A 144,179-nucleotide genomic window follows, 5' to 3' on the forward strand; every position below is an offset into this window, starting at 1 on the left:
GCTCCATCATAGGGTAGGTTTTTGGCTTTTTAAGAACAGCCCCGTCTTTTCTTCAAGGTGGTTGCACTCTTTGTCACCCCCCCCCCCCAGCTTGGGTGTGAGTTCTTGTAGCTCTAAAAGTCAGCATCGTTTCAAAGTCAGTCTTCCTAAATTTTCAGTATAGTGGGTGTGTGGATGGTGGGATCACACGGTGGTCTTATTGTGCATTTTACCAGTGACTAATGATGCTGAACGTTTTGTCGTGTTTGTATTGTCCATTTGAATATCCAGGAAGTGTCTGTTAAAATCTTTGCCCGTTTCTTATTGAGTTGCTTCCATCATATCATTCAGTTTATATTTTGATTTTTGGTGGCTGTTTTTCCTAACCTATAGTTCCCTCTAAAATTGAGGATCAGCCTACCAGATTCCTAAAACAAATTGGTTGGGTGCTGTTTTAGATAAATTTAGAGACAATTATATTATGATGTTCATTCTTCATACTCTGCAACTTGGAATGCCTTTCGTGTGTTTAAATTTTCCTCTCCCCTCCCCTGGAAGAACTTAAAAATATTCTTCCTAAAGTTCTTACATATTTCTCAAGTTTATTTCTAGACATTTTATATTTATTATTGCTGTTCTAAGTGGTGCCTTGCCTGCAATTATATCTTCTAATTTGTGTTGTTTACATATAAGAGAGCTGTTGATTTCTACTTATATATATGTTTTATGTTTTATTTCTGGATATTTTTGTGGGAAAGAGGCGAGATGATGTGCCAGAATATCTGATGTATAAATTTATTTATCCTTTCTTCTCTGCGAGTGACAAAGGCTGATTTTTCAACATTTCTCTGTGAACAATTTAAATTTCTTGTTCCCACTGCCATTGAGACAGAACAATGCCAGCAAATATAATTTGCCCATGTGATTCTTCCTTTAATTCTAGTTCTTCTGCGCCTGGAAGCTGATCTTGTATGGTAAGTTCCTGCCGCCAGCCAGCTGGTTTCCTCTTATTTCCTTCTTGCAAGCAGGGGTCCACATTGGTTTGGTGCCCTTTGTGTCTGAGAAGGAGGCATGCTGGCATGTGGGCAGTTCTATAGGTGCCACATGATCCCAGTGGTTGTGTTTGCTCCTGTCTTTTCAGTGTACCCTGGTCACTCTTCAGGGACTTTGGCAGTCATTTGGATACATTGAAGTTGGGATTTAGCTTTTTTCTTGTTTTATCCAAATTGATTTAAAAACAACAACAACAATAACAATTCATTCTTCTTTTCCTTCATGTTCTGTATTTCCATGTCACAGAAAAACTTGGGTCCTACTCTGAACATATTGGACTTTCAGAAAGGGATTAATAATATTCAATGAATAATAACATTCAGACAATAATATTATTGTCTTTAGTTTATAATTAGTTCTTTTTCCAAGGAAGGTATAAATCCTGCTGCCTCCTACTTAGACTGGCTTCACTGTCGGCCTCCCTGTCTCTGGGTATTAGGGAACAGGGTATTTTGTAACACAATATCAAATGCCCTTACCCGATCTCATTTTGGTGCTGAGTAGTTCTTAGGCACCACAGCTAGCATACTTAACTTTAAAATGCTAAGTGTATACCTTTGCTTAGTGTTGTTGTTTTTTTAAAGATTTAATTTAATTTAATTTATTTGAAAGAGAGTGTGAGTGAGTGAGCATGAGTAAGGAGGGGAGGGAGAAGCAGGCTCTCTGCTCTCAGGGCGCCAGATGTGGGGCTCCATCTATACACCCTGAGATCATGACCTGAGCCAAAGGCAGACACTTAACTGACTGAGCCACCCAGGCACTCCAGACCTGCTTAGTGTTTTTTCAATGATAAATAATGGACCAATAATGAAGTCTCTTGTCCCTGGTGCTGGGATGAGCGGATGGTGTTATGTGACAACCTCCTTTCAGAAACCAGGGGGAAATAGCCATTCATTGAAGTTCAAGGTAAGTATGTGAAACCCATTACCTGTTATTTCCTTTATGAAAGCTTTTGACACCTGTTAGAAGGCTGTTGTCGGAAAGACAAGAGATACCCAGTGTTGGTAGGGGTGTGGTGAGAAGGTCACACTTGTGGGCTGTCAGTTGTAGGACTGCAATGGAAGACACCATGGGAACAGCATTGCACATTGTGTGCTGATTACACATCCGCCTGGTGGCTTCCCTCTGCAGTCTGTCCCATGCGCATGTGTGCCCTGTTGCTCTTCTGACCCCCCCCCCCCCATAGCATTCCCTGGCTCCCCACTGCCTGGAGAGTAAAGTTCTAAATCCTCTTCCAGCTTGTTAAGACAAAGAGGTTCATCTCACTGCCAAGCTCTTCCCAAAATTACTGCACAGCCATAGGCGGGCAGGTCTTGTTACCGTCCCAGTCACGCACCCCATCCCGGTCTCCGCTGGGAGCTGCGGCTCACTCCGCTTTTCTGGTGTCTCCTCCACAACATGGTTCTCTCAATGCTGTTGGCCAAATAGTGCCTTTACTTCCGCATGCAAGCCCTACCCTCCATGGTGACGGTGTTTCCCTTGGAACTCTTCCGAGTATCCTCCTTCACTGTCCTGACCTGTTCCTTAATGTTTCCATCTGTTTGGACTGTGTTTTGGGGTGGATTCTTAAGACGGGAACTGTGGATTCTACCCTAGAGCACTGTGCCTGTGGTATTACCTATAGAAGGTTGCCGGTCTCATGACTGACAGTTTAACCGATTGGTCTAATTTTAAGTGAGCTGGCTGTTGGCTTTCCTCTCAGAAATATTTGTCTGCTGTCAAAGTGTTTGCTTACCTCCTAGTTTTTGAAACTTTTGACCCAGTAGTGGAATTACTGCATTCTATGGTAGTTCTATTTTTAGGTTTTCGAAAAACCTCCAAGCTGTTCCCCAGAGTGGCCACACCAGATTGCATTCCCACCAGCAGTGCAAGAGAGTTCCCCTTTCTCCGCATCCTCGCCAACCCCTGTTGTTTCTTGTGTTTTTCATTTTAGCCATTCTGATAGATGCAAGATGGTATCTCATTGTGGTTTTGATTTGCATTTCCCTGATGATGAGTGATGTTGAGCATCTTTTCATGTGTCTCTTGGCCATCTGGATGTCTTCTTTGGAGAAATGTCTGTTCATGTCTTCTGCCCATTTTGAATTGGATCATTGTTTTTTGGGGGTATTGAATTGTATCAGTTCTTCATATATCCTGGATACTAACTATCACATGTGTCTTTTGCAAATATCTTACCTCTTCAGTAGGTTGCCTTTTAGTTGTGTTGATTGTGTTCTTTGCTGTGCAGAAGCTCTTATTCTGATGTACTCCCAAGTTTATTTCTGCTTTTATTTCCCTTCCCTCAAGAAACATACCTAGAAAACTCTTACTTTGACCAGTGTCAGAGAAATTACTTCCTGTGTTGTTGTCCAGGATTTTTATGTTTTGAGTCTCACATTTAGGTCTTTAATCCATTTTGAGATTATTTTTGTGTATGGTGTGAGAAAGTGGTCCAGTTTCATTCTTATGCCTGTAGCTGCCCAGTTTCCCCAACACCATTTGTTGAAGAGATTTTTTTTCCCCATTGCATATTCTTTCCTGCTTTGTTGAAGAGTAATTGGCCATATGCTTGTGGGTTTATTTCTGGGTTTTCTATTGAGTTCTATAGATCTATGTATCTGTTTTTGTGCTAGTACTATACTGTATTGATGGCGACAGCTTTGTGTAGTATATCTTGAAATCTGGGATTGTGATGCCTCCAGTTTTATTCTCCTTTTTCAAGATTATTTTGTATATGAGGGGGCTTTTGTTGTTCTGTACAAATTTTAAGATTATTTGCTCTAGTTCTGGAAAAATGCTGTTGGTATTTTGATAGGAATTGCACTGAATCTGTAGATTGCTTTGGGTATATGGACATTTTAACACTATTTGTTCTTCCAATTCATGAGCATGGACTATCTTTCCATTTTTTTTTGTTGTCTTCAGTTTCTTTCAGCAGTGTGTTAATAGTTTTCAGAGTACAGGTCTTTCATCTTGATTAAGCTTATTACTAGGTATTTTATTCTTTTTGGTGACATTGTAAATGGGATTGTTTTCTTAATTGCTCCTTCTGCTACTTCATTATTATGTGCAAAGAAATGCAGTGGATTTCTGTATATTGATTTTGTATCTTGCATCGTTATTGAATTAGTTTATTATTTACAGAAGTTTTTTGGTGGAGTCTTTAAGTGTTTCATATATGTAGCATCATGTCTTCTATAAATAGTGAAAGTTTTACTTCTTCCTTACCAATTTCGATGCCTTTCATTTGTTTTTGTTGTCTGATTGCTATGGCTAGACTTCTAGTACTATGTTGAATGAAAGTGGTGAGAATGGACATCCTTGTCTTGTTCCTGATCCTAGTGGAAAGCTTTCAGCTTTTCACCATTGTGTAGGATGTTAGATGTGGGTTTTCATAATTGGCCTGTATTATGATGAGGTATGTTCCCTCTAAACTTACTTTGGTGAAGGTTTTTATCATAAATATATGTACTTTCGTCAAATGCTTTTTCTGCGTCTATTGAAATAATCATATGGTTTTTATCCTTTACCTTGTTGATGTAATCTATTATGTTGAACGATTTGCAAATATTGAGCAAACCTTATGCTCCAGGAATAAATCTCACTTGATCATGGTGAATGATTTTTTTTAAAGTATTGTTGGATTTGGTTTGCTAATCTTTTGTTGAGGATTTTTGTGTCTATATTCATTAGGGACTTTGGCTTATAGTTCTCTTTTTTCTAATGGGTCTTTATCTGATTTTGGTATCAGGGTAATGCTAGTCTCATAGAATGAATTTGGAAGCTTTCCTTTCTCTTCTGTTTTTTGGAATAGTTAGAGAAGGATAGGTATTAACTCTTCTTTAAATGTTTGGTAGAATTTACCAGTGAAGCCATTTGGTTCTGGAGTTTTGTTTGTTGTGAGTGTTCTGTTAGTGACATGATTCCATTGCTGGTAATTGGTTTGTTCAGATTTTCTATTTCTTCCTGATTCAGTTTTGGGAAGTTATAGGTTCTAGGAATTTATCCATTTCTTCTAGTTTGTCCAATTTGTTGGCATGTAATTTTTCATAATATTCTCTGATAATCTGCTGTATTTCTGTAGTGTCAGTTGTTATTTCTCCTCTTTTATTTCTGATATAGTTTATCTGGGTCCTCATTCTCTCTCTCCCTCTCTTTTTTTTTTTTTTTTATCTATTACATTCAGTCTGACCAAAGTGTATGAGTTTTGTTGATTTTTTCAAAGAACAGTGTCCTGGTTTTATTAATCTTTTCAGTTGTTCTTTAGTTTCTGTTTCATTCATTTCTGCTCCATTTTTATTTCCTACCTTCTACTGATATGGGTTTTGCTTGTTATTCTTTTTCTAGCTATTTTAGGTATAAGGTTATTTTGTTTATTTGCAGTTTTTCTTGCTTCTTGAGGAGGATCTGTATTGATATGAAGTTTGGTCTTAGAACTGCTTGGGCTGCATCCCAAAGACTTTGGACTTTTGTGTTTTCATTTTCATTTGTCTCCATGTATTTTTTAATTTCCTCTTTGATTTATTTGTTGATCCCATTCATTGCTTGGTAGTATGTTATTTAACCTCCATGCATTTATGCTCTTTCCAGATTTTTCTTCTTGTGGATGATTTCTAGTTCTATAGTGTTATGGTCAGAAAAGATGCATTGTATGACTTTAATCTTTTTTATTTTTTGAGACTTATTTTGTGGGCTAATATGTGATCTGTTCTAGAGAATGTCCCATGTGCACTTGAAAAGAATGTGTGTTTTGCTGGTTTTGGATGGGATGTTCTGAATATACCTGTAAGATCCATGTGGTCCAATGTGTCATTCAAAGCCATCGTTTCCTTGTTGATTTTCTGTTTGGATGATCTGTCCATTGATTTGAGTGGGGTGTTAAGGTCTCCTACTATTATTATATTACTATACTAGTTTTAATAGTTGCTTTATGTATCTGAGTGTTCCCATGTTAGGTGCAGAAATATTTACTATTGTTAAATCCTCTTGTTGGACTGTTACCTTTATGATTAAAAGTGTCTTACTTTGCCTCTTTTTACAGTCTTTGTTTTAAAGTCTCTTCTGTCTGATTTAAGTATTGCTATCCAAGCTTCCTTACCACTTCCCTTTGCATGATAAATGCTTTTTCATCCCTTCACTTTGGATTTGCAGGTGTCTTTAGGTCTGAAATGAATCTCTTACAGGCAGCATTAGATGGGTCTTGCGTTTTTATCCGTTCGCTCACCCTATGTCTTTTGATTAGAGTGTTTAGTCCATTTATATTCAGAGTAACTACTGAGAGGTGTGTACTAATTGTGTTACTTGTTTTATGGTTGTTTTTACTTACCTTCATTTCATTTAGTTGTCTGGCTGTGATTTTGTTTTGTTCTTTCATTTGGGACATGTTCCTTTGTCTCTTTATTTTGTCTAGCTCTGTGTTTGTTCTTCTGTGTTAAGAAAGTCTGGTGTGTCTCCAGCTCTTGGGAGAAGTGGCTTTATGAAGAAGAGCTCCTATAGTGTCCTTCAGTTCAGTGTCCCCTGTTCACCAGAGCCTGGCGTGTCTGAGGTGTCTCCTGTGTCTGTTGCACATGTCCTACTATTGTGGCTGAGCCGCATTTACTTTCAGTCCAGTTGTCTGCGGTGGCTCTCTTTGCCTTTTGTGGGCAGGGTTTGGTCCTTGTGTTATTTAGTGGGTTAGTCTGGGGCCACTGTGAGCTTGAACTGAGTCACACCATGTGTTTATCAGAGATGCAGTAGTACTGGTGCTTTCTCTGTGCTGTCCCCTGAGAAGCTTTTGTTGGTGGGCAAGGATCGTAATCAGACCAGTGGCTTCCCCTAGCCCACTGCTGGGGTTGCAGTTGGACTAGTGTGTGTGGTTGGTTATATTCCCTTCTTGCTGGGGGCAGGGGTCACATTGGAGTGGTGCTAGCCCCTGTTGGGCTGCTTACACACTGCCAGGCTTGAGGTGCTGCTTTGGATTGGCTCCGGCCATGGCTATGCTGGAGGGGACAGGAGAATGAGGGGTAAGGTCCATGCTGGGCTGCTGCAGGAGGGGGATGTAAGAACAGGGACTCAGCTTCCTAGAGCTGAGCCTGCTCATTTTTTAAATTCCAGGCTGAAGTCCTGCTGGTTGAAGAACTCACAAAATTTGGCTCCTCTGATTTTCAAAGCCAAATGCTATGGGAATTCCTCTTCACCTTGCGGGCTCTGTGGTGTGTTGGTCTTTCTCACTCCTCTCCATGCCCGTGGCTCCCTTCTCAGGTGGCTGACCTGTGGGGGTTAGCTCACCACCACATCTCTACCTACTGCCCTCTTCAGTGTGGCCTTTCTACATATAGTTGTGGAGTTCGTTCTGCTGGTCTTTGGGGCATTTTCTGGGTTATTTATCCTGATGTGGGTGTAATCTAGCTGTGTCCATGGGATGAATTTAGCTTAGGATCCTCTTACTCTGCCATCTTCCCTGAAGTCTGACCTGTGGGACATTTTGCTACTGAATTATTCTAACCATTTGGGCATAAAGAAAAAAAAAATACAGCCCAATGACTGTTTTTTCATCTCGGACCAGTTTTGTAAATCAATATAAATAAAGAGGCTATATCTTGCTGCCCATGTATCTCTGATTTAATTGAGTATCTTGGCACTTATATTCTTTTTATGTAAACACATAGCAACTGGGTGCTTTTTGTATTCAAATTTACTTTGAGAGCCCACTTACTAAAATGCACATTTCATGGGTAGAGACAGTGTGTCATCAAGGACACAGAAGGAATTCCTAGCCTAGTGCTGTCCAAAAAAAGATGTAACAAGAGCCACACACATAATTTTACATTTTCTTTTTTTTTTAAAGATTTTATTTATTTATTTGACAAACAGCGATCACAAGTAGGCAGAGAGGCAGGCAGAGAGAGGAGGAAGCAGGCTCCCCATAGAGCAGAGAGCCCGATGCGGGGCTCGATTCCAGGACACTGGAATCATGACCTGAGCTGAAGGCAGAGGCCTTAACCCACTGAGCCACTCACGCGCCCCAATTTTACATTTTCTGAGAGACATTTTTCAAAGTGAAAAGAAAGAAGTGAAATTAATTTTAATATTGTATTTTATTTAGCCTGATATAACCAGAATATTTTCATTTCAGTATCTCATCATTGTAAAAGTAGTAGGATATTCTTCTTTCTTTCTGAAATCTGGAATGTATTTTTCACTTACAGCACATCTCAATTTGGAAATGCCGTATTTCAGGGGTTCAGCAGTCATGTGGCTGCCATATGGGGTAACATAGTTCCACAGCTCTGCAGTTCTAGAATTTACGCCTGTTAGTAAGGTAAATCTTCTCAGTCTTAGCACTGTTAACATATAGACTGGATAATCGTTGTTGCACGTGTGTGTGTGGGGGGGCGGGGGGGTGAGTAGGGTCCTGTGCTTTCACTGTAGGAAGTTAAGCCGCATCCCTGACCACTACCCACTAGATACCAGTAGCGTTGCCCCGCCATGATTTGCCAACCAGAATGTCTCCAGATATCATCAAATTAGAACTAAAGCTACAAAAATTGTCATAGGCAACACAATAAGTTATCTTCAGTTGTGCTTGTTAGAAGTCATTGATGATTTCTTCCAGCCTCTCACAGTTTTCTACAGAGCTAAGCAAATTAATGGAGACACTGCAATAGACATTCCATTCCATTGATTCTTTTGTGGCTCTGTGCTGAAGAAGCCATTTGGTAGCGATGAATTAGTTATTGATTGGAGGACACAGTGGATTGTTGAAATCCTCTTAACGGTCCCTTTCAAAGTGTTCTGGGTCATCATATTGTAAGTCTAAGTAAACACTTTGGAGAATTTACTGCCAAATGTTCAATCTGAGAATCACTGTCATTGTGAATTTAATGTTCATTGAACTTACCATAATGTATTGGGGAAATGGATACATTCTAGCAGAGAGATGAAATTGGTTTAGTTTTGATGAATGGATTTATGATGAAGTGATTATTTTCAGCAATGATGCTAAACAGACAGACCCTTCATGTGTAGTCTAGAAGCCTGTAAATTTGCCTGAGAAGCTCATATTTTTACAAAGAACCGTGAAAGACAAACATACAGTATATTTGTATTAGCAGGCAGTCATTGATTTGCTACAAAGATTTATTTAAGGATTCAGTTATCGAGAGATATTTTGTTGTAGGGGTTTTGTTAGGGATGGCTTTAGAAGGAAGAAAGTTACTTGCTTGAATAAAACTGAGTTCCAATTTGGAGTGGTCAATCTCCCCCTGTAATAAGAATAATTTTTTCCCAGGAGATTGATTTATTTGACGGGGGGGAGGGACAGAGGGAGAGAGAGACAGTTTCAAGTAGACTCCCTACTGAGCATAGAGCCTGACATGGGGTTTGATCCTGTGACCCCGAGATCATGACTTGAGCCCAGATCAAGAGTTAGTTGCACCTGTGGGTGCCCCAGGATATTTTAAGTAGAAATAGAAATAGAAAAATATGTATTATTATATATATAGAAAAATACATATTACATATAAATAGAAAAATATATAGTCTCACCCACAGAGGGCTTAAACTACAATGTAGTATAGTTTTGCTCCAAATAGTTCATTTTTTTGTGTTATGAAAATTCCAGTGGACGTCAGATTACCTACAGATAAATGGGGCAAATTGCTCAGATTCAATCCGAACTCATGTGTTTGAACTTGTAGATCTCCAGAAGTAGAGCTTAAAATTATTTTTATTTTTTTTAACTATAATAAGAAAAAAGTGAATAAAGAGAAAATGTCAGTGGGTAGTATATGTTTGTAGAGTATGGTCAGTGTTCATGTTTCACAAAGGGTGAGTAATTATATCCAGAATATTCATCCAACAAACACCTGCTCAATGTTTGCTGTATGTCAGCTGCTAATCTACGGACTGGGGGCACAAAGATTAATAAAAACGATGGAATCTGCCCTCACAAAGTTGGTCATGTGAGAAGAGAAAGAAATGGCAATTTTGTAATGTGTGGTAGGTTCCATGGGGGAAGCATAGGGTACATGAGGATATGGAAAGATATTTGGAAAGATCTGGGGTTGGCAGCTTTCTTGGATTCTGGTATCTAGAGATGCTTCTAGAATAAAATAGTTTGGAAGAATGAGTAAGTGTTAGCCTGGCAAATGATAGAGTTGGGCTTATGGCATAAGAGGGAAGAGTGGGAGATTATTCTAAGCAGAGGGCCAGCATGTGTAAGAGGCTGGAGGTTAGAGAGGATATAATATTTGGGAAAGATCAAAGTTTAATTCTGTAGTTCACAAGTGGGAAACAAACCAGGAGCCAGATTGTCTTGCTAGGGTGTTAAAGTTAGATTATTTTCTAGAGGTATTCATTCCCTCCCTTTGCTTTCACGGTGGGCAACATACTTGCCCATGCTACTGGTATTGGGTCCAGCCCATCACTTGCTTTGAGCAGTAGAATCTTAGCAGACATGATGTAATGAGACTTGAAAGACAAACTTGCTGGCTACCAGACTTACAAACATGCACAGCTGAAATCAGCAGAGACACCTTCCAACCAACCCAAAGACTTGTGAGCTAGTAAATGCTTATTATCGCCCGCCGCTGAAAGTTTGTGTTTGCTTCTTACTTCGCAGAAGCTGACTAGAATATCAGAATACTGATCTACAATTCAGAGCCAATCATTTGATTATTTCTGTTTTCCATTCACATATTAAATTCCGTACTGTGTAGATAGTGTGTTTCATATCATCTATAGATGACATAATAAATGATGATAGAATGAATAATGTATTGACAAGAGGGAAAGATGAGTATGTTAATATAGTATGACAAAATTATAATGTGAATGACCGCAAATACTATGGCTAGAATGCAAAATAAGACTTTTATTTATTGGTGTATTCACTCAACATTTATTAATAAAAAAGTACAATGTATCTAGCACTGTTGGGATCCAGGAGGACAGCAGTGGGAAAGACATTATCCTGTTTTCATTAAGGTTATAATAGAGAATTCAGAGGTTTGTAGTGAGAATTTTGTAGGGATTAAAGGAAATTTCTCCAATTAAAAACTCAGTGGTTTGGGCTCTCCTCTCTGGCCCCTTGCCCACTCCCCCACCATGGGTTCCCACCCTCGTGTTTTTTAAGAATGACTAATTGTTCTTACTTTTTCACAGGTTGAGACAAGAAAAAAATATGAAGGGAGAGATTTCAGGTACCCCAAATTATATTCTCATGTCTAGAACTATCCCCAGACTCTGGAAGCAATTTCTAATCGAAGCTCTGAAAATTCCTTTCTGGGAGATATTTAGGGTATAAATATGGGTATAAAATAGGTATAAAAAATCTTGGGGAGAGGTTTTATGTTCAGCTTTGCCACATAGTGGTTGGAGAGTAGAACCACATGACTCCGCGGTCCCATGAATTTCTTGTTGGTCTTTGCAAAATGACTATCTATGGGCAGGATTTTGTTTTCCTTTTTTAGTGCAGCTGGCTCTAAATTTGAGGTCGTTAATGCATTGTTTAATGTGTATTCCATTGTGGCGGCCAGTCTCCTCTCAGAAACAAGCTAAAATAACCAATTTCTAAAAATATCCTCCAAGCCCAATTGCTTTTGGCATGTTGGACCCAGGCAGGCTTTCTTATGGAAAGTTGAACGAGCTGGATATTTTTGTAGACCCGTTATTGGTTGTGGTCATCACCACACTGACAACAGTCTGTGTCAGTCTGTTTATTCTTTCCCATTCTCTTCAAGGGGAATGAAGATAAATGGGCAGAACCAACTTGTTCTAGGGAAGTAGAAAAGAAATGTGATAGAGATGTAGATCTTAAGGAATGAGTCATGACATGCAAGTCACTCTTCTTCTATAAAGTCAGTAAGTATCTGTTTTCACAGTATGGGTGAAAAGCAACATTAATACATTTGATTAAAAGAAAATTCTCATTTTTATTACCACCAACAGTGGGACAAAGTATCACGTCGCTCCCGATGTCATGCCCTGAGAAGGGCACAGCTTTACTTCTTTGACATTTCTGCCAAAAAAAGGCATTTAATCTAGTCATGAGGAAGCATCAAGCTGACCCTGAGAGGCTAAGAGGAACCTAAAAAACAACTATCCTGCACTTTTGGAAAATGACGATGTCATTCAAGTAAAAGAAAACAGACATGAAAAGTAAACACAAGTAGTAAACACAATGAGTCTGAGGGAAAATTTCCATACTGAATATTATTGGGAAAATTGTTGAAATCTAAATATATACATTAATTATTAATATATTATTAGATATACAATATTAATAGATTATTAATAGGTATATTAACAATAATCACAGATATATTAATAGATATATTATTAATAGATTAATTAATTAGATATATCTTATATATATATTTAAATTTCAGCGATTTTCCCAATATATATTTTTCAGCAAATTCCAGCAAATTTCCCAATATATATATAATCTAAATAATAATATATTTAGTATTAAATTTATAAATTTAGTATTTATTATTAGTATTTATATATTAGTATTTATTAGTATTATATTAATATATATTGTATATATTATATATAATATATGTTAGTATATTACTTATATAATATATAATATATAAGTAATTAGTATATATTAGTATTTATTATTTATAAATTTAGTATTAAATTTAGTATTAAATATCTTCAGTCTGATAATCATGCTCTTCTCAGGGAACATACTCTGAAGTGTTTAGGGGTAAGAGATATTGTGTTAGCAAGTTACTTTCAAACAGATGATTCAGAAAACACACAGATAATAAGCAAATGGGCAAAATGTTTTTAGTTGGTGAATTTTCTCAGGGTATATGGAAATACCTTGTAGACTTCTTGTGAATCTTCTGTAAGTTCTAAAGTCTTTTAGAATAAGAGTAAAGAATTCTTTAGCAAAAATTCTTAATGCTTCAGAAGGCTATGGCAGCATAAGTGACAGAAATCCTTTACCCCATAGTCTGATGTGTAAGCTAATGAACTTTAATTCTGTTGGCATGAACTCATTGGTAAAAATGATCTTAAAAAAAGAACTTTCTTAACTTAATAATTGCTCAACCTCAGTTAATATTTAAGAAATACTTTGGGCAATAATGATTTTAAAATTTAAAAATCAAACAAAATAACCAATAGCTAATACTAGTTTAAAAAAAATTGCATTTTCTGCCAAAAAGAGTAAGATTCGTAGGGGTTGGTTGGTCAGTGTCCGGATAGTTGGAATTCCTACTGTGGCAGAAGATCTTAACCAGTAACATTCCCATGTGCAATTGACTTGGCTGCTATCGGATTGCTCTTTTGTTGTTGTTGAAATGACTGCATTTTTTAAAAAGTCCTTTGACTAAATTAACCAATAGCCAATTTAGTTATCTCCAAGATAGTAAATATGTCTGAATTTGCTCTGCGTTTAGTCGTGACTGGAGGTATCATATACATCTTTTTTCTTTTTTAAATATTTTATTTATTTATTTGACAGAGAGAGATCACAAGTAGGCAGAGAGGCAGGCAGAGAGAGAGGAGGAAGCAGGCTCCCCGCTGAGCAGAGAGCCTGATGGGCTCGATCCCAGGACCCTGAGATCATGACCTGAGCCGAAGGCAGAGGCTTAACCCATTGAGCCACTCAGGCGCCCCACATACATCTTAAAAAAAAAAGTCAAATATATCTTTATAGGGGAAAGAGATCTTTAAAACACATCTGTAAATATTTCATTGTCATCTTCGTTCTTTAAAACACTTAAGCCAACCATATCGGGAAGAATAATACAGAAAGACAAACATATTGTAAAGAATGCCTACTTGAATGGGCTCATTCTTTAACAAAATAGAAATAAATAAAATCTTTTCTGTCGTTCTTGATGCCAGAAAGTCTCAAAGGTGAATGTTGTTTACCTCTAAGAAAGGGCGATGCTAATGCTTGGTTTTAGGTACCAGAACAGACTTCACAGTTTGAAACGTCTCCGGAGGAGTTGGTCATAACCATTGCTCTCAGCTCCCAAGGGCCCTCCCTACTTCAGACCTGATCCTGGTCTGTTCTCTGCTTATGTTATACTCCCTAAAATCCAACCACCTAAGAGTTAGAGTCAGGCAAAGCAGGGAACCCCCAAGACCTACCTGGCATCCCACCTGATGGGTTAGTGCTGCCCACTGTGAAAATCTTGAATACGTGCCTCTCTTCACATGAGTCCCTCCGGAGCTCCGGAGATGGAGCGAGGAGAGAAATACACTGTCAGAAGGGGAGAATTGAATTAAGGTTAATTTAAATCTTTGAGTGACATAGGTCTTGAAGTGACTGTTTTGTTTGGAAGCAGCAGGGAGGATGGATTATTGGCAGCCAGTCAAAGCAAACTCCTTGTGGATTTAGGGAGCAGGAGACCAGGCCTCCCCTTAGGTGTGGTTGGGCAGTGTTATTATCGAGAAAGAGCAAAGCACCCACTGGCAGCTGGGAGGGAGCTAGCCTGGCATTCGCAGCTGAGTCTTGGTGTTCTTTTGTTGAACAGAAACAATTTTATGGAATACCATCCTCAGACAAGGCCATTGTGTAAACAACAACCAAAAAACCCCCCAAACCAAAAAACAAACAAACAAAAACAACCAAAACCCCATAACCACTCTGCTATCATGTCTGAACACAGTCAAAAATACATTCTCCGAATCACAAAAACAATCAAGCATCCACTTTCCTGATTCATGTGTGTGACCACTTCTTTTTTCACTAGTTCTGCCTTCAGTCTCACTTCCTGTCCTCTAGATGCGCTTCATCAAGATGCCCAGTGACCTCTGCTTTCTGGCAGCCTCCGAACCGAAGCCAAGCCCCATGTTCTTGGATCTTCCCCTTCCACAGTCCAGTATCCTGGAATGCCTTTTCTAACACCTTCTTACTGAGAGATGTACACGGGTCCCCACGACGTGTGTTCTTTCTGATTGTAATGAATCAATAAACCCTGCTCTAATGATGCACAGTTGTGTTACTCTGGTCTTTAGAGGACATTGATAGTACCATGGTCTGTAATGCCCCAGAGCGCTTGCTTAGAGGACTTTGGGGAGTAAAAACCACGTATAAAAGTTTTTTTTCAATCACCATGTGGATAAGAGAGTCTTAAGGCAATAGTCTCTGGCCACTGAAAATCAGGAAAAACATAGTTCACTGGCAGCTGGCTTATAAGTGTGGCTTTAGAAGCATAGGATTTGGGGATTTCTGACCTCTAGGCTTATATTCCAGGTAGTTGTAGGAAAATAAAACAGGGATTCTTTCCCTACATCTATCATTGCTTTAGTTGAGCTAGTAGATAATGGCAGAAATCAGATATATAAAAAACAAGTTTTAATTTCCTAGGAACATCATAAAAAAAATCAGATAACATCAAAAAGGAGTAATTCCTTCGTGCCATTCTGCTGGGTGCTTGGTCTGCAAACAAATCACATTTGTACCATTTATGAAAGTATAGGAATACCAGGAAAACAGAGAGTCGAAATAACATGTGAAGTTTATCTAAGGAGACTAAATCATAAGTTTCCATGAAAACATTGTAATAAAAATGCAAACAAGCAAACCTGGGGAATTAGGCTGACGCTTTGAAATGATAATTGTATAATGCTCTTAACTAGTGATTAACGCTGCGCATTTTGGAACAACAACTAGCGTTAAAAATATCCTCCTTACCGGATGTATTTGGGAAATAATGAAGTTGCAGTTGATGGCATTTTAGAGTGGGAAGCAACCTAAGCATGCTTTCATATTGCAGATTATAAACTGAAGCATGGAGAAGTCCCAGAGACGGGACCTTGGAGTCTAATATATTGATCTTTCTGCCTGCCAGTGTGCAAAATTTCAGTGAAAACATGTATTTCGCTAATTCACATGAGCCTTTTCCTTAGTTGGTCCACTGTGTCAAAATTCCTGATATATTTGGCTTTAATATGAGTAGGTTGTCTTTCTCAACCCTGGCACTGCAGATGGTCCCTTGTGATGCTGGGCAGTGGCAACGAGCCCCAGGTCCCAGTCAGCCACGGGATCATGAGAGTCAACAGCAAATCACTTAAAACCATTCTGTACCCAGGTGGTCATGCTGTTGTGCACTCTCAGCGCTACTCAGTGAATTCTACAACACATTCAATACTTTATTGTAAATCAGGCTTCCCATGACATGATTTTTCCAACTGTGGGCGAATGTAAGTGTTCTCAGCGGTTTAAGGTAGGCTGGGCTAAGCTGTGATGTTTGGGAGTTTAAGTGGATTAAATGCATTCTGACTTGGGATAGTTTCCATTTATGGTGGCTTTATGGGGATGTGCCCCCACTGCAGGTTGAGGAAGAGCTGTATGGACATGTTGGGCTGTATCACTCCTTGTTGGGTGGGGGTGCCGTCCTGCGCATTGTAGGATGTCTAGTGGGGCCCGCCGTCTAGATGCCCGTATCACCCTCCTAACACCCTGCCCCACGGTGTGACAACCAAAATTGTCTTCAAACTGTGCTAGATGTCCCCTGGGTGGGTGCAGCATCCCAACAAAGGGTCTAGACCTTATCTACCTCCAGCAACTCAGTGCAGTTCTACTCCCCAGGACTGCAAGGTTCCCCAAAGTCTTGCAGAAGGGAAAATTCTCCCTGGTGGGGTGCTGGTTAGGTGTTCATAGCTTTTCTTCAATTTCTTCTTACGAAAGAGCCTTGTCTGGTAGTGCTCTCCTCAGCGGATCTTTCCATATTGGAGGTGAGCGTGGAAAGCCTGTTTTTCAGCTTTGCAGGTAACACAAAGGTAGGAGGCACACACGTGGCCTGGGCACAGGGCGGCGGAGCCAGGACTCAGACTGCTCTCTGTGGCCGTGAGGTGCGTCCGAGTCCTGGCTGCTGAGGGAGCTTGGCATAGGACTCAACAACTCTGCGTCTCTAAAATGTTGGTAATATTTGCATCTACCTCATGCGGTTTTTGTGAAGATCGAGTGATTTAATATTGGTGACAGGCTTAGGGTCTGGCACCAAGGAGGTCCTGTATAAGTATTAGCTAAACTAGAAAAAAAAAAATCCTTAAATAACTGGCAGAAACCTGATGAAATGTAGCAGGCGAAAGGGCCAGGTTTACTATGGAGTTTAAAAGTAGAGCATGTTCAGGGAGTGTTGGGATAATAGATAATAGAGAAGGTCATGAGCAAAGGACCTGAGGAGGTCCACTGCGCTTGAACCGACTAATACAGAGTGCCATGCAGGCACATCGAGCCGATTCTTGTCCCACTTTTTCTGCCCACATCAAGCCATTCGTGGGGTGCTGCGGGGTCCTCTTCCACGTCAGACACCACCGAACTAAGAACTGCTAAGGGGTTAACCAATGTTGCTGAAAGGACCCCGAGCATCATGTCATCTGGAGGAATGCCAAATGAGTCAGGGCTCTTAATCTAAAGAAAAGTTAGCAGGACGAGTGACAGATATTGTCCATGATTTGAAGGTCTGATGTTTGGCAGTAAGAGGAGATGTGCTCCTCGTGGCTCCAAGGGGTATAGCTGGAGGCCCTGCTTGAAAGTCACATGGATACAGTGTTTGGATTCAAAGTAGGATCCTTGCTTTTTCTTCTCCTTTTAAAAGATTTTTATTTATTGAGAGAGAAGGAAGTATGAGAGAGTACGAGTCGGGGTGGGGGGTGGGGAGGGAGAGGGAGAAGCGCACTTGCTGCTGAGCAGGGAGCCCAAAGCGGGGCTCGATCCCGGGACCCCGAGATCATGTCCTGAGCCAAAGGCAGATGCTTCACCAGCTGAGCCCCCCGGGTACCCAAAGGATGCTTTCTAATAATAAGCTGCGTCTCTCATGAGAAGGGACTGTGTTGTGGGGTGGAATGTGTACCCAGACACAAACCGTGTGCAGGAGACGGTTGACATTCTATCCATACCTGTTTTGACTGGGACATTGGACCAGGAGACCTTTAAGATATCTGCCAACACTAAGATTCAATTGAGTTATAAATGCAAAACTAAAAGCTAGAATTTTTATATGGTTAAGGTGTCAGAATAATGAAAGGTTTATAATTAAACAGTGTAGTCCTTAACCAGGCCCCTCTCTCTTCATAGGCCCACTTGTAAATTCTTTCTGCTTTTCCGGTTTGATTACTGCCGGTCTGAAACAAGAGTTCTAGATCCTCCTTCTGAAATTGAATGCTCTGCCCCCTGAGCTATACCCCCGATCCTTCTTCTGGATACAGAGAAGTTCGACACTGTGTGCTGGCTTCTTTCTGTGAGGGCTGGTCACACACTTCGCCTACCGTCCTCACTGTTTCTTTTACATCTTTCCTAATACAGATTCTTCACTAATCTTAGCTTGTTGTATTATTATAGGTTCTGTGTAACAAATCCCCCCAAACACAGCAGCTTAACAAGCACACGTTTATTAAGGGTTCCTACCAGCAGACCCCAGCCCGGTCTGGATAAGATGCAGCTTCTCGCTCAGCAGCTGGGGGATGGGGCTCGGAGTCCTCCCTTGCAGCCAAGTTCTTGGATGATGTCTGATTGGAACAGCAAGGCTTTGGGGTCAAGAGGAGGACACCGATGCGTGTGAGTGGACCTGGGAGCCGGTGTACAGGGGAGAGAGCCGTTGTCACCTGAGTCTCATAGCCGGTTTGTAGGACATGTCGGTTTCAGGAGGCCGACAGACTCCAGCTTCCTTTCTTTCTGGTTCCTTCCTTTATCTGTGCGGTGTGGAGCCTCCTTGTCTCTTGTCTGATGGGCCTTTGCTCTTCATGGAGCAGACATAAATTCCGCTTTTACAGTGGAGTAAAAAACTGTAGTCTCTCGACCAGATGAAAGCGCCCTCTCAGCCCCGGCGGGACGTTGAGTCGGCCTAGCCCGCTGCGTGAGGGCAGGAGCACAGGCTGTCCTTCCGTACCGTTTTCTCTGCTTTGACCATCGTCTGTCGCTCTGGGGTTAGACTTTGTCCTGTCCCTAGGCTCTTCCTTCCATTGTCAGAGACCCCCTTCTGTTCTCCATCCTTCTGTCTCAACCAGCTGATGGCTGGTTCCCAGCAAACTCACAGCTGTCCCCCGGGGACTTCCCTTTCTTTGCTCCTGTGAGTCGGTGCCATTGGTTCTTGGATCTTAATTTTCGTGCTCGGTTCATCGACTTCCTTTGTGACTACGCATCCTGGGTTAAGGGTCGCATGACAGACAAACTCTCCGTATGCCTGCCCGTCTGAAATGTCTTTATTCTGTTTTTACGCTTCATGACTAGGTTGCATAAAATGCTGGGCCTGTGATCCGAATGTTGAAGGCATCGTCCTCGTTTCTAACCTGACGTGCGAGATCATCACTTGTAGAGTCTGTCATGCCTGTGCCGGCCTGATGAATGTTTTAGTCAGCCTGTGTGGTGCCGCACGGGCCTCTTTGGTTCGGGGGCACTTGCCTGCCTTCAGTCCTGGGAAACGTCCAAAAAATGACTTCTTTGCAAATATCCTTCTCTGCTCTGTTTGTGTGAGGAATTTCTATTAGTTTCCTCTTCTGAATTAATCTTACCTTTTAATGTTTTTACATTTTTGGCAGACTCTTCTCTGATTTTTAAAATTTATTTCTTATTAGAAGGATTTTGATTTTTGCTTTGAATGAAATGTCTTCCTAAATGGGCCTGAGCATGTTAGCTTGATTTTTTTTTTTCTTTTTAATGCCCCCTCCCCTGTTGATCTCCATTTCTGTTGGATTCAGTGTTTCTCTTCATCTTAGCCTTTCTCTTTCACAATCTAGGCTTTCCTGAAATGCCTCCTGATGCTTGCTCAACCCATTACGCAACAGAAAGGAGGTGGAGGGCTGCGTGCCCTGAAGACGCTGATGGGCCGGCAGGGCCGGCAGGCAGGCCGCAGTCTGGTTTGGCCGCTGGCCCGGGGCGAGAATTCTGATACTTTCCCCAGCGGATAGCATTCCTTGGTTAATCCGTTCTGTGGGAGGAGCGCTCTTCCTCTCTCCCCCCAGGAATGGGTGTGTGGCTGGGCATTTTCCTGGCTGTAAAGTGTGCACATATGCGGGCGTGGTGTGTGCGTGAGAGAGACAAAATGTGAGTGTGTGGAGAGTGTGTGTGCACGGGCGCCTGTGTATCCACAGAGTAGAATGTGTGTGTGCACGGGACAGAGCACGGAAGTGTGCTGCTTCTACCGTTCTGCTTACACGCCTTCCATCAATCCCAGTGATCCTGTTCCCCTCTTTGTGTACTAGGATCATCAGTGGCACTGTGCCACCCCTGTGGGGGCTCTCTTCAGTGCTCTGACCGGGCTCCCGTCTCCTGCATGATCACGCCATCCACAGATCTCCTAGGCTGTGGCTGCTCCCTTAGGTGTGTGACTCCGCTTGCTCTCTGTCTTTAGAGCGGTGGCCCCTAGCCGGGGCACTGGTGCCCTGGGGATCCTTGGCAATGTCCAGAGAGGTGTTTGGATTGTTACAATTGGGGGTGATGGGAAGGTGCTCCTGGCATCTTGTGGAGAGGGGTCAGGGGTGCTGCTGTACATGCGACCGTGACCAGGACGGCCCTACAACAGAGGATTCCCCTGTCCCAGACGCCGGCAGTGCTGTGGTTGAGAAACCCTGAGCTACAGTCTTGCTGAAATCGCACATCTGTAAATAACTTCTCACCATCATGTTTCCTTGTCATGGATTTGTTATTTTAATCACTCATTGACTCATCAATTTAAAAAGTCTTAAGAGAGAAATGATACAAAATATGTGCTAAGTGTGCATTCTTGAACATAAGTGTGTGAGCTATGTTGTTCATTATTCTTGTTTATATTTCTAAAAAGAGGCACAGAGTTCGCTCAGATGATAACTGTCCCAGTAGCTTTGTCTTAAATATATTTAACGAACCAAGTAGGACTTTATAAATGACTGTTTTCCATTCCTTATTTTCACACGCATTCTTCTTACTCCTATGGTGTAGGGTTAAGACTTTCTGTGTATATCAGCATGGAAACTACACTGCTAAGTACCTCCGATAGAAAACTCATTGGAAATGCATTGTAGTCGCGCTACCCAAAGAAGAAAAATCACAAAAATATATACTTATTCCAGCAACACTTGGCATATTTGTTTCTACTTCCATGAAGAAATTTGGAGACTGTCTTGCAGCACTTGTAATTGGAGGCATTTGACCTCTGATTTCCTTTTTTAATTTAGCTGCTAAGGTAGGTTTTCTTCATTCCGTGTTATTCCACTGAGATCAGCATACCCTACGTTTTCCCTGTGAGCCTCTTCCTGCTGTACATTCAGGGCTCAGAATCCTACGACGGGCATGCGAAGTGGAGTTCTGAGAGCTTCCTTGTCATAGTTGCTGGAAGGGAAATCCCCTCCGTGATGTCTCCTGTTTGGAGCGTCTGTTTCATGTTTCTCTGGCATTCGGCAAGATAACATAATAAGGTGGCAGGAGGCAGGAAAAATATGCCGCAATAAAAATGTCCTAAAAAGACACTTAGTTCTATTTATTGCTTCACAGAACGTGGCTGAAGGCAGGAAGAAAAGTTAAAATTAGTGTTGACACGGAAGGTCAGAGAGGGACAGCTAGAGTCATTTACTTACTGCTGTTTGGGTTTCGTTTTGTTCTGTGCAAGGCACCAAGGAGAACACAGAGGGAAGGGGTCTAGACCAGGAGCTTTGGTTCTACAGCAGGTCAATGGCTTCATTTCTGCCTCTGGGTCACAGAAGGGGAGCCGAGGCCCCCAGTCAGTGGGCGTCTGTCACCGTTGTCAGATAAATCCACCATAAGCGTGTCGCTGGGAGGAGAGAAGCAAAGCAGAAACCCACTCTAACTAAACATCCCATTACTGACAGGCGTAAATTATTATTTTTCCAGCTTTATTGAGATATAATTGGTGTCTAACATGGTGTAAGTATAAGGTATACAAACTTTAATGGATCTGATACACTTATATGTTCCAATATGATTACCACTGTCGTGTTAGCAAACTTTTCCATCATGCCATGTAATTACCATTTCTTTTTGTTGGTGAGAACATTTAAGATCTACTCTCTTAGCAAGTACAGTTAACGTTAATAACAGAGCCCAAGAGGCACAAGTTAAATGGAAGAGGGGCACCTGGGTGGCTCAGCGAAGCGTCTGCCTTTAGCTCAGGTCATGATCCCAGCCCCACACCGGGCTCCTGGCTCAGTGCGCAGTCTGCTACTCCCTTTCTCTCTACCTCTCTCTCCAACTTGTGCTCACATGCTCTCTCTCAAATAAATAAATCTTTAAAAAATAAAATGTCCAGAAATCACAGGTATCTTTTAATTAGTCAGTTTGGCCAAAGCTGAGACAGGGTTGTTAATCACAGCAAGGGCACGTCAGGTGAGTGCTTTGGAAGAATCTAGGTCTTTAGTGGGAAGAGTTTCACGGCCATAGATAGGAAAACGGTGCACAGAAGTGCATAGCAGCAGAGAACCTCGATTTACTGATTTTCTGAGATTAATTGACCTTTCTAATTATGAAAGTAGTATCTTCCAGAATATCTGGGCCTGGAAATGTGAGAGTGGTATGAAATATACTTTGGCTTACCCTTCCCAAAGAATGAGCCTGAGATGATGGGCTACATAGGATGGTTTATGTTGGAGAGTGACCTCCTTCCCCCCATAGGCTGGAGACAGGGACAGAGTGGGTCAGGCAGGAAGATAGGGGATACCAGCTCAAGGATGATACATCACGTTGGCCACCACCACTGGGGATGAGCCGCTATGAGTCTGTCTGTGAAGTCATGTGATCATCGTGGTTTCTCAGGAATAGTTAGCCAGGATGAGAAGGGAACATTTGTCGTTTCCTACCCCAACAATCAAGCATTTGCCCCGGATGGACTATTATTCAGCGATAGAAAGAAATGAGCTATGGGGCAGCCACGTCCTGCGTCTCTGGCTTGCACCGTGTGGCAGTTAGCTGATTCCCGGACAGTGCCACAGCACAGCCACAGTGGAGACGCCCTTAGAGAGAAGGCAGGTGGGGGACACTGCATGGCGCCGAGGGGAGGCGGGAGGAGTTGTATGCTGCAAATCAGAGCCTCTGAATAACTAGGTAGTGCAGCAGTGGATGGCCTGGGAGACAGGTGACGAGGTCAGGAGTATCTGAAATTGGGCATAAAAGGTATCCCGTCGCAGGACACGAGGCCTCAAGCGTATTCGCAATCTGGGGAGCTGGAGCCTCAAGGTCAGATACGAGTTTAATAATCAAGCAGCCGTCTTAAGGGCAACAGTGTGACCGGCACGAGGTCTTTCACAGTTACATCTCATAGGACTCTATCTTGCCATGTTTGAAAATAATATTTTTGTTTCCCAGGACATGCTCTAGCAATTACCAAAACCAGGGGTCAGTATTTCCAGAACGGTTCTCTCCATAATGTAGATAAGGGACAGATTATGTTGCCCCTCGGAGGCTAGATCCAGACAGTGGGCTGATGTGGCCCTTCTGAGGCCCCTCGCCATAGTCTCTGTACTCTTTTGTGGAGAATCACATGCATTTTGCAGTGCAGGTTTGGTTTTCTGAGTTAAAAAGGGGTAGCTCTTCCCCCCTCCATTTTTATATCTTAAACGATAAAATAAATATAAAATTTCAGGAGAATATTTGCAGAGCACCGTTCCTTACACCAGACTCTGAAGGCTAGGGGCTTTTGGAATTCAGAATTTTCCAGATGTTGGAAAGATGAAGTACAGGCTTCTGCCATTACGTACCCCCTACTGCCGGCACAGCCCAGGGAAGCCCACCACAACCAAACGTTCAGGTCTCTGCCACGAAATGTACGGACATTCACACCAGGGCAGCAAATAAAGAGTATCAGTGGCCTCCCACATTTCATTATAGCTTTTTGCTGCCGTGGACGTTTTGGTGCAGCGTGAGCCTCCCATCTGCCCTGGTTACGCTCGGCCCTTCCATTCCCACCGGGTGATGCAGAGGGATCCACGCAGATGCCACACACATCGGTGGGTGTGTGCCACAGCTGAGGAACCCCACACTTCCGAAACCCGCGTCTCTTGTGATGAGCAGGAAGCCGACCTGCCGAGACTTCGCCCTGCAGGGGGAACGCGATCTTTGTCTTCTGAGGCTGTTCACCGGGTACCACCCTTGGACACAGTCCGGAGCAGAAGCTGTCCGTGCCTCTGCGGACAGGACGCGCAGAAACTCGAGAGAGGCTCATGGAGAACGCTGTCCCATTCGAGCCTTCTTCTTGGCACACTTCTGGTTTGTTTGCAGTTTTCCCTCTTCCACAAGGCGCTTAATGAACATTTTTCCGTATGTTTCCTTGCACGAGTTTCTCTGCGACATCTACACAGGAATAGACGTTCTGGGTTATGTGTGTGCACATCTTCAACGGCACTGGACGATGCCAGCTTCTCCCCAAGGTAGTTGTAGCATTTTGTCTTCCCACCAGTCGTGTCTGAAAAGTCCATTTATTCACAGTCGCCCAATACTCGAAGCAACCGAGCTACTCTACCGTGGGCAGATAGATGTCACTCAGCGAGACAAAGAAGTGAGCTCTGAAGCCATAAAAGACACGGCGGAAGCCTCAGTGCATATTGCTAAGTGAAAGCGGATCTGACAAGACGGCAGGAGTCCCCTCCATGACATTCGGGAAAAGACGGAACAGTGGGGGCGCTAAAAACATCAGTTGTAGCCAGAGCTTGGGGAAGAAGAAGGGACAGATCTGTGCAATGCCTAGGATTGTTGGGGCAGCGTAACTCTTCTGTGTGGTATTAGAGTGCTGGATACGTGACATTCTACATTGGCCCAAACTTAGAGAGTGTGTAATACTAACAATGAACTGTAGTGTCAACCATAACATTAGTTAATGGTAACATACTAACATTGGTTCATCAGTTGTAAAATACCACGGTGATGCGGGTGGTTAACGGCGATGGTGTTTCAGTATATAGGAACTCTCTAGGCTTTCCGAAATTTTGATGTTAACCTAAAACTCCTCTAAAAAAGTCCATTCCCCTACTTTTCCCAACATTTTTGTATGCCAGACTTTTACGTTTTTGCACATTTGATGGTCATGACATAAAATTGTATCGCTCTCATTTAAAATTTTTTTTTTTTTAATTTATTTATTTGACAGACAGAGATCACAAGTAGGCAGAGAGGCAGACAGAGAGAGAAGGGGAAGCCGGTTCCCTGCTGAGCAGAGAGCGCAATGTGGGGCTCGATCCTAGGACCCTGAATGACCTGAGCCGAAGGCAGAGGCTTTAACCCACTGAGCCACCCAGGTGCCCCGTATTGCTCTCATTTTTATTTTACTTATGGAAGTTTGAGGTTTACTTTCATATCCTTTGCTTATTTTTTTTTTCCCCAGTTTTTTAAATTGACTTACAGGAATTCTTTATATTCTCTTTTTTAAGTTTTGCTTTACACATTTAGGACTTTTATGTCACTAGAATTTAATTTGCACCTGGGATAAGATAGAAACCTAAAAAGATGTCCATATGGATGCATCTGTCTGTCTATATCTTTATCCCTGTACCTGTCCCATCTATCTGTACAGATGAATAGCCCTTATTAAGCTCGTGGTATAACCCTGTCATTCCCTTAGGATCTGTTGCTCTATCCCTGCACCACTCCCTAAGTTTTCTAATAACCACAGATTTATAAGGAGTCTTGTATGTAATAGGACATGTCTTTCCTCTTTCCTCTCAACTTGTTTTGTGAAGGCTGTACCTAGGTCTTCATTCTTCCCTAAGAATTTCAGTATTCATTTATTAAATTTCATGAAACTCTGCTGGGTTTTTGTGAAAACCCACTAACTGTATAGATCAATTTGGGAGAAGGACATCTTTACCGTGTTGAATTACCTTCCCATCCCATCGTAGACAGTTTTTACGGTCTTCTTAAACACTGTTCTTACACGTTTACATTTGATATTCTGCATTAACACAGTAAAACTGACTCCGTGTTCACAGTTCTGTCAAATCTAACGCATGTATCGACTCCTGCGGCCACCACCCAAATCAGGACGCAGCGCAGTTCCATCGTCCCTGGAACTCCTTCGTGCTGTCCCTTTGCACTGACAAGCTCCTACCCCGAGCCCCTGCCTCTGTGGATCTGTGTTCCAACATTGTAGTTTTCTCTTGGAGAATGCGTGTAAATGAGGTTGGACCAGTACGTGGCCTGGTGGGCCTGCCTCCCTTCACTCACAGGGCTTGGGGAGTCACCCACGACGCTGTGTGTGTTAGCCGTTCACTTCACTTTATGGCCGAGTAGCATTCCATGGGAAGGATGGGCCATGTTTTGTTCATTCATTCACTGCACGGGCATTTCTGTTCGTTCAGGCTTTGGCGATTATGAGGGGAGCTGCTGTGTGCCCGCACATACATGTTTCTGTCTTTCAGGGGCTAACTACCTGGGGTGAGATTACTAGATCTTTTTTTTTTTTTTTATGTCCATATCATTTTCTCCTCTAGATTTTTCTCCCTCCTTTATCTACGACTATGCAATTTACACTGTTGGCTGCTATTGTGCTTGGGATTATTAATATTTTTTCTAGTTGATTTTTGGTGGAATATAGAGACGCTTCCCAAGTTTGTATTTTGATCTTGTGTCTAAAAGTCTTGCCAGACTCTCCGTTCCAAGAATTGGTCTGTAGATTCTGTTAGAATTTTGTGATTTGAATATATATATATATATATATATATATATATATATATATATATAAATAAATTGCCATATTGGCTTTCTAAGATTTGCAGAGCACCGTTGAACAGAAAGGTGATAGACGCTATCCTTCTCTTCTCCCTTGAGTTAGGCAGGGTGGGTTAGTGGCCACAACGTCCACATGCGTCCCTTTCCATCTTTTCGCTTGTGCTTAGATCCAAGTCCTCTGGCTGGGGAGAGGGTGGGCGTGCTATGCCCTGCTCCCTTATCCCATCTGAAGGCTGTAGCCCTTAGGAATACCAGCTTTCACGGCAGGGTCTCCAATAAGCTCTACCAGATTTCCGTCATGGACACTGCTTTTCGTGGCCCAGGAACAAAAGGCCAACTGTGAGTTCCTGGTCTTTGTGACATGAGGGCACACATGGCTTTGGTGTCTGATACCTGCTTTCTTCTCTAATTGCATATGTTCATCTAAAAATCAGCCGGGGAGGCTCCCACTGGCTTGTGAGCTCTTGCGTGTTTTCTGGTGATTTCAGATCATATAAACCATCTTGGTTTTTCCACCGTCTTCAGTGCAGTGTTGAACCTAACCCGTGTTCCTGCAAACTGAAGCCCCCTCCAGTTTCTCAGCTGAAATTTTTCTTCAAGTGAACGTATGTCCATTTGTGTATGTGTCCATGTGTCTGCAGTTGTAAAATTCTACACAGGGCTTTCTCTAACTGCTTTTTTAAAAAAAGTGTCTTGTTATTGCACTATTGTTCTTCTTCTTCCTCATTAATTCTGTAGACAGTGTGTTTTACTGTCTGTTTTAGACGGTGTGAAGTATTGTCTGTCCTCATTCTGCGAATTCCCATTTGCCACATACCTTTCCTGTGGTGCCTTTTATTTTAGCTCATCTTCAGCAGACTTATAAAGAATATTGAGGCTGTCTTTTGTGCCCTCTCTGGGCTGTGAAAGTGACCTTCAGAGCAATATTCTATTTGTTTTTGCTGGTCCCCTTGAGTTTTCATGATGATTTCTTGGTTTCGGGTTCCAAACCCAGAAATGAATGGAGCCGGAGCTTACCTACTCAGCACACCGAAAGCCTGGCTTTCCTGGGCCGCGGCAGCTCTTTTTTCCTGCTGGACATGGGCTGGGAAGGTGACCAGCCTGCTTGTCCCTGCACCACTGGATATTTTTTCCCATCTCTGTTTTGTGGGTAAGGCAAGCATCTAGATTTTTTGCTCTCCCTAATGTCCCCTTGGGTAGGCTCGAGGCCACACGTCCTGTTTTCTCATGTGGGTTAGAATTGCAGTGCACAGAACGAGAGATGCTTCTATGCTCATTTTCTTATTGTCTTCCATTTCTGACCCAAGCTTTGATTGCTTCTTCAAGTCTGACACCTGGACATACTCACCCCGCCCCCCACCAGTTCCTACTCCTCCCCAAGCTGAGGGGCGGGGGGAGCAGTACACACTTTCATGCTGCTGTATCTTTGCAGAAAGGGTGACTCCCTTGGTGCCAGCACAGTCTGCTGTAAGGCTTGCGTTTCCGTTTGCTTTTCTGGGTGGTTCTCTGGTATCTTAGGGACCTGAGCAATGGCTTATCACACATGAGCATAACAATGACAGGACACCCTTTCTCTTTGATAGCTTCTGCCCTTGTCTTTCAAATGCTTTGGGAAGAGACCTGGGATATAAATAAAGACATAGAGTAGGTAAGAACTTAGGGTTTGCTGGGGCAACAGGGCACAAAGCTGACTGGGTGCCAGGTAGGTGTTTTAGCTAATGAACATAACTTCTCCCTAACTTTAGAGGGAGTTTGCTCTTAGGAAGTCTTAAGACAGAGGAAAGTGGACAACTTTGTTCTTAAATCAGTTTGTTTGCCCATACGGTTATCCCCAAAGCTTAAGGCTCTTTTGGTGAAGGGGACCCCCATGTATCATGGGTTTCTAAGCCCTGTTGAGGATTTAGATCTTAGCGTGATTGTTGTCAGTTTGAGTTCGGAAGATTAAAGTACACTCATTTCAAGTGTCTATGAAGGATATTTTATTTTCATTTCAGATGTCTTCCTCCCTTCTAAATGACATTTCCGTTTTTAGCACTGTTACTTACATGTCCTGTTGATTTTGCTGGGTTCTGGGCTGGTTCTTTCTTCAAAGTAATGAGTAACAGGTCTTTATCGTAGAGCCATTTGGTGAGATTATAGCTTATGTATCCATTATCTGTCTATCACCTATCTACCTGTCCATCCACCTACCAATCTCTAGTCTAGACTTTTCTCTAGTAAATGAGGCTAACATGGGAACAGTTTTCGTTTTTGGTCAGAAAATAATACCCTTTATAGAAATTATTTCTGGAAGTTCATAGATTTCAATGATTTGAATGCTTGGTAACTAAGTTAATCTATCTGTTAATGTTAATACTTATCTTTATGAATTTTTCTTTTTTAAAGATTTTATGTATTTATTTGATAAAGAGAGAGACAGCCAGAGAGGGAACAGAAGCAGGGGGAGTGGCAGAGGGAGAAGCAGGCTTCCTGCGGAGCAAGGAGCCCAACATGGGGCTCGATCCCAGGACCCCAGGATCATGACCTGAACCAAAGGCAGGCCCTTAACAACTGAGTCCCCAGGCACCCCTTGATGAATTTCTTTCTATGTCCTTATTCCGTTATGCAGATATGCTCTAGAAGTGCAGACAGTGTTTCTGCAGCTTGTCTGAATTGAATCCAAACTGATTTATATTGTATCTTTTCATTGGGTCTAAGAATAGGGGATAGGAGTCAGAGTTGGCAATTTGCTTGGCCCACTCCCCCAGTTTATTTATTTATTTATTTATTTATTTTTAAAGATTTCGTTTATTTATCTATTTGACAGAGCGAGAGCAAGCGAGAGCATACAAGTAGGCAGAGCGGCAGGCGGAAGGCGAGGGAGAAGCAGGCTCCCTGCCGGGCAGGGATCCCGATACAGGGCTCGATCCCAGGACCCTGGGATCATGATGTGGGCCAAAGGCAGACGCTTTACCAGCTGAGCCACCCACTCACCACCCCTCACTTTAGAAAGAAACAGGTTCCGCTGGTCGGGCTAAGAGGAGCCGAGCTGGTTCGCTGTGTTGGGCTTTGGGCCGTACCCCCGGGGGAGGTCTGTGCGTCAGTGAGCTAACCTGCAGGAAGCCCTCAGCCCTGTGACGGGTGCGTAGTAAGGCTTCAGAATCCCTACCGTTATTCTTTCATTGTTGTTGTCACTGTCCCCTCTCTTCTTCCTCCTGTGTTCCCTTTCCTCAGTGACTAGCACGCTGCCTCGCACATCACGGCAATGAACAAACGAAGGCTGCTTCAAATCTGTCCCTCTTACTTCAGAGAGCAAACAAAGAAGAGCAGAAGTTTCTCCATGGGGCCTCTCCTCCATCCCTCCGTTGACACCCTGTTCCTTTCTCGAATGCCTGGGTTGATGGCACCTGGTGGCACATCCCTTGGACTAACATTCCCTGGAAGACTGATAATGCTTGTACTCAGTGAGATGAGACACATAATTCGATGTTGTGATAGTGTCGGTGTCTCTAAAACGTTCTAAACATTTATAGCCACTTTCTTTTATTTTTAATTTTTAATTTAATTTAAGGTTTCTCTTTCTTAGAAAGGGAGGAATTGGGGAGGGGCAGAGGGAAAGAGAGAATCTCAAGCAGGGTCCAAGCTGAGTGCACAGCCTGACATGGGGCTCCATCTCACGACCCTGAGGTCATGACCTGAGATGAAACCAAGAGTCGGACACTTAACCTACTAAGCCACTATCTTGCCCCTTCCCCTCTGTGCCTCCGCATGGCCTGAGAACAAACATTTGTGGGCAGCTTTAGACCAGACGTTCTGAGCCACAGGGTGCCGATCAGGGAACATAATCACCAGGTCCTGGCTGTTCTTACACCTGTGCGACTGCTGTGATGGGCTAAAGTGACTCATCATCCACTTGGTCACACAATGAACACTTTACTGACAACTTACTGTAATAATATCATTGAGGCGGTACAAGCTTACAGACAGGGTGAACAGTTCTGGGGCGGGGGGGGACGTCTGGTTTAGTGACCTTTAGTGCCAGACCCTTCAGGAGAGGTTTTACAAAGTATTTCTTCTTCTTCTTCTATTTTCTTTTTCTTTTCTTTTTTTTTTTTTTTAAGATTTTATGTATTTATTTAACAAAGAGAGGGCACAAGCAAGGGAAGAGCAGGCAGAGGGAGAAGCAGGCTCCCCACTGAGGGTAGCCCTATGCAGGAGTCTCCCAGGACCCTGGGATGTAGACCTGAGCAGATGCTTAACCTCCTGAGCCAGCCAGGTGTCTCAGGGATTTTTTTTTTAATCAAGTATTATATGAAGTCCCAGGTGAGGGTCACCAGGCCACGATCGTTCCGCAAATATGGATGGATGGTCCGCTCTGGGCTAAGCCCCATGAGGACAAGATGCTGCTGTGCTCTCTGCTGTGAGGGAAATTCACTTCTCGTGGGGTCATATTCAACCCTCCCACTCTCAACCCTGGAGGGCAGGGGTGAGTTATGTCCATAGTGAGAGCTGCAGTGATGTGGAGGATTGATGGTTTCTGCCAGGTTACTAGGAGAATGGAATGTTTGACCTGCTACCCCAGAGGTAGTCAGGAAGATGTCATGTCCAAATGCCAGATGGGGGAGGTGGGGAGAGAGTCCGGACTCCAGAGAAGAACGGCGGCGAAAGGCATGAGGCAGTAGATGCATGGCGTGTTTTGGAAATGGATGGTATACCCATGTGGCTAAAATGGGGGTAAATGGTAATATGGACCATGATGTGGGGAAGTCGGATGGGCTGATAATTTGGGTTCAGATGTGGGTGAACCTTGAAAACTCCGGGCTCTGTTCTGTAATCCGTAATACCCAGAGGCGGTTCTTGAGCAGGTGAAGTGAGAAAGAAATAAGACGAGGATTCCACTGCTCAGGGCGTTGTGTCTTCCAAGAGAGGGGCGAGGGCTGGCGAGAAGGCAGAGGAGCTGGTAAGGGTGTGGGCAGCGAGGGAGAGCTCGCGGGGCTCCCGTGGGCGAGGACGGGTCTCCACCGCTTTCCCTGTGGTCTCCAGGTTGAATGATAGCTTCTCAAGAGTGCAGCCGGAGACCAGACATTTGGAGAAAGAGAAGTTTGATTTTATTGTTTAGGGCTTTATTTATTTACTTATTTTAGAGAGAGAGAAATTGCATGTGCATGTGCGAGGAGGGGCAGAGGCAGAGGGGAAAGAAGACAGAGTCTCAAGCAGTCTCCTTGCTGACCGTGGAGCCCCACGCAGGGCTGGATCTCATGACCCTGAGATCATGACCGGAGTCGAAACCAAGAGTCTAAAGCTTAACCGACGGAGCCACTCAGGTGCCCCGAAACAGACATTTTAAATAGAAGAGATGGTACCCACAGGGAACGGGGCTGGGACTCAGTAGCACAGTGTTGCGAATGGCAACAGGGCAGGCTCCAAATCTGAAGTCATAAGACTGTAGTCATAAGAGCTGTTCTGCAGACAGCAAGGAGGGCTGTGCTGATCAGCGGGGGCTGGAGACCACAGCAGCCTCAATCCTCAGCATATCCAGATCACAGGACTTTATACCTGGGCACACCCGGAGACCCTCTTCCGACAACGACCAGGGACGAGGAGGCTGCTGATGCGGCAGGAGGCGGGGGAGACCCGGAGGCATGTGGGGGACACGAAGCAAATGCTCCTGGGGGTCTCTGAGAGCTTTTGCTCCCCTGCTCGTTCCCTTACGCCTGCTCAGACGTCTGCTTACACACACCACACACCGCGTTCATGAACCTCTCTGAAGTTGCCCCTTCAAATGTGCCTTTATTCCTGCTGGCACCCTGACCAAAACCCCAGCTTGCTCAGACCTCAGTGTCGTTGGCTCTGCGCGATATCACGGTGCCTTGAAATGCCGTCCCCTGCTTTTCAAGAGGAGTCGTGGACAACTAGTTGTCGTGGTTGAGAAGGACTTTTGAGGAAGGCAGGAGGGAATGCAGGGAGATAGGGCCTTGTAGCACCGGGTAAAAGAGCGCTAGAAGGTAGGGCTTTGAACACTACGGTGAAGAAGTGACCTACCTTCTAGGTATCTCAAGTACTAAATCTAAAATATCTAAATCTAAAATACCTAAAAATACTAGGCCCCAGCCCTTATGTGGCCTTTCCTGTGTCAGGCACCATTGTAAGTAGTTTGCACGTTTCACCCCTTTCATCTCCAAGAGATTGGTGACAGCATGATGCCCCCAGGACAGAGGGACACGAAGAATACCTGAGAGCTTGCCTGGCTTGCCTCAGATCACACAGGCGATAAGTGGCAGAGCCCGAGGTTTAATCTGCCCTTTCTTATGGTGTGCCATTACTCAATTTAAGCAACATTAAAAATCTCAGAAGAAAAATGTCTAATATTGAGTGTAACTGTTTTTAAAAGGAAAAGAAGTAACAGGGGAATGGTAGGGCAGAATGAAGGTTTGACGACGAGGAGAGAAAAGGAGGAATTTGTATAAAAAATGAGTTATCGTGTCTGGTTAGTTCCTGAGTGTTATGCAATGTCTTTACAAATAGAACAGGACCTTGAACTCTTAAAAATAAAAACGTAACAGAGTTTAACCAGGGCACAGGTTTTTTATTGACCCGCTGGGACATTACTCACATTTCTTCTACTCTGCTTCTCAGAATCTGGGTTCCGTGGAGACCTAGTTTTCCCGAGTACCATTTTACTGGAAGTAGGAGATGTGTGCACACTAAAAGCTGAAAACATAAATCAGTACAACCCGAGGTTTAACAAATTACACATTCCCTTTCTGTGTATGCTTTGGGGCCTTCTTGGGGAATGGCATTTGTGGCAGCTGCGAGTGTAACCTGAGACTCGGAGGTGCTGAGGTTTGGGTAAACAGAGGAGCAGGAAGTCTGCAGAGGTGACAAGGCTGGACTTGTGAATTTCAGCAGGAGTTAGAAAGAATTTCTAGAATGCTGCAGTTATTAACAGTTAATTTGGTTGGGGCGCCTGCGGGGGCTCTGTCAGTTAAGTGTCTGACTCTTGGTTTCAGCTCAGGTCATGATCTCAGGGTCCTGCGGTGGAGCCCTGCTGTGTTCTCCCTGCTCAGCAGGAGTCTGCTTGAAGATTTCTTTCCCTCTCCCCTGCCCCTCCCCGCCCTGGCATGGGTGTGTGTGTGTGTGTGTGTGTGTCCTTTCTCTAATAAACAAATAAATCGTTTAAAAAACCACAATGAATTTGGTGAAGTTAGCAACCTCTCCCCCTTTGTGGGGAGAGGTTGAAGATACAGAAACTTTGAATTCCTTTTCTTTAGTTTTTCAGTGTAAACTGACACATGCATCAAAGGAAATGACAGGCACAGGGTCTCGCAGTGATTTTGTACAGCAGTAAATAGTATAGTGAAGTGTCTCAGAGACCAAAAGGATTGTGTCCTTGTTGAAGAGTTCTTCAGTACGACACCCTTGCTTAGGGTGCCTGAGAGTGAGACATACAAACTGACAAGCCAGGAGATGTTGTGTTTGCAACCTCAAGGAGGTCTTCTCAGGGAAAAGTCAGTGTGTGCATGCATCTGTATAAAAAGAACCAATTTGATTTTCTTTCTTTTTTTTTTTTTTTTTTTGAAGATTTTATTTATTTGAGAGAGAGCAAGCGAGCGAAAGCACAAGCAGGGAGAGAGGGAGAAGCAGATTTCCCGCTGTGCAGGGAGCCTGATGTAAGACTTGATCCCAGGACCCTGAGATCATGACCTGAGCTGAAGGCAGATGCTTAAACCACTGAGCCACTCAGGTGCCTGACCAATTTGGTTTTCTTATTTTCTCTTTTATAGGCAAACACTAGGTAATAACAAAAATGGTTTCTATTATGCACATAATATCTGTATTATCATTTTTAATTTAAGAAATCTGGATGTCATCTGGATTTAAATGGAAGGTATTATAGAAATGATATGTGTCAAAGAGCCCTTAAAAACATCAGCTATGAAAAATATATTAATATAGTTGTCTTTCAAATTATGATTTCTTAAATTCAACTAACTGCTTTCTAAAAAGGTATTCTACGTTAGAATTACATCAGACAAGCTCTGTTACAGTGCATGTGATCTTACAGAGCAGAAGTCAGGTTGTAGAACACTTGAGCATGTGGGTACATGGGAGGAGGACGCACACTGTTTCCCTCGAACAATGGATGGAAAAGTCCAAGACCAGTTAGCAGCGACCTTGGCCAGCCTGCCAGTATGTAGCCCAGAAAAGATCTGTTGATGTTTCCCCATGATTAACTTCTTAGTGTATCCCACCACTGCTCATTTTCCATTCTGTCAGCCTTTGTTTATCTGTAAGAACGTTTTCACATGAATTTTATTTCATCTGAGGATGATGAAGGAGAACCTGGGGTGAAATGAAGTTCACGTAAATTAGAGTCCCCAAACCTAGAACCAATCTTCCTTTGCTACAGAATGTGTGTCAATAAGTTCAGGACTTTAAAAACTGGAATAACTTGGGCGCCTGGGTGCCTCAGAGGGTTATGCCTCTGCCTTTGGCTCAGGTCATGATCTCAGGGTCCTGGGATTGAGCCCCACATCGGGCTCTCTGCTCTGCGGGGAGCCTGCTTCCCTTCCTCTCTATCTGCCTGCCTCTGTCTACTTGTGTTCTCTGTCTGTCAAATAAATAAATAAAATCTTAAAAAAAAAAACTGGAATAACTTTCTTGGGCCAAGAAAAATAGTAAATCTAGTACACATTTATTTAAAGGTACTGGGCACGGCAGACTTGAGGGTATAAAAGATCAATGATGAAGTAGTTACAGTGGCTAGATGGCTAGTTCCAGAACCGAAACGTTATTCAGGGAACTAAAATATCCACATCAATCGTGAACCACTAAAAGTAAATTCAGTGTTACAGTAGGAGACGATTGGAAATCTGAATTCCTATCTGTTGGATAAAGGAAATTTAAATATGTGAAAAATTACGATGCAGTGTCATCCAGGTCAGAAAGGACCAAAATGGGAATCCCACAGCTGTGTACGAAAAAGGATACTGAGAAGGTAAACACAAATTGGGACATACCAAAGGAGGAATAAATAAATATAAGTCTGTGAAAATTAGTACAGAAATTTGAGTATTAGAGTAAACACACGTTTTTTCTTCCTGAAAAGTGATTTCAAAGAGATCTTACTATAGGTCACCTACACATAAATGATAGCATTTCCTTCCCCTCCAAAACGTCTGTCGTCCCTCAGCCTCCAACCTTCTAGCTCTGGACAACCACATCATCTACTTTCAGTCTCTGTGGACTAGTCACAGACAGTTACAACCAGTTCTCAGGAGCGCCATCCCATTACTTTTGCCGTATTCGACTGCTTAAAAATGAGTCATTAGGTCTCACCATAGGGTACGGGAGGAGTTCATGGGCCTGTGTGGCTCGTAGACAGTCTTGTAAGCAAGGCAGCTTGAAACTCGATGCAGCAAGACGTGGGAGGGTGTGTGACTCTTCTGCAGGCGTCCTTTACGTTACCCGACATTTCCCTTGTGGGTGTGCTGCTGTTGGTCAGGGTGACCCTGATCTCGCCAGGCGCCTAGATCGGAACTCAACAGTCTAGAAGTCTGGTGTTCAGGGCAGGTGACATTTTGACTTGGAGTTTTTTTATGTATAGACGTCGTACATTAGTTCGGACAGCCTGAGGCTGTGGTGATTGAGTTTTTCCCAGAGATTTTCCAGAATCTAGTAGTATGAGATTCTCAGCAAAACTGTCGTACACGCTCACTCAGAATACACACGGACATCTTGCACGACCATAGTCAAGAAACTTGCTTAGCTGTAGTGGACAGTGTCTTCCCACTGAGATGTTTTTCTCCACCTTTTACCTTCTGCTAACATGGTGGGACACAGGTGATACACAGAACATTCTTTGAGGGGTGAATAAGCTGTTGTAATTCTCTGTAGCCTGTGTGCTCTCCCAGTTCGTGATTCTTCATAAGACTGAGTGGAACCGTCATTGTTTGTCACAGGGAAGATGGTAGGCCAGGAGTTCTCATACTGCGCTTCTCCAGGTGAGGGTTTGGACCTACGTGGAGGAGCATTCTTTGATCTCTGTTAAATACTGTTGGGTTAAAGATCAACCACATGCACGACAGCATATGATATTGATTGATTCAACTCAGTTGGGTCAAGTGTTGCTCCTTGGTTAAGCCCATAGGGATGATGTTACATCTCTAGTCTGTGATTTATGTCACGGACCAGTGCTCCCAAAATAGGCAACGCTCAAACACTTCAAAATCATCGTTTTAATATAGAGCAGGCTAGTGCTGAGTCCTTCGTCTCCCTGCAGAATGTCATTCTACCTTCTCACTTTGGTTGACCCACTTCTGGGTATAGCACTTGAAAAAAAGCACATTATTTCAGATGACACTTCTTCATTTTCCCTGCACGAAGCACCCCTGTGAACTAGCTTATAGTCAATGGGAACCATGTTTCCAACAGTTTCTCCAACTAGTTCTATCAAAGGAATGGGTTAGACTGAAGGGAATGGATTTGTGGAGTGAGTACTAACTGCTGGCAATCAGCACAACATTTTCTAGGGCTTTACAAAATCTGTCTATTGTTTTAGATTTGGGGAGAGAATAATTAACTCCTGAGTCTTTGATTTTGAGTCTACTTGATTTCCTTTATTAGAGTTGATCAACTCTAGACTTAGAAATTAGTCTTTATTGTAGGATTAGGAAAGGTGGATCTTTGTATTTCCTTTGGTACATTCTTTCAGTAAACTCTAACAGACCTAGTGTCCTGAGTCTAGGATGTTGAACTAAGTTCAAAGAAGACTGTTTCTTTTACTGTCCTTCACTTTGGTGCCATCTTATCTATGCTTTGTATTCCTTTCTCGCTGTGGTAGTATAATCCCCTGCCCTCGAGTGTGGGTGGGACCGGGGATATGATAATTCCATTCCTACAGTTAGGATTCCTGACGGCAAAGATGATAGGATGTCGCCCCTCATTGTGCTGTGTTAGATCCCATTGGAGCAGACTAGAACCGCTTCTTCTGCAACCTTTGAAAAATGAAGAAATAAACTACTGTTTTTATGAGAGGGTCACATGGGTCTTGACTGAGGGCAGACTCCAGGGGCTGACCGCCACTGAGAAAACTGGGACCTGAGTCCTACAGCTGCAAGGAACCAAATTCTATCAGCAACTCTGTGAACTGAGGAGAGGGCTTCTAGCTCCAGGCATTACAGTCCACGGACTCCTTGATAAACATCTTTTTGCGAGTCTGAGCTCTCCATTCAGGTAAGCTGTCCCTGAACACCCCCGACCCAAGGAAACGGTGTGCCGATGTGTACTGTTTTACGGCACTAACTTTGTGCTTAATGTTACATAGCAAGAGTATAACTCATACACCAGCTTAAAGACATTCTCTTTAATACCAAACACTTCCTCACTCTTGCCAGTTACTGTCGTACTGTCGGTACCACCTAAGGCATCTGTTCCTCCTGGTTCTGGCTCTTCTTTGCTCATACTTAGCCAAGTCTTCTTAGATTGACTTGTGCACACTTTAATAGTCTTAGCTCCTTGTGGCCTTAATCTGCTCAATTCAGTGCACAGTTCCCTCCTTCTAGCTTTTTTTCACCTTTCTTTGTTTCTTTCTTCTTCTTCCTCTTTTTTTCTTTCTTTCTTTCTTTTTTTTTTTTTAAGATGTTTATTTATTTGACACAGAGAGAGGGAACACAAGCAGGGGGAATGGGAGAGGGCGAAGCAGGCTTCCAGTTGAACAGGGAGCCCGGCAGGGCTTGGTGCGGGGCTCTGTGCAGGGCTGGATCCCAGGACCCTGGCTGGGATCATGACCCAAGCCAAAGGCAGACACTGAACGACTGAGCCACTCAGGCACCACTCTTCACCTTTCTTTAAAACAGGAGCTCATTAAAGAGTTATCTCTGCAACCACAGTGGGGTTGGGGGGTGGGGAAGGTGGGAGGTGGGGGGGGCTGTGTTACCCTTCCTTGTAATTAAGATCATTTGCAATACTACTATCAATTTGAAAGGCTCCTTAAAGGTAGTCCAGCTTCCTTCCCTGCATTAGCATTTGCAGTGTTGTAGACAATTGTCCTACTTGCTGTGTGGTTTCTTAGTAGCTGCTAAAGCTTAACAAAGGAGCAGAGGTTGGCTGTGATGGAGGTGCCTGGAGAGACTGAACATTCCGTATACTCTCAACACACACAGTCCAGCAGAATCTGGGGGTTCTCCAATGCCAGAGAGGGAATTAATCAGGTGGGTTAAAGAGTGTTTCCTAATAATTGGCTGTAGGAAGCTGTACCATTGAGGGAGTAGGTCTGAGACCTCACACATACAGAGCTGTCTTCCATTGAATGGCACTGTTCTCTTCTCGAAAAATCAAAGAGCTGCATGAAAATGCTAACAGGGAGCCTAAAACACAACAAAAATGGAGTCTTCATAAATGTGTACATTCTCTGCAGTTTGGATGCTGAAGGTTACTAGACCTTCCACTGGGGAAACGTCAGCCACGAAGACACCCGCTGTGCATGCCTGCCTGACTCTCACTTTCTCACCGACATGGGCGTACGATAGCATTCTCTGTATGCAGCTGGTCTTGCTGGAGGAGAGGGAAATCAGAGTTCTTCCTTTCAAGTAAGAGTGCTGTTTCCACACATGCACAGGAGTACTTAAGAGGGAAGAGCAGAAACTCAAAAGACGTGGAAAAGTCAGTGGGTATCCAGAACTTCTGCAGGGAAGTTATCCAAACAGTTGCACAGAAGTACCCAGTTAGGGAGCATAATAACGCATAAGCAGGTGCACATCTGTATTGACTGAAAAGTCACCTGTGTCTGGGTAGTGAGTATGTCCAGGCACTAGCAGATACAAGGAAGCATGTTACCAACCACTGAAGGAACATTGTTCTAGTTAGGGATCCTTGCTGAAAGTTGGGGGCTGCCTGTGTGATCTTAATTCAGGTTTAACATAAAATAGAGCCGTTTCCTGAAGCCCCTTAGAAGACACTTCAGAAAGGCAAAATAAGGCTAAGACGGGCGCCTGCTGACCTGTGTGCAGTAGCATGCCCAAGGAAAGGATTAACGTGTTTTCTTCTATAGCACGTAGTTTCTTACATAGTTTCCTTCATAGGACACGTTATAATGTGCTTTTGTTTTATTTAGTGGTTTGCTTTTCTTGGTGGTAGGCACACTTCTCACTCTAAAGTAATCTCCACGAGGGCGTGTGGTGTGTGTGTCTCACTGGTCTAGCACAGTGACCCAGTTCTTGCCTCCATAGCAAGACAGAGGAAACACTTGCCCATAAACAGGGAGAGAAATAGCTTGCTTGTTTAGATAGGGTTTTTAAATTTCATTTTTAGTTGTCTAATGGAATGCCTTTGGAAAGTCCTATGACAGATTCTACCAGAGCCTTCCACACCCCCGATAGCTTCCCATTTCTGCTGATTCATGTGAACTCAGATGACATTACCAGAAGGGATCTATAATGCATCGCTTCTGACTTTGAATTTCTGCCTAGAGCAGTAAAGGGCTTGGAGCCAGATTTCTGTGTTTTCTATTTGGATATTGTGGTTGTTAGAAGAGAGCAGATAGTTGGTGGGCAGGATTCGCAGAGATACCCAGTCCCTGGTCTATCTACCCTGCGTAATTTCCCTGCCTTTGAGCATGGGCAGAGCCTTTGCATGTGATGAGTCATCAAGCCCAAGATGACATTACTAATCAGGTCATGAGTTAATCAGAAGTTGGGTTCAAATACCGTGGTTCGCCCATGCAAGTGTTTATCTGCCAGGCGGCGTCTGGAAAAGCTTTTGCTCTCTTGATAAAGAGAGAGAGAGAGAGATTGATTGATTCCACAGAATGTCCTTCCCTTTCCTGATGCCTGGGTGTATGCCAACCATAGTGACTATGAGGCCACATCCACGATGGGCCAAGAACAAGATGTCGAGGGCGGTGATGCAGATCTTGAAAGAACACTGGCCCCTGAAGGTGTCCCTGCACAGATTCAGCAGCTCTTGGCCACCCACTGCCTGACGTGTTATGTGAGAAACATAAGGCCTTCTCGTTCAAACTGTTGCTTTCTCCTCACTGGAGTTTCTCATCCAAATATAGACCTACTTGAGGCTATTATATCCTTGTAATTTCTCCTACTCGGGGAGAAAAAACGCTGATGGTTGTTAATGCTCCAGAAATAATGAATAGCAGCAAAAAAGATCATCCGAGATGTAGCATTTATCAAGGCAAGAAGAGCAGAGTGTGTGTCGCTCTTCTAAGAAGGGTAGTTTTGAGGGAATCATACTGTGTTTCTTAAAAAAAAAATGAGGATTAAGATTTGTTTTTCTTTCTTAACTCACCTGCTGGTGTGTGACTTCTGGTCAAACCTCTATTTGCTGGTTTAAAATAAATTGCTTGTATTTGTATATTTATGAACACCCCTTTAGGAATTGTGAACGTGCTACCTGTAATGGACTTTTATGCTACATAAATGATCCCTAATTAGTTACACAAACTCCTGTCCACCACAAAGAGGTAAATAAAGCTGTCCATGCTTCTGAATTCTGAGGAGTTTAATCAATCTGGGTTACTGTTATTTTCAATTCTATCAGCAAAAAAAAACAACAACAACAACAACAAAAAAACCAACAACTCTAGAATACTTACACCCTGGGATGATTTTGTGATCTGCTTCAGGGCTACCATGTGTTGTACAAAGACGTCAGCAAGATTAAAAGAGATATCTTTAATATTTTAGATCCTTTAGTAGCTCAAAGACACAATTTGGAGAGAGTTCAACGGAAGGAGATAGAAATGATGAAAAACATTCAAGGACTGACAGCGGAAGATTAGCAACATGCCGTCCGTGTGCTTGCGTGGAGCTGTGCGTGTGGTGCAACAGTCTGTGATTATGTCAGAGGCGACACCAGGGAGAGACAGACATTTTTAAAGCACTTTATGTGGTTTTCATGCATCTGGGCAAAACTTTCGTATCTTCAGTAGATATTGATCAGGTGCCTAGTGTGGGAAGGCATTGCTTTAAGCATCAAAGATATGGAGAAGAAAGGGTCCGTCCTTGCCCCAAACGTGTCTGTGATCTGCTGAGTGAGTCCGAGAAATGAGTAGGCAGTGGAAGCTGAGGCAGGAGGAATTCTCAGGATGCTGAAGGGTGTAGAGGGGCAGGGAGCTCCTGCCACCTGGACGCGGGGGTGCGGTGGGGGAGAAGGACCACAGAGGGAGGTGGTGCTCAGGGCGGTCCTGCTGAACCAGCAGGGGTTAGCTGGAGGGGAGAAGGGAAGACACGATGTTGTCTGGGCTCATGAAATAATCATGTGAATGTGCCCCGGAGCAGGGCGTCTGAGGGAAGCTGGGAGTCGCTCAGAAACCCCAGACAGGCATGTTTGTGGGTCATAGCAGGAGAGATGCTGGTGGGTGGGGGGGGGGGAATTACCAAAATGTACCCAGAAAGTGTCCATGCAGAAGGTAAGGCAATTTTGAGTTAAATTCTGGTCATAATGGAATTTCAGAAGAGCGTAAGATACACATAAATAGGAAAGGCCAGGCCTGCTCTCTGCTGCAGTCTTTAAAAAAAAAAATGGGTATCTGTGAATGTATTCTATAGACCAGTCTGTGTAGGCTCCTTTACCTGCCGACCACCTGGGGGTCTCAGTAGCCTCAGCTTTCCTTCCCTTGAATGGACTTGCCCCTTCTCCCCAGGGCACCCTGTTGTTCACCTTCAGAGGGTTTTAGAACATTAGGGCTCCTGATGCCAGCAGAGGACATGCATTCATGGGCTGCCCACTGTTTGCGTGTCGGGATGCACTTGTCTAAACTCTGCTTGGTACAGACCATGCAAAGGAAACTCACGGGGTAGAAACTCAGTCTGTGAGTTCTGTTGTGATACAGATGGTTTTGATTCCAGGGAGATTTGCCAGGCTTAAAAGCAGAAGACCTGGCTTTGAGTCCCAGCTCTGCCTACCGTCTAGCGTCCTTATGAGGACTAAATCGTGCTTTAGAAAGCACGGAGCATGCTTAGCGCAGCTGGCCCCGGAGAACACGCGTTTCTCTGAGCCTCCTCTGGAAACCATTTTTATGGTTTTAAAAGTATGTCGGTCATTTAGGAGTCATGAACAAATACTTAATTCCTGTATTTTAAAGTGCTAAAAGTTTAGTTTCAGCGTTCTTTAAACCCAGTGGAGTGGTCTGGTATCTGAAGATTAGCATGCTAAGAAATTTGCATTCTTGGGACACATCCTTGGGACTGTTGACGGAACATGGATCACCATTGTATTCCTGCTTGTTTCCTTACACTGAGCAACGTAGACGATTGCCTGGTGGAAAAATAAAGGAACACCTGATGTAGACACATCTGTAGCAAATCTGCCTCGGCCACAAATAGATCGCAGCCGACTGCCACGGTGAGCTGGTTAAGAGGTGGCCGTGCAAGGTACTAAGGGACTGAGAAGACAGACGACCCCAGCACCTTCAGCTTGTTCCTGCTTGTAGCATGTGTTCTTCACTAACATGTTTATTACTATCTGAGCCTGGAGAATTGGGAAGGAGTAGGCAGCCTAGAGGCAGAGACTGGTCTGGAGCAGTAGAAAACAGTGGATTCCAGACCCTGGTTATGTGCCCTGTCAGTAAATGAGATAAAGAAATGTGTCGATGTTATGAAGAGAATATGTGTGTTTTTGATCTTGGGATATGATTTAACAGTCAACTAGGTTGATTCAAATGAAAGCGTTAGTGGATATCAAGAACTCTTTTTGAGGGTAGCAAATGGATTTTATTTATGAATCTTTAATCATTGCACTGTTGTTATAACAGCTGCATGAACTTCCCCAGAGATTGATGTCCTCATTCAACATTTATTGATCGAGAACCAAACGGGGTAGATTCAGAGCTTTAAACGGAGTAGGGAAAGCTTGGAGTTAGAATCTTCCTTTTCAAGGTGACTGGTAGGGGTAATAAGTCAGAAGGGGTCAGCCCCCATGTCGGGCTTAGGAGATGGGCGTGACACAGTTGACTGGAAGGAGCAGTTCTCCCCGTGCTTTCTCCTCATTGCCACATACCAGAGGCATGACTTTGTATGACAGGGCAGGCATGGTGGGTAGGTGGGCGATGGTATCCATAGCTCTTTCAGATCTTGGTTTTTGCTTCTATCATTGATGAAGAGTGAATGGGCTAAAACACCTCTGAACGTGGACTTTCTTTCTTAGACCTGGAGTAATTCCACTCAGATTTCCAGGAGGCTTGATAACTTACCACAGACAGGGCGTGCTGCTCAGACTAATCAGGGTCAGGAAGGCTGGAAGAAGCAGACTGTGTTGCATGGTGGCTCTGTTGGGCTTGTAACTTGCACAGTAGTTGGTGTTGGAAGAAAAAGCCAGGGTCGGTGGGAGAAATGGGAGTTCATATCTGTGAACTTTTCAGGCAAGGAGTAGAGTCAGGAAGAAATGGGAGTTAGGAGGAGAGCAAGGAAAAGCATGAAGGAACAGTTAGGGTTAATACATCTCAAGTGGGTTTGATGAAGGGATGATTTGTGTAGAGAGGCATATTTGCTTCATTCTGTACTTTGGAATTTAGATCACATTAGGCAGACCACTTCAGCAGGGGGAACATGCAAAGGCAGTCTCTCTCCTCCGAGGACTGGCTTCTCTTACTCTGCATTGTGTCCTTAAGATTCATCCATGTTTTTTGAATGGGGCGGGAGGTTTTTTTAAAGGCCGAATAGTATTTCATCCTCTCTCTCTCTTTTTATTATGTTATGTTAGTCACCATAAAATATATCATTAGTTAGTTTTTTGGTTTTTTTTGATGCAGTGTTCCATGATTCATTGTTTATGTACAACACCCAGTGCTCCATGCAATCCATGCCCTTCTACCATACCATATACATACCGACTACCAGGCTCACCCATCCCTTCACCCCCCTCCCATCTGAAACCCTCAGTTTGTTTCTCAGAGTCCACAGTCTCTCATGGTTCGTCTCCCACTCCGATTTCCCACCCCCCTTCATTTTCCTTTCCTTCTCCTAATGTCCTCCATGCTATTCCTTATGTTCTACATGTAAGTGACACCATATAATTGACTTTCTCTGCCTGACTAATTTTGCTCAGCATAATCTCCTCCAGTCCCATCCATGTTGATGCAAAAGTTGGGTATTCATCCTTTCTGATGGCTGAGTAATATTCCATAGTGTATATGGACCACATCTTCTTTATCCATTCATCTGTTGAAGGGCATCTTGGCTCTTTCCACAGTTTGGCTGTTGTGGACATTGCTGCTATGAACATTGGGTACAGATGACTCTTCTTTTCACTACATCTGTATCTTTGGGGTAAATACCCAGTACTGCAATTGCTGGGTCATAGGGTAGCTCTATTTTTAGTTTTTTGAGGAATCTGTACACTGTTTTCTAGAGTACCTACACCAGCTTGCATTCTCACCAACAGTGTAACAGCATTCTCCTTTCTCTACATCCTTTCCAACATTTGTTGTTTCCTGCCTTGTTAATGTTGGCCATCATATATACACACACACACATATATATATATGGCATTATATATATATATATATATATATAATATCTCAATGTGGTTCTGATTTGAATTTCCCCGATGGCTAATGACGATGAACATTTTTTCATGTGTCCGCTAGCCATTTCTATGTCTTCATTGGAGACGTGTCTGTTCATGTCTTATGCCCATTTTTGGACATGATTATCTATTTTTTGGGTGCTGAGTTTGATATCTTTCACCTGTCAAGGGGCATTTAGGTCATTTCCACATCTTGGCTGTTGGGGACAGAAGTGCAGTGCAAGTGGAAATGCTAATATGTCTCTGGGGTCCAATTTCATTTCATCTGGATGAAAACCCAGTGGTGGGATTGCTGGATCTTGTCAGTGGGCGTAAAGTTTCAGTTAGGCAAGACAAGTAAGTTCTAGAGATCTGCTGAACAACGTGGTATATAGTCTGGTTAACAATACTGGTCTTGAATCCTTAAATATGGAAGAGAGTAGATCTCATATGAAATGTTCTTACCACAATAAGATCATAAAAATTCTATATAAGGAGGTGCCTGGGTGGCTCAGTAGGTTAAAGCCTCTGCCTTCGGCTCAGATCAGATCCCAGGGTCCTGGGATCGAGCCCCACATTGGGCTCTCTGCTCTGCGGGAAGCCTGCTTCCCCCTCTCTCTGTCTCTCTGCCTGCCTCTCTGCCTACTTGTGAACTCTGTCTGTCAGGTAAATAAATAAAATCTTATTGTATTGAAGGCTTCTTGCATGGCATGCATTTGAATGCTTTGTTTACTCTGTACTCCTAGGACATAGGTTTTCTTATCTCCCTTTAGTAGAGACAGAAGCAGGAGCTCAGGATGACAATTTATTCAAGTTCACATGGCATAGAGGGAGGCGAACCTGGACTTTCTGAGTCCAAAGGCCATGTTTGTGGCCAGCTGGAAGGAAATGGAGAGGAACCCTGGGGAGGCACAGTCAGGGGTAAATAAAAGAAGCAGCTCTCGGAGAGGCAGTGACTTAAAGTGTTCGTGTAGGGATGTCTTGCCAGCTGACCTTCCAGGAAATTCTTATTTGTACCCTAATGCTTTAAAGTACATGCCATTAGACTGTGTTGAAACCAGTTCCTTGACTTCTTTTGATTTTGCTTGACATTTTAAATTTCCTTCTATCATTACTCACTGCCTTTAGAATGTAGCACCAGGCTTGTGTCCTGAAGACAACCCAGAGACAACATTTGTGGCAAACAGCTTCCTGGCATTCTTAATATCTCTATTTCATACTTTTATTACTTTTCTCTCTTGCTCATCTTTATCTTTGTCAGCCAGCTCAGGGAGGAGACTGTATAGCCCATGGGACTCACCAGAGTAGTCTGTTTGCTACTTCTGACAACATCCTGTCCCGTGGAATCCATGTTTCATTCCATCTTGGAGGCTGAAAAGAGGTTTACATTATTGCCCCTGAAAGTATCTGGGAAAAGACAGCAATGACATTGGTATTCCTAAATGTAGATCTTCAGCTAAAATAATAATAATAATAATAATAATATTAATAGATCCTAGAACTTGAGTACCAAAAGTATAGACATAAGGATGAATCTAGTTGTCTGGGCCATCTGTTTTTAGACAGATTTCAGACTCTCATGTAGTGTTCCAGTTCAGTTACTCACATCTTCCTGTGGCAACACGCCAAGTGCTAGAAGTTATACAGACACAGGAAAGCACTGTAGATAAGCTCATTTTGTGGTGGATTCGTAAGCTTGACCTGGGTGCAGGTCCCTTGAATGCAGGCAGCTGGTGTCTTAACTGCTCAAAGTGAATTCTCAGAGAGAGAGAGAGAGAGAGAGAAAGAGAGGGAAAGGTCTGGATCGGATGGACCAGCCCTAACCCAGGCTACTCCAGTTGCACTCCTGGGATGGGCAGCTTTGGCATCACCTGGGAGCTTCTAGATGTGAAAATTCTTTTTTTTGGTTAAGATTTTATTTATTTATTTGACAGAGAGAGACACGGCAAGAGAGGGAACACAAGCAGGGGGAGCGGGACGGGGAGAAGCAGGCTTCCTGACTACAAGGAGACGGTTGCGGGGCTCAATCCCAGGACCCCAGGATCATGACCTGAGCAAGACAGATGCTTAACGACTGAGCCACCCAGGCGCCCCTAGATGTGCAAATTCTTAAGCCCTATCCCAAAGCTACTGAATCAGAACCTCCAAAGATAGAGCCTCGGAATCTGGGTCTGAAAAATCCTATCGGATGACACTCATGCTTGGTGACTTTTGAGAAGCACCACCCTGCCAGCACTGGGACAGGTCAGAGCCCAAGTTGTTTCCCAGTGTAGAGAGGAACCTTCTGTCTAAAAAAGATGCCACCATCTGTGAGGCACCCAAGGCCACCACATTTGTGCAATACTTAATTCAGTATGCTATGGAAAGTCAGGTGTGACCTTTCACAGGGACACGTAGACACTGGCCTCAAGAGATTGGCATTGACAGCAGACTTTTCTCTCTCTTCTGCACATAATTTCAGATTCTCAGTCAATTTATGGGAGTAACCCAGTGGCCATCAGTCTTCTCAAATCTGGGTTCACCTTTAGAAAAACCTGAACCACTGTGCTATAATGTTAATGAGCTAAGGTTCCTTCCATCTCCTGTCGTAGATGGTGGATTTTGAGACAATAGATCCGCATGTGTCCATAAGTCTCCTTGACTGTGTCTGACACGGACAGTAAAATGCAGCTGTCTTCATAAATCCTATCGCAGCAAGTCTTTGTTCAGCGTGCTGAAGCCGGGCTCTGACGTACCACACACCGCAATGCAGGCAAGGCATCGCTGACCTTTTGAGACGAATATCCGTTGGTCCCCAGGGACAAAGATCCATGATTCCCCCCTAGGATGTTTGTTATAGAGGCTGCTGTGTCTGCGTGGCTGCCATCCACAGAGGGTTGGTGCTCATGTTGCTTGTGGCTATTTGCTATGTCTCCTTTTACTTTTACCAGCCTCTTATCCACAGACAAGGCTACAAGAGTATTTTCACCCAATTCAAAATGTCACCCTCATAGAATGGAAAATATATGTGGGTGTTCTCTTGAGAAGATTGGTAACACTCTCTGGTACGTGGAGAACAAGTACATTGTGCTTTTTCCCTCGGGTCAGAAAAGAAGAGATTTTTTGGAAGTGGCATGCTTCCTGTGTCATTTGTGTTCACCATATCTGACATTATTTGAAAGCAACTTGAATTTTTTTAAAAAAATATTTTATTTATTTATTTGGCAGAGATCACAAGTAGGCAGAGAGAGAAAGAGGGAAGGGGAAGCAGACTCCCTGCTGAGCAGAGAGCCTGATGTGGGACTCGATCCCAGGACCCTGAGATCATGACCTGAGCCGAAGGCAGCGGCCTAACCCACTGAGCCACCCAGGCACCCCCAACTTGAAATTTTTGAACTGATAACTTATAAGTGGGAAAGGAGATACAGTGTAGTAATGTACAGTACTATGTACTATGTACAGTGGGACGTGGTTTTCATTTGTCTGCACCTGTGTAACCAACACAAGACTAGACCCAGCTCATGGGCAGTCTCCACCATCCCCTTCCTGCCCCTGCCAGTCCCTGTGTCTGCACCAGCCTGTGTGTCATCTGACTTCTCTCCCCAAACATTAGTGTCACCTGTCCTTGAAGCTTCATGCAGAAGGCAGGTGGTGGACCCCCTGTCTGGCTTTTGCCTTCTACAAGGCATCTGTGACATCCATCCATGTCGATGCATGGATCACTAGCTCATTCTTTTTGACTGCAAAGCACTGTACACTTTTATTTGATGAGGGAAGTAGAGAGAAAAAATAAGTGGGTTTTGCTGGCCCTCAGTGTGAAAGCAAAGTCACTTATCAAGTTCATCCTAGATTTTTGGATGTAGAAATAAGTACCTCAGGTGGAAATACCCTTGCCTCCCTCACTCCTAGCGTTCCGTTTCTTTGGCTTTTTTATTTCCTAGGGTCTCTTGGTTATAGGGTAATTTACCCCAGTAAATGAGTGAGTAGTGCGAGGTGCTGGAAATTCTAGACATTTGGACAAATAGGAGTCTTCCCAGAGGGAAGGGAGTGAGCACATGTTTTGAGGCCACCATTCAGGGGATGGGCAAGGGCGTGGAGGTTAGCTGAGGCCCGTCTCATCTGCTCAGCAACCACAAAGCACCTTTCACTTGAAGTTATCTTTGACTCATCTTTGGGCCTGGGCCACATTCCACAACAGCACCAGAATGGCTCCAAGGAAAGCAAGCATCGCATTGCCTTGGAATCTGGGTGTAATCCAAAGCTTTCTGTGTGTTAGTTCCATGCTCTGTGATTCTTGGACAGGATGACTGTGGATCCGGCCTCCTTGAACGTGGATTGTCTAAGCACGCCTTTCTGACCCCCAGCAAGGCAGTTCTGTTTCGTGCCCAGAGATCCTGTAGCTCAGTCCTCGTGGATCTCCTTCCCCAGCCTGCTGCCAAGCCCACTCCGTCTCCTCCTGTCAGCCCTGGGTTCTCTTCCTGTACTGTCATCTCCACTTGTCAAATCCCTTCTGCTCAGACAGATGCCTGGGTGACCATGGTGTTTCTGGAAGAGGGTGAGCATTCTCCAAGCATTGCTCACACCCACAGTCACAGCCATGGGGCATCCTCCTCGTGCTAGTGTCTAAGTAAAAGCTCTGCTCATCAGCCTGGATGAGTGCTTTCCCGAATTATTACTCTGGAGGGAGCTGAGGAGCCCTTATCCCATTGTTTGTATGGCCGGTGGTTTCAGTTGGGTGTGTGGGTATGTGTGTGGTTTTGTTCCCTCTTCCCTAGGGCTGTTTGAGAATATCAGGAAATACAACTAGGGGATGGTGGTGGCCACAACTAGGGGATGGTGTTGGCCACAGCTAGGGGATGATGGTGGCCACTGCTAGAGGACACTGGTGACCACAAATGGGTGATGGTGGTGACCACAACTAGGGGACAGTGGCGGCTGCAGCTAGGGAACAGTGGTGGTCACAGCTAGGGGACGATAGTGGCCACAGCTAGAGGATGTTGGTGACCACAACTAGGGGATGGCAGTGACCACAACAGGGGACGGTGGTGACCATATCTAGGGGATGGTGCTGGCTACTTGCATGTAGTAGTTGGAGTAGTACTTGTATCTAGTAGTTGGAGGCAATAGATGCCGCTCAGCCTCCTTGAATGCACAGGATAGACCTGGACCATAAGGAATTATGTGGCTCCAAATGCCGGTAGTGATAGGTTCATCCCTCTGATGTGAACCTAGCTTGGGATACAAGCCTTTGGTGAAAATGAAGTGGATACAGAGAGGGATAAAGGTGAAATGTCGTACAAAGAGGATAGGAAGTAAATTGGCAGGGTGAGAAGTCGTTTCAGATGTGCACGGAAGACAAACCACATTGTGTAGATGTAGATGAGGGTGAACATGAACAATTTAAACAGTTATATAAGTAGCCTTCAGGTCCGGAAACCTCAGAATGATACTTAGAGGGTTTGGAGCAAACAAAAGCTGTTGAGATAGCATTTCTGCAGGAAACCCGTCTTCATAAGGGGAAAACAAACACTCCGTGGAGAGCCTGGAGCTTGGGGGATTCCTGGTGATCTGCAAAGACAGTCACTTACATATACTTTGTTTTGGCGGACATTGCTGTAGGATGGCAGCAGGCTTGTTTGTGGTTCTGAATTAACTGTGTAAGAGCACAGGCAAAACTAATAGACCCTTACTCGTACTGCATTAAAGAAAGGGTACAAAGGAGAGAACCTTTTCCGTTATCAGCTACGTGGCATTAAGGGAAGCTAAGAGGGTCACAGAAGAAAAACAAATACGTAAAACTGTTGGCCCACAGTGTTGCCTGGTTCCTGACGCTCTGAATGCAGGGTACAGTTTGTGACTTTGCCGCTACCTTGTTTCTGTCTCAAGATGACTCCTCCTGAGGAAGCTCAAAGCTCGGTCCTCTCCTTCAGGATCTCAGTCAGAGTGTAACTGAGACTGGGCTCGAAAGGAAAAGGAAACATGAGTGCTGGCATCGTGCATCAAGCATCAAGTCCGATCGTGGAGAATTCTTGGATCATTTACATCACTGTTTGCTTTGGTTGGCCAGGTTCACTAAGAGCAAGAAAAGTGCTTTGCAGTATTTTCTGTAGCGAGGAGGAAGGAGGAATTCATAGTCTGAACTGGAAAGGACTTCAGAGGGCTTCATCCTGGTCTCCCACCCAGCAGAAGAATCCTCTTCCAGTCACTCTTGGCCAGCCAACCTGGCTCCGTGTCCTGATGTCCCCGTGTTCTCGCCTTTTATGGGGCAGGGCTCTGTTTGGCAGTTCTCGTCCTTAGGAAGATTGTTTTCACCCTTAGAGCTTCTCTGCTTTGCTCTGAGTTTTCTCCGTGCAGGAGCAATGACAGCATCCGTGTGTTGGTAGCTCCATATGCAGAAATTAAGGAGGGGTCTCGGGTAGGATGGAGGATTCGCAATTCACTGAGGAATGAGCTGAAACGACTTTCATTTTCTCTAATAATAACTAGCCTGGGGACCTGAGGAATCCTCTCACTCATTTGTTGCTGAAATCTTTTAAGGATATCTCTTATGATATCTTATTTAATTACTATCATTGGAAGAATCCCTTTGGTTATGAAGACATAGTGCCGTGTATCTTGAAGTTAAGTTTCTTACTCAGTCTAAAAGTCTTCCCTTTTGCCCGACTCCTGTGCTGGTTTGAGTCGGGGTCTGGATGGTCTGGAGGACATGGTAGTGCACACAGGCTGTGCACGGATACTCATACTTACACTCATACTCAACTACCTTGGTGCTGGTGCAAGGATGAGCTGGGAGGAAGGGAAAACACAAGACGCCTGTACATGACTGCCTGTAGTCGAATGTTTTCCACCTTCTTTATTGTCTATTTTTTTAAAGATTTATTTATTTATTTTAGAGAAAGCGTGCATGCCAGTCGGCAGGGGGAGGGGCAGAAAGAGAGGAGGATAGAGAGAGAATCCCAAGCACAGTCACCCCTGGTGCAGAGTCCGTGGAGGACCGGCTCCCACGACCCTGAGATCATGTCCTGAGCTGAAATCAAGAGCTGGACGCTCAGTCGACTTCGTCCCCAGGCGCCACTCAATCCTCTCCATCGTCTTTAACCCCACAGAGCTCCGTATGTTTCAGAACAGCCTTCATTCCTTCTGTCCTTCCACTGCTTCTCATAGAGCAAAGCCCCATCTACCTCCTATATAGTTTCCCAAAGAGCCAAGAGTCCGTGTACTGGTTCCAAACACAGGGTGGTGTGAACTATTTGTGTCTCTATTAGCTCTTCCCAAAGTGTGTTTCACCTCATCAGAATGGAACAGACTGTAACTGCCCGGATGAATTCTATGCTGCGATGTGTTTAGGAGAATGCTTCCTCTGGGTTTTGCCCGTCGCTTTCTACCAAAAATTTCCATTGCAAATTGCCGTATTAAAATCTCCAATAACCTTGCTTAACTTGGATGAACCCAACTTACCTGAAACTTCATTGACCCCAAAACCATTTCTGTCACATGAAATGTATGACATACATTTCACAGCCCGCTAGTATGTATTTATATAAACCCATTAACAAAAATTATATGACTGAACAATTCGTATAAATTACACTGTTCCTAACATCAACTGTCTTACGTTCTAGACAAAACTGCGACTCTTAAAAATCTCGAGTCTGGCAGAATCTGTAGGTCCATCATCAGAGGCTCCGTGAGTGTTTCCAAGTTGGGCATCTGTCTTTCAAAGTTCTAGACCACTTGAGGATTTAACCCCAACATTCCAAACTCCTAATCCCATCTTATTGTGAGGGGACAATTTTTTTCCTTTAGAGATATTGTCCCTTGTGTATGTATCATTTGTCAGTTTAGTCTCTCTCCGCTGTCCAATAGCAAACACACGTAAGAACCATATAGTATGTTGCCCCAGGGGAGGAGAAAACGCCGTCAGGGCCTCCGTGTACTTCGAGCTCAGTCTGGAATACCGGCCTCCTGGAGTGCAGGGGGGAGGCGAGGCCTGCTTTTCAGCAATAGCGCAGAGGTCGGAGGGAGAGTAAACCTCTAAGTAAACGTCTAAGCCCGGAGACTGTCTGTATTTACTGGAAGATCCTCACCGTTTTGGCTTGCCGGAGTCGGCTCAAGTCATTTTGCAATGTTGCGCGTCTTGAGCAGGAGTCTGTGGCTCTGCAACTAATCGCACACAGCAGAAGCAGCTAGCGGGAGGATTCAGCATTTCAGCAGAGGAAATCAAGAGGGCGGGGAAGTCCTGATGCGTTCCAAAGGCCTGAAAAGTTAGGGGCACCTGGGTGGTGCCGTCGGGGATGGATCAGCTCTTGGTTTTGGCTCCGGTTGTGATCTCAGAGTCATGAGATTGATCCCTAGGTCCTGCTCAGCGTTGGGGACTGCTTAAGATGCGCTCTCCCTTCCCCTATGCTCCCTAACCCCAGTGTCCTCTCTCTAATAAATTAATAAGTAAATAAATATTTGTAGAAAGGTCTGGAAAGTTAGATATGATAATGTAGCTACATTTGCAGTAAAAGCTGAGTTAAAATTGCAAATAGCTGGGTTTTCAGGGAATTTGAAATGGTGTAGGAATGCCTGCTACTGCAGAAAAAGAATGTTTTCTTTCTTCATAATAAAACCCCTGACTGAGTTTTAGCTGGCCACCAGGATGAAGACTGCACTTTCACTCAGCCTTGCAGCTTGCTGAGGTCATGTGGTGAAGCTCCCTGGCCAGTGGGCTATGAGGGGACATCACGTGAAAAACTGCATCATGGCCTTAAAAGAAAGGCGTCTGCCTCCTGCATTAATGTCGGGATTGGGGTTCACATAAGCGGTTATGTTCATAAGATGCAGTATGCTTTAATCTGTTATTATATTTCCTCAGATTTTGGAATTCCTTTATTTTAAAAACAATAATAGATTCACAAGAAATTGTTAAAAGGATTAAAATTGGGGCGCCTGGGTGGCTTAGTGGGTTAAAGCCTCTGCCTTCAGCTCAGGTCATGATCCCAGGGTCCTGGGAGCGAGCCCTGCATCGGGCTCTCTGCTCGGCAGGGAGCCTGCTTCCCTTCCTCTCTCTCTGCCTGCCTCTCTGCCTACTTGTGATCACTGTCTGTCAAATAAATCAATAAAATCTTAAAAAAAAAAAAGGGTTACAATTATACAGAGAAGTCCCTTGTATGCTTCCCCCAGTTTCTCCCATAGCAACGTCTTCTATAATAACTCTTGTGTCAAAACCAGGACACTGACATTGTACGATCCACAGAGCTTCTTCCCATTTCGTTTCTCATACACTCATGTGTGTGTCTGTGTGTCTTTTATCACATGTATAGATCCCTGTTACCACCACAGTTAAGACAGAACTCCTCAACACCACAGGGCTCCACCATGCTACCCTTTCATAGCCACAGCCACCATCCCTACCACACCTGGCAAGCCTGATCTGTTTTCCATCTCTGTAACTTTGTCATTTCTGGAATGTTATATAAAATGAGGTCACAGAGCATTAAACCTTTTGAGATTGGCCTCCCCGCCCCCCGCCCCCACTCAGTATGGTTCCGTCAGATGGTTCTCTTGAGAACCATGGAGGTTGTGTCTGTTGGTAGTTTGGTTAGTTTTGTAAAATCATATGGGACAGGATCTATAGCTGGAAGAATACTCACCTCTTTTCTGGAGGCTTAGCAGCGACCCAAGTTCACAGCTCCTCTTGTTTCCTTGACTGCATGGAGTGTGTGTGGTTCCTGTCCATGAAAACTGAGATCTTGACATGGAAAAGCTGCAGGCTTGGTTTTCCACCAACCGAAGGAACTTCAGTCCCTGATGATTTAGGCAACAAGGAGGCTGTGCCGGCCTGGAATTTGTGCAGGAGAACAAATAAAGATAAAACAGCTTTTATCTTGCTTAAGCCATTAATAACACAGATATCTTTTATAATGCTCTAATCTCCTATGTACTTAAATGGAAACTCCAAATGGATTTTTTTTCCCCTGGGGAAAACCCTTTGGAATTAGGTGAAACAAATTCAACACACAGTTGTGAATAAGACCAAGGGACACTCTGTCAAATGACCTAATGCTAAGTACATTGTCTGTAGCTATAGCAAGCAATAGAGATTCGCAAACCTGCAAATCATCAAAGGTTTGGAAGACACAGGAGTCATTCGTAAGACTCTACAGCCGTGCAATTCATGATTGAAGAAGTTACAGGCTTAAGGAGATTTATGACAGATTCTCTGTTATTGAGTAAAGCAATAGAAATGGAAAATTCGGACGTTATCCCCATCACCAAATAAATAATTTCACTGATACATATGTAGCAGTCACATAATCCAATCACAACCATGTCTTCAAGTCAGACTGCTTCCATGTCACAGGGGGCAGTAATATACCTTTGCTTACCTGGCTCAGGGTTGTGCCAAGAGAGAATAATTGCACATAACTCAGGCAGACAAGATATAGGACATGTGAAGGTCACCCTTAGACCTTTATGCAGTCCATTATATTGGTGATATTCTCATTAGAAGGAAATTTATGGGAAGTAAAAATAATTTTGGCGCATGCTATTCATGACCTAAAAAATTAGAGGATGTAATTTTACATGGAAGAAGGTAAAAAGAAGTCACAATTGGTGAAACTATATTTTGTATGCTTTGGAGCTCTGAGGCAATGCTGGTTGGGAAAGGAATTAAGGAATAAAATGGTCAAGTGACTAGATCCTCCATTTCTTTCCCTAAAGGAAACAGAAGTAGCTCTTGATAGGATTATATAGCCAGCAGATATCTGTTTTTAACCTGGGGGTGCCACTCACACAATTAAAAACAGCAACTTGGGGAAACAAGAATTCTTATTTGGAGTCTAGGTTGGTTACAAATAGCTCTACTCCGTGTGCCTTTGGTGTACCAATCTTACCTGAATCCACAAGGTCTTTGCATCTGGAAGTGAGTGAGTGATACCTTCTGGGTTGCAAGTTGCAGCTTGGGGAATTACAGCTCCAAGTCTAGGGGCTCTGAGTAAACGATACTACCTTAGGAAAACAATGACTATCTCAAGCTGGGGCTCCGTGGGGTAGATGTTGCAGTTGTATGAACAGGGCATCTGATTATGCGGGGTCTGGTGAAATCCGGTGTGCAGGTACGGGTCAGCTGCCCAGTGAGAGCCAGTGAGGCAGTCAGGATAGAGTCTAAAGGGACCATACAGGTGTACCTGCCCTTTCGGAGGGGTGAGCAGTCAGCTCACCCAGCTGGAAATCTGTGTATTTGCACGTTAGATGTTCGCCTTCTGAGCAAGTGAAGAGCAAACAAACAAACAAAATCCACATTTTTAAAAAGAAAGAAAAAAAAGGAGAGGGGTTGCCTTAAAGAGGATTTTTATATTTATGTAGTTAAAGTCAGTAAAGTTTTGTTTTATGTCTTCTTGATTTAAATTTGACTAGAAAGGCCTCCGTGGCTCTCAGTTCATGAAAATATTTATTTTTTCTCTAGAACTTTTATGGTTTCATTTTTTTGCGAGGCAAATCTCGGCCCTGTTTGGAATCCATCCTATTGCATGGTATGAAGTGCGGGTCCGGTACCTAACGGCTAATGCATATCTTGGCATTGTTTACTGAAGGGTTCACTTTTCTCTGTTAATTCAAAGGGATTCAAAGGGACACCTTTATCGTGTGCTAAATCCTCTCATGCACTGGGCCTGTATCTGGATTTTCTTTTTAGTTTCCTTCATCAGTCTCTCCCTGTTTTCCTGTCTGATAGGATTGGACTCCCTTTGTTTTTCTGGATTAAACTTTTCTGGGCTCTGCCCTTTATCTTTCCACAGGACCATGGGGATCAGCTTGCCTGATTGCGCTCCACCAGTCTGTGCCCCTCTCCCTCCCAAAGCTGGAATTTCTGTTGAGGTGTTGAATTTGTCAACAGCTTAGGACAGACTTGCATCTTGGCAGTGTTGACTCTTCCTAGATGAGAGCACAGTGTGCGATTTCTATTTTTCCTCAAGCCCTTTTTGAGTCTCAGTGGACTTTTCCCTTTTCCCTTTAATGAGGGCTCACACTTCTGTGTGTTCCTAGATATTTTACCCTTTACTGCTGCTCTGTGATGGTTTCAGCCACTATTTTTTCTAAGTTGCTCTTTTATGAATATAAAAGCTACTGATTTTTTTAGGATTTTTTTTTTTTTTTTTTAAATTTTGAGAGGGGGAGAACGAGGAGGAGGGGCAGAGGCAGCAGGAAAGAGAAACTCAAGCAGACTCTGCTGAGCATAAAGCCTGGTGCCAGGCTCGATCTCATGACCCTGAGATCACCACCTGAGTCAAAATCAAGAGTTGGCTGCTCAGCTGACTGACCCATCCAGGTGCCCCAATTATATTGGGTTCTTATGACAAAGAATGATGCTCGAATTTTGGAATATGTTCTTTCAGTGTCTATAGAGATGGTCATTTACTTTTTTCTACGTAGAGCCACAATATGAGGAAATGTAAGCTTCATATGTAATTATCCTTTTATTTCTGGAAGAAAATGTGTTTGATCATGTTGTGTTTATTTCATTGACCTGTTTTTAGATGCGGGTGCTAATACTTGACTGGAATTTTTGTATTACTGTTTATAAATAAGATAATGTGTTGTCTTCCTCACACTTTGGAGTCAATATTACATTTACTTCATAAAAAGAATTGTAAAGTTTTCCTTCTGTTGCTATGTCCAAGAACAGTTCAGAGAACATTGAGTCTGTCTTTTCTTCAACGTTTGGGAGAATTTATCATTATACCCTCTGCCGGTTACTCATTTAGTGACTAGCTCTGGCTGTTTTCTATATTACTTCCTTTTAAATGATCTGATTTGATATTTCTTATCAATTTTGATTTTTTTCCCTAGAAATTACTGATTTTATCAGGGTTTTAAAATTTATTTACATAGAGTTAAGAAATATATTTATAGTTCTTTTCATTTCTTCTCAATGATCATCCTCATTATTTTTTTTAATCTTAATTTTTTAATTTTTTATTTTTTTATAAACATATAATGTATTTTTATCCCCAGGGGTACAGGTCTGTGAATTGCCAGGTTTACACACTTCATAGCACTCACCATAGCACATACCCTCCCCAGTGTCTGTAACCCCACCCACCCTCTCCTGACCCCCCTCCCCCCAGCAACCCTCAGTTTGTTTTGTGAGATTAAGAGTCACTTATGGTTTGTCTCCCTCCCGATCCCATCTTGTTTCATTTATTCTTCTCCTACCCCCCCTAACCCCCCATGTTGCATCTACACTTCCTCATATCAGGGAGATCATATGATAGTTGTCTTTCTCCACTTGACTTATTTCACTAAGCATGATACCCTTTAGTTTCATCCACGTCATTGCAAATGGCAAGATTTCATTTCTTTTGATGGCTGCATGTATTCCATTGTGTATATATACCACATCTTCTTGATCCATTCATCTGTTGATGGACATCTAGGTTCTTTCCATAGTTTGGCTATTGTGGACATTGCTGCTATAAACATTCGGGTGCACGTGCCCCTTCGATCACTACGTTTGTATCTTTAGGGTAAATACCCAGTAGTACAATTGCTGGGTCATAGGGTAGTTCTATTTTCAACATTTTGAGGAACCTCCATGCTGTATTCCAGAGTGGTTGCACCAGCTTGCATTCCCACCAACAGTGTAGGAGGCTCCTCTTTCTCCACATCCTCGCCAGCATCTGTCATTTCCTGACTTGTTGATTTTAGCTATTCTGACTGGTGTGAGGTGATATCTCATTGTGGTTTTGATTTGTATTTCCCTGATGCCGAGTGATGTGGAACGCTTTTTCATGTGTCTGTTGGCCATCTGGATGTCTTCTTTGCAGAAATGTCTGTTCATGTCCCCTGCCCATTTCTTGATTGGATTATTCTTTGGGTTTGCTAAGTTCTTTATAGATTTTGGACACTAGCCCTTTATCTGATATGTCATTTGCAAATATCTTCTCCCATTCTGTCAGTTGTCTTTTAGTTTTGTTAACTGTTTCCTTTGCTGTGCAAAAGCTTTTGATCTTGATGAAATCCCAATCATTCATTTTTGCTCTTATTTCCCTTGCCTTTGTCAATGTTCCTAGGAAGATGTTGCTGCGGCTGAGGTCGAAGAGGTTGCTGCCTGTGTTCTCCTCAAGGATTTTGATGGCTTCCTTTCTCACATTGAGGTCCTTCATCCATTTTGAGTCTATTTTCATGTGTGGTGTAAGGAAATGGTCCAAGTTCATTTTTTGGCATGTGGCCGTCCAATTTTCCCAACACCATTTATTGAAGAGGCTGTCTTTTTTCCATCGGACATTGTTTCCTGCTTTGTCTCTATTCTGTTCCATTGATCTATGTGTCTGTTTTTGTGCCAGTACCATGCTGTCTTGATGATGACAGCTTTGTAATAGAGCTTGAAGTCCAGAATTGTGATGCTGCCAACTTTGGCTTTCTTTTTCTTTTCTTTCTTTCTTTCTTTCTTTTTTTTTTTTTTTAAAAGATTTTATTTATTTATTTGACAGACAGAGATCTGTCATTATTTATTATTATTATTTATTTATTTGACAGACAGAGATCACAAGTACACAGAGAATCAGGAGGAAGCAGGCTCCCTGCTGAGCAGAGAGCCCAATGAGGGGCTCGATCCCAGGATCCTGGGATCATGACCTGAGCTGAAGGCAGAGGCTTTAACCCACTGAGCCACCCAGGTGCCCCTGGCTTTCTTTTTCAATATTCCTTTGGCTGTTCGAGGTTTTTTCTGGTTCCATATAAATTTTAGGATTATTTGTTCCATTTCTTTGAAAAAAATGGGTGGGGAAAAAATAATAGGGATTGCATTAAATGTGTAGATTGTTTTAGGTAGCATAGACATTTTCACAATATTTGTTCTTCCAATCCAGGAGCATGGAACATTTTTCCATTTCTTTGTGTCTTCTTCAGTTTCTTTCATGAGTACTTTATAGTTTCCTGAGTATAGATTCTTAGCCTCTTTGCTTAGGTTTATTCCTAGGTATCTTATAGTTTTAGGTGCAACTATAAATGGGATTGACTCCTTAATTTCTCTTTCTTCTGTCTTGCTGTTGGTGTAGAGAAATGCAACTGATTTTCGTGCATTTATTTTATATCCTGACACTTTACTAAATTCCTGTACAAGTTCTAGCAGTGTTGGAGTGGAGTCTTTTGGGTTTTCCACATATAGTATCATATCATCTGCAAAGAGTGATAGTTTGACTTCTTCTTTGCCAATTTGGATGCCTTTAGTTGCTTTTTGTTGTCTGATTGCTGAGGCTAGGACTTCTAGTACTATGTTGAATAGCAGTTCATGTGATAACGGATATCCCTGCCGTGTTCCTGACCTTAGCGGAAAAGTTGTCAGTTTTTCTCCATTGAGAATAATATTTGCAGTGGGTTTTTCATAGATGGCTTTGATAATATTGAGGTATGTGCCCTCTATCCCTACGCTTTGAAGAGTTTTGATTAGGAAGGGATGCTGTACTTTGTTAAATGCTTTTTCAGCATCTATTTAGAGTATCATATGGTTCTTGTTCTTTCTTTTATTAATGTGTTGTATAACATTGATTGATTTGTGGATGTTGAAGCAACCTTGCAGACCTAGAATAAATCCCACTTCGTCATGGTGAATAATCCTTTTAATGTACTGTTGAATCCTGTTGGCTAGTATTTTGGCAAGAATTTTCGCATCAGTGTTCATTAAGGATATTGGTCTGTAATTCTCTTTATTGATGGGATCCTTGTCTGGTTTGGGGATCAAGGTGATGAGTTTGGAAGTTTTCCTTCCACTTCTATTTTTGGGAACAGTTTCAGGAGAATAGGAATTAGTTCTTCTTTAGATGTTTGGTAGAATTCCCCTGGAAGGCACCTGGGTGGCTCAGTTGTTAAGTGTCTGCCTTCAGCTCAGGTCATGATCCCAGGGTCCTGGGATTGAGTCCCACATGGGGCTCCCTGCTCAGCGGGGAGCCTGCTTCTCCTTCTCCCACTCCCCCAGCTTGTGTTCCCTCTCTATCTCTCTCTGTCAAATAAAATCTTTAAAAAAAATTAAAAAAAAAAAAAAAAAAAGAATTCCCCTGGGAAGCCATCTGGCCCTGGGCTTTTGTTTTTTGGGAGATTTTTGATGACTGTTTCAATCTTCTTACTGGCTATGGGTCTGTTCAGGTTTTCTATTTCTTCCTGGTTCAGTTGTGGTAGTTTATATGTCTCTAGGAATGCATCCATTTCTTCCACATTGTCAAATTTGTTTGCGTAGAGTTGCTCATAGTATATTTCTTATAATTGTTTGTATTTCTTTGGTGTTAGTTGTGATCTTATTTATTTGGGTCCTTTCTCTTTTCTTTTTGATAAGCCTGGCCAGGGGTTTATCAATCTTATTAATTCTTTCAAAGAACCAGCTCCTAGTTTCGTTGATTTGTTCTATTGTTTTTTTGGTTTCTATTTCATTGATTTCTGCTCTGATCTTTATTATTTCTCTTCTCCTGCTGGGTTTAGGCTTTCTTTCTTGTTCTTTCTCCAGCTCCTTTAGGTGTATGGTTAGGTCATGTATTTGAGACCTTTCTTCTTTCTTGAGAAAGGCTATATATTTTCCTCTCAGGACTGCCTTTGCTGTTCCCACAGATTTTTGAACCACTATGTTTTCATTATCATTTGTTTCCATGCATTTTTTCAATTCTTCTTTAATTTCCTGGTTGACCCATTCATTCTTTAGAAGGATGCTGTTTAGTCTCCATGTATTTGTGTTCTTTCCAAATTTCCTCTTATATTGAGTTCTAGTTTCAGAGCATTGTGGTCCGAAAATATGCAGGGAATGATCCCAGTCTTTTGATACCGGTTGAGACCTAATTTATGACCCAGGATGTGATCTGTTCTGGAGAATGTTCCATGTGTACTAGAGAAGAATGTGTATTCTGTTGCTTTGGGATGAAATGTCCTGAATATATCTGTGATGTCCATCTGGTCCAGTGTGTCATTTAAGGCCTTTATTTCCTTGTTAATCTTTTGCTTGGATGATCTGTCCATTTCAGTGAAGGGACTGTTAAAGTCCCTTACTATTATTGTATTATTATCGATGTGTTTCTTTGATTTTGTCATTAATTGGTTTATATAGTTGGCTGCTCCCATATTAGGGGCATAGATATTTAAAATTTTTAGATCTTGTTGGACAGACCCTTCAAGTATGATATAGTGTCCTTCCTCATCTCTTATTATAGTCTTTGGCTTAAAATCTAAGTGATCTGATATAAGGATTGCCACCCCAGCTTTCTTCTGATGTCCATTAGCATGGTAAATTGTTTTCCACCCCCTCACTTTAAATCTAGATGTGTCTTTGGGTGTAAAATGAGTTTCTTGTAGGCAACATATTGATGGGTTTTGTTTTGTTATCCATTCGGATACCCTGTGTCTTTTGATTGGGGCATTTAGCCCATTGACATTCAGGGTAACTATTGAGAGATATGAATTTAGAGCCATTGAATTGCCTGTAGGTGACTGTCACACTATATTGTCTCTGTTCCTTTCTGATATACTACTTTTAGGCTCTCTCTTTGCTTAGAGGACCCCTTTCAATATTTCCTGTAGAGCTGGTTTGGTGTTTGCAAATTCTTTCAGTTTTTGTCTGTCCTGGAAGCTTTTTATCTCTCCTTCTATTTTCAATGATAGCCTAGCTGGATATAGTTTTCTTGGCTGCATGTTTTTCTCATTTAGTGCTCTGACTATATCATGCCAGTTCTTTCTGGCCTGCCAGGTCTCTGTGGATAAGTCAGCTGCCAATCTAATATTTTTACCATTGTATGTTACAGACTTCTTTTCCCGGGCTGCTTTCAGGATTTTCTCTTTGTCGCTAAGATTTGTAAATTTTACGGGGTGCCTGAGTGGCTCAGTGGGTTAAGCCTCTGACTTTGGCTCAGGTCATGGTCTCAGGGTCCTGGGATTGAGCCCCGTGTCAGGCTCTCTGCTCAGCGAGAAGCCTGCTTCCCTTCCTCTCTCTGCCTGCCTTTCTGCCTACTCGTGATCTCTGTCTGTCAAATAAATAAAACATAAAATCTTAAAAAAAAAAAAAAGACTTATAAATTTTACTATTAGGTGACGAGGTGTGGACCTATTCTTGTTGATTTTGAGGGGGGTTCTCTGCACCTCCTGGAAATTGGTGCTTGTTCCCTTTGCCATATTAGGGAAATTCTCTATAGTAATTCTCTCTAATATACCTTCTGCTCCCCTCTCTCTTTCTTCTTCTTCTGGAATTCCAATTATTCTAATGTTGTTTCGTCTTATGATATCACTTCTCTAGAATTCTCCCCTCGTGGTCCAGTAGCTGTTTGTCCCTCTTTTGCTGAGCTTCTTTATTCTCTGTCATTTGGTCTTCTATATCACTAATTCTTTCTTCTGCCTCATTTATCCTAGCAGTGAGAGCCTCCATTTTTTATTGCACTTCATTAATATCTTTTTTGATTTCAACTTGGTTAGATTTTAGTTCTTTTATTTCTCCAGAAAGGGTTTTTATCTCTCCAGAGAGGGTTTCTCGAATATCTTCCATGCCTTTTTGGAGCCTGGCTAGAACCTTGAGACTCGTCATTCTGAACTCTATATCTGACATATTACCAGTGTCTGTATTGATTAGGTCCCTAGCCTTTGATACTGCCTCTTGTTCTTTTTTTTTGTGGTGAGTTTTTCTGCCTTGTCATTTTGTCCAGATAAGAGTATATGAAGGTGCAAATAAAATACTGAAAGGGTGGCAAAGACCCCCATGTGATTTAACCAAATCAGAAGAGACCCCAAATTGTGGAGGGAGAAAGGGGATAAAAAGAAGTTCAGAAAAAAAAAATTAAAAAAGAAAACAAATAAATAAAAAATATAAAAAAGAAAAAATATATATATTAGATAAACTAGTTAAAAAATGTTTAAAAAGAAAAGGGTAAAAGTTTAAAAAAATTTAGTAGAAGAAAAAAAAATTAAATTAACTGCAAGACTAAAGAATCATGGCGAGAAAGCCATGAGTTCTGTGCTTTGCTTTCTCCTCCACTGGAATTCTGCGCTCTCCTTGGTAGGTGAACTTGGTCCTGGCTGGATTTCTTGTTGATCTTCTGGGAGAGGGGACTTTTGTAGTGATTCTCAAGTGTCTTTGCCTGAGGTGGAATTGCCCCGCCCTTACCAGGGGCTGGGCTGAGTAATCTGCTCGGTTCACTTTTTTGTCCCCTGAATGCTTTCAGCAGAGTTCTGGAGGGTGGGAATGAAAATGGCGGCCTCCCAGTCTCTGGCCCAGAGGAGCCGAGAGCTCGGGGCCCCAACTCCTCAGTGCGCCCTCAGGGAAAAGAGCCCCATCACTCCCGTCTCACTGGCTTCTGGCCGTGCTCCGAGCTCACTCAGCCTGTGACTGGTTCAAGGTAACCCCGAGCTGAGAGCTCACTCCTCGGCTCTTTCTCTGTAGCTGGCTTCCCTGCTCTAGTACCTGCGAGCTCTGCGACACTCAGACACCCCAGATCCTTCTGTGACCCTGCAGGACCTAGGGCCATGCTGGCCCCACGTGGGCTTCACCCCCGTTTAGCCAATGGAGCGATGTCCCTCAGTGGAGCAGACTTTTAAAAGTCCTGATTTTGTGCTCTGTTGCTCCGCCGTTTGCCGGGAGCTGGCCTCTCCCACCGCGGTATATCTTCCTTTCGCTTTGGATTCACTTCTTCACTGTTCCTACCTTTCAGAAAGTGGTCGATTTTCTTTTTCTAGAATTGCTGTTCTTCTTCTCTTCAATCTCCTGTTGGATTTGTAGGTATTTGCAATGGTTTGATAAGCTATCTAGCTGATCTCCTGCTACCTGATGTAGTCTTGGTCTGTTACTTCTCCACCATCTTGACTCCTCCCGTCATTATTATTATTATTATTTTTTAGCTTTATATACTCTCCTCTTTTTTTAAAATAATTTTTTATTAACATATAATGTATTATTAGCCCCAGGGGTACATGTCTGTAAATCGTCAGGCTTACACACTTCACAGCACTCACCATAGCACATACCCTCCCCAACGTCCATCACCCAACCACCCTCTCCCTCACCCCAGCAACCCTCAGTATATACTCTCATTTTAAATTGAAGTGAGTAGTTTGTCTTTTAAATGTTTTTTTTTAAACTTTCATATTTATGTATTGGATATATTACTTTGTGTTTGTTCCTCTTTATTGGTTCTTTCTGTTTTCCTTTGGTTCCTTTGATTATTCTCTGTTTAAACATGATGTTTAAATTATTTGTTTTCCATTCTTTATTAAGAGCAAATATTTAAGAACAATAAATATTTAAGATACAGGTTTTCTTCTAATATCACCTCTAGTGTCTTCCATAGGGTATTATAAATATTGGTTTTAATGTCTTTGTTTTCTAGAAGTTCTGCATTTCCACTTTGTATTTTTTTTGTGACCAAAGAGTTGAAGTTGTTTTAAATTTTTAGATATGGAGCTTTTGTATTTTTGATTTTGTTATCCTGATTTTATTCACATTCTGATTATAGAATGTTTTCTATACTGTTTCTATTTTTAAAAATAAATTGTGGTCTTACTAATCGGTGGATATGTGGTGGGTTTTTTGTGACTCCCACATAGGCAGCTGAAAAGATGGTATAGTTCAGTTGGATAAGCGTCTGCCTTTAGCTCAGGTCATGATCCCAGGGTTTTGGGATCAAGCCCCATGTTGGGCTCCCAGCTCAGCGGGGAGCCGGCTTCTCCCTCTCTGTGCTCCCCCCTGCCTCCTTGTATTATCTCTCTTTCTCAAATAAGTAAATAAAATCTTAAAAAAAAAAAACAGTGATGTTTCCTGTTTTTAGGTTGCTAGTTTGATGTCTTTTTAGTCATGTTAATGAGGTCTTTAAAGATGCATAGTTGTTCTGTCACGGACCAGAGGAAATGAATTAATGTCTGACTCCTTGCATGTTTTTGTTACTGTAATTTCTGTTTTATGAAAAGTACTTATTTGATATTTTGATAGTTACAATTATTATGTATTTTCTAAGAACTTCAACCTTTAGTATTTTAAAGTATCCTTCTTTGTTTTATTTATGTCATTTTGCCAAATTCTATCCTCTTTATTCCAATGGCAAGTTATGCTTTGTTTTTGTTGGCATGTATCTGACATCTTGGCCATTCTTTTCCGTTTTACCTCTTTGGAACACACTAAGTCATGTGCGTGATTGTTTAGTAGATGACCCTGTCTGTCATTGAACCATCCCTGCTGGCATTTACCTCCTTGTGATCTCTTCCCCTTGATTCTGGGCTGGCCTTGGTGATTCTGGGCTGGCCTTGGTGCTCGCCTTTGTCCAGTAGAATGTGGTAGGAGTTATGTGGCATGACTTCCAAAGTCAGGTCAAAAGAAGCCTGCTGCTTTCACTTACTGAAAATACTCATTCTTGAGAAGTCAGATGTCACATAAGAGAATTGTGCTGGGACCACCATGTTGTGAGGAATCCCAGGCTATCCTTGTGGCGCAAGGCTCTTGGAGAGGGGGACTTGGCCGACTGGCCCTTAGGTGTTCGGACTTCCAGTTGAGAAGCAAGACATGAGGGAGAGAAACCTTGCCCGGCTGACCTGTAGCCCACAGCTTGCTGGCAGCCCCATGAGGGACCCAATAGAGCCTGGTTTACCCTAGAATTGTCAGTCATAATAACAGATTTAAAAAATGGTAAGTGATGATATTAAGCCTTGTTTGGAGTTGGTGTTTATGTAGCAATAGATTTTAGAGAGTTTGGTTTAAAGTGTGTGTTTATCAAGCATTGACTGCATTTCATTTATTAAAGAGTATTGCCTAGTGTGCTCTCAAGTTGTTTTGTGTTTTCTATTTTATTTATTAATTTTTAAAAAATTTTTATTATTATTTTTTAAAGATTTTATTTATTTATTTGACAGGCAGAGATTACAAGTAGGCAGAGAGGCAGGCAGAGAGAAAGGGAGGAGGAAGCAGGCTCCCCGCTGAGCAGAGAGCACGATGCGGGGCTCTATCCCAGGACCCTGGGATCATGACCTGAGCTGAAGGCAGAGGCTTCAACCCACTGAGCCACCCAGTCGCCCCAGTGTTTTCTATTTTAATAGCCTTTTAAAAAATCGTTCACCATGTGGACTTTGCTTTTGGTACACACTACCATCTTAGAGACTGTATGTTTTTGTTTTACTGCTTACCTTTTACAGAATACATTTAATCCTTTGTTTCTTTAAACATCATTTACTGTTTTTTTTTCTACTTTAATGAAAAAATTGCAAGTTTTTCTTCCTTCCCCTTCTTTTTCTTCTACCATCTGATTTCACCCAATAATGTAATGTAATCTGTTAGTGTTTCCATCTGTACTTTCCTAAATGACGGGACGTCTGTGCTTCCTGCATTATAATGGCTTATCATTGTTACACACTGATACTTTGGAGGCAGAACCAGACTGCTGGATAGCAGAGGCACATTCCTGTAGGTCTCTCCGGAATGTCAAGTGACAGAGGATTTTGGAGATTCACATCTTGAGCCCTTCTCTGAAGCAGTTCTCCTGGCCTACTTGCTAATTTTTATATCTTCTGGTACCTAAATACATATATTGAAGAACACTCATGTCTTCAGTTAATGTGTCTCGTGCTTCCTTTTTGACAATATTTGAAATGTCCGAAAGCTGCATCTGAAGTGTGACTTCCTGCTTATGCTAAGTACCTATCTGTAGTGTGTGGATTAAAGTTTGTGCAATGTGTGTGCATAAACTCAAGACACTTGAGCACATACATTGCTCCATCTTTTATTGAACTGTTTTAAAAGTAAATTATTCCATAGGTAATATAAGTTGCCACCCTCAGAATACTTGAGAATGTTCCAGTTTTTCATGTCATGGCTTACATATGAAAGTGTCATATTTGTGGAAGACAATAGAGTTAATTGGGTGAGCTTATATATTGCTAAGGACAGATATCTTAGGCAAATATATTCTTTTTTTGTTTTAAGATTTTATTTATTTATTTAACAGACAGAGATCATAACTAGGCAGAGAGGCAGGCAGAGAGAGGAAGGGAAGCAGGCTCCCTGCTAAGCAGAGATCCCGATGCGGGGCTCGATCCTAGGACCCTAAGATCATGACCTAGGCCGAAGGCAGAGGCTTTAACCCACTGAGCCACCCAGGTGCCCTGGAAAATGTATTTTTGTAGAATTTTATTAGTGATTAAGCTTCCTTAAATAATGCTGGGAAACAATAAGGGGAGGAAAGGAAGAAGGTGTGTATATTTAAATAGCTCTCACCTCTGGACTTGAGCAGCATATATTACTTGTGCTCATTTTTCTGTTAATCATCAATGAAATTGTGTTCCTTATTCCCTACCCCCAGAGGTGAGCCCATTAGCAGTTCATTTATCTACTTTTTTACCTTGGTGAGGAAATTCTGTTGCATGTCTTTTCAGTAGATAAAAAGTTGGCAGGTAGAAATGGTTGGACTCTTTTTGTGACCCCGGGAGCTCGTGGCAAGAATTCCCAATTAGTAGAAACTATAGATGTCACAGACACTTGGGTTGGTGATAAGAAAAGGAAAATGACAGACAGGAGAGGGGTGGAGTGACAAAGTGATCCTATAAGATAAATATTATTAGTTTTTGGAAGTGGTCTGTCTACAAATATAAGTCCTGTATAAGTGTATTCTGTACTTTAGGATTTATTAAGAAAATGAGTTGTTTAGCTGCCTAAACAGGAATAGTGTTATTCTGTGGTCTTGGGTGTATCAAGAAAACAGCAGATTCATAGCCAGCGCTTATAATTCTTGGTTATGTAAGTGCTACCAACAGTCTCAACTGTTTACACTGGCATGTGCTATCCAGACAGCCCCAGCTTTGAAAAATGATCCTTGGTACTTCCCAAAGTAGATGACTGAAATAGCGATGATTGTCATGTGACCTCATTTACCGTAACAGAAGTTGCCTCATTAAGACAAGGTAAATTCCAAGATTCTTCTTGTCTCCTTTATCTGACCACAAATTCTATGAGAAATATTCTAAAAAATCAGATTAGGGCATTTTATTCTCTGGCCAGATCTGTGATATTTAGCGTTTTCATTATAGGTATTTTATCTCCCCAGATTAGACTGTCAGCTTCTTGGTTTGATGTCTTTACCTTCCGTGATTTTTTTCAGAATTATATATATGTACACACACACACACACACACACACACACACACACACACACACACACGTGAGAGGGAGAGAGAGCTTTGGTGTGGGGGCAGAGGGACAGAGAGTCCCAAGCCGACTCCATGCTGAAAGCCTGATGCAGGGCTTGATCCCACGACCCCAAGGCCATGACCCATGCTGAAACCAAGTCGGATACCCAACTGACTGTGCCTCCCAGGTGTCCCCTATGTACATGTTTTTGTTTTGTTTTGTTTTGTTTTTAAGAAATCTCAGAGATGATCAAATAAGTCAACAGTTTAGTTTTAGAGAAGAAAGAAATAAGATGTTATGGCATTTGTCCAGGTCATAAGGCTATTCAGTTGAATCTTATGAAACTCCCATTTTTGTAGGGCAAAGCAAGTCCGGTTGGCAGTTTCACACATCATTCAACCTCAATAATGGTCGAATAAGGGGGGGAATGTGATACGGGGTACATCCCACATCTCGTCATCTCTATGAAGTCTTCTCAACCTAAAATGTTTGTGTGGACACACTCATAACGTAAGTATTTGCTGATGGATGGGTCAACAGAAAATTTGGAAGTCTTGAAATGGAATGCCATTTCTGTGACATGCTGACTTTCAGAAAGGTCTTACTTGAAAAAAAAAATCAAAGTAGCAAATACTTGAAGTTGGCCTTTTTATAACTATGTCTTTTTTTTTTTTTTAAGATTTTTATTTATTTATTTGATAGAGAGATCACAAGTAGACAGAGAGGCAGGCAGAGAGAGAGAGAGAGGGAAGCAGGCTCCCTGCTGAGCAGAGAGCCCGATGCAGGACTCGATCCCAGGACCCTGACATCATGACCTGAGCCGAAGGCAGAGGCTTAAACCACTGAGCCACCCAGGTGCCCCTATAACTATGTCTTAAATAGACACATTGAAATACACTTTTGGAAATTTAATGATTCTTTTGTTCTTATACTAACTTTATTGTGACACACTACATTGCTGTTTCAGTTTATTGTGACTGTAATGGAAGTAATTTTATAATACTTAATTTAGGATCAGAATTACATATCTAGATATATAAATATCTTTAGAGATCAAGGAGTCTTCTGATCCCAAGCATGATTATGTTACATACAGTAACTAGTAACCATTCACTGAGAGAATCAAGAGGTAGAGAAAGATGGTAAGAGCACATACTTCTTTACAAGTGGAGTTATGACTAAATCTTGTTCTATAAACATACAGGTACATGGTTATAACTCTGATTTTTTTTTTAAATGTAATGTGGATTGAGTTACTGCAGGTTTTCCTAGGGATTATTTTAGGACTGATTTTTCTCTCCTGGGAGATGTTCATATCATACTAATGAGCGAAGTTGACCTTTTAGTTTTGTACTGATCTATTTGACCCAGGTTCGAGAGACTAAAACGAAACGAGATGAAATTGCTTTTATTAAGTTTTTCTAGAGGAACTTTCCCTTTTGTATCAGCAATTAAACGTTAAAGAGAATAAAGTGTTAAAAATGCAGGCCAGGAATGAGTAATTCAGTGTGAAACTGAATTTGAATCAATAGCTTAAGCTGCTAGATGGATAATGTGAAGTCCTTGATTAGGTAGCTTGTTCTCCACACAGGAGTTACTCTGTGTCACGACTCACGCTTCCACCTCTTCAATCATGTCTGTGTAATTAGTGTTTGTTCTGATTGTTTAACCTAATTTTTAAAAGATACTTGCTTAGTCTTTGCATTCTATTGATGACTATTACTGGAAATGCTTAGAGCCTAGACTTGATCTTTGGTTTCTCTGCTTCTTTATGTTTAAAAAATTTTTTTCTTTTGCATTTAAGAAGGCTCCATTTCTCCTTAATTTATGGTATATCAATTATCTTCCTGATCTTGATAAATTATTTTCTGTGATACAATTTTATCTCTGCCATTGTCTTACTATTAATACCTTAAAATTTTTTTTTTTGCTCATCTAAGGTCAATAATATATTTCTTTAATTAGTTACAGTCTGCATACAGATATAATACTTCAACTGTTATAAAGATCTTACAGCGGTATACCCCTTTTCTCCCTTCCATTCTTTATGCTGTTTGTAGAATACATTTTATTTTACATATGCTATAAACACACAATACAGTGCTCCTATTTTTGCTTTAGAAATTCTATAGTCTTTTAAAGCAATTAAAACAAGAACAAGTGTCTTATACTTACTTTTAACATCTTTTCCTGAAAATCCTTTGTTTAGAACCAAGTTTCTATTTGTTATTGTGCTGCTCTGTTTATGTGAAGAACTTTCTTTAATGTTAGTTTTATCTCCAGTCTGCTGGTAATGAATGTTCTTGGTTTGTGTTTGTCTGAAAGAGTTCTTATTTCTCTGTCATTTTAATAGATATTTTCTCCAGTCTTTAATCATACAGGTGCATTGTAGGAACTTTAATTTCTTTTTTATATGATGGGGATTGAGTTGCTGCAGGTTTTTTAGAGATTATTTTGGGGCTGATTTTCTCTCCTAGGAGATGTTCCTATGCTAATGGTAATACATGCTATCATGTATCTTGTTGCAATTTTTCTTTTCTTACTTACTACTTTAAAGATGATAAGATGATAAGAGACAAACCATATGAGACTCTTGACTCTGGGAAACAAACTGAGGGGTTGTGAAGGGTGGGGGGGTGGGGTAACTCGGTGATGGACAGTAAGGAAGGCACATGATGTGATGAGCACTGTGTGTTAACACAACTAATGAATCATTGAACAATATATCAAAAACTAATTATGCACTATACATTGGCTAATTGAATCTATTTATTTATTTATTTATTTTTAATTTTTTAATTTTTTTTAAAGATTTTATTTATCCATTTGACAGAGAGAGATCACAAGCAGACAGAGAGGCAGGCAGAGAGGGAGATAGAGGGAAGTAGGCTCCCTGCTGAGCAGAGAGCCCGATGCAGGACTCTATCCCAGGACCCCGAGATCATGACCTGAGCCGAAGGCAGCGGCTTAACCCACTGAGCCACCCAGGCGCCCGTAATTGAATTTAAATAAAGAAAATAAAGTTGCCGCTCTACCATCTTCTGGTTTTTATAGTGTCTGATGAGAAATCTGCCGTAATTCTCTTCTTCATTCCTCTGTGTAATTGCATAATATATCTTCCACACCCCCAGATCTGGCTGCCTTTAAGATTTTCTCTTTATCTTTGACATTTTGTAGTTCGATTATATTGTGTGTGTGTGTGTGTGTGTGTGTGTGTGTGTGTGTGTGTCTGGTTAACCTGCTTGGAAAATTTACTAAACTGTGGTTTGATATCTTTATTTTTTGATCACTGTTAGCAACTGTCTCTTCAAATAGTTATCTTTTTGTGTTTTGTCTCTCTTGTTCTGGGAATCCAGTCATCCCTGTTAGAGTGTTTGATATTGTCTCACAGCTCAGATGCTCTGCTCTGGTTTGTTTTCATTCAGTTCTCTTTCTCTTAGTGTTTCAGTTTGGGTAATTTCTCTGGACCTGTATTCCAGTTCACTAATTCTTGCTTTTGCTGTCCGAGTGCACTGATGAGCCAGTTGAAGGCATCACTCGTCTTTGTTACCATGCTTTAAAGAATTCTAACATTTTCATGTGACACTTCCTGAGAGTTTCCATATCTGTGCCAGAATTCTACATTTCTTTCCTATCTTTTCCATGTGTTACGTAGCATGTTTCATATATTTGTAGTTATTCCTTGTCTGATAGTCTGATTATGTTGACTGCCTTTTCTCTTGACTGTAGGGCTCTACAGCTCTATGCCAAGTGATGGCTATAGCTCTATGCCAAGCTTACCTTGATTTTCTCCGATCTTTTATCCTGCTCCCTGACTTCCTAATGAGAACACAGTGGGTGTCATGAAAAGAGCCTGTGGGGGTTGCAAACCCCCTTGTGTCTTAGGACTTCCCTACTCTTATGCTAGCCCACATCTGGCTTTTAGTAGTTCATTTAAACTTCTGGCTGGATAATTCTTACCTCTTCTTATAGGAGAACTGTCCTTTTCCTATGCTTTCCTATAATTGAACCAATGCTCTCTCTCTCTTGGGAAGTTTCTTTCTGTCTTTGGTTTTAGACTTGTTGATTGCCCTGTGACCTTAGCTCTCTGAGAGGTCAAGAAAATTAATGATTTGGTGGATGACTTGGCTTTTTAAAAAGATGTATTATTAGAATAAGGATAATAATCCATCCAGCTTTATATATTGTAGGCAGAAGCTGGAAGTGCCCTAGTGCTTTAGATGACAGAGGGCAGATACATTGTCTTTGTGGCTTCCTGTTGGAATCTTGCTTCCATTCAGTTTGATGATGAGGGGAGTGGAGATTGTGCAGGTAGCCACATTTGGACACTGCAGAGATTGCATGTCTGTTTACAGATGCAGAATGCTCCAAGTAATTCTCTGCTTGTATTTTTGAGTCTGTGAAGTTGCTTAGCACTGTTGGAAATGGATGGCAGAGCTGCCTTGAGCTACTGCAATTTACCCCCACTCCATTTCTTGACCCTGCTGTGTCTATGTGGAGATTGAGCTCGAAGAACAAATAAAAGTTTGTGTTTTGCAAACATTTTCCTCTGAACTAGGTAGATGATCTTCTCAACACAGTCATTGAAGTCTTTGGTGTAATGGGACCCAGCAGTTAACAGAAGTGACTAAAGTAGGTCATTTACATAGGAAATATATAAGAATACAAATATATGACTCTTTTGTTTTTTATTTTTTCTTCATATTTAACAGACTCATGAGGTCAGGTAAATATTTTTCTTTTTTCAAAGCAACAGTTCTGATGCAATGATGATTGGGAACTGAGATCCATTTCAGTACTGAAGGACAATAGGGAGTAGTGGGGACTGTGGCTACTCTCCAGGGGCAGCATCTTCTACTCAGCTCCATCCAGTCATTGACAGATAAGAATATAAGCCCCAGTGATCCCCAAAATTTTGACATTCAGGACTTCCTGCTATCTGGATTGATATTTTAGTTTTCGTGAGTTTTAGAGTTTCGCCTCAGCTTGGTTTTATTTTCTTTTAAATGGTATTCAGGAGAAATAAAATATGTTTGTCAGCCAAATTCAGTATGGACTTCCAGTGTATGTATGGCCTTAAATCATTTATGGTAAAAATGTCAAGTATAAGCTTACTGAAAGCATTTGATGCCTCCCATGTTCTCTGCTGTAATCCTAAGAAATACTTGTTGCTGAGAGTAGACTCAACTTTTTTGTCTTGTGAGAGGCAGATAGGCTAGATTTTTTGAATAGTGAATGTATTTCAGCTCTCAGAAATCTGTGACCACTACAAATGCTAGTTAAGCATTGTTCAGATGAGTGTATCTTGTTTCTAGGGAGTAATGTGGAAAGCATGTGTCTCCCTAAAAATGTCATCAAGTAAGCAGATAGTATTCCTAAACAAAGTCAACTTTAGTTATCCTGCTGGGGTCTGGGGGTTATATTAAGTTACAATAATGAATGGGCAAAATTTACAGATTGTTGACTTTAACAGGAAGACCCTGGACTGAAAAGGTGGTATGCTATATTGCATGTTCTGATTGTTTTTTTCCCTCATTATTTTAAACAAAATAGTCAAACCTCACTGCAAAGGTTTGACTTTACTATTTTCCTCTCTTTCTCCCTAAATTCATCTTCTTCCCAGAGACTTTTGAAAGAGATTATATGAAATTCTGTAAGCTTGTGGAGAAATTTACTCTCCCGGTGGGCAGAAGAGTAGCTCTGATCAAAGGTCCTATACTTTGCTGGCTCAAGTCCTGAACACTGGCATAAACAGAAGGTGTCCTTGTCATAACCAATTCCTTGATTGTACTAATCACAAATTCTTGATGACCGGTTTTGCTAAAGGTAGAAAGGTATTCAGAGAAATGATAAGGCACAGTTTCTGCCTTCTGTGAGTTTATCAAGGTGAAAGGAAGATAGAGTACTGTGGGACACAGACAAGGTGTGATGTCAGCACAGGATTTGTGAAGGATGTAATTAATGATCATAGAAGAAGCCTCTGTCTTACTTTGCTTATGCACTTCCTCTCCCTTCTCCATTTCTAGCAAAATGTAGGGTTTGTTTTTTTTTCAGTTCTGTACTTAAGTTGGCAAAAGTGAGTTTCAGTGCTATTCGTTGTCACAGTGAGCCAGCAGATTTTAAAATCCATTAACCTCATATCTCAGTCTGACATGTAGATTATTCTCAAGGGTGTGAGGAGGTGTGCCAGGGATCTGAAAGCCATAGGATAAACAGCTCATGTCCCTGTAGACCTATATCTGTAGTTTGCATGACAAGTAACTTAAACCATCCTTACTGTGTTAAAACTCACATGGCTATGTAATGACTTAAAAGGCAAAATTTGCATTAATTTATTGAGATAAGTCACAATTTATGAAAAATACCATTCCTTTGTTAGAAATTTCACACTGATGAGATTGCTGTGACTTCTTCCTCCTGTTCTCTAGGGATATTCATTTGGTTTTGCTGCTGTTGGGGGTTCTTGGAAGAAGATTGGAGAAGCTCCATTAGTTTAACCTTCTGTTGATGTTCTGTGTTTTCTTTCTGGCCCAGGATGGGGTGGAAAAGGCATAGGCAGGACAGTTTTTCTAGTCCAGGTACTTGTGCCCTTTCATAAAAAGGGGTAGGTAGAAGTGTGGAGAAGGAACTTCCTTATGTCTTGATAATTTGGATCGTGAGTCCTTTTCTTTTCTAAGATTTTAATTTATTTATTTATTTGACAGAGATCACAAGCAGGCAGAGAGGCAGGCAGAGAGAGAAAGAGGAGGAAGCAGGCTCCCCACAGGACAGAGAGTCTGATGTGGGGCTCAATCCCAGGACTCTGGGATCATGACCTGATCCAAAGGCAGAGGCTTAACCCACTAAGCCACCCAGGCGCCCATGAGTCCTTTTCTCAAAATGTGTGCACACTAGGGGCATTTGGGTGGCTCCGTTGGTTGAGCGCCTGACTCTTCATCTCAGCCCAGGTCTTGATCTTGGGGTTGTGGGTTCAGGCCTGGCATTGGGCTCCACCGTGGGCATGAAACCTCCTTAAAAAAATGTGTACAGGAGCTATGAAGTGGCAGGTGAGCAGACTTGAATTTTGTACAGATTTGATAGTTCAGAGTAGCAAATGTATCTGGAAGAAATTGTTCAGTTTTATTTTCATCTAGCATTTATCATCCGCACCCCATGTTAACTTCCTGTGTTTTACCTGATTTTAGAGATTGGCTAATTTCTGTGGTTAGAATACAGTGAATTCAGTCACTTGTTTCGCCACCACTTTTAAACGGGAAAATAAGCCCAGCTAACTCTGCTGGTTTTGCCTGAAGCATTTCTTTGCACGGAAGAACACTTCATTGGAAGCGGCAGCGGAATCCTCAGGGGACCTTCCCTGCTATTCTTGTCCCACTTTTATCAGAAAGCGCGTCTGATGGGAATTTGGATGACTCATCCCATCAGGAGGCTCCTTCTAGCAGAAATGTACATTTATACTCGTAAATATAGCAGCAGTAATATCTCCTAAACCACAAGCCATCCACTCTGTAACTTCTTATGCTGACTTGAAATTATAATGAGAAGAAGATGAAAGGTTCATAGGTGAGAGAGGCCAGCTCGGGCATTCCCAGTGTCTAGGGTTTATTTTCAGGAAGTCAGGTTACATTTTAAGTGACTAGGGGAGACTGTAGCTTTTGGAATACTATGTTTGAGTTCTAGAAGAACTAGATATATCCGGTTAAAACTTACTCTTGCTTAGATAAAATGCTATTCAATTATTAATGGCTTACCTACATATATATTGCTAAATAAGTCGTAGTTCTCAGGGAATATGCTTCGGTGTTCAAATATTTTTAATTCTTTTACATCTGCAGTGACTTAACTCTGATTTTGTCTTGCTGAGGCATCTAAACAATCTCACGTAACTTACAAGTATCCTTTCTTGTACATGGGGCATACCCAACTGAAAATCACACTGTAGGAATAATGTTTTATTTCTGTGCTATAAAAAATATAAATTCTATTGACACAAATAAGAAATGTGGTCAGTGTTGTTCACTTACCAAGCTTTTGCATCTATATTATTTCAGAACAAAGAGTTGGGCCTGCTCTTTGCACAAATGAACATGCCTGAGTTCTTGAAAGCTTCAGGACCTCTAAGAGGGGTTAGATGTTCTAGATGCTTCCATAACCTTCAGTGCAGCTTTTCATATCACAGAATATAAATGAAGACTTATAAAGTGCACAGCCCTTGGTGCTAGAGCTCGGCACAGGGGAGAGTAATTAATATCTTAGGTATGTAGTACAGTGCAGTAGAGAGTATCACGGGGTCCAAACACGGGGTCATTTTTTTCTTATTTCAGAAACATTGTCTGGCAGCCTCTCATCTCTAGAAATCACCTTGACTGACTTTCAAATAATGTTATTCACATAGTAGACAAGACACTTTCACATAGTGTCCTTTTTTTTTTTTTGCTGTGGTTTCTATTCTTTTTTAAAAATCATCTGTGTTAACCATAATAAAAGGAATGTGCAGCGTCTAGTAAGTGATTATTTCAGTGTTCAGGATGTCAGTTATCAATTTCACAGTGAACCCTTTCATTGTGTACCTTTACGTTTATAATGAGCTCATCTGCAGTGAGTGTGGTCGTTCCCTTTAGTACTCCATGTCAGATTCTTGAGGAATTTTATAGAATGATTTTGTATTTGCTTCAGCTGTGACTGAGGAGGTTTCTTGCTTTGGGATCCTTACACCACGCAGGTCATCCACATTTTGACTATGATTTCTTGAAGGAGTAATTTTCCCCAACTCAGAGGTCCAGGAAAATTACACACTTCCCTCCAGCAGGAAGTTTTTCTAGTCAATCTTTAGTGGACAGACAGCTCCATTAGATTTTAGTTCTAGCTTGTCTCCTCCTTAAGACCCAAGGCTGCATCTCCTGTTCCACAAAACCTTCATCCCTATTCCCAAAGGATTACTATAGATCAATAACCCTTTCTTCATCACTAAATTGAGAACCCACTATTACGACCTGAAAGTGGAGATGAGCTGTTCTAGTCAGATGGGGTTATTAATGGCACTCAGCATGCAGCATAGCTTCCATACTTACGCCTGTTGAGGCTTTGTATGTGTAAGGAAGTACCCATTTTCAGCTCCTAACGAGCAAGGACCTCTCCAGGAAAAAGACTGAAAATCTGTTGTGTTTTTGTAGTACTGTGCTCTGTGCTCAGACACAGGGTGGAGTGCTCAGAGCCTGGAGAAAGTACTAAATGTGAACCCAAGTTCCTGCAAAAAGTAAAGACTTTCATCAAGGAAATTAGTATTTAGGGCAGAGTATCATGGGATCAAACAGTTGGGGATATGAAGAAGTGAATTGGCAGAACTTGAAAACTTGGATGGTGCAAGGAAAGTACTTCATAGAGAAATTATTCTCTCTGGCATTGCAGGATGAATTTTTAGTTGTTTTGTTTGTCAGTTTCTTAGGAGGAGGCATTGGAAGCTAATAACAAAATTGCATTACCTGTCATGTTTAGTTGTCTGTAATATTTGAGGGTACCCTCTAGGAAATTACCTTTATATTTTGCCTGTTGTATTTTGAGCTAGATATTCTCAACTAATTATTTTGATACCTTTGTAAAACTTTGAATTAAAAAATTGCTCCACATTTTCTTATAGGCAAATGTCTGAATTGGGTAGCCGCCATCTAACTATTTCATTCAAGGAAGGAGGTACATGGATTTGGGACTGCCACTAGCAGCTTTTAAAGAATGTTCTGTTAGTGGAATTTAGATTGGTCCCTGTGTGTTAGCAAGATACCCATGGATTCTGTACAGCTGGTCCTGAAAATGATACATCCTTGTAGGTCAGCAGGCTGCAGATTAAAAAAAAAATCCTTGATGACATTACTAGCAAATGGAAAGTTTGCCCTTGAATGGGCTTATGAACTGCTCACTGAAGGAGAAACATAGTGACATGGAGGGCAGTGGCTTTGCGACCTCATGGTTTGACCACTATGTTGAAGAGTATTAAGATCTTTTTATAACCCTACATATGGCTGATGTTTTTCATTACCATTACAGAGCTTAAGGAAGTCTTATAATTCTACTCAAAGCAACAAAGAAATACAAAAATGCAATCACGAATCTCAGCAGTTTCTAAAGAAGCTGAAGTCAGATTAGAGTGTGGTATGGTTTCTGAGAATTAAGGTCTTTAGAGCAGAGGGACGGAAGCACCCAGCTCTGGAGACAATGGATACCTGCAGAAGTTGCAGATTCAGTTTAGTTTCTCCCTTTTCACTGAATTGCTGAGTATCCCATTAGGCTTTATGTAATTTTGGATTTTTGACTTCTAGAAGTAGACAGTACTAAATCTGTGTTGTTTCAAGTTACTATATGTTGTAGTTTGTTACAACAGCCATAGGAAACTAACATACCAACAGTAAAACGTGATCTGTTCTCTATTTTGTATATCATCTATCTTCCCCTGCTAGAACGTAGATGCCAGGAGGGAAGAGAATTTTAACTATTTTTCCCTCTGTGGCCCAAGTGGTTTGGACATAGCTTGGCATAAAGCAGGCTTTCCCTAAATATTTGTTCAGTGGATGCCATAGTGAGAGGCTGGCTTGGCTGTCCACACAGAAAGCTTGGAAAGTCTACCCACATGCCCGTTCCAGGCAGTTATGTTCATTTATTATTCCTTTCCTGTGCAGTCAGATCACACTACAGTGTAATAACCACTGCTTCCTGGTGTAAGTTGTATGTATTTAACATATTTAGAGTTACCATCTGCTAAATATATAGGTTATTCAAGTTAATTTCAGTTGAGTTTCTCTCATTTGTATTTCAGACGTGTGTGAATATTTAAATAAGCGGATCTATCCCAATGGAGGGAAGGACTTTGGAGATTTGTGGGCAATGATAGAAATAAGCTTTAAGCACAAAAATTTTTTTGAAGTAATATTATTTTAAAATACTTCTTTTATAAATGTGTCCATCTTGCTTGGAAAAGTTTAGGTGGGTGTGTGTTTTTCACATTGACTTGCTTCCATTTTGAGTATTGTCAATAACTGTGGGGAAGACACCGGTTTGCTTCTTTTCCCCTTATTTCTTTGTTCTTTTCTCTTTCTTTCTTTTTCTCCTTCTTTTTCTCTCTCTGTTCTTCTTCTTCTTCTTCCTTTTTTTTTGTTTTTTTGGTTGTTGATTCCCTGGTGAATCTAAACATTTCATTTGGTGGAGCAGAGTTTGCAAACATGTTGGTAATTTCTTCTTCAGGAGCCCATCCTGGATGTATCGTAAAACCAGCTCTCTTTGAATGGCTCCATGCCTTTCACATGAGAACCAAGAGAGCACAGCCCGCAGTTGGACAGAACAGAACCTCAGGCAGTTCCTTTGAGGAGCAGTGTTCTTTGCCAGCTATGGCACCCACTGTCTTTGTTTCTGGACTCTTTCCCTTGTGTTTATTTTACTGGCCCTCCCCTGGAGGTTGGCAGGCATTAGCTAAGAACCTTTGATTTAAATATAGCTTTCATTATTGTGACATGTGTCCTGCTTTGAACATTCATGGCTTCAGTATGTTGCCTTGCCTGGAATAACGCTATTCTTTTTTTATTGTTTTCCTTCTCCCCCAAAACGGATCTTTAAAAGCCTTTAGATGGTGTCGCAATATTTATTATTGTTCAATGAACTTAGTGTGCTATGCTGTTTCACAAATTGGTTTCCATCTGTTCTTTCTCATCTTTTCCATGTAGTTTTCTGTGGTGATAATTGCATTGTTGTGTTTCATTCCAGAAAGTCCAGGCCAGTGGAAGTTGGACAGCCTTCCTATAATCCTTGTCTTCAGCAGCAAAGACATCCACAGTTTTGCCCAGCTTGTGCCTGGTATACCAGATATCCTCCAGGGCAGCCTTAACCCAAAGTCTTTGGATTAAAGGACTTTGTTCTGATGAAGGGGAATCAGGACTGTATATGAGACACATAAACAGACACACACCTGATCTGTGTTAGAGCAAGTGTAAATCCCATGTATATCTTTATACATGGAGTTGTTTTATACCTTTTTTTATACATTTATACCTGGAGCTATTTCTGGAACATGAGCCTGACTTCTGCATTTCTGCTGTTAGCTTCTCCCCAGCACCCAAGAAGCTAAAGTCTCAATTCACCATGCAGACCGCGCGTGGTAAGGACATCTTACACAGCCCCTGGTTTTCTTTGCTTCATTTCTACCACGGTCTCAGCTTCAGGCGGGCACGCAAGTGAGGATTGTGTGTGAGTTTTGAAAGTGCATCCTAGACTGTGAGCCCTAGAATAATTTTAATATCTTCATATTTCATTATGGGTAGAGTAGTGGAGAAGTCGACTGTGGGACAGCTGAGATAACCACTTCCATTTGGGATTTTAATTAGCTTAGATGTGATTTATGAGGATGAAAGAAAAAGTTCCTCCATAAACAATGCTGTGATTGAATTTAGCCCAAGGCCACATTAAACTGGCTGTATCTGATGCCAAGTTGACATATTTGCAGCATTTTGGTTTTCATTATGTTTTCTTAAAACTGATAACAAAAGAGCAAAACTGTAATAAAGAACCCCTCCAGACCGTATCAGACCCCACTGTCGCATCCGTGACAGCCAAGACAAATGAATGTTATAGTTGCTGCCTCGCTTTGAACCAAGTAAAACAATGTGCAGGCTTTATTTGGGGCTGGAACAAGCTCGTGATTCCAAACATTGAGTGTGTGTCTGATAATACTCAGTCCACATCTGAATGTTCTCCGCTATGTAATACGGGTTTAACTGGGTTGCCTGCTCCCCAAGTTAATATATGGAAGTCCTAATCCTCAAGTCCCTCAGAAAGGAACCTTTTCTGGAAATTGGGTCTTTATAGAGGTAATCAAGTCAAGAGGTCACTCACTGGCATCCTTATAATTCAATTATGATTGGTGTCCTTATAAAATGGAGATATTTGTTCACAGACAGACACCCGTAGAGGGAATGTGAAGTGAGGAGACATAGAGGGAAGTCAGCCATCTACAAGCCAAACAGAATGGCCTGCCACAGAGCCTTCTGTCCCATCCCTCAGAAGGAACCAACCCTAGGTCTCCAGAACTGAGACCATAGATTTCTACTGCTTAAGTTTCCAGTCTACGATGCTTGGTTACGGCAGCCCCAGAAAACTAGCACATCATGGCAAATTCTCTCTCCCACTGTGTGGTGGGTAGATTGTGGATTTTCCATGCCTTTCCCCCTCCCCCAGTCTGTCTTGTATCTTTATTTTTAAATTGCAGGCTTTATTGGATGGCATGTAGACAGATGAACGCTAACTGTATTCATTATCTGTTGTTGTACCACAAATTCTCCCCAAACTCAGCAGTTCTAAAACGAGGAACATTTATTATCCCTTATAATCTCATAATTATCTGTTACTATACACTATCTCACCATTTCCATGGGCTAGCAATCTGGGTGCATCTCAGCTGGGTCCCCTGGCTGAGTCTCTCACAGACTGCGATCAGAGTGTCGGAATGCAGTCTCTTGTCTTTGCTGGTCGAGGACCTGCTCCCCTGTTTGTTCATGTGGCCGACAACAGTCTTCAGCCCTTCTTTCCTGGCCTTGTTTTTCTTGCTGAAAATCAGCGGTCAGCCTGTTCCTCCGTGAAGGGCAACTTGGTCAACTTGGTTGTTTCCACTGTTTTCAAGGTTTTCTTTGGTGTTCTCAAATTTTAGTTTAACTTCACTAGGTGTGCTTTTTTAATTATTTATTTATTTAAAGATTTTATTTATTTATTTATTTGATTTATTTGACAGAGAGAGATCACAAGTAGATGGAGAGGCAGGCAGAGAGAGAGAGAGAGAGAGAGGAGCAGGCTCCCTGCTGAGCAGAGAGCCCGATGCAGGACTCGGCCCCAGGACCCTGAGATCATGATCTGAGCTGAAGGCAGCGGCTTAACCTACTGAGCCACCCAGGTGCCCCTAGGTGTGCTTTTTTAAATATAAAATTCCCTTGGGATTTCTGGGAACTCTTGAGTTTATAGATTGATATGTTTTACCTGTTCTGGGGGAAAAAAACCCTTCTCTTTTCCTATTATTTTTCTGCCCTATTCTTTTTCTTTCCTTCTGGGATTCTGAGGAAATATTTATATCTTACCCAATCTCTACATTTCTCAACTTCATCTTCTTTCATCTTCTGCATCAACTTGTTTTGCTGTCCTGCATTCTGGATAATATTTGCCCCATCTTTATGTTACCTAATCATCTCTCCAGCCATGTTCACTGTGCTGTTAAACTCATTTATTGAATCTTTACTTTCTGTTATTTTATTTTTCCATTTCTCTTTTGTTCTTTTCAAGCCTACTGTGTCACTTTTTATAGTAGTATGTTATATTTTATTCCTTTTAGCATAATAAGCGAGTTGCTTTAGATTCAGTGTCTGATCATTTTAATATCTGAAGCTTTTGTATATCTGGTTTTCCTCTTTATTTTAATTCTGCCTCACAGTGTCTAGTTGCCTTGCATGTTGGCTGATTTTATTCTACTTGTGAAATAAGCCTTTTCCTTGGAAATTATTTTGAAAATTCTTTAAGTCATAAGAGGGAGGTATGTTCACAGAGAGGAATTGCATGTATTTGCCCAGTATTTGGGATCTGGTGTTGCTGCACAAAATGCTTATAAACTTTTGTGTGATAAGTATGGAAATGGAGAGTGACATTTGGAAATTATTATAGTACCTTGACATTGTGACAGCATCAATCTGCTGTGGTTGTCTTTTTGTTGTTGTTGTTTTAAGATATTATTTATTTATTTGACAGATCACAAGCAGGCAGAGAGGCAGGCAGAGAGGGGTGGGAAACAGGTTCCCCACTGAGCAGAGAGCCCAATACGGGGCTTGATCCTAGGACCCTGAGACCACAACTCGAGCTGAAGGCAGAGGCCTAACCCACCGAGCCACCCAGATGCCCGTGTTTGTCTTTTTATTTCCATATCATTTTTATTATAATTCATTTTTATTGTATTTTATAAAAATATGAATGTTCCCATGGATTGGGAGTGAAACAAACAGCCCGGCTCTTCACCACAGGTAGTTTTAGAGGTCCTTTTTTGAGCTAAATTGATAGCTTCACATTATTTTGGACTTCTGAAGTGATGTGAATTTGGGTTGCAAATCTACACGAACAGCAGTTTTTATGACAACTTTGGAGTATTTATTCCTTTGCTGCTTTTCTCAGGATATAGGGAAATGTGCTTGTGTTCCTTTTATGGGGCAGATTTGGTATGAGTCTGTTTTGCCTCCAGTGCACGTGGAAGGTGTAGCACTCCGGAGATCCCAGATTGGAGGAAGAAGAGTCCCTTCTTAGATTTCCCACCCTGAATGAGCCCTGTTGTTGGCTTTTTTCTTCTACCTGTGTACCTCACAGGAATAAAAACCAAAACTTAAATCACCAGGTTGACCAGATGCCCTCAGGGAAAAATGGCATTCGTGTTCTGCTGTCTCTTCTTAATTCTCACCTTCACTTTGATTTTGGCCTGATACACATTAGAATGTATATGTATGTGTATTTGTGTCCTTTTAAAAAATGTAGAAAGAGGCTCAGTGAAGTTGAAAGATTTCATCAGGTTTTCAGTTCAGGATACAGAGTACGAATCCAAAACTGGGTCTGCTGCGTTTCTTCTAGCGTCCTTCGCATCATACTCCCTCATAGCAGGACTTTCTGGTTTCCCCTAAGAAGGTGATACCTGTGGGTACATGTTGTTCATCTGGTACTTACTTCAGGTGCAGAAATATCAAATAATGTGAAACAATACCATGTACTGCCAGGAGATGTGGGAAAATGGGTACTTTCATCTATTACTGGTGATAATAGGAGTGTTTATCAGCCTTTTGGATGTTAATGTCTGCAACTATCAAAATGTGAAACATACATACTCGGTGACTCAGCCGTCCCGTCTTGGAGCTCCATCCTCTACAAATGAAGCTCCAGAGGTAAAAACCAATGCTCTAGGCTGGGTACAGAGCCTTGTTCAAGCTGACAAGAAGCTGGAAACAAAGTAACTGCCCCTTAGCAGAGGAGTTGTTGAGTAAATTAGAATATATTGGCACCATGGCACATCATAGCACGCAGCTGTTTGGAAGAATGAATTTGAATGTGTCAGTGGGGGAAGGGGAATTTCCACAATGTATTATTGTTAAGAGAGAAAAGCAAGAAGCAGAACGGTGTTTCATTTCCCATTTTTATAAAGCAACAACAGAATTCTGTGTGCGTGTGTGATTAACTAGGAAGAAAAATAACGGAAAGATAACGGAAAGATTCTTCACCTGGGTTACGAGGGAGGGCTGTGGCACACGTGCTGCAGGTAGTAGGGAGCCGTGGCCAGGGTGGAGGATAGAAGACACGCGAAATAGCAGACACACACGAGAACAACCACTGAGACAATGAATTAGTATATATGAGATCATCACATTTGGGCATTATATAAACTTACATGTGGATATACGTATGAAAAGATTTTCAAGTAAAATGACCGGAAAGACATTCTTTAAGGTAAAGAAAAAGTGTTAGCGTGATTGGCTGCGGCTTGGGGCGAGAGGTAAAGAAGCGGTCTTTCATCTCATTGCCTTCCAGCTGGTGGGCGTGGACGGGAGCTGTCTGGGAGCCTCGTGTGGCTGCCGCCTTCCTTCCAGCGCGTCACTCTTCTTTGTTAAGAGCAGACCAAACCTTGGACGCACAGCCTCTCTTCTAGGGAGCACTGTGCCCAGCCCCAGTGTCCTGTTTCACTAGTGGTCTTTGCCCCTCGTAGTGGGCATATCGGAGAAGCCCTGGCCGGGACTGGAACGTGGCCTCACGCACGCGATAAGCACACCCTGAGTGCGAGTTCCCGGGCCACACACTGGGCCCAGCAGCCGGGGAACGTGGAGCCCTTGCCTCCCACGGGCTCCTCGGTTTGTGTGGAATTTACAAGACGCCCTTAGAATAGAACATTACAAACAGATAAGACACACAAAACAGGGTTTCCTGAAGAAGCTGAGTATCAGTGTGTTTTACTCACCTTTCGAAAAAGAATGTGGAGTCTTTCCCGTTCTCTCAAGTGCTGGTGCTGACCTTGACTGAAAGCAGTTTTCATGATGTCATCGTGTGTCTTCCTCGGTGCGCCGAGACAAGATGGTTGCTCATGTAGCCTGAAGTAGTGCAGAGGCGGGTGTTGGCCTATAGACTTGCTCCTCTGCCATGCGAGTGCAGTAAACATGCCTGTTCTAATCATGAGAATAATGTACAAGCTGCTGCTTGGTTTCTGCCTCCATTTGTAGAATCTTCAAAAACCCTGAATCCCCCCATAAACAGTACCTCCCCCAAGCTGCTAAACTAAAAGTAAACCAACACCTACTCCCCACCCCCCCAAAACAAAACAAAACACAGCCCTCCAAAGCCTACAGATGGCTGGAGTGTGTTAAGAGTTTGAGTGACCTTAGCAATCTTGGTGTCCTATTTCTTATCCTTTCAGAGTGTAGGGACCTGCTTGAAGACTGGGACTTCTGGGGTGATCACAATGGTAGCGTTAGGATTTGCTCTCCCCCTGCCCCGCTCTTCCGTTTGGCTATAACAGGTTGTGTCCGGGATATGTGCGTTGTCGTGTGAGGATACGGACCTAACCCGGCGTTCTCAGTTGCAAAGGAGGCCTGTGAGTATAGGACAGGGAGGTGACCTGCCTAAGCTCACAGTGAGTTAGGAAGAGATACAGATGAGGGAGCTAACGGCACACGTATTAAGACTGTGCTGTCCAGCAAGGTAGCCAGCAGCGACATGGGGCTGCTGAGCACCTGAAGAAGAGCGGATCTGAGTCGACATGTGACCCGAGTGTAAAATGTGAACCGGGATTTCAAAGACCCACTACAAAGGAAATGTGAAACATCTCATCCGTGGCTTTTCATATTAATTACATGTTGAAATGGTAATAGTTTGGGTATATTGGGTTAAGTAAAATATATTAAAATTAGTTTAACTTGCTTCTCGTTTACAGATTTACTTCTTTACTTGAGAGAGAACAGGTGCTCAGGTGAGTGCAGGTGTGGGTGTCAGTGCACAGACCCATACGCGCGCGCACGCACACACACACACACACACACACACACACACACAGGGGAAGGGCTGAGGGACAGGGGATGAGAATCTCAAGCCGACTGCGCTGAGTACAGAGCTGGAAGCCAGGCTTGACCTCACGACCCTGAGATCATGACCTGAGCCAAAACCAAGCGTTGGACGGTTAGCCGGCTGCACCAACCCACGTGCCCCACACTTGTTTCTGTTTTAAATGTGATTGCTAAAGTCACATATGTTGCTCACGTTGTATTTTTGTCAGGGAGCAAGCACTGCTCTAAACAGTACTGATTCTTCCCTACTGTGTCCCCTGCCCCCCCCCCCCCCCCGAAGAACCATCCTGTGTCATTCATTCATTCATTTGCACACCGGTTCCTTTTTGTGTGTGGATTTGTAATGTTCTGGTGGTTTGTTTTCAGTCCTCACTATGTGGGAAAGGATCAGAATCGTTTTTTTAAATCACTGAAGGAGTCGTCTTGAGCCAGTCAGAGGTTTAAGAAAATGGTTCACTCTGTCAGCGGATGGGAACTCCTGGCACAGTGGCCCTGCCCTGAGGGGCTTCCAGGGAGGAAGCAGGCGTGGCCAGCTGCTCTCTGTTGGGAAAGGCCCGCACACTAGAGACAAGCCCTCGGCACAGACCAGAACTCATGGTTGTTGATTTTTGGGTGCTTCGGCTCTCTCTAGCTTTCCCTCTCGCAGAGACACCCTGAGACACGCTATCGGTCCCTCGTCATGTGGTTTCCAATACTCGGCGCCCCCTCCCCTGCACCCCACGCCATCCACTGGGCTTTCCCACCTCTTCTGCCACGGGCTGTAGGCACAGGTGTCCCAGACCTCCATGTGGACACGTGTCTGCCCTTTTTACCAGGTTTTGCCCTTTTTCCAGATTTCCCAGGTCACTCTTTTCCCAGATCTGTTCCCATTTATTCCCCGGGCACATTCAGGCTGTCCCCAGAACTTAGGTCAGGCATCTGTGTCTCGACGTCACAGACAGAGTTCGGGTCAAGGGAGATCTCCCCAAATTTCACTACTGGATGTGTGCTGTGTGCAATGCCAGCCACCGCATGCCCTGGAAGGTTCACAGGAATGCAGCCTCTTCAGCCGCAGTGCAGACCTTCTGAGTCAAATCCCTGTGTGAGGAGGACACTCGGGTCTCTTCAAGTTGCGCATTGAAGTTGGAGCCACCGTGCCCCAGAGCCCCAGATGCAGCTCACTTGTGGCCCATACTGTGCTGTAACTCTGTGGAACGGGCCGCACCCCCACCAGGCTGCAGTCTGAGCTCGGAGGCCTTCTGCTTTATCTGTGCCTTCGCAGCGCCTAGCAAGTTCGTTACTGTTTCACACATGCGCCTCACCGGCCGGACAGACAGCGCTCCCCGCGGAAAGGCCTCGGCCTGGACACAGATTTTGAAGTCCAGTGTGCGTGCGAGGGGAGTAACCGTTTGCACGTGCTGGATCCGACCAGGGAGGTGACTTACAGCGACAAGAAGAGAGCGTTCCGATCGTAAGCAGGGTGGACATTTAGGAAGCCGGTGCTACCGGAACAAGAAGGGGCAGCTCTTGAAGGAGACGGAACCGGGATCAGAAATACTGGAGACCAGCTGCAGGGACAGGAGGGACAAATGCTCCAGAAGGAAGGGAGGTTAATAATAGAAAAAGCCTCAGGTCAGTGACACTCAGTGATGCCTGACGTTTCGGGTTTGCCATGAATTGCATGGCCTCGGACAGCTTCACGGCTTTCATCGTAGTTGCCTCTGAGGAGGACGGCTTGTCATGACCCAGAATGTGCACGGTGGGTGAGGGCGCGACACTCGGCAGTGTGAGGGCCTGAGGAATTCGAATCCTGGTTTGAAGGGCCGTGGAGGGTCTGAGCAAGGATTTTCTTTGAAAGCAGAAATACATGTCTTCTCTATCGGATTATCAGCCCCTTACAGCTGTGCCCATGTCTTAGTGGTCTTTATTTCCTCGACAGGCCCCTCTGGGAACCCATTATCTATAGGAATTCACTGTCCGTGTTTTAACTTGTAACGGGTTGAATGAAAGGTCCAGAGAGCCAAAATAAATAGGATTATGGGAGAGAAGTCCAAAAACAAGTGAGCAGTCAAATGACTCACTCACCATGAGATGAGAGGCCATTGCAGGGAGAGAACTCCTCTGCCTAACTGGGGCCCACACTAGGCTGCAGCAAGCAAGGCACTTGCTTCAGGAACCCCCCGCCCCCCCCCCTACAATTGTCACTCAAAGCCCTGCCTCACCTTAGCAAGGCTCTGTGGAGTTCAACTGAAACAGTTTCTTCGGGGTGACTGGGTTGCATATCATTCGGGACAGTGGACATTTTGCAAGTGTTTCAGAAGTTTAGTTCTCTCATTAGTATTCTGCATCCTCTAAGTTCCAAATCGCATATTTATTTTGTGCTATCACATTTTTTATCACTACAAGATAAATTGTATGACTGAGAACTTCTTCCAGAAGAAATTAACTACAGAAATAACCAGCAATTCTTAGTAGATCTGCATCAGGGAACAAGGCCATGTTATCTCCAATTAACTAACGATGAGGTTCTTTTGTTAGGCCCCGTAATGAGTAATTTAGAGCTTTTAGTCTATCTTGGGAGGATAAAACGTTCCATGATGTGCAGAGGAGGCTTGCTCCTAAGAGACGGATTTAGAAAACGGTTCAATTTCATGATAAAGGCTATGTTTACTCTGGGGGGGAAAGTTGAATATTTGGAAAATGTGTGCAGCATTGAGATGGAGTTTCTTCAGTTGTGTTACGTGCTTCATTTTTCTCTAAACCCCAATTTAGCTTTGATTACTATAAAAACAAAGCAGCAGGTTACAGAGGTTTTCAAGGAGTTTCAAAACCTGAGGGAAAATATTGTGCTATTTCTGGCAAATGTAGGCGTTGCCACACTTCTTTGATCATGAGGAGAGAAGTCTTAGAAAGGTGTTTTCAGCAATTTCCGAGAACATATTTCCCTGAAAAACACCAACAATGAAGTTCCTGTTAAAGAAAGAAGATCATAATGATTTTTTTTTTCTCTCTCAAAAAGTGTAGCCTTAAGGCCAATGTCGTCACATGGCTTGAAAGTACTTTAAGAACTAAGATCTCACCTCTCACCTGTTTAAAGGTGTTCCTTTACAACCTAGCCAATGCCTTTTTATTTGTGTCATTGCGATGTTATCTTTGACCACTGTTCTATAGTCTCTGTACAGAAATGGAGGATTCTTCTAAAAGTTTGCAATTGCTGGTTTTTTTTTTAAAGATTTTATTTATTTGACAGAGAGAGATCACAAGGAGGCAGAGAGGCAGGCAGAGAGAGAGGGGGAAGCAGGCTCCCTGCAGAGCAGAGAACCTGATGTGGGGCTCGATCCCAGGACCCTGGGAATCATGACCTGAGCCGAAGGCAGAGGCTTTAACCCACTGAGCCACCCAGGTGCCCCTGCAATTGTTAGTTTATTCATATGCCAGCACCGAAGAAGCTATACAGAAATGGACATGAGGGGCAAGAGCTTGCCGGGAGGGCATTGGAAAGAGAGACTGGATAGGAAAATGATAGATTCGTGGAGAAAACGGGTTGTAACAGTGATCCAGCTTTCTGGGGAGATCATGAACATACACATAAAAGGGATGGGAAGAGAGAAGCAAGGTGGAGAGAGAGTGTGTGGGTTCCGTCAGGAAGCGGGAGGGCCCATCAGCAAACCACAGTTTGGCCACGTGGCCCTGACAGGCAGACCAGGAGTCACGGTCACTGACTTTCCGCTTCAGCAACCTTTAGCACATGCATCCAATCTCAGAGAATAACTGTGCAATTTAATTTACCTGTGGTCATTCCGTCTCCCCTATTCTGAATCGAGGGAGAAGGCTCACCTACCAAGATAGTAAATAACGTAATGGTGTCGATAGTCTGGTAGTGACACTGTTGGCCAAAAGAGGAAGAGAAGACTGTGATTATGGAAGAGGTGGGTCTCAGCAGCAAAGAGACGTCGGTGGAGAGAGAAACGGGAGGAAATCCATATAAAGGCGTGATGCAGGCAGTGAGGATGTGTGACTGGGAGCAAGCATGATGCCTTCAGGCAAGTCGCAGTGGCTGAGGGAGCCGCGCAGGAAGCTGGAAAGTCAACACTGCTGTCCTCCATGGGATAAGGAGGTTGGGCGTCTCCTGAGGGACAGTGTGAGTGGCTGCAAAGTAAACCCTGTCAGGAGACATCACAACGCCGCAGACCCCGAGCTGCCTCCCATCAATTCCTGTAACATCAGTTTCTACTTCCTAGGAAAATCTAGATTTCTTCCCGTGGCCCGTGTTCAGGCCCCCTGTGGTCGGCCCCTGATGGGCCCCGCCTCCTGAGAGTTGTTGCCATGTGACATCCTGACTGTTTGAGTGTGGGCTGTGACACCTCCCCAAAATTTAGAGAATAGCAGAGGTGATGTCACATCTCTGGTTGGGTTACACCAGCCTCTGACTGTCTTGTTGGAAGGACCTCCCTTGCTGTCCTGGATAGAGGAAGCTGCCCTGCTGGAGAGGCCCGTGTGATGCGCGGCTCAGATGAACTGAGATCCAGATCCACAGCCTAAGGGAGTGGATTCTACCCACAACCTTGTGCAGGTCCTTCCCTCGTCAAGCCATCAGATGACATCACAGCCCTGGACACACTGAATCACAGGATGTAGTTAAGCCATGCTCAGACTCCGAACCCACAGACACTGAGATTATAACTGTATGTTGTTTTAAGTCACTAAAGGTAATGAAAGGTATTACACAGCAATAGAGAATACAATTTAATATGTGGTCAGTTTCTCCCCCAACCGTACTAGAATGTAAACTGTAAAAGAGAGAGAGAGACAGACAGACAGAGATTTTTGTCTCTTTTTTTCCCTCATAGCACTGCATTTATCGACCCTATAATCACACCTGACACACAGTATTTGTCCAGCGTAATTGAATGAATCAACATGTTTTTGGGAATACCACAGTGAAGCCATATCCTTTGTCAATAAGCTAAAAACATTCACGCTTTGGTAAAGTTTATCTTTATGAGAATGAATATATACGTACAGTATTAAACGCCTAGATTATCAACATGGAGACACAGATACACACACACATACACGTGTCTCCCAAATACAGGCGTATAAATTGGGTGTGAATACCCACTATTTCACTGTGCACGTGGCCGGGCAAGAGCGGCCGAGGCATTACTCAGGAACTCATTTGGCGTTTCTCTTCTCATTGTTCTGTTTCACGTCCTTAGGGGCTCTCCTTGCAGAGGGGAGCTATGTGGATGGGAGCCCGGTTAGTGGGTGTGGAAACTGCTTTCCCTGCAAAGGTAGTGCCTTCGAAACACAGGCTGTCCGTCTTGGTGTTTAAATGCCTTTCCATGGAGTGGCTGTCTGTGGCATTTTACCTCTCATTCTCCGTATTCTTCACCTGCAGAATTTCTCTTTGTTTCTCCTTACGACTTCTGTCCCTCTGTTCAACTTCTCGTTTTGTTTGCGTGTTGTGTTCCTGATTTCCTTGAGTCCCTGTGCTTTCTTGTAGGTCACAGACCTTCCTTACAACAGCTATTTTGAATTCCGTACTGGGCAGATCTTAGACCTCCATTTCTTTGGGGTCCGCTACTGGAAAGTATCGTGTTCTCTGGTGGTGTCATTGTTTCCTGGATTTTTCCATGTTCTTCAGACAGTTGCACGGCCGTCTTTACATCTGAAGAAGCAGTTACCTCCACCAGGCTTTACTGACTAGCTTTGGAAGGGAAATCACTTCTATCTGTCCTGCTAGAGATGGGAGGCTTTCTCAGACCTTCTGTATGGAGATGCCTGTTCCACCCTTCCTATTCCTTCCTGGGGAATTCTAGGACCGTATGCCCTCTCTTGACCCTGCAGAGGCAGGCTGGCTGCCGGCAGCCTGTGGGAACTCTCCAGGCGGTGCCACATGCTCAGGTTGTGTGCCGACTTTCGGTCCCACAGAGCTGGCCCTGCTTTCTGTGCGTGCTTGCTGGCCTTCTGCAAAGTCTCACCCTGGCCACCGTCAGGGGTGCACACAGGGAACTACCACGATGTGGGTGTGTGGGAGAGGTGTACAGAGCATTCGGGGTACCCGTGGGCCAGCTAGGAAGACTGACCTGGGAAGGGCCCCAGCGGCTCATTTTCAGGCTTTCTGATGGCATCTGTGAAGTGGCTAATAGGGTCTGTATCCCTTTGATGCCTTTTGAAAGCCCCAGCCCCTCTTTACCTGGCAGGAAGGGTATGAGCACAGGAGCCCTGGCTGCTGTTCTGTCATCTGGCCCCTGCCCCCACTCCTGCAGCTCAGCTCAGTACCCTCGGTGGGGCAGGAAAGCAGCGGGCCCCTCTGGTGGTGTCCTGCACAGCTGCGCACGCTGGGAGCTCACCCACATGCTCTCACGGCCCCCTCCCTCCCACCCCCCAGAGAGATCACAGGCCACGGAGGGCCCCTCGGGCGCTGAGCCGTGCCGTCTTACGCGATGACATGGGTAAAGTCAGACTGTCCCTCTTACCTTCTTCATTGGCTGATCTTGGATTTTTTTTTTCTTCTTCAGTGGTGCATGAACCTTCGCTGGACTCCCAGACGTCTAAAGGTACTGTCGTCTGAAAGATTGTCAGAGTCGGTGTTCCTTCCAGGGAGGGTGGCGGGAAGCTCCTATTCTCCCATTTTGTTGACACCATTCTTGCTTGTTCTTCTCACCTGCATTTATGAGTTTAGATTCTGGTTCTCTATTGACTGTTTACACCCGAGTTTAGCATGTTTGGGCCAAGGTCTTCTCTTTTCATGTCCTAACCAGGAATTGGCACTTTTTTTTTCTTTCTGTAAAAGGCCATATAGTACATATTTTCAACCTTGTGGGCCATATGGTTTTTGTCCCAATTACTTCACGGAAACATGAAGGCAGCCACATCAATAAGATGTGAGCTCGTGGGTATGGTTACGTTCCAGTAACACTTTATTTACAAAAAGAAGTGGTGGCTGGACTTGGCCCACAGGCCACAGTCTGCCGAACACTACCTTAATTTGTGGCATGTTCCCTGGCCTGATCAGCTCCCTGACTGACCCCACTCAGGTAGGAGGCTGTGTATACAACAGCAGTACAGTCTTTGCTCTGGGTTGTGGTCATTTACCAGGGAGACTCGTGTGGTTCACATCATGTCTTATGACTTCATAGCTGTAGGACTGGGTGCGTTCGTTAGTTCTCAGTGTGCACACATTGATGGTAATATTGTGCATCACGGAGGGTATTTTTCTAATATGTTTTCTGGTGAAGGAGTTAGGCAGGAGCCAAAGGGGGCAGGTTTGAAGCTGACTATGCAGTCTTCCTAGGACTGAAAATTCACGGGTGAACAGAGGATGAGGGAACCAGAGCATCTGGTGTTTGAAAGGACGGATCCTGTTGAGCTGATGCTGAAATCCGCTATCAGAGCTCTGGCTATCTCTTCTGAAAATCACTGATCAAAGCTGTTTGAGGGAAAATGTATTGTTTCTCCTGCCTTTGTGTTTTGATAATTGCATAGTTCTAGGTCTTGCCCTGGAATATCCTTAATCAGCATTTGACTGTTTGCAGAGGGTTTCCTGTCTTATTCCTCTGTGAGGCTGATTTGAAATGACTCCAGACATTCTGTGACCATCAACTGCCAATTTTTCTTTTCAATAGATAACCTGGAACTGTTTTCAAGCTGTACAGGAGGTCAGCTTCCAATTTCTATCTGTCTTTGAAAGTCTTAATTATTCATTGGTGTTTGTGGAATTTGTAGCATGATCTTTAATTTTCTTTCCATTATGATGACATGTTACATGGCTTCTGGGTGATCTTTTCCAAATAAGTGAATAGTTAATTTACTCCAATTGTGGAGGTGCTAACAGAGTATGGAAGCTGTATTTGTGTGTTGGGAATTTGGCTTTGCAGTTAGAGGGCTCTATGTTTAAATTTGTAGCTCTGCCCTCAGTCTGTGATCTTGGCCCCATTGTTTGATCCCTCTGAAGATAAAGTCATGCATAGAAAAATAGGGGAGTAATAACTCCTTCCTCTTGGGTTAGCTTTAAGAGTAGGAACTAACGTAAATAAAGCTACTCACACAATGCATTGCACAGAGTATTAACATGAGAAAATATGAGTGGAATTATAAAAAGAAAACACACATTGTACTACTGAGTGCTGAAAATTCTTTTTTTTTTTTTTGAAAATTCTTGATATAGTTAAATAAAAATGGTGCAGTGTGGCCATTAAATTAAGAATTATGTTGAGGGGGGGTGCCTGGGTGGCTCAGTGGGTTAAAGCCTCTGCCTTCAGCTCAGGTCATGATCCCAGGGTCCTGGGATCGAGCCTCGCATCAGGCTCTCTGCTCAGCAGGGAGCCTGCTTCCCTCTCTCTCTCTCTCTGCCTTCCTCTCTGCCTACTTGTGATCTCTGTCAAATAAATAAATAAAATCTTAAAAAAAAAAAAAAGAATTATGTTGAGGGATCCTGGATAGTTCAGTTGGTTGAGCATCTGACTCTTGATTCAGCTTAGGTCACGATCTCAGAGTCCCAGGATCGAGGTCTATGTCGGGCTGCATGCTCAGCGGGGAGTCTCCTTGAGATTCTCTCTCTGTTCCTCTGCCCTCCCCTCGCATGCACACACACTCTCTCTCTCAAACGAATAAATAAATCTTCCCAAAAAAGAATGACATTGAAGCAACTTTTTAGTTTATGCTAATGAGACAGACTGGAGCATAAGGTGGGCGATGATGAATAACTATCGCCGTCCATTGTTTCTCACTTGCATTAGCGAGTCCTCAGTTGTCTTTCCAGTAGGTTTGTGCTTACTAATGACAGTAACAAAACCCCGGTTACATTCTGTGCTCAACTTTGGCTAAGTCCCAAGGAGTAGAGCTCTTGCTCCAAGTGGGACGGAGGGGGTTCCTGCTGAAATAGCCATCTGTCATGAATAGTGAGCCTCCAAGCATATGAAAAGCAGGTCTTTTTCCCAACATGTGAGGGCAGCTTGTATTGCTACACCGTGACTACACAATAGCAGTGATGGGGAAAATTACCTAAATTCCCTGTGTTTTAATGTTGTCATCTGAGCAACAAGAAGGTGTGGTGTCTTGGGTCTCTGAAATCTTTTGTCAGCTCTAATATTCTGGAACTCCAAGGCGTTTCTACTGCCAGAATCAGAAGCCTTGTATTTTTCTCCTCAAATGCCCTTTTCAAGACTCAAACCAAATTTCATCCTTGCTGAGACAAGGCCTAGAATCTCTGTCCTATTTACCCGTCTCCTTACCGTTATTTCAGCTGATAACTGCAATTATTCAAATAGTGAAAATTCATCCTGCACATTCTTGGACTAACATCATGCTAGAATTAATTTCCCGACCATTCGAGATGCTTTAAAATTCTGCGGGCTAAGGTGCACTGATGAAGGACTCTAACTGCATTTAGATCAGTCACTGTTTGTCTTTTCCCCTATTTTCAGTAGAAAACAAAGAGTTCTCTCTCCACTCTGCCTTCCTTCCTTGTGGCTTCTTTCAGAGCTTGGTCTGGCAGCTGCAGAACCCATATGGCGGCAAGCTTCTGACTCCTGCAGCTGCTGGCGGCGTGCTTCCCCAGGCTCCGGACTATGAACTTCATCCAAAATCCTCCTTGTTTCCATAGCAACTGGGACAGCCACGGGTCCCGGCGTTTCGGAAAACGAGAGAGTGGGTATGTATGTTACGTAACAGAGCTGTGTGTTCTTGAAAACAGTCATTCTTCCTTTTCTTACTAAAGATCTTATTTATTTAGGGGCACCTGGGTGGTGCAGTCAGCTGGGTGGCCGACTCTTTGTTTCTGCTGGGCTTGTGATCTCATTGTTGTGACGTTGAGCCCCAGTTGGGATTCACGCCCAGTGTGGAGCCTGCTTGATGTGTTCTCTCTCCCTTTGCTCCTCCTGCTTGTGCTTCCTCTCTCTCTGTCAAATAAATAACATCTTTTTAAATAAATAAAATAAAAAAATAAACTCTCTTTTTAAAAAGAGTTTATTTATTTATTTGACAGAGAGAGAAATCACAAGTAGGCAGAGAGGCAGGCAGAGAGAGAGGAGGAAGCAGACTCTCTTCTGAGCAGAGAGCCCGATGGCGGGGCTTGATCCCAGGACCCCTGGGATCATGACCTGAGCTGAAGGCAGAGGCTTAACCTGCTGAGCCACCCAGGGGCCCTAAAAAATAAATAAACTGTTACTTATTTATTTGGGGGAGAGAAGGGGAGAGAGAAAGCATGCATGTGGGGGAAGGGGCGGGGGGTAGGGAGAGAGAAAATCTCAAAGCAGAATCCCTGATGAGCACAGAGCCCAGTATGGGGCTTGGTCTCTGCACCCTGAGATCACGACCTGTGCCAAAACAGAGAGTTGGATGCTCTACCAACCCGAACTACCCAGGCACACCCTGAAAACATTTATTCTGAATTCTTAAAAATCACATAAAATACTAGCCTCAAGAGGATTTGGTTTTGGAGGACAGTCAAAGAATCAGTTAATAAAGGGGATATTTCCAATCTCCCAAGAATTTCTTTTCAGTATAAGCCTCATTGAACGTGAGCAGAGTACATCTGTGAATTTCGTCCAGATCTATTCTTCTAATTCCCTAGTGTCTAAAGATATCTCTTATAGTTGAGGAAGATAAAGAATTTTACACCCGCTTCCTGGTGGTTATTGTGAGTGGTGTATTGAAGGCTGCTGAAGCCTTTTTGCCCATCTGTGTGAATGCTTTTTCCTGCATTCTGTCGTTTGTGCCGGGATGGAACTTTCTCTCTGTTCCTACCTTTGGGTTATGAATGAAGAGTCAAAGTACTGAGGCTTTCATACCCATTTTCCAGACAATTTTGTGTCAAGCAGATACAATTAATAGGATATTTCCTGTTTAGAGGAAGCTCTCCAGAATTCTAATACAAGTGTTTATGGCAGGAGACTTGGTCGGGATCGTACTGACACTTTCCGGATGTATCCTGTGTGCCAGGTTCTGTGAAGGCCACTGCTTTGTAATCTCCTAACCCTCCCACCCTGTGAAGGAGGCAGGGCTGACTGTCCACTGATGTTTCTTGGTGGTCTATGGCCAGTGTGCATTCTTGGTGACCCTTTTCATTGCCTGGTATGCACAGCAGGCTGGTTCAAGTATCCCACTTGGGAAAAGTTTTTAATACCCCTCTCTTTTAGAATCTAAAGAAACGTACAAATATGCAGAAAATACTCTTATAGGAGGGTGTCTTTTTACAAATGACTAAACTATCTAGATTCACTTTTTAAATTCTTTGCTGTCCTCTTTCAGTTATACATTTTTGAGAGCGTAAAGAATTGATGTAACTTTTACCTCGATACCCAACATTTAAAGACAAGGGTGTTTCTATGTTCTCACATGAATACAACCTACAGACTGTCTACTGGAGAATATATGTATTTTTCTCTTTTCTCTTCATTATCGTGTGTGGTTACATTTAGAAACAATTTAAGAAGATTTGTGACAAGACAAGTGAGCACGATTCTGTGCCATTGATCAGATGTCCATGTGAGGACGTGCTGTAATAGTGACAGACGGGAGATCTATACATTCAGACTCATGGAATGTATTCTGTTCTCCAAAGAAATTGGGCCAAGATGTTTGCCACAAGCCCATTTGCTGAAAAGCTGGATTGCAAGCTGATGAGTACAGTTAGAGAACATAAATTGATCCTCTGATTTAAAGAAAGAATGGACTCGATTGTCTCATTGAGAACAGACGCATTGTGCTTCCACTTACAGATTCAGATTTGGGCTTCATCATTTTATTTTAAAAGCACAATAGGACTTGGAGAGTTCTTGCGAGCCACTTTCTCCATGCCTGTCAAGTGGATAAAAATATGTAATAAAGCCAATTGCTCTGAGATGGAAAAGAATGTGCAAATCATTAGTATTTTTAGAAAATCATTATACTTTAAACTCCTCAGATGCCTTTGTCAAGTGAATACAATTCACAGACGATATGAAGGCAGTTTAAACACAGCAGTTTTTGGTGGAACTATGTTTAAGATGGAATCCATAAAAAATGTCCGAAATGGCTAGTTACTTGCTCTCAGATTGTAAAAATAGGGATTATATGCTAAACATAAAGTTACCCTAAAACCTTTAATACTCACTTTAAAATGTTCGGCATAGCCTTGTCTGTCATTTACAGTGTATACAGGTCCCTTTTCCTATCTGCCATTTCTCGTCGCCGAAGAGCGGGAAATGCAGCCTGGCGTTTGACTCTGGAAGTCAACAATTCAGGGAACTCAAGGGGGAAGCTCACTTAGAAATAAAATATTCATTTATGTCTTTATCGCTCGTTACCTGAAACTGTTCCCTTTGATGCATGATGTTCACGGGATGATTAATGACTCGAGTTAGCCTTTCCTAGAAAAGAGGAAGAAAAAAGTAAATTTGCTGTGAAGTTTAGCATCAAAAAGATATCTCTTCTTCACCCTTCCACATTTACTGACTCCCTCACGTGGGAAGAAATTGAGGAATCAAAGGATGCACTTTGGGGAGAAAAGCAGTTGCTGAAATGTGTGTATGTAGACCTATTTGTATCTATATTTTATTTTGGAATGGGACTATCAGGAAATTATAGGCTGCCGTAAGTGACCTACAGAGAGCGTTTCTTTTGCGCAATACCTGTACACTGTGAGGAAGTGGGTGTTAACAGTCAGCACGAGGGAAGTAAAGTGTGTTGAAAGACAGGAGCACATCACAGATGGGTGAAAGCAGGCAGACAGGGAAACATAGTGGCAAATTGAGGCCCTGAGTAGCGACATTAGAAAGCACAGTCAAGAACTTCCAGTCATAGGGGGACTGAACAGAGACAGAAGCTGATGTTCCCTGCTGTGGTGTCTGGGGAGCCAAGTCTGTCAGAAGGTTGGGAAAGCAGTGGAGGGGGCAAAGCCTGATCAGGACTCGGACTGCCGTCAGTCCATCCTCTCTGGGTCCAGGACAGTACCTGCAGGGGCTCTTGTATGGTCAGCTCTGTTGCAAACCCAAAATTGGTTTGCTTAGTGGATTTCTGCTTTGGTTTTCTCAAAACGTATTTTGATGTTTTTACTGACAACAGAAAATTCTCTCAAGTGTTTTTTTTTTTTTTTTAATTGTTACAGGAATACTTAACATGAGATCTACACTCAACACATTTTAAGTGCACAATACGATGTTGTTAACTGCAGGCACAATGTGGTATGGCACATGTCGAGGACCCCCTCATTTTATGGAACTGAAACTCTCTGCCCATAGAACAGCTGCCCATTTTCCTTCTCCACCAGCTCCTGACAACCCCCCAATCTACACACAGCTTCTATGTGTCTGGTTACCCTTGGTACATCTTAGAAGCAGAATCATGTGGTGTTTGTACTTTTGTGAATGGCTTATTTCATTTAGCATAATGTCCTCCAGGTCTTTCCATGTTGTCACAAGTGGCAGGATTTCCTTCTTTTTTAAAGGCTGAATAATATTCCGTCCTATGTGTATATCACATTTTCTTTTAAAAAAAGTATTTTATTGGGGCGCCTGGGTGGCTCAGTGGGTTAAGCCGCTGCCTTCGGCTCAGGTCATGATCTTGCGTCCCGGGATCGAGTCCCACATCGGGCTCTCTGCTTGGCAGGGAGCCTGCTTCCTCCTCTCTCTCTCTCTGCCTGCCTCTCTGCCTACTTGTGATCTCTCTCTGTCAAATAAATAAATAAAATCTTTAAAAAAAAAGTATTTTATTCATTCATTTATTTGACACTGAGAGAGAGTACAAGCAGAAGGAGGATCAGGCAGAGAGAGAGGGAGAAGCAGGCTCCCTGCTGAGCAAGGAGTCCAACACAGGGCTCGATCCCAAGGCCCCGAGATCACGACCTGAGCCGAAGGCAGATGCTTCAGCGAATTAGCACCCAGGTGCCCCGATATCACAGTTTCTTTACCGATGCATCTGTTGGTGGGCAATTGAGGTCATTTCTGTATCTTGCCTTCTACATCATGTTGCAGTGAGCATGAGAATATAGATATCTCTTTGATAATCCGCATTTCAGTTCTTTTGGATTTATACTCAAAAGTGTGTTTTTTTAGATACAGACTCAGAGTGGGCTTGCTAGCTCTCATGGCAGCTGTTTGTAAAAAATCTAAAGTAAGTTCCATACTGTTTCCCCCTATGGCTGTAGCATTTCACATTTCTATCCACAGTGTACAGCGTTCCCATTTATCCCCATCTTTGCCAACACTTGTTATCTTTTTTTTGTTTTTCCGATAATAGATATCCTAACAGGTGTGAGGTGGTGTCTCACTGTGGTTTTGATTTCTTATTTTCCTGATGCTGTCATATTAAGGACCTTCTCATATTACCTGTTGAAAATTTGTATGTCTTCTTTGGAGAAATGCCTCTCCAAGTTCTATACCCACTTTAAAATCTGGTTATTTAAAAATAAATAAATAAAATTAGGTTTTTTATTCTTTTTTTTTTTAAAGATTTTATTTATTTATTTGACAGAGAGAGATCACGAGTAGGCAGAGAGGCAAGCAGAGAGAGAGGAGGAAGCAGGCTCCCCACTGAGCAGAGAGCCCGATGAGGGACTCGATCCCAGAACCCAGAGATCATGACCTGAGCCGAAGGCAGAGGCTTTAACCCACTGAGCCACCCAGGCGCCCCAGGTTTTTTATTCTTGAGTTGTAGGAATTTCTTTAGTATTTTAGATATTAACCCCTTATCAAATACATGGTTTGTAAATATTTTCTCTCAATTCACTAAGTTGCCTTTTTACTTTTTGGACTTTTTCCTTTGCTATGCAGTGGTTTTTTACTTTTATACAGTTCTTGTCTGTTTGTGCTTCTGTTGCTTGTGGTCTTCTAGTCAAGAAATCATTGCCTCCATATAGACTCACTGAGTCACTGCCTTGTGTACCTGAAACGAACGCTATATGGCAACTATAGTTCAGTTAAAAAAAAAAAAAAGAAATCATTGCCTAAACCTGTGCCATGAAACTTTATCCGTGTTTTCTCCCAGGAATTTTATAATTCCAGACCTTCCATTTAAGCCCTTAATGCATTTGAGGACAGGTTTTTGTGTGTGGTGTGTGATGGGGATCCAATTTCATTTATTTACATGTGGGTGTCCAGTTTTCCCAGCAGTTTTTTGAAAATATTCCTCAAGTTTTTCAAGCAGTTATCTAGAATTAATTGTAACACTGAGGTTCTCAGCTCCTGAATAGACTGGTTGTGTCGTACAATTGTTGTCTGAACGGTGTGCTGAGAAGTTCCTGTCTCTGGGGGCATGCATCACACATACACAATGCACGTACACACTCTCAAGGCAGCCAGTCATACATGCTTCTAGTTGCTGTGACAAATGCTTTGTGACAAACCATTACCTCCCAAACCAGAGGCTTTCTTTCTCCCTTGCAGAAGATCAGATTACCCCCCCTCTTTTACACACACACACACACACACACACAAACGCTATCATTCATTAAATCTGAGGCTTCCTTTACAACGGAATAAAGAAGCACACACTCTTTTCATTTCTTTGCTGTGCCAGTTTGTCCAAAACAGAGAGACACTTTTTTTTCAGGATTTTTATGCTAATAATTTTAGGGATTTTTTAAAAAATTGATAAAACATCGGAGAATATACAGTTTCCAGTCTCTTTTTAAGTGTCACCAATTCTTCCTTTCTTTGGGGTTTCTTGTGATTCCTTTGTTGGAATGCTTTATGGAAATAACCACTCTGCAGTTTTATGGTTGAGCGGTTACAGTTCCTCAAATGTACTTTTCCTTTGGGCTCTTCTTTAGTTGTAATTAAAGAATAAATGTACACAGAGGAACAAAAGTATCTCAGTATTTCAAATGGGCCATTTATATCTCTGGACCCCAGGCTACGTCATTCCTTTGTGGTGGTCATTAGGTCATAGATATTCTGGTTTTTCTCTATTTCTAGGCATTAGGTAGTGTTTTGGCCATGGCCATGTGTCACAATTTGGCTATTGAAATTGATTGGTAAAAACATGACTCAGTTCTGGGGTACCTCAGGCCAGAGCATGATTCAAAATGTTTCTTTCTTTCTACCTAAACGATCAGAAAAATACTTGCTTTTGCACAGTCTTCATCAACCTGGGTCCTCAAGTGACCTTGATGAGTAGAGCCCTTTGTGTCGGTCACGGAGCATGACCAACATGTGGGTTGCATGTCTCAGCAAATAGAAAAGTCTTCTATGTAGCAAAGTCTTCTATGTCATCATGAGACTTAGGGTTACTTGTTATTCAGCCCAACTTGGCTAACCTGACTGATACATCCATCTCTGGCAACTGTCTGTCCTTGTGAAGGATGCTGTAACGTGCCTCTCAGATCCCCTTCGGGACCAAGGCCCTCATTGCCACACCTGTTGGGAATGTTGACAGCTGCATCCCTCTGGGAAGCGCAGTTGGTGAGACAAACCTGGCTCAAGTCTTCCGTGCTCCCCGAGAACAGCTTGCATCCAGTTATCGGCAGTTTTGGGGTAGAGATGTCTGTCCCCTTATTTCAGTTTAGAGCAAGTCTAAAGGGCCATCCTAGCTCCAGTTCCCATCGGATTAGTGCAGACTGTGACTATAGCTACATCACAGTGCACCTTTTCGTCCCTGTCTCTCTCATACATCGGTTCTGAGGTTGCTCCTGAACTTGACTCCTGGGATGCAGATTTCCATCTCAGGGCAGGTCTCCTCAGCAGACTGAACCAAGACAGTCCTATACAGGAATCCGCAAATTTGATCCTAATTTTCACACTGCGTAATGGTAAAAACACTGTGTAAGAAAGGCTGACTTTACACAATATAGTGAATAATCACACTGATCTCCTATCCGTTCCAATGAAGCTTTATGATACACAGTTTAAGTGAGAATGGTTTTCTTTATCTAGATGCTGCCATCACCTAGCACTGGATGCTTTGGCTCTCGCTTGAGCCACTGTAACAAACCAGGTTAAGTGGCGGTATTATGTTAGTACGGACCAAGCTGCTCTGTAAGTGGAGCTCAGAACAAAAAGATTGAAAACATAGCCTGAGGAGAGTTGTGGGTGTGATGCAAGGAAGGATTTTCTAGTGGACATGGATCATGAACTTTGCAAGAGCTTTGTGAGTGCTCTTGAAATCACATTTCTTTGGAACATTCAAACTTAGGGGAAAATCATCTGTCCTGCTGTTGTGAGCAGTTTCCACGACTTTCACCTGATAGAATTAGCTAGAATGTCACATGTCTGTTCGTTCCCATGAAGGTAGGTGTAAGGATCTTTCTTTCTTTTACTACCTCCTGTCTCACAGTTCAGAAAAGCAGAGCCTCCAAAGCAAAGACGGACTTATACCTTTTAAAAAGAGCTGCTGTAAACTCTCACAGTTCTGTGTGGAAATCGGACCTCAGGAACATTTGCCAGGAGAGGGTTGAATGGGAGCTGGTGGTTGCATGCCGTATCCTGGGATGGAGAAGCAGCATAATAGAATGGGAACGCCCCTGGAGGGTCGTCGTTGTTCATGCATTCCTTTGGTGCAGAGGATGGATACGGCCGTGGTGGAAACCCAAAAGATCTCCTTTCGGGAGAGCAGGCAAGTGATAGATTGATGTTTGCTGTCCATCATGATGCGAACTGGGAGCTATGTCTAGCAGTCCGTTGATCTCAATATAAATAAAAGAATGGAACTTGAGAGAGAGTCCAAATGAATATAGAGGGAAGATGAGTGTAATCCACTTGGCAGCAGAAGCCACGAATGGGCAAGTCTTTTTTTATATGAGTACATAAGAGCAAAAGACACAGAGCCTAGGGGAGAAGCTGTAGAATTAAAAGCAGTATCATCCTGAAAACTCAGAAGGAGAGGGAGTTCCTAATATTAAGCAAATCCAGAGATATGAAAGAATTCTAGGAAACTGTTTGGGATCCAAAATATGATGCAAGGCCAACAAGCTAGAGAATGAAGCCCTAAGAGGAAAATAAGGTACTATGAAAAATCAAAGGGTAGCACGAGAAAACAAGATGGCTGAGATAGGAAAGGAGTGCAAGGAAGTTAAAGATGCAAAAGGAGAATTAAAAATGGACATCAGAGGCAGATATGATTACTTTGAGAAGAAAAAAGAAAAGGCATAATTGAAAATCTTCTGTAGCTTAAAATAAAGTACTCCTAGGAAAATAGGTTGACAATTTATGTGCTTAAGAAGAAAAAAACTGGGGAGCCTAGGTGGCTCAGTGGTTAAGCCTCTGCCTTCGGCTCAGGTCATGATCCCAGGGTCCTGGGATCGAGCCCCGCATTGGGCTCTCTGTTCAGTGGGGAGCCTGCTTTCTCCTCTTTCTTTGCCTGCCTCTCTGCCTACTTGTGATCTCTGTCTGTCAAATAAATAAATAAAATCTTAAAAGAAAAGAAGATAAAAAACTATAAAGCATGAAGAATTCATTGTATTTCCATCAATATATGCAACCCAGTATCCTTTTCTTTTCTTTTCTTTTTTTGGTGTGGAGCCCAGTGTGGGGCTTAAACTCTTGACCCTGAGATCAAGACCTGAACTGAGATCGAGGCAGATATTTAACCAACTGAGCCACCCAGGTGCCCCTTTCTGTCTCTTTTAGGTGACATAGCCCTTCATTTATTTTGGGAACTCTACAAACTGGGGCTGCCAGTCAAATGAAACTTTGTCACTCAGTGAAAAATGACCTTGGGATTCAAGCTCATCAGTTGTGATAGCCATCCCCTGAGTAGAGCTGAACACATGACCCAAGCCAGACCAGTGACATTCCTACTTGGACCTTCTGTTAGGCTATCAGGACAAAGACATTTGCGTGTGACAATAATTTGTACCTGGAGTGGTTGACAGCTATCTTTATTTCTATGTAGAAAACTTACTTGGGAATAAAGGTAATATTACGGAGGACAGAAGAGGGGACAGTGTGGCAGTCTGTAACGTGGTAGGACCCTGCAGCTGCCCCTGGGTCTTTCAGTCTATGAGTCAATATTTATTTTTTAATTATATTAAGTGAATTGGTTTTTGTTGTGTGTTTTTTTTTTCCTCGTAACTGAAGTAAGCTCATAGGATCTCAGTCCTTCCTCTACAAAAGTATGTTACCAGAAGATAACAGAAAAGCACCTACAGATTGTTAAGAAAAAACTGTTTGTACTATAGGAATGTCATACCAAACTAAGTGGACTTTTCCAAGTGTAAATTTTGGGGAAAATACCTTCTTAGATAAATAGTGATTCAAAATATATGGCACCTGCGAATTTGTCCTAAACAAATGCTTGATGTTATAGTCCATATATGGGCATTGATTCAAACCGCAGAACCTGATTTGGGTCACAGATCTGATTGACCAGCTGCCCTCCATGTACTTCAAGAAGTGCTGGATTCCCCGCAGTGCCCACAGCGCCCTCTGGAAAGGTCAGAGGTGGTCATCCTTGTTATAACACGAGTGTGTGTCAGCAAAGTTGCTTAAAACCAAGGATGGTGGATTCACCCAGGTGGAATGATGGTGCTTGATTCACATCTTTGCCCACCGTCAGCCCTCAGCCCTCAGCCGGGTAATAATGGGCTTACGATGAGATAGTGTCTTGAGATCTAGGTATGGTCTGTTCAGAATGGTTGGCACACAGAGGAACACTCACTCAGAGAAGGCTCTGTGCTCACTGAGACCATCTTTTTCTTTAAGCTGTTTTCATTCTCATTTTCTTTTAGTTTTTTTTTTTTTAATGAAGAAGGTTAACAGTAAATGCATTACTTACAAAGTTATATCTGCTGATTTGTAAAATTTATGCAATTCTGAATATACCATATAATCATCATACTTAGAAGCTTTCATACATATACATAGAAATATCCATGATAAAGATTAACTGCATCCAAGTACTGACACTATGATCTCTATTTTTCTACTTTTTGGTATTTTTCCAATTTCCATAAAATTGTGCTTAAAAAGAAAGTTTTTTAGAAGATAATCTGCTAAAGATGAGAAATGTCCACCCAGGTAATACCCGAGAATACTCTGTTTAGGAGCAGACCTGGATTTCCAGCCTTGTGGCCTATTAGGAGTGGGGCTGGCTTTGTCTTTTGGTCTTGAGAGGATCAAGGAAATAGGGGACATCTTGGCATACAGATATGCGCTGGGCTTTGCCAAAAGCGAAAGTCCTCCTTGTGATGTCTCTGCTGATTAGTGAGCAGAAGCTGCCATTCTGTTTTAATCACTTTGTTATCTCAGCATTGTCTATGGATGCTGTATAATTAGCCAACTGTGTGGATGAGTGATTATAATCTTTTCCTAAGCTCTTCTAAGTTTAGTTATAATCATGGAAATCCAACACATGGGGATATTTTGCAGTATTTCTAAATGTAAAAATAACCTCAATTAACTGAGAACTGTTTGAGTATTTACACACTTTCTTGATCCCACAGGACCTGTTCATGGTCCAAATAGTGTCAGAGCCTTACCCTTAAGGTAAGGTCAGGAAATTGATGTAATTGGGATGGCAGACTGGTATAAATTACCTAGGGTAGCAGCAATCACACAAATGAATATGTCGTTGACTCTTATAACTTCGGAGGGATGAGACAAAGATGTGTGTGAATCTCAAATAGCTCTAAATGGAGCTAGAGAAGAAAAAGATACCTATGGGGATGCGCACACTGTGATCAGCTCAGGGACTCTTCGTGGGCAGTGCAGGCGAAGTTCGTGCCCGCGTGTAGGTTTCTGTTTTGTACCGATTTCCAGAGGGCTTGCTGCCTGGGCATCGGCGGTTCCTGTCATGGGGCTGAGGTAGAAGAGGTCATTTTGTGCTTTTGTGCAGGTCCGAATGGATGGGTGAGATGCCTTTGACCGTGGGTTCTGGTGCCTCTTCCTTTCTACACAGTGAACACCCAGTATCAGATTTAATGAATCAAAACATTCAAGAACAGTCAGCTTTTGGCTGATGAGCATTTCAAGTCTTACAATTTTTTAATGGATTTAAGGATCTTTTCACAGTTCCTAACAGCTGAGATCTGAAGGATGCAAGGAAGATGAAATGCTTCCTATCTTCATGGGATGCCAGTTGGTTAAGTGCTTTGGGCTCAGGTCATGATCCTAGGGTCCTGGCATTGAGACCCACATTGGCTTCTTGATCAGTAGGGAGCCTGCATCTCCCTCTTCCTCTGCAGCTGCTCTCTCTCTCTGACAAATAAATAAATAAAATCTTAAAAAAAAATTTCATCCTGTCTTGAAATTGATAAAAAAAAAATACACATGCAGATCCTAAGTCATACCTTTCAAAGGTTTGGATTGTGAGTACAATGATACTTAAAAGTCATCAAAAAGATTTCATGAATAAAATCATTTTTATTGATCAATAAGTATTTAGTCATACAATATCAATAAGGCAATTTAAAAAACTACTGCAGTGGGCTTATGAAATGAGAATGTGGTTTGATTCATTTTTGGTCTCCCCTTCAGTATTGCTTTTTATGACTCTTAAGTGTAGACATTCTCCAGGGAATTGTCTTTCCATCCTTCATGTCTCTTTGCTTAATTTATTGTTTGTTGGACATCGCCAACCCAAGTTTCACATATCTTGATTGACTTCCCAATTTTTGCCTGTAATTAATGAGTTCAACATGTATGCATAAAATATTATAGCATGTGCAGATGTTGTCTAGGTGTGGAGGAAACAGCAGTGAGCAGGGCAGAAGAGATGGCTGCCTCCTTGATGGAAGGCAAAGTAGACCTTGCTTTTGGGGTTAGGAACATGAAGGGGCATTGAGGTGTTGGCAGCATTCTTCTTCTTGGCAAGGTGTTTGGTACATGGGAACATTCATTTAGTGAAAGTCCATTAGGCTGTATACTTAAAAAAAAAAGCAGCAACCAAAAAACCCTTCCCACTGCAGTTTAACATACAGAAAATGCACATACCCAGTATGGTATCTTGATGCATTTTCACAAATGGAAGACAGTCACGGAACCAGCATCTAAATGAAGAAACTTTGGAACCTTGCTGATACCCGAGAAGCGCCTCTCTTACTCCTTTCCTGTCACGAACTTCCATTCTGCCTTCGAAAGAGAGAGATGGTGTTTCTTTTTGCACTTTGCGTATCGTGTGGTATATTCTCTCTTGTATCTGACTTCTTACATTCAGTATTATGTTTGAGATTCAACCAGGCTTTTGCATTAACATATTTTGTTCATTCTCGCTATTGAATAGCATTTAGTGGTGTAAGTCTAATGCACTTTATTCTCCATTTGCAGTTTGTTGGACATTTCAGGTTGTTTCTACTTACCACAATGAATAAAGCTGCTATGAACATACCATGCATGGTTTTCTTCCCAAACTGACATCAGCATATCTGTTGGGTATATTCCTAGGAATGGGATACGGTATGTGATACAGTATGCATGTGTTCAGTTTATTTGCTGGGGCCCAGTGGTTTTCCAAAATGATGCAACAGTTTCTCCTCCCAAGGGCATACTGGTGTGTTGCACGTTCTTGCCAACAGTTGGTATTGTCTGTCTCTTTGAGTTTCAGCTGTTCTGGTATGTGTAAGTTGCATATTTTTATCTTTTCCTATATATATGTTATTCTTCAAAAAAGAATTTGCTTTAAAACAAAAACCCCATAGAGTTTCATCCTTTTAGTAAAGCCTTAATCTTCTTTTTTTTGTAATAATGCGTCACCATCATGCTTGGCTTCCAGGCTCAATGCACTGAACTGTTTCTCTCATCTTGTGCTTTTCTGTCCTTACCTCAGTTAGGTAAAATCTTCCTGGGTCTATTTTCAGTGCATTTCTTGAAGCTCACAGGAGCAAGAATCAAGTATTTTGGAGGGGGGGGGGTCATGAAATGTTTCAAAGAGAATATATGTCAAAGGACAAATAGGCCTGCCACATAGGCAGAGGTATCATAAAGGGATTTCTGCAAGGGAAAACTGTGTGTAAATGTGTGGAGGGAATAATGATGTGCGTGTTTAAGGGAATTATAAACTTTTCAATATGACTGAAGCACGGGGAAGGGAGAGAGATGAGTTTGGGAAGGTAGGAGCAGATCGTGCAGGAGGTTGTATGTAATGCTCATCAATTTGGAATTTTGTGATTACAAAATGGAGATAACTAGTAATCTTTTAAACAGAGGGAATTGGCTGTGCTTTAGTGAGATCAGTATCATAACATAATGTAAAATAAATTAGAATGGCGCGTCTCTTTCTGGGGAGACCAATTAGGAAACAATTCAGATGGTCTCCAGATGATAAATTTTGAAAATTTAAAAAAAAAATTATTTATTTATTTGTCAAGGAGAGAGAGAGAGAGAGAACGAACAAACAAGCAGAGGGAGTGGAAGGCAGAGGGAGAAGCAGACTCCCTGCTGAGCAAGGAGCCCAATGTGGGACTCAGTTCTGGGACCCTGGGATCATGACCTGAGCTGAAGAGGACTTAGGCACCCAGGCAACCCAAATTTTGAATATCTTAACAAAAGGGGGAGGCATGTATATGGCAAGGAAGAGGCAGATGTGCAGGGTTAAGATCATGAATTGACAGGGGCTAATGACTGGAAAAGGATGGGAGGAGGAAGATGATATGATGACTCTGGAAATTTGGGGGTATAGTGGTGCCATGAGTATGGAATGCATCTTAAGGGGGATGAGAGCAGAGAGGAAGAAAGCATAAGGCATTGATTTTGAACTGTGGTTGGGTTGACATATTAGAAAAAAAAAAACATGATTTAGATGGAAAAAGTCCAATATGCACTTAAAAATATGACTCTGTAGGCTTAGGAAAGAGATGAACTAGAGTCCTATAATGAGCGATTGCAACATTCCACGGGTATGGGAAGGACAGATAGATGTGAGTGAGGTCCCTCGCAAACAACGAAAGTGAGAAGTGAGAGCCTAGGACAGATCTGTGAGGAGCACCAACATTTCAGTGGCCAGCAGCTGCGTTGGAGCTCAAGAGAGAGACTAAAACTAAAACGCATGTTGCCTTTGCAACCAAGAGAGTGAACAGTTTTCAAAGGATGGAAATGGCCAGTAGTGTCGAGTATTGTGGAAAGGTCAAGTAAAACAAGGACCAAAAGTAAGCCATGATTTTGGCAAAAGCAATCTCAGTGGCGTGGTTGAGATTAAAGCCAGTGAGCAAGAGATCAAGAAGAAATTGGAGGTGAAGAAATGACTTAACAATAAATGTTCTTTCAAGGAGGTTATCTCTAAATAAGGGTAAGAGCAGAATGTTAATAAAGGAATCAGGGCACTTTGTCTTGTTTCTCTAAAAAATGTAACATAGCCTCAGAGGGACGGCAAGTATTCAGTATGAGTGTTGGAGTAAAACCTATCACTTCTAGAGGAGCAAGATGGTGGAGGAGTAGGAGACCTAAATTTCGTCTGGTCCCAGGAATTCATCTAGATGGTTATCAAACCATTTTGAACACCTACAAACTCAACAGGAGATTGAGGAGAAGAGCAGCAGTTCTAGGAACAGAAAAATGACCGCTTTCTGGAAGATGATCGTGTGTCAATTACATGTCAATAAAGCTGTAAAAGACGAAAGCAAAAACAAAACCAAATAAACCAAAAAAACCTATCATTTCTATTCCCTTTGCTGGCTTATTTTAATGTTTTTTTTTTTTTTTCTTGACTAATGAGCAAGAGAGCAGCATTTAAATGTATCCCTTCCTCAATAATACAAGTTAGACTTCTGAAGTTATATAATCTAGATTCGAATACATAGAAATTTCTGGCTGTTTTTTTCCTAGAACTAATGGAATAAGTGCATTTCTATTAAGATATTCAGATATTTTGTTAGGGGACACCTGGGTTGCTCAGTCGTTTGAGTGTCAGAATCTTGGTTTTGGCTCAGGTCATGATCTCAGGGCTGTGAGATTAAACCTCGAGATGGGCTCTGAGCTCAGCACAGTCTGTTTAAGATGTTCTCTCCCTCTCCCCTCCCCCCAACTAGCACATGCTCTCTCTCTTTAAAATAAATAAATCTATAAAAAAAAGATACTTTGTAGCACATCTCATTTTTTATAACATAAAGAGACAGATTTTATACTAACTTGTCATCATTATATATTGATGATATTATAATTGAGAAATTATTTGATTTAAGTGGAATTTTTGAAATGGCAAATGTAGAAAGAAAGAAACATTGATTAGAGAATTTGACTGGAGGGGCGCCTGGGGAGCTCCATTAGTTGGGCATCTGACTCTTGGTTTTGGCTCCGGTCATGGTCTCAGGGTCATGAGATCCAGCCCTGCATAGAGTCTGCTTGAGGATCCTCTCCTTCTGCCCTTTCCCTCACTCTCATGTGCTCTCTCTATCTCAGATAAATACATTAAAAAAAATTTTTGCTACCGCCTCTTCAGCATTCTAGGGAGGAGGCAGAATCCATATCAAGAAGAAAACTGCTCTTTTATTTAGGAAAATGCTGTAATGGTTCTTTCGGTTTTAAAAAGTAAGGCCCCTTGCCTAGATTGAAAGGGGGAGGGTAAAGCAATGGCAAATAAAGATGCTTGGCATACCGGAGCAATGTGAACTTTCTGTTGCCTGTCTTTGATCCCGGGGCTCCAGGAATCCAGGGCTCAAAGAAGGTGGCAGTGGGGGGGGGGGGGTATAGAGAATGTAATGACATAGTGGATTTGCTTTCTTTACTGCTCAGTCTCTCGCACCTGGCTATGCCTGGTCAATCAATAAGCGTTGATCACGTGTTTGTTGGATAAATGAAAGATCCTTTATAAGAGTAAGGGCAGGTTCCAGGAACATGGAGGGGGGGCATTTTAGTAAGGAGTTCGTTGTGCAAGAAGTACTGATGGATTTTCTTCCTTTTTTTTTCTTTCTTCTTTTCTTCTTTCTTTCCATTTGATACACAACGTTACGTTAATTTTGGGAGGACGACTTAATGATTTGATAAGTTTGTACGTTATTCTGTGTTCACCACAAGTATAGCTACTGTCTGTCTCATCATGTTTCTGTTACAGTATGGTTCGCTCGGTTCCTGCTTCCTGTTCTCCTGACTTCTCGTTCCGTAGCTGGAGGCCTGTATCTCCTCCACTTCACCCATTTAGCTCATCTCCACCCAGCCTCCCCTCTGCAACCATCAGTTTGTTCTCCGTATTTGCAGTTCTCATTCTATTTTTTGTTTACTCACTTTTTTGGATTCCATTTATAAATGGAGTCATATGGTATCTGTCTCTCAGTCTGACTTATTTCATTTAGCATAACACCCTCTAGTTCCATGTTGTCACAAGTGGCAAGATCTCATCCCATTTTATGATGGTGTAAAATTCCTGTGTACACACACACACACACACACACACACACCTGCCACATTTTCCTTACCCATTCTTCTCTTAATGGGCAGTTAGGTTACTTCCATGTCTTGCTATTGTAAATAATGCTGTGTTAATATGTTTTCATTTTCCCTGGGTAAATGCCCAATAGTACAATTATTGGGTCAGATGAAATTTCTATTTTGCATTTTTGAGGAACAGCCATACTCTTTTCCACAGTGGCTGCACCAATTTACATTCCCACCAACAGTGCACAAGGGTTCCTTTTTTCCTCCACATCCTTACCAACACATGTTTCCTGTCTTCTTGATTTTAGCAATTGATTTTAGCAATTCTAACAGATGTGAGGTGATACCTCATTGTGGTTTCGATTTGCTTTTCCCTGATGATGAGTGATGTCAAGCATCTTTTCATGGGTCATGTATCCTAAGAGACAGATGTAGAAAAATGCTGCTTTGGTTTTTGTCTACTGCTTATGTTCTCCTCTTGCGTTTTTGTGGGTTGAGGTTTCATGTTCAGATCTTGAAACCACTTTGAGTTTATCTTTGTGTATGGTATTAAAAAACAGTACATTTTGCAAGTAATTATTGATATATATGGATTTATTGTCTTTTATTATTTGTTTTGTGGTTGTTTATAAAGATCCGCTCTGATCCTGTCTTTCATGTTTTGCTGGTTTTCTTCAGTGGTATATTTGGATTTCCTTCTCTCTATTCTTTACATATTTACTAGTGGTTTTTGATACCTCGTTACCATTAGGTTTGTGTAGAAGATCTTCATATAGCGGGCTATATTGAGTTGTTCAATTTTGAACCCATTACTTTTCTCTTCCCATGTTTTCGATATATGTTATTATATTTTATATCCTTTTATTTTGTGAGTTCCTTGACTAATTTTTTTACAGAAATATTCATTTTTGCTGCTTTTGTGTTTTGTACCTTTATACTGTCACTTTTGCCCTCTCCTTTCCACTCCGAGTCTCCTTTAATATATCTTGCAAGACTGGTTTAGTTGTCTTGAACTCGTTTAGCTTTTGTTTGTCTGGTAAACCCTTTTTTTGGGGGGGGCTGCTAGGAAACTCTATCTCTCCTTCTATTCTGAATGCTTTCTGGGTAGAGTATTACTGGTTGCAATTTTTTTTTCATTTCAGCACTTCAAATATATCATGCTACTCTCTTCTGAGTAGCAAAGTTTCTCTTGAAAAATCTGCTAGCCTAATGACATTTCCCTTGTAAGTTACTGTCTTTTTTTTTTGTCTTGCTGCTTTACAAATTTTTTCTTTATCACTTTATTTTGTCAACTCACTTACCATATGTCTTGGAGTGGATATGCTTTTTTTGACTTTGATGGGGTTCTCTGTGCCTCCTGGATGTGGATATCTGTTTCCTTCTCCAGATTAGGAAAGTTTTCAGCTATTACTTTTCTAAATACATTTTCTGCCCCCTTTCCTCTTCCTTCTATTTCTGGGACTCCTGTAATTCGAATGTTATTATGTTTGATGGAGTCACTGATTTCCCTAAGTCTCTTCTCGTTTCACATAGTTCTTTTTCCTGTCTTTTGTTCAGCTTGGTTGCTTTCCTTTACTCTGTTTTGTAGGTCACCAATTCATCCCTCTGCTTCTTCCACCAGGCTGTGCCTTCCACCGGGTTTCTCATTTTGTTTATTGTATCCTTTATCTCTGCCATGTTACCCCTGGTCTCTGTGCTAAGGGTCTCACTCATGGCTTCCACTCTCTCCTCAAGTCCAGGGAGTATCCATTTGATCATTACTTTCAATTCTCTATCAGATATGTTGCTTTAATCTGTTTTGCTTATATTTCTGGCCATGGCCTTGTCTCGTTCTTTATTTTGGATAAATATCTCTGTCTTTTCCTTTTGTCTGTGCCTGTTTCTGTGTGTTAGGGAAGTCAGCTCTGTCTCCTGTTCTTGAAGGTAATGGCCTTAGGAAGAAGAGTTCCTTGAGTGCTCTGCTGTGGAGTGCCCCCTGCTCCCCAGGGCCTGCTACTTCCCGGAGTGTCTCCAGTGCGTGCTGTGTGTGCTCTGCTCTTTTCTCCTCGTTGCTTTCTCCTTCAGGCCAGTTATCTGCAGAGGTTGTCTTTGTCTGCCGGGGGCAGTTCTTGATTCCTGGGCTGAATGTGGTGTATTTGAAGTAGATGTGCTCTAGTTGGCTTATGAAATGAGACTTACCACGGCCACCAGAATTGAGGCTCTACAGAACTTTGACATCAGGAGACACAGGGGCAGGGGTTAGAGCAGATCTGGGGGAGAAGGGCCCTGCCACACTGGAACTGAAGCAAGAGAGACTGGGATGGGTGGTTGGGCTTCATGTAAGCCACTTAGGTAGGCAGTGTTCCCTCTGTGCTGGTTCCGGCATTTGGCCCTGTGCTATGCTGAGTGGAGGAGGGGAAGGAAATGGTGCTGACCCATTCTTTTGTCCCCCGAGGTGTCTCCCCATGAATGCCGTCTCTCTGCGCTGCATGCAAGTTGAGTGAGTACCTTTCTCACTCTCTGCCCTAGGTGTGCTTCAGATTGCTGTCTCCATGCTGTGTGTCGTTGGGCTGTTTGCCTCCCTTCTCTCCAAGATCAGGCCCAATGTCCTCTGAGCTATTTAGAACCGTGCACACGGACTCTTTAGAACCCCAAGCTTGAAGCCTTGCTAGTTGCAGGAAGTCACAAAATTCGGCCCCTCTCAATTTCCAAGCCAGTTACTACGGGGAATCCGTTTCCCCACGTGCCGTGTGTTAGTCTGTCTCTTGCTCTGCTCCGTGCCTGCAGCTCCCTTCCCATTGCGGTGGCCGCTCTCCGTTTTTTTCCCAAGCCACATCTCCGCATTTCCTACTTTCTTCCGTGCAGCCTCTTCTCTACGTTTAGTTGTGGAGTTTGTTCTGCCAGTCTTTGGGTCAGTTTCTGGGGTATTTAGAATAATTTGATAGTTACCTAGTTGTGTTCATGAGATGAGGTGAGCCTAGGGGCCTCCTACTCTGCCTCCATCTTCCAACCTCTGTCTGCAAGGGTCTTTACTTAACAGAATAACCTTGGGGCAAATCAACAGACAGTGAAGTTACTGTCGAGCAGGGTGGATAATACTTGCTTTCAGGTGGTCTCACTCAAAAAGCTCTTTGGAAACCAGAGGTAGCTTTGTATGAAGCTGGATGGTTGAGCATGAAGTGGTGGCTATCCTCTCATACTCTGGTCTCCTAGAGGGCCCCCAGAACCCCAGTGGGCTTTCACAGCACAGCGTGAAGCTCACTGAACTAGCTTGTGTCCATGGTCCTGTCAGGCAGCAAGAGTCTGGGGCTTTTTGTTGCTGCCTACTGTGGCATTCCCCGAGATGGGAACTACGGACTTTTGTTTTAGGCCGGGGTGGTAGAAGCGGATGATGTCGGCTGTCACCAGCATTGGGCCAGCTCTGTCACCCAAATGGAAAGACTGGTGTGGGCCAGCCAAGGCTTGTGTTATCCTATTTATAACTCTTCAGATGAAGGATCGCATAAATGCCATCATTATCTGAGGCTCTAGTGGGATGGAAAGTGAACAGTCACCTTCAGTTGGGTCTTCCTGACAGCCTTATAGTCTGTGCTATGGGGGTGGGTTAGACATAATGATGCCCAGTGAATGATTTGGTTAACGTAAGAGCTATCTTCTAAGCACATCTGAAGAAGATGGGGTGTGCGAGTGTTTGGCATTTTAATCAGATTATATGTCAGATTTTGTTCCTTAAGCAATCAATCAAGTAGAAGAAGAAAGAAAGTAAAACAAAATCCAGCTTTTGTTAGATTGAAAGGCAATAAACTGACAGCAAAGATCTAGAAATATACAAGCAATAGGAAAACACAGCTAGACAGTTCTATAGCTTCAAGCTGCTCATTACAAGTCTGTAGTGGAGGGCATAATATTATGCATGAGAGAGGAAAAAAATCATGTGCTTTTATGTTAATTCAATTCAGGAGACAATAGTATTTTTGTAAAAGGCAGAGAGTGAGGATAAACTGGCGTGCAGTGGAAAAAATTGACAAGGCACATTTGCTGAATGACATTGCAGTATTCTCTGCAAGCACTGCTGTATCTGTATCCCACAAAATCTGAGACGTTTTATTTCCATTAGTGTTCACTTCAAAATATTTTATAGCTTCACTTGTCATTGGCCTTTTGGTTATTTTGAAGAGTGCCACTGGATTTGAAAATGTTATCTTGTTTTGTGATTGATTTCTATTTTTATTATGTTCTGGTCTGAGAACATGATCTGTATGATTCCAGTGGCTTAACAGTTGCTTTATGGACCAGTATATGGTCAGTCCTGGCAAATGTTACAAATCTCCTTGAAAAAAAAATGTGTATTATTCAGTTATAGTTTGTATATATGTCTTCTATAAATGTCATTTCTGTGAACTTGGTTAATAATGTTGTTCAGTGTTCTGTCTTAACTGAGAAAAATGTAGACTGTTTAGTCAGTCTTCAGAGGTAATGTCAGATGATGAATAGGGATAATTGAATAATTTTCCAGGCAAACGAAAACATCTGCTCCTCCAATACAGCTAAGCTAAACACAAGTTTTTATTACTGAGGATAAAGGTATTTGATACAGATCATCTAAATTGACTGTACGTTAGTAACACTTCCAATTTACTTTTCCTGTTAAGTTATTGTGAGATAATGATTTTATTCTTTAGAGTCAAAAATGTCTATTCTAAGGACATCCAATTCTAGTATATAAATAGCTATATTTTTGAAACAGAAGAAGAGGAAAATATGTACATGGAAATATATTCTATACTTCACACAGAGATAGCCTACAAGTCTGTTAACAAGCTGCTTCTGAACCCTGTGAAATATTACCCAATTTCAATACTCTGACATAACAAATTTCACTGGTTTTCTGTTGTGTAGTTAAGATAAACATATTAATTAGGCATATTGTCAAAGGTGACCCAATACTGCTGAAACATATGTTATATGAACAATCCATAATTTTGTCTCCATCTTCTCAAAATAACAGAATATTTCAGTTGAATTTTAAATCTCAACCAGATTTTATTTACTTATTTATGATTTTATTTATTTATTTGTCAGAGAGCAAGCGAGCATGAGCAGGGGGAGTGGCAGGCCGAGGCAGAAGCAGGCTCCCCACTGACCAGGAAGCCCGATGTGGGACTCGATCCCAGGACCCCAGGATCATGACCTGAACTGAAGGCAGAGGCTTAACCACCTGGACCTCCCAGATGTCCCCAGAAACATTTTTTAAATGTGCCTTCCTTTTTGTTCAACTGCACAGAGTCATTGTGCTCTGATGGAATGTTAGAAATATGCAAATGGCTAAAAACTCATGACTTTTTACTGTGTAACTTTACAACGTATAATTTGGCATCTTGTTTTCCCCCCCTCCAAGTACTAGTTTTCTGTCACAAGAGCAAGTAGACTGTTAATGACAGGGATGCTTTACTTAAAAGTGTATGTGTCTCCTCCATAAGAAAACAGATCCTGCTGAAACTCGTGAAGCGTGGTGGGCCAGTCTTTATCTTGGAGATACACAGGTTGTTCTGGAGTCAAAGGAAATCCTACTGCATGGGCTCAGCATCTGCCCTTGGCTCAGGTCATGCTCCCAGGATCCCGGGATTGAGCCCTCATTGGGCTCCCTGCTTAGTGGGGAGTCTGCTTCCCCTTCTTCTCCACCACTCCCCTGTTTGTGTGCGCTCTCTGTCAAATACTTAACATCTTAAAAAAAAAAAAATCGTACTCCATGAAGAGAATTTCATATATTTTTAGTCCCAAAGAATGGGAAGCTGCTTTTGAATTCCTCTTTGCAGGTGGCTGGAAATGCACTTGGTACCCAAAGGAGAATTTAGCTCAGAGGCCGCTGTGTGGCTCAGGGGTCCAGGCTCTGCTCTCTCGTTTATCCGATGCTAGTGGCCTGTCTCCATGTCAGAAACACATTCATACTGGACAGCTTTCTAAGAGATCGTGACACACCAAGTATGCTTATCAGACCCCAGCATGTTTTAAAAAATCAACATACACTGTACTATTAGTTTCAGAGGTAGAATTCAGTAATTCGTCAGTTGCATACAACATCTAGTGGTCATTACTTCAAGTTCCCTTCTTAATGATCATCACAGCTACCCCGTCTCTCTTCCCTCCTCCCCTTTGACAGTCCTCGGTTTGTTTCCTATAGTTAAGAGTCGCTGTGGTTTGCCTCTCTCTGCTTTTCTCTTATTTTATTTTTCCTTCCCTTCCCCTGTGTTCATCTGTTTGGTTTCTTAAATTCCACACGTGAATGAAATCCTATGGTATTTGTCTTTCTCTGACTCACATATTTCACTTAGCATAATACCCTCTAGTTCTACGTTGTTGCAAATGGCAAAAGTTCATTCTTTTTGGTGGCTGAGTTATATTCCATAATGTATATGTATGTGTGCTACATCTTTTTTATCCATTCATTTATCACTAGACATGTGGGCTCTTTCCATAGTTTGGCTGTTGTGGACATTGCTGCTACAGACATTAGGATGCACGTTCCCCCTTTGAGTCACATACCTAGTATCCTTTGTATAAATGTTTGTATCCTTTGAATAAATACCTAGTAGTGCAATTACTGGGTCATAGGGTAGCTCTACTTCTCACTTTTTGAGGAACCTTTGTACTGTTTTCCAGAGTGTCTGCACCGGCTGTATTCCTACAGTGTAAGAGGGTTCCCTGTTCTCCACACCCTCGCCAATATCTGTTGTTTCCTGAGCTATTAATTTTACCATTTTGACTGGTGTGAGGTGGTATCTCATTATGGTTTTGGTTTGCATTTCCCTGATGCTGAGTGATGTTGAACATTTTTTCATGTGTCTGTTGGCCACTTGTATGTCTTCTTCAGAGAAATGTCTGTTCATGTTTTCTACTCATTTCTTGACTATATATTTTTTTGGTTTTTTGGATGTTGAGTTTGATAACTTCTTTACAGATTTTGGACATTACCCCCTTATCTGATAAGACATTTGCAGGTATCTTCTCCCATTCCACAGGTTGCCTTTTAGTTTTGTTGACTGTTCTCTTGCTGTACAAAAGGTTTTTATCTTGACAAAGTCTCCATAGTTCATTTTTGCTTTTGTTTCTCTTGCCCTTGGAGATGTGTTTTGCAAGACATTGCTGTGGCTGAGGTCGAAGAGGTTGCTGCCCGTGTTCTCTTCTAGTATTTTGATGGATTCCTTTCTCACATTTGGGTCTTTAATCCACTTTGAGTTTATTTTTGTGTATGGTATAAGAAAGTAGCCCAGTTTCATTCTTCTGCATGTGGCTGTCCAATTTTCCCAACATCACTTGTTGAAGAAACTGTATTCTTTCTTGCTTTGTCGAAGATTAGTTGGCCATAGAGTTGAGGGTCCATTTCTGAGTTCTCTGTTCTGTTCCGTTGATCTGTGTGTCTATTTTTGCACCAGTACCAGACTGTCTTGATGATGACAGTTTTGTAATACAACTTGAAGTCCGGAATTGTGATGCCTCCATCTTTGGTTTTCTTTTTCAACATTCCCCTGGCAATTCAGTGGACCCCAACATGTATAATGCTTTGGAGATAAGTAACCATGTTGTTCCTGCTATTTAAACTTTATACACAGCTCAGGTTGTAGAGGAGGTGGTCAAGCCCCAAATGGTTATAACAATAAACCTAACTATAACTCTTTCTATGGTAACGAATTGTAATTCAGCTTGGTGCTTTGCCCCCAAGGGAACTTCTGGGTGCTCACAGAGCAGTTTTTTATTGTCTTAATGACGGGAGGGTTGTACTACATCTGACGGAGGTGGGGCGGTATCTGGCACATGCACAGAGCAGTGCAGCGTGATTGTCCGGATGTCGTTTGACGTTCAAAGAAGTAAAAAAGGAAACTCTGTGCAATTGTCTGAAGCTAGAACTATACAATTTTACATGTAAAGCGGATTCCCTCCCGCCATTTTAATACACAATGGATTTTTCCAGATTATAACTCTTATGTGATTTGGGGGTAGACTGTGCACTGTTTTATTCCTAATCTTATAAAGAGTATTTCACCATTTGGGCGTTTGGGCCATAGCAACGCCACTCCTTCATTTATCCTGTTTCTATTGCTTTGAAGGCACACTGGAGAAAGAAGTGTTTCTGGCTTCTGAATTCCATTCTCTGTAGTAACCTGCAGTTGTGCGGGCGGGAAGCGTACCAGAAACTCTGTTCGAGTTAACAGAGAGTTATGGATACAGCCTGAGATTCAGTAAAGACATTAACTAATTTAAAATGTACACGCCAGGGTTGTCTACACATAATTTAGAAAGGGGGTGGCTTCTGTTATGCAAATTATAAACCTATTTCTGTGTTCTGAGGAAAAAAAAACAAGGAAACAACTAGCAGGTCTGAATCCCCTAGTGACGTCTCTCTGTGAGTCATGGCAAGTTATTTGCAATCTTGTCTTTCATGAGTGTAGAGCAGGGCATTTAGAATTCATAAAAATACCACTTAGCAGAACTACTTGAGTTCAAGTACTGTGTAATTTGGGGCTTTTTCATTATAGTTTCCTCCATTTTAAAGGCTATTTTAAGATAAAAAGCTCCATTTCTTTCCATTTTGTTAGATTCAGTGTGGTCAGTGTCCACGGAGCAGTCCATATGACACAGAGGGGCATGAAACCACCCCACACCCTGTGACACAGGCTAATGGAGCCTGTGAGTCCCCAGACAACTGTAACGGAAGGCACATTTCCCAAGACAGAAACAAGGGTTTAAAAGAGGAAAGAGGGTCTTACACGTTTTAAAGTCCTGTGGGAGCAGTTGCGCTGAAGAGGAAATATTTAGATTGAGTTTAACATCCAGATAGCATTTTGTGAGCCTGAGATAAGCAAGAGTCACATAATTAGACATGATTAGTCTCGGGGACATGCGAGAGGAAAATCTGGTTCTCCTGGAACTCAGTCAAATAGAAGGGAAGCCGTATGACAAACAGAAAGATATTTGAGGTCATAATGTGGAGATCTTTCATCTCCTTTCCTAACAGTTTGGGGTATTTGTCTGTTAGAAAGGAGGTAAGCTATGGGCCTGGAGCATGATTTTCAGAGACCTCCCTCCTCCCCCAGTACACATGCACTAATGGGCCTGATGACCTCCTTGTCCCTCTATTTTTCTATATCTGGATCTAATAATTTCCTCTTAATTATATTTTAACATAATTTCCCCTTTAATTTCCTAATACATTTCTAATTAGGTTGTTTTAAGAATACAAATGCTAGTTAGTACACAGACATCGAGTCAGTGATAAAGCAGTATGCAAATATTCTTATTAGGAAAGCATTGTTTTCAGGATTTGTTAATGGAGTATATAAAACATAGAGACTGTGCGGAGAATGTCTGCAGATTTTGAAACAGCCTAGTCAAATTCCTACTAAGTTTGTGTTCAGCTTTGGGTTTTGATTAGATATGTCTCTCTGTGTGTATATACATATATAATCCATATATCTAAATCTATCTATATATAAAATTTTGAAGCTCTCCTCAAGTGTTTAATAAGAAGTTATTAAAAAGTTTAATTTTGAGAACTGAGAAGGTAAAAGGAATTTATGGTTTTTAGTCTGCCGTAAAGGAAACTGAGGTGTCCAGTACGGTATCACATACCAAAACTGAACTCTTTTTCTAAGTGTGCCCAGATCCTAGAGTAGGGGCTCACCATGGCACAGGACTTCTCTAATCTGGCTTTTCTGCAACTTCCTCGGGCAGTAGTGTCCACACTCTTTCCTCCAACACAATGCTATTATGTTTTTAATGCACGAGAATGGGATATGACTTTCCATTCTTAATATTGAAGGAGAAACAGATATCATGTGAAAAATTCTTTCAAGTTATAAAGAACCTTTTTTTTAAATTTTAAAGATTGTATTTATTTATTTGACAGAGGAAGTGAGAGAGCACAAGCAGGGGGAACTGAAGAGGGAGAGGGAGAAGTAGGCTCCCCGCTGAGCAAGGAGCTGGAAGCAGGGGTCTGTCCCAGGATTGTAGGATCACGATCTGAGCTGAAGGCAGGTACTTAACCAACTGAACCAGCCAGGCACCCGATAAAGACCCTCTCTAAGGCCATTTAGTGCTGGTTTCCATGGTTTTTCTTAATTTTATTTATTTTTAAATTTTATTTTATTTGGTTTCCATGTTTCAAAACATAACTGAGAAACAACACAATTCACATTCACATGGGGGCATGTGCATGTGCACACATTCAACAAAGGTAGACGTCTTGATTTTTTTAATCCTTTGGGAAACTGCTGCTGGAATAGAGTATAGCAATGGCCACGTGAGTGAATACAGAAGAAGCTGATAAGGGCTCACTGTTCAAAAGTAAAGGAAAAAGTCCTGTCTATGGTAATGCCAAGGGCATTTTACGATACTGCTGCTATAGAGATGGAACTAACAATAATATACCCTGTGTTTGGTTTTTTCAGGACACACAGAGAATACTCCTATCACTATTGAATTTCATTTGATTTTCTTCTTCTACTTCCTACAGTTTGTGGCATGCTGATGCTTTGTTAAGCACAAAACTAAAATGATTCATGTGAGATAGAGTGGATTGTACCCTTTATTATTTAACATGCCCTGCCTTTGGTTTATTTATTTATTTTGCATTATTTTAGGTTAGTGAGATATTCTTATCCAGACCTGTTATTCTCTTTTTCTTTGTATTTTCTTATATGTCTTTTTATGGATATAATTTTGCTTTAGTTGCATTCTTGCATATAGCTGGGTTTTTAATTTTGATCCAAGTTGGAAGTCCTTTCCTTTTAGTGTGAGTTTATCCCATTTATATTTATTGATAAACAGAATCACTTGGTCTTAATTCTGTCAGTTTATATTATGATTACTGTTTGTAATATATTTTTATTTTCCAATGTTTGCCATATGATCTGTATGCTTTTGCATGCTCTTTCTGATTACCTGGAAATTTAAGGCGATGTATTCTTTCTGATTACTGTCTTTATAGTGTAATATGATAAACCTGTATAGCTTGGCTATCAACTTTAGACAATATCTATTTATTTCCACCTCTAGGACAACTTTCTATCCAATTAAAGGGAAGTGGAGGTGGGAGAAACTGTGTTAAATATTAAAGTACTGATTCAGGATGAGGTTTGAGGGAGATGGTTAAGTCTGGGGCATGAGGGTGAGGAAAAATAGGAAATGAGGAAAGAAAATTTGTAAACCAGTGGGATGTAATGTTGAATCATACTAACTACTGGTCCATGATAAGCCAAAGAAACATAACACATCTCTCTCTGAATATGTGTATCTAGGATTCATCGAGAGATCTGCAGGTAGGAACTCTACCTGTGGTGTAGAAAAGGAGGAGAAATTTTTTAAAAAGATTTATTTATTTAAGAGAAAGGGCATGAGTGGGCGGGAAGAGGGGCAGAGGAAGAGAGAATTCTCAAGCAGAATCGCCACTGAGTGTAGAACCTGATGTGGGGTTTTATCCCAGGACCCTGAGATCATGCCCTGAGCCAAAACCTAGATTCAGCTGCCTAACTGAGTGTACCACCCAGGCACCCTGAAAGGAGGAGAAATTGATCTTCCATTTCCCACTGAACAAGAGAGAATAGACTTTTTACTGGATTTTTTTTTTTTTTGAGTTGGGGAAGGCAAGGATAAAAATGCAATGTCTGTCTCTAAAAATACAGTTCAGTTATTCAGATCCAGTATGAATAGCCCCCCACCTTGACCATCTTATCCAGCCTAATTCCCTGCCACTCCACATTTTGTCTCATCTTCAGGTATGTCACTGCTGTTTTTGCATGCCACATTTACTCAGTCTTGAGTCATGATGTTCAGCTCATCTTCTCACCTTTTTCAGGGACCCACTTCTTCTTTCTTCAGCTATTTAAGCATTCAGTGTCCTCTCTTTCCTCTGCAAAGCTTTGTACTCATAGTCATATGACATTTATCATTTAATTATGCTCTAATTATTTTATGTGTATGCACTTTATCTCCTCAATTACAGCATAAGTGCTCGAAGGTCAGACACCATGTCTGTTTGTGCTAAAATGGAGACAGAAGCAGGAGATGGGAATGTGGGGTTAGTCATGAGACAGACATTGTGTGTGGGTTGATTTATATGCCTTGAGAAAATGCTGCATGGTGTTATGGCTCCTTAATTAGACACAAGGCGTTTTTTCATACCTAGGAATAGGACAATGTGTTTTGGAACTCTTTTTAAGACTTGCAAAGTAGATAGGTCTTGCCTTTAAATACAGTTACCTCAGCAAACCATCTTTAATGGTTTCTGGAGCAAGTGTGAATATAATTTTTTTAAACTGCTAGGAATTGGGGTTATTCTCTGTTTGTTTGTTTTTTTTTTTAAGTTGCCTCCATGCCCAGCATAGACCCCAGTGTGGGGCTCAAACTCATGATCCTGAGATCAAGATCTGAACTGAGATCAAGAGTTGGACACTTCTCACCCTAACCGACTGAGCCACCCAGGCACCTGGAATTGGGGTTATTCTAATGAATCAAGGTGATTTATGTTTTTCATAATTTGCTGATAATTGGTTATAAAAATACATTTTTTGTAAGATTTTATTTATTTGAAGAGAGAGAGAAAGAGAATGCAGGCAAGCCAAGCAGGAGTAGAGGTAGGCTCCTGGTTGAGCAGGGAGCGCGAGGTGGGGCTCTATCCTAGGACTCTGGGATCATGACCGAAGGCAGACACTTAGCCCAGTGAGCTACCCAGGTGCCCCTATAAAAAATACATTTTGGGCGGTGCTTTTTTTTGAAGAAATACTGTAAATGAAAAATAATCTTTAGCAACAAAGGCACATTTTGAAAATTATTTGAGAAGTATGGCTGGCTTTTTACTGTGTGCCAATTGATATATCTGTATAATTTTATGAAATTATGTATCATCATATCCCCCAGAAATTCCCTCTTGTCTTTTAACTGCAGTTCTGTAGTAGTGGTCTATAGTAGTGGTCCTAATGATCACTTTGTCTTAGTTTTTGGAACTTCATGTCACTTTATAAATTCTGTTGGCCTTTACCAGCATTCGGAGGATGGCCAAGACCGTGAAGTGTTTGGAAAGGGGAGATCCAATGAGGATATGGAGTTATAGAAAGTAAGAGCTTCAAGATATTTTAGGATAATCCAGCAAGACACTCCTGTTCTGCAGATAGGAAGTTGAGGTCTGGAGACCTTCTGTAACTTGGCCAAAATCGTGAAGTTAGTGTGTGACCCAATTGCATACAAATTCAACTGTACCAAGTACTAGTCAAGAGCCATTGACGTTTTTTCTTATTTTTTGTTTGTTTGTTTGTTTGTGTCTTCAAATATTGCATGGTAGCTAAGGTCAGATTTATTTTTAAACCCAGGCTGGGCATTTGCCTTGGTTTACAGAACAAATATAAGAATAAGACAGAAATCACTAACTTCTGTCCTGTTTAGGGTCCTATGTGTGCATATTTGGTTTATGATACTTAAGTCAATTGTAAAAAGTGTGATTTTTAAACCTTTGGCTATTTCAGGTACTGATAAACAATATTGGCTAAGATAGGTAAATGATAGAAATAGGTCGATAATTGATGGGTAGATGATAATGATTGACAGACAGAGATAATAGATAATGGAGAAATGATGAGAGAGGGCAGAACAGGAAGGGAGGGAGCTATGAATATTACATGCTCCATGGAAAGGGATTTGGGGGCCTAGACTTAGAAGGAGTCTGGGTTGGGTTCCCTCACATTAGTCCTAATTGATGGTTGCATGTTCTTGAGTAAGTCTATAATCCTGCTTGACTCTTGCTATAGAGTTACCTGGAACTCAGTGCTTTAGAGAAATGTCATTTATATTAGATTTAGAGGAATCTCCTTGTTGGGATATTTCATAAACATCTTTATTCAATACCATTTATTTTCTTTTCATTTATTGTCCAATCCTGAGTAATAATTCCCATCACCCTGAGTGAATTTTTATTTCTCTAATCCATCCTGATTCTGTGTCTTGACCTGGCTAAAGTCAAGGCACAGAAATAGCCATTTAAGGAGAACAGAAATGTGAAAGGACTGGTGCATTCTTTCTCAGCTGATACAGGAAAGTATTTGGAAGTGGGCAGAACAGTGTGAGTGGGAGAACAAAGAGCGTTCTTTCCTCCTACCTCGGAGGCATCTTCATATTTCCTGCCCCACCCAGCATCCCTGAGAGTCCACTTGGTTGGGTAGAGTGGTGGTTTGTGTTTTCAGGCATTGCTTCCATGAGCTGATTCACCTGTGCCCTTCAGCCTGCCAAGTTACCGGAAAGGATGCATCTGGGACTACACCTCTGGCCATCCAGGGAGAAAGACCTTTGTCAGCTCCCTTGGAAGTTAAAAGTAATCATTCAGGATGTGGAAAGTCTGTTGTTTTTTTTTTTAATCCATCTTGGAGAAACCACCAGCCATTGGGTCTCTCATTTAGGATGGACAGTGGAGCACTGGCAGGGATTTCAATGACAAACGTACTGAAGGAGGGTTACCAATAACGCTAATGCTCCCAGCCCTATCAGGTGTGACTCAAGTTGTGTCACTGGGTTGACCCACTGAGGGCAGTGAGGCCCATTCCAAGGCCATCTAGGTGCATCCTTAGGTCCTCCAGGTTCCAAGAGCATTTGATGAACTGGTCTTCGTATTGTCCTTGTGAGGATGGATGAGTAACTATGGCACTGGGAAGCTCTGTTGCTGAGGGAAACTCCCAGTCGCAGCCATTCTGTGGGTTGGGTCTGTCCCTTGATGGCCTGCGGGGTGCAGACCATCCGTCCTGCAAGTCTGGAGTCGGGAGGGGGATCAGATGCTTCGCGGAACTGCCGCAGAGGGTCCTGGTCCACGCGCACTTCGCTCTGAGTTTGTCTGCTGGGCTGTTTCCATCGTATTCATCACCGGCTTAAAACGTGTCTTTATAGTTACAATGGATCTCTGCTGCCTGTAGAAAAGTCAACATGTCTTACATTATTTTTTTCTGGGAGTGAGTGTCCATCTGCTCCAGTTGTACTGAAGCTTCGGATCCGTCCCTTCTTTGAGCTTCAAGGGTAAGCTCTCTCGATGCATAGCTCTGTTTGCGCCAGGTGTGGTGTAGACCAGGAATCTGTGTTGAGCATAGCATCCCTGAGGACAGATCCCAGCCCCACACTTCGTCACATACCCGTCCTGTGGTAGACGGATTGTGTCTCCCCCACCCGCTGTCCGTTCACGTGCAGAAGCCCTAACCCTCACCGTGACTGAATGTGCGTGGGACGCTTTCCAAGCCAAGGCTAGGGTTCCATGAGGTCACGAGGGGCAGCGCTAATCCAGCAGGACCGGGGTATTTACACAAAGAGGACAAGACCGCAGGGAGGTACATGCCCAGAGAAAAGGGTGCCTCAGGACACAGGGAGAAGGTGACTGTCTGCAAACCAAGGACAAGAGCCTTGGGAAAGACCGACCCTGTGGGGACCTCACGCTTGGCTTTGCAGCCTCCAGAACCAGGAGAACATCAGTGTGTGTTGCTTGTGTCCCCAGCCTGTGGCACTTGGTCATGGCGTCCCCAGGCAGAGGACTGCGTGTCACCCAGGGTCGGCTTAGAGATGATCTGTGCTGGGTGTGATCTTGAGGGCAGAGGGCGCTGAGCTCGTCAGCCTCGTAGGCAGGCTTCATACCCGCCCTAGAGACAAGCCCACCCAGCCCTCCACGGCAGCGACGTTCTTCTGTGTACGTTTTTGCTATCCGTGCGTGAACCGTTGGGGGGAAATCATTCAGGAATGAATGCCATTTATGTATATATTATACATGAAAGGTAACAAAGAAGAAAAAAGCTCTTCTGATCCCTGATGTTTCTCTCTCCCCAATGTGACAGGAGACTCTTAGCCTCTGTCTTCAGAGCTGTCCTCATCTGAGGATTTCTGAAATGTGAGATACAGGAAATGGTGCTGTTAGCTCTGTTCTTTCACTGAAGGCTAGGGACTAGCAACACCTCTTTCCTGTCTTCACAGACCTTCTCCCAGCCTGGCCGTGTCCCTTGGCTTGTGGTCGGCAGGAGGGAAGGTATTACTGCTGCCCGGAGGGGAGCAGAAGTTTGCGCCAGGGCTGCTTGTGGGGCCTCATTGTGGTTGGGCTTGTGCAAATTGATGGCGGCATCGTCTCTTCCTTCAGCCTCATCTGGATGTGCACGACGGACCTTCCCGTGTCCCCATAATGGAGGCAGCAGCGCCCCTTAACGTGACACCTCCAGCCCCCCCACCCTTGGCTTTACAGCCTCCTGCTTCCAGTGTGATAAGCGTGTGCATTGATTCTATATGCATGGTGGCTGACTGATCGTTTCTGTATAAATGCAGACTAACATCAGTCTTTTTAGCATAATGCTTCACAGACGCGTAGGCAGCACCCAGTGCCCAGGTTTCTGGGTTTTGGTTTTTTAAGATTTACGGACACAGAGAGAGCGTGAAAGCAGCGGGGAATGACAGAGGGAGAGAACGTCTCAGGAAAACCCCTGCCAAGGGCAGAGGTGAATCGTGGGGCTCAGTTTCCCCACCTGCGATCAGGAGCTGAGCTGAAATCAAGAGTCGCTCGTTTAACCAACTGAGCCATGTGGGTGCCCCACCTGGTGCCCGCTCTTATGAAGATGTGGCCGAGAAGCCTCGCAACGAGGCCATCTGTGCTGGGGGTTGGGGAGGGGGCTTCCTTCTGGAGAGGGTGAAGTAGGAGCCGTCACACTCTCACACCATGTCCGCACCCGTGCGCGTGTTCCACGGAGCCCCCGTCTTCCCCCTTCACGCTCGGTGAGCTTCCTCCCCTCCACTGCACCTGCATTGACATCTCATGCCCCACAGCGTGCAGCGGGACCTGAGCGGACCATCAGGAAGAAGCAGTTGAGAGCCCACAGGGCACACCTGCCAGAAACTGGGGGGGGGGGGGCTCTGGGAAGCACCTGTGGCCCGTTTCTCCTGATGCACGCATCTCTGCGCGTGACATCTGCGTTCGTGTGTGTGGCTTCACCCCATCGAGGCTTCCGCTTCCGCGTGCGCTCCCCACCGTGCCCCTCGGGATGGCTCACGGATCGGGATGGCCCAGGGATCAGTGATTCTGATGCTCGCCATGCGTGAGTAGCGCCGCTCTGTTGCTGCGTCTCCGGTCCGGAGGGGACTCTGCCCCCGTTATGGTAGGACCCGTCCCCTCTTGAGGATGCAGCCCCTCCCTCCGGGGACCAACTTCATTCCTGAAATGAGCATTCCACTTTCAGTTTTCTTTTGTTCAGGTGATGTGGTGCTGGCTCATGTCCTCCTGAAATTGAAGAATGACCCCAATAAAGCAAAAACCCCGCTGAGATGTTTTATTGCATAAATCTGATTTATCTTAAAAAAAAAAAATCTGAACTACATTGCTGGAATTGTGTCTGATGATGCTGTCCATTACCCCAGGAATAAGACCCAGACTTTCTCTCCTCCTCAAAAACTCCTAGAGAAAAAGAGGAAGCGACACAGACAGGCTCTAGAGCAACCCGACAGGAAACCCTCGTTAGATCGGCATAGACACAAACTCACGAATGAATCAATTAAGGAAGAATGAACAGATGCTTAAAAACGAATTTGCATTGTGGTTTTTCATTTGGGGGGCAGTGAGGTGAGTGTCTCAATTACTGGATCGTTCCAGTAAGTTTGGATTTCTCAACCTTGGCATAATTGGTGTCTGGGACCCATATTATTTGTGGGGCCGGCTGTCCTCTGCGTGGAAGGATGGACATCCCTGGCCTCTGCGCACCGGATGCCTGTGGCAAACCCAGTCCCTAGTCTCAGCAACCAAAAATGTTCTCTGAGGTCCTTTGGGGGGTGCCCTGTGGCCCCAGAGTGGGAACCATGGCTCTAAACGGATCTGGACTCCCTGTTGACATTCCTTAAATACCTCTTACGTTTAACAGGATGTTGCTTATTCCCATGAAGCCTGGCAAATGGACGGTGGCAAGGAAATCCTTTATCATCTCAATTTGACGAGAGCTGTATGCCAGACCTGAGGGCTCACCTCTGTGACCCCATTAGAAAAGTTTTTAAAAAACAAAGCAGTGATCTTTCAGCAACTGTGATGCATTTTAGGGCAGCGCAGGCAAAGGCTGGGATCTGCAAATGTCTGGTGGAGTTGGGGCGGCTTTCACTACGCACCCGTCTGCAAAGATCCTGCATCGGACAGGCTTTCCTGCAAGACTGAAAAGGTTGGCAGAGCAGCAGTGAAGTTTGGGGGTCTTAATCCGTGGGTTTTGTCGGTTGGTTTAAAGGGGATACACTAAGTTTGACTGTAGCTAAACCTTTATGAAGACCATAAGCTCAGCCAAGAATGTCTGAGGGGTAGAGGTTGTGGAAGACACCAAAACATGTAAGATCTCATTTCCCTTCTCGTTTTGGGTCTTGCTTTGATCTCTTTTCAAAGGCAAGGATTGGGAAATCAGTCTTTTTTTTGGTGTTGTTTTATTTATTTTTTGTTTTTTATTTTTTAACCTCTTTAAATTCAGTTAATTAACATAGAGTGTATGACTGGTTTCCGAGGTGCCGTTCTGTGGTTCATCCGTCGTATGTCACACCCCGTGCTCAGTACATCGCGCGCCCTCGTTAATGTCCATCCCCCAGTTACCCCATCCCCTCCGCCCTCTCCTCTCCAGCAGCCCTCAGTTTCTTTTGTTTTTTTAAAGACAACTTTTCTTTCTTTCTTTTATTATAATTTTTTAAAATTTATTTTCAGTGTAACAGAATTCATTCATTGTTTACGCACCACATCCAGTGCTCCATGTAAAACGTGCCCTCCTTTTTTGGGAAGATTTTTATTTATTTATTTGACAGACATCCCAAGGAGACAGAGAGGCAGGCAGAGAGAGACAGGAAGAAGTGGACCCCCCGCAGAGTGGAGAGCCCGACTCGGGGTTCGATCCCAAGACCCTGGGACTATGACCTGAGCTGCCTTAACCCACTGAGCCACCCAGGTGCCCCAAAATATGCCCTCCTTAAACCCACCACCAGGCTCCCCCAACCTCCCACCCCCTGCCCCTTCAAAACCCTCAGATTGTTTTTTAGAGTCCATAGTCTCTCATAGTTTCGTCTCCCCCTCCAGTTTCCCCCAACTCCCTTCTCCTTTCCATCTCCCCTTGTCCTCCATGCTATTTGTTATGCTCCACAAGTAAGTGAAACCAAATGATAATTGACTCTCCCTGCTTGACTTACTTCACTCAGTATAATCTCCCCCAGTCCTGTCCATGTTTCTACAAAAGTTGGGGATTTATCCTTTCTGATGGAGGCATCATACTCCATAGTGTATATGGACCACATCTTCCTTATCCATTCATCCATTGAAGAGCATCTCGGTTTTTTCCACAGTTTGGCGACCGTGGCCATTGCTGCCATAAACATTGGGGTACAGATGACCCTTCTGTTCACTACATCTGTATCTTTGGGGTAAATACCCAGTAGTGAAATTGCAGGGTCATAGGGAAGTTCTATTTTTACTTAAGAGATACCACCTTACACCAGTTACAATGGCCAAAATTAGCAAGATAGGAAACAGCCTGTGTTGGAGAGGATGTGGAGAAAGGGGAACCTCAGTTTGTTTCTTATGATTGAGTCTATTATGGTTTGTCTCCCTCTCTGGCTTTGTCTTGTTTTATTTTTTTTCTCTCTACCCTTTTGATCCTCTTCCTTGTTTCTGAAATTTCTCCTATCAGTGAGATCATGTGACACTTGTCTTTCTCTGATTGACTTATTTTGCTTAGCCTAATACCCTCTAGTTCTATCTGTTCATTGCAAATAGCAAGATTTCATTCTTTTGATGGTTGCATAGTTTTCTCGGTATATGTAAACCACATCTTCTTTATCTAGTCATCTGTCAATGGACATCTGGCTCTCTCCATAGCTTGGTTATTATGGACATTGCTGCTATGAATACTGGGGTGCAGGTGCCCCTTCTCTTATTATCTTTTTATCTGTGGGGTAAATACCCAGTAGTGCAATTGTTGGGTCATTGGGTAGCTCTAGTTTTAACTTTTTGAGGAACCTCCACACTGTTTTCCAGAGTGATTGCACCAGCTTGCATTCCCACCAACAGTGTAGGACGGTTCCCCTTTCTCTGTATCCTCCCCAACTTCTGGCATTTTCTGACTTGTTAATTTTAGCCATTCTGACTGGTGTGAGGTGATATCTCATTGTGGTTTTGATTTGTATTTCCCTGATGCCGAGTGACGTTGAACATTTTTTCGTGTGTCTGTTGGTCATTGGATGTCTTCTTTGCAGAAATGTCTGTTCATGTCTTCTGCCCATTTCTTGATTAAATTATTTGTTCCTTGAGTTGTTGAGTTTGCTAAGCTCTTTATAGATTTTAGATATTAACCCTTTATCTGATATGTCATTTGCAAATATCTTCTCCCATTCTGTCGGTTTTCTTTCAGTTTTGTTGACCATTTCCTTTCCTGTGCAAAAGCTTTTTATTTTGCTGAAGTCCCAGTAGTTCATTTTTGCTTTTGTTTCCCTTGCCTTTGGAGATGGATCTAGTAAGAAGTTGCTGCAGCCGAGGTTGAAGAGGTAGCTGCCTGTGTTCCCCTCTAATATTTTGATGGATTCCTGTCTCACATTTAGGTCTTTACTCTATTTTGAGTCTGTTTTTGTGTGGGGTGTAAGGAAGTGGTCCAGTTTCATTCTTCTGCATGTGGCTGTCCAATTTTCCCAACACCATTTGTTGAAGAGACTGTCTTTTTTCCATTGGACATTCTTTCCTGCTTTGTCGAAGGTTAGTTGATGATAAAGTTGAGGGTCTATTTCTGGGTTCTCTATTCCGTTCTATTGATCTATGTGTCTGTTTTCGTGCCAGTACCGTACTGTCCTGACAATAATGGCTTTGTAATAGAGCTTGAAGTCTAGAATTGTGATGCCACCAGTATTGGTTTTCTTTTTCAACATTCCTTTGGCTATTCAGGGTCTTTTCTGGTTCCAAATCATTCTTAAGAATTAAGTAGAGGCCATTCTCACAGATGGTCCCTTGCACGATCTGAAAATATCACCTGAATGGGACACTGGCTGCATTGGTAGTCCTTCCGTGAAGACTTGGGGTTTTTTTGGTTTTCATCAGTGAAGGACATGATCTCGTTGTGTGAATCTCTTACCTGGAGAAGCCTGGCCACAAAAAGTGTGGCAGCTTTTTGATACATCCAAAAGTCATCACACTGTGAACCTGTGATGAGGTTTCTTCTAGACTTGAGGAAGAGCTAGGAACACTGCTGAGTAGGATGGAGTCCCCAGAGTCAGGATGGCTGTATGTCCACAGTCATTAAAGGGCCTACTATGTGCTAGGAACTTTCTTCTGTTCCTCCTGTTATGCCTCTAAAACAATCATAGGAGGCAGGCATATCCAGTCTACAGAAAAGGACGCTGCACCACTAAAAATGCGTTGCTAGTAGTGACTAGGGTTAAGATTCAGACCCCATTTGCTGACTTTTAAACTCTGCGATTTTTCTGTTCTGCTTGCAGAAATACAGGAAGAGCTGGTCCTGTGCTCCAAGAGTAATCTGGTTTCCTGACATAGAGAGAGCTATTTTTCTTTCTTCTTTTTTTCTTTTCCTAAAGGAGATAAAATGCGCATAAAATTTAAATTTACTGTTTTAATCATTTTGAAGTGAACTGTTTTGTGGCATTTCGTATATTCGCAATGCTATGCAGGCAACACCTCTGTCTAGTTCCCCAACATTTTCTCTCTCAAAAACAAAACTCTCCACCCACTTAAGCACTCACTGCATACCCCTCCACCTCCGTTCCAGTCCCTAGTAACCGTTGATCTGCTTTTTGTCTGCGCAGATTTAACGGACGTAGGGATGCTGGACATTGTGCAGGAATGGAGCCCTACCATATGGCAGCTTTCTTTGTGAATAGCTCCCTCCATCTCCATTAATGTTTCTGACGCTCCTCTGTGCTGTAGCCCATATCAGTACTTTATTCCCTTTAAGGGGCAAATAGTAACGCCCTTGTCTGGATGCACCACGGTTGGCTTATCCGTTCAACGGCTGATACGTCTCTTTGTTGTTTCCACCATTTGGCTGTTGGGAATAATGTTGCGGTGAACGTCTGTATATGAAGATCTGTTGAAGTCATTGTGTTCCATCCTTCAGGGGGTACAAGCTGGGGATGGAATTGCTGACTCGTAGAGGGTGTCTGCGTTGCCCCTGCTTCCCTTAAAATGCCGTTCCTACTGCTAAGTGCTACAGGCTTTTGCTTATTATCCATGCAACAGCCACGTGACAGACATTCCTGAAACTCCCGCCATGTGTCTTCATAGCATCCGTACGTGAGTCAGGACGTCCCAGATGCTGCCCGCCGGCTGCTTACAGCTGAGTCAGGGCAGCAGACAAGCTGCCACAGGTGGTTAGCAAGTGCCACTATTGGGATGCGTTGGGAACACAGAAGAAAGGGAGCTAGTGGTTGTAAGTGGCCTTGACGGAGCTCCGTCTGAGTGCTAGTCATGGAGTGAGGGGGAGATGGAAGCAGGGGATTCACGCCCCTCCCTATCCCCCTACAGAAGGCTATAGCAGGTCTCCAGCCCCCCCCATCCCTCTGAGCCTCATCTGGCAGCCCGCCGCCACCATCTGCATCTCTGGGCGGGCTGGCTGGCTTTTTGCTAGAACTGAAAATGCTGAAGACCATTCTGACCAAACCCTCGTAGGAAGTGATGGGGATTCACACCTCCCAGAAGCCATCAACCAGTGGTTTTCCTGGGATTCGCATTAAATACGTCCTTCCTGGGGGCAGGTAGAGTTGGGGAGTGGTAGTAGGGCTGCAGGGGAGAGGCGCTGTACCACTTCCCACTTCCCTGAGGGCTTAAGTGTCAGGTGTCCACTGTGGTGGGCGGTTCAGTGAGTCAGTGTGTCCTTGCTGTCCTCCGGGCTGCGTGCCTGTATCCCTTCCTCCCCCGCCCCCATGCATGTCCTCTCGACGTCCAGATAAACTCTTGGCGTTTGAAACCCTGTCTTAGGCTCTGCTTCTGAGGCGTGCCAAGCTGCACAGGTACATACATATCATATCCTCTTGCAACGTAATAGTTTGGGATACTTGCCTGAGGCCAGACGCTACTAAGTGGCAGAATGGGTCCACTGCCAGCCATCCTGAGTCTCGTCTACTCTCTTAACAGCCAGACTGCCAGACTTCCCGACTCCTGTCTGTCACTTAGATGGCGGCTCTAACAATTGCAGACGCTGTGGCTTGATGCAGTGGAAATGTATTATTTCCCAGTTTGGAGGTCATGAGTCCAGAATTGGTCTCGCTGGGTATGGCTTTTGGTTTCATGTGTTCATTTCATGGGGCCATGGGGTGCCCAGAGTAGTGGGTGTCTCTGTGAGGGTGTTTCCTGGGGAGATTGGCAATCCAGTGAGGGGATTCGGCAAAGCAGACGGTCCTCCCACTGGGAGCCTGAAGAGAACACAAAGTAGAGGACGGGAGAATGACTGCCTTGTGTTCCTGCCTCATGGCTTGAGCTGAGACATCACCTCTCATCTTCTCCTGCCCTTGCACTGGGATGTACCCCTTCCATCCCCCTGGTTCTCAGGTCCTTGGACTCCACTGAACAGCACGACGCTCTCCGGGGTGTGCAGCCGACAGGTGGCAGAGTGTGGGCCTGGTCGGCCCCAGAATCACATGCACCAGGTCGTCTGGATCAATCTCCCCTCGGTTCTCTTTCTCTGGAGATCCCTGACCGTGTGAGGTGAAACTCAAGGTGTTACCAGCGTGTACTTCCTGGATCTTTCTCGAGGGGGACACTGTTTCTTTGCCTTTTCCAGCTTCCAGTGGCCATGTGTCGTCCTTGGCTTGCGGTGCCTTCCCTCCAGCCACCCGGGCTGGTCCCCTGTCTCAGACGCCATCGCTTCCTTCTGCCTTCTGCCATCGTCTTGCAAGGATCCTTGCGTTGACACTGGGCCCACCGCACTGTTCGCTGGTCACTGCCACATCTCGCATCTGCAGTCGGTTATGCCCTGTAATGGAACATATTTACAGGATCCAGAGTGAGGATGTGGACATTCTGGGGGAAAGGCCCCCTATTCAGCCCACCACAGTAAAGCTCCTGTGAATAGAGAACACAGATGCCCACCTTGGGGAAAAAAAAAAAAAAACCCTCGAGATGATATTTCTGTCTGCCTTGGCCAGTTCTGCATTACACATGAGGTAATTTTCTCTGGCAGCTTTCTTTATTTCATAAACGAGCCACTGCTCTGGTCCCCTCCCTGTGTAACCCCAGAAAGATTGTGTCTCTAACCCTGACTGTCACGAAGCCGTTCCTGGTCATTTGTATGCACGGAGCTTGGTGAGAATGAATCACAGCCTGCCTCTCTTCAGGCAGAATGTACATTAAATGTTGTATATATCGAGTATGAATTGAAAAGAGCTATTTTATGTTAAGCAATACGGGAAAATAGATTCTGTGTCTTGGAGCACAGAACAATGGCTCTTGATTACAGGTACTGAAGCACTTTGCTAAATAATGTATCTCATATTTTGTGGTATTAAATTTGATAAATGTATCTCCAAAGGGATTTATTATATTAATCCATCAAGGAATAAAATGGAAAGTGATAGACTCCAGTGTTTACCCAGTTGTGAAAGATTTGCATTTACCTTCTAACAGGCTTCACTGAAAGTTACTTAAAAATTAAAATGGGAGATTTTTTTTTTTAAATTTATTTATTTATTTGACAGACAGAGATCACAGTAGGCAGAGAGGCAGGCAGAGAGAGAGGAGGAAGCAGGCTCCCTGCCGAGCAGAGAACCCAATGCAGGGCTTGATCCCAGGACCCTGAGATCATGACCTGAACCGAAGGCAGAGGCTTAACCCACTGAGCCACCTAGGTGCCCTGATTTTTTTTTTTTAATGGTACTGCATCTCAAAGATCGGATATACGAAACAGACGACAAGTTGGAGGGGAAGGCAAGGCATTTTGTATGTGGTTATTTGAAATAAATAGAGTGAGGGGCTCCTGGGTGGCTCAGTTGGTTAAGGGTCTGCCTTGGGCTCAGGTCATGATCCTGGAGTCCTCAGATCGAGTCCCACGTCACACTCCCTGCTCAGCAAGGAGTCCGCTTTTCCCTCTCCCTCTCCTGCTGCCCCTGCCTGCGCGCTCTCTCCCTCTGTCACATAAATAAATCTTGAAAAAAAAAAAAAAGGAAGTGGAATGTTGAAAATAAAAAGCAAAACCAAAAACAACAAAGAGGGAAGCCTCCAGTCCTTAACTGCGTTCCTCAGAAAGCTTCAGAGACATGAAATACAACAGGGGATGTCTTCTGTGTCTGTAAAATACAGAGCTCCTAAGATGGTCCTCCACAAGGAATTGCGTTCTAAGGTCCCCTTGGAGCCCTACAACTGGAATATTAATGGCACAGTCGCAGAGAAACCTGCGCTGGCCGTGTGAAGAAGAGTGGGAATGTGGATGAGGAAGGATGCCCAATCCATGTCTGACCGTGACTCCTTCAACCGTGACGGTGTCTGGGGCTCCGGGCTTCCACTGTTTCCTACAATGACTGGAAAACTCAGAGCACCGTTCGTTGTGGACTCCTGGATGGGGTTCTGTGTTATGAGCACTGTTGGGTTTGCCATTTGTGTGTTTTTAGCTGCTCTCTGGGGCACCTTTGGAAGAACAAAAAGAAACTGTGCTGATGAATAAGTGATACTTCCTTTTCAGTTGATTGGCGGGGGCGGTGGAGCTCTCCTCGCCAGGCACGGCTCAAGCTGGATCTACCAGTATCTGACTCTCTCTTGGAAAGATATTTGAGACCTTCTGGGCAGCTCATGTCCACTGTGCTGTCACGTACGTTCAGATACGTCAGCCCCTCTGTCGCTTTTCCTGGGCTGCGCATGTGAGGTTTTCTGCGTGCGGTTCCCGCGTCCCATCTGTGCTCCGCAGCTCCAGTCCCGTAAGCCCCTTGCTCCCTGCCCGCCAACGTGCTGCACTCACACAAGCATGCGGTTTCTGAATTCCACTTCGCCAGGTTCAGATCCACATGCCCCACCCCAAGACTCAGTAAAGAGCCTTGACACGTTTAGGGAAGGGCCCGTATGTAACCCGCGTCATGCAGACAAGCCTGGAACGATCGGGCTCAAATGCTTCCTGAGACTCTCCAGTCACAGGCTCACCAGTCATCACAGAGATCCCGAAGGGGAACGTCTTTGATGCCTGGGACAGCACAGACAACCCAATAAAACAGCAATTTACAGAGCGTAATACTAGACAGCGGTGAGCGCCGAGGAGAAGAGGAATGTGGGACTGTGCAAATTTGAACACTGTGACCAGGGAAGGTGTTGCTGAGAAAGTGGCTTTTGAGCAAAGACTTGGAAAAAAATGATTTAATTTGCTGCTTCTTGACATCACAGGACCGCTTTAAAAAATCATAGTGTGAGTGTTCCCAGAACGTACAGGATGTAATTATGCAAATTCTAATTTCTTGCAAAGGTGACCTCCGTTTATTAACACTCATGAAAATCTTTTTTTTCCACAGCCAGGGCCAGAGGGCGAATGTTTGTCAGTCCTTCCTTTGCACCTCCTGCTGTCTGTCGCTGTCACATAGCAGCTGTCCCCTGTGAGGATGCTGGGCCTTCTTCCTGGCTTTGGACATGGTCAGTGGAAGGCATGCTCAGGCTTTTACCTGGAACTTTCTGTTTAGTGTCCTTGCCGTTTGGGCTCCCTGAGAATTTCCTTACTGTTTCTGTTTCCCAAGGAAAATTAAACATCTGAAGGAATGCTGGTTCTATTCTGCACAGTATTTTCACATGCGTTGTCTTGAGGACGTCTCCTGTTAGTTTCCATACTGTTCTGGACATAAATGAAAACTGACCTGTGTTAGTAAAAAAAAAGAAAACAACAGCCGGTGGGTTGCATTCCATAACCTTCAGGGCTGGCCTCACATGGGATCGTGAGCAAAGAGCCTCGGTGGTTCGTCGGGGATAGTCAGTGTCCTGAAACGGTGCCCCTGTGTAAGGCGACGCGCGCTTAATACGCTCCACTCCTGTGTGGTTTATTATCCCTCAGCGAGTTTGGGGGAAATTAGGTAGTGCTCAGACTTGCTGCCGTGGAAAGGAAATTTGAATGTTCCAGATAAGGGCATTTTCAATTTATTTGCCTGCCCCGGTAAGCCGAGCTGTCTGAAAGCAGCCAACACCAATGACGGTATGGTCAAGGTTGGGATCACACTAAGAAAATGAAAGCTTTTTCCTTTTAGGCAAATATTTGTTGAAAAGTCATTCAGTTTCTGCAGACTTCTGCTGAAAGGAAAATACCACTTAAACCCTAAAGCCCTAATCATCTAATCACAATATCAAGCTTTTAAGGAATGTTCTGCTCTTTGGAATACACCACGGGGATTAAAATGACCCGAAAGCCTAGACTCGTTTCAGCCGGAGTGCGCCTTTCATCGTTCTGCTGAGATGCGGACAGTGGGCACTGGCAGCTCAGCCAGATCCTGAGTTAACCTTCCTGCTGGATTTCATGACAGGACGAAAGACGAAGGGACCTGCTTTACTTTACTTTTCTGAATGTTGTTTGAATTGATCCTTGTGGGCAGAATTCTTAATACAAAACAGTGATTCCTTTGAAGTGTTTGTTTCTCACGGAGGTCAGCCACTTGTTGCCAAGTCCCCCAATACTTTCAGGCTTCATGGGAGAATGAATGCCATTTGCTGTAGACTTTTTTTTTTTTTTTGGGTAATTGCAGGGTCCTGAAGAATAAATGGAGGGGCCCAGGAGAGGAGACCTTGCAAACCACAGCTTCTGTGATTCTGCTTCATTTTAAATTAAACCGAAGCAGAGTTTCGATCACTGTGTTTTGCAAGGGACCATTAACAAGCATTTAGGAAGCATGTCCTATTTTCAGAATAAATGGAGAACTGTACTCCTCTATTCTCTCTTTGTTCTTAGTCCACAGGGGAAGAAATCAGTCCTCAGAGAGCCGCCTCTTGGCAGCAGCTAGCTTGGGTTCAGAAGCAAGAATTGGACAGTTATGTGAGTACATAATCCATTGTCCCTCTTGGCAGATTTAGAATGTAAGGACAGATGAATTTGAAGTTATAATCCTGATCCCCAGTGTCCTCCAGCTCTGCCCCGACCCCTCGGGCTTTCTGATACACAATATTTTACAATAGAGCCGTTGAACCTCCAGACAAAGCCTCACAGTCGTTTACAGTTGTTTTCCATCCTCAGCCCTGGGTGTTTAGGCCAGTGTTGATGTCGCCAGAGAACGTTCTCTCAGACATTATTCTCAGAAGACTTGAATGGGGGGCATGTCTTGCTAGCCGCATAGCTGTGCAGTGATTTGGATGAGGGATTTTTGAACCCGCATGTGGAAAGGCAGGCTACAGGACAGGAACAAGGATTCTAAAGGCAGAACCGTCTGCGCCGGACTCCCAGCTCTTCCGTTTGCTTGTGGGAACTCTTACATGCCTGCCTTTCTTTATCTGTAAAATGTAGATAATGGGGGCGCCTGGGTGGCTCAGCGGGTTAAGCCTCTGCCTTCGGCTCAGGTCATGGTCCCAGGGTCCTGGGATCAGCCCCACATTGGGCTCTCTGCTCAGCGGGGAGCCTGCTTCTCCTCCACCACCCGCCTGCCTCTCTGCCTACTTGTGATCTCTGTCTATCCAATAAATAAATAAAATCTTTTAAAAAATATATAAAATGTAGATAATGAAAGCACCCACTTTATCAGTTTGTTATGAAGACCCAATGAATTACTGTCTATAAACATTCTAGAATAGTCCCTAACTTAAGAAAAGCACATATATGTGTTTACTAAATTAAGTGACTCTAAAGGCAAGCTCTGTCTGCTTACTCTGAAAGTTTTGGTAGAGGTGGCTCAAATTATTTGTGTGTGTGTGTGTGTGTTATACCCTACATGCATTGACCTTTTTTTTTTTTTTTAAGATTTTATTTATTTATTTGAGAGAGAGGCGAGAGAGTGAGCACAGGTGAGGGGAGTGACAGGTAGAGAGAGAAGCAGGCTTCCTGCTGAGCGTGGAGCCCAATACTATGCAGGACTCGATCCCAGTACCCTGGGATCAGGACATGAGCTGAAAGGAGATGCTTAACCAGCTAAACCATCTAGACCCCCACCTTTTTTTTTTTTTTAATGATTTTACTTATTTTTTATTGTTTGTTACAGAAATACAAGGATAATTGTTTTCCAGATTTCTGAAATTAAATAAAATATTCACCACTACTGAAAAAGATAAACTCTTTTGGTGACATCAATAATTTTTATTTCACTAAATAATGTAGATTACTTACTATGTTCCACTGTTTGGTAAAACTTGCACACATTAAAATATCTAATTATTAAGCCAATCCTATGAGGTAGGTGATTTGACTCTTACTTATTCGTGAGGAGACTGTAATGAGCCATTCTTAACTCTTCTCATCAGTGTAGAAATATACAGGCCAGCAGTTTATAGCCTATTCCTTGTTAATTGGGAATTAATGATACACAGGGAATTATGGAAGATCTTATCTTTTGCCCTTGTGAATAGTTGTTTTTAAAACTGGCATATATCATGCAAAGAATCACTGACCTTTCCAAGTGGTAATTATAAAAATGTAAATCTGTTGTTTGGTTCGTTTTCCAACTAAAGATGCCTTTTAAACTGGTCCTCCATTTGTTATAATCATGGTGTGCCGCATCACATTACGTAGTATTACATGTCCTTCTACCTTTTCACTGGGAAAAGTGCACCATAGAGAATCCCATTTTAAAGTCATCATGTAAGTTCTGGAAAGTGGAGAGGACCCTTGGTCCATCATCAGCTTTTCTCCAGGCTCAGATGGGACCGGGCTGGGCAGAGGTGGGAGGGATTTTTAATTTTCTGAAGTGGATTAAAAATGGCCTTGGAGGGGCGTCTGGGTGGCTTAGTCATTAGGCGTCTGCCTTTGGCTCAGGTCATGATGCCAGGGTCCTGGGATGGAGTCCCACGTCTGGCTCCCTGCTCAGTGGGGATCCTGTTTCTCTCTCTCCCACTCCCTCTGCTTGTGTTCCCTCACTCGCTGTCCAATAAATAAATAAAATCTTGAAAGCAAATGGCTTTGGATTTTTGGCAAGTACTTCATTAAGAATATAGTCTACGGGCACCTGGGTGGCTCAGCAGGTTAAGCATCTGCCTTTGGCTTAGGTCATGATCTCACGGTCCTGGGATGGAGCCCCACATTGGGCTCCCTGCTGAGCGGGGAGTCTGTCTTTCTCCCTCTGTCCTTCCCCCAGCCTACTTGTGCTCTCTCTCTCTCTCTCTCAAATCAATAAAATCTTAAAAAAAAAAAAAAAAAAAGAAAAGAGAAAAAAGAAAAAAAAAAGAGGTAGAGTCCATTTCTGTACCTCTTGGAGACTGAGTTGGTTTCCTTTTGACTTTCAGAATAGGACATTGTGAACCTCCCAGGGAAAACCTCTAGAGTCTTTGCAGCTTTTACTCTCACACTCCCAGGACTCTGAGATCACCCTCTCTGTGGAATCCAGGGATGAGAAACCACATCAAGAGGGGAGCCAGCCACCCCCACCACTGTAGCATCCCAGTAGGGCTTGGGACATTTGAGTAAGGCCATCTTAGAACTTTCAGCAGCTGTACTAGTGAGTTCTGGCAAGACCAGCAGAAGCACCCAGTCAACCCCCAGAGTCATGAGACCCATCACTGCTTTAGGGTGCTGAGATGGGGGACATTGTCATGC

This window comes from Mustela nivalis (assembly GCF_964662115.1).
Source record: "Mustela nivalis genome assembly, chromosome: X".
Classification (NCBI taxonomy): domain Eukaryota; kingdom Metazoa; phylum Chordata; class Mammalia; order Carnivora; family Mustelidae; genus Mustela; species Mustela nivalis.